General features: G+C 42.1%; 2 protein-coding genes across 2 annotated transcripts; one reads left to right on the top strand and one right to left on the bottom strand.

The window, feature by feature from the left end:
* Positions 1 to 31,095: 31,095 nt before the first annotated feature.
* Positions 31,096 to 77,390, bottom strand: FAM120B (family with sequence similarity 120 member B). The gene is made up of 9 exons (XM_082302556.1): positions 76,347 to 77,390; positions 71,799 to 71,979; positions 65,671 to 65,766; positions 60,945 to 61,117; positions 56,828 to 56,920; positions 40,325 to 40,531; positions 36,378 to 36,486; positions 35,003 to 35,116; positions 31,096 to 32,071 (listed from the first exon to the last, which is right to left on the bottom strand). Exons 1-9 carry the CDS (start codon positions 77,364 to 77,366, stop codon positions 32,019 to 32,021), a joined length of 2,046 nt encoding a protein of 681 aa, XP_082158682.1. The 5' UTR covers positions 77,367 to 77,390; the 3' UTR covers positions 31,096 to 32,018.
* An 8,116-nt stretch (positions 77,391 to 85,506) lies between these two features.
* Positions 85,507 to 93,064, top strand: DLL1 (delta like canonical Notch ligand 1; the record flags this gene model as incomplete). Its single annotated transcript, XM_082276740.1, has 11 exons — positions 85,507 to 85,566; positions 85,788 to 86,099; positions 86,334 to 86,394; positions 86,635 to 86,892; positions 89,343 to 89,403; positions 89,882 to 90,012; positions 90,158 to 90,327; positions 90,466 to 90,682; positions 91,684 to 92,476; positions 92,592 to 92,706; positions 93,059 to 93,064. The coding sequence occupies 11 exons, from the start codon at positions 85,507 to 85,509 to the stop codon at positions 93,062 to 93,064; spliced, it is 2,184 nt and encodes a 727-aa protein (XP_082132866.1).
* Between the last annotated feature and the right edge of the window lie 51,115 nt (positions 93,065 to 144,179).

The raw sequence follows: 144,179 nt of genomic DNA, 5'->3' as shown, positions 1-144,179 counted from the left end.
TAATTAGACTCAAGACGCTCTGAGTTCCATGCCTGACTAGGAAGAATCATGTGCAAACAACTGATAGTGAACCAAAGAAGCATTATACATTCTTTGCAATGATATAAAGAAGCATTATAAATTATCAGGCTCAGCCCATATCTGAAGATAGTGTCAGGCAAACTGAACTCATGGGCTGATCTGGTGCAGCAAATCCCACTTTGTTTTGATTTCAGCCCTTTTTTTTCCCAGCAGCAGTAGTTAATGTTTGAAATGCAGGGCACAGGGATAATTATCACCACATCTGTTTTCTCAGTTACAGGCTGCATTTTTAGCCATGTAATCACTTACAATTGGATGGAGGATTCTCAGAATATGTTTATCAAAGATGAGTATTGAGAGGCATCTGTTTCATTTAGTCTGGAATGGAAAAAAAAAAAAGTCAAAATTGAATACTTACCCTGGAGCAATGCTGAAATTATACTACACACTAAAGTCCAAGCTACTGCTCTATTAAATCAGCTTTTAATGCCTCCTTGTTAAATCTACTAACCTTTCTTGCTCCAGACATGCCCAGATTTCGTGAGCATCTTTGCCAATATTAGGAAGCAACTGATGGTAACCAAGAATAGAATGCAGCAAAATTTAATTCCCAGAGTCAAACCATCTTGTATTTTCCACTGTTATAATAAGCAAACTCTAATTAAGTGTACTAAGCAAAGCCCTGGCTTGCAGAAACTCTGCACAGACTGCAAAAGCTCTGAAGGGCAGGAGATGCCTTATTTGAAAGCTTCTGCTAGAGAAAATAAAAATAAATACTTACAAGGAACATTCACATAACCCCTTGCTCATTTCAGAGTCTGTGGTTTGCAGATCATTGCAGACAAACTGAAATTGCAGTGCTTGGCTAAGTGAATTCCCACATCTGTCTCAAAGTCTTGTTGTTCTTTGAAGACAGAGGAAGTTTCAAGTATTAAACCAGTCTTTAAGATCTTTATGAGGCAGTGTGACAAGGTAGTTGGTGAGTGTAGGGAGATTAAAAACCAAAGATTTGTAATTTTTTTTGCAGCTATTCTTTTGCTACTGGTAAAACACCCTGGTACATGGAGATACTCTCTTCTCACCTGTCTATTCTCCTCTCACCCCTCATCTCCCCCGCAGCCCCTGGCAGAGTTCCTGGCTGAGAACCTTGGGCTGCAGAGCAGAGACATCCATTGTTTGAGAGTTGACACTTCACAGGTCTTAGCCGTGCCTCAGCTGTGCCCCACTCTACACTGCTTAGTGGCCTGTAGAGGTGGGAGGTCCCCAGATCCAAACCCTGAAGGATCAGGTGGGATAAGTTAAAAACTTCTCTTCCTGTAGGGAAGATCAGAAGTTGCTTTGCATGAGTTTTGTGTCTGCATGAAAACTCTTAGATGTATGGCAACTTCCAACAGGACCTGGAACTATCCATCCATCCATCCATCCATCCATCCATCCATCCATCCATCCATCCATCCATCCATCCATCCATCCATCCCTACCAGTGTTAACTGGTGTTAAGAAACCACTGCATAGTATTTCAGTATTTAGAACACCCAGAAGTGAGAGGTCAGATTTAAATAGAATCACATGTTTCAAATTCAAACAAATGACCACCAAAGGTTGACTTCATGTTAGTCTCTCAGCTGGCTGCTGCCAGTGCCATGAACTAAGCAATTCCATTTTTTAATGCCATGTAAATGATAGCGCTGTGTTGTGATACACCAATTAAGTTCTTTGAATAAATTAATCAGAAAATTCTGTAAGGATGCTTCTTTGCTTTCTAAGGGGAAAAAATAATAATCCCAAACACATCCCCAGGCTTTGTGTTTATCTGGTGGTTTGTTTTCCTCTGGAGTTAATTCATGGGTTGAAATTTCCATGCATATATATTCACACATGTAAATAAGGAATGAAAGGCTTCACATTCTGTGTGAAAGGCCTCAAAACACTTCTCATAATTTAACTTAATAGATGCTAGCAACATGCCAACTAAATAAAGTGCCTTACACACATTTAGATGAAGCATCAGTTTTGCAGCTGACTGACTACTGCTCCATTATTTCTGCTAATTACATATTTATCTGCCTTAAGGAGCAGTTTTACTATTGATTCAACTAGAAACAGCTTGCACAAAGCCAAAAATAAAGCAGCATTATGAAGTCAGACTTTTAGATGCAAATACGGGACCCAGTTAGCAGGGTATAAAGCAGCAGAGTCATGTAACTTCAGAAAGGGCTGCATCACCTCGTGTGACAACCAAAATTGTTTCATCTCAGGTTTTAACATAAAAGCTCAGAAGCTGGTTGTAATCAGAGGAATTTAGGAATAACACAGTACATGTGAATGTCCTGTGGCCAATGTAAACACATCAGTGCTACGCAAAAGAAGAAGATTCATAAAGGCTGAGTATTGCTCAACATGGTATGAAGGTCTTGGGACCTTCAAAAGAGATCAGCGCTGTGTTTTGAAAAGACCCTAATTTCTCAAAAATTAATAGACTCTGTACTCACAGAATGATCTGAAGTAAAATCTTGGTTATGCTTGAGTTTTGCTGTAGTGTGACCTACATTCAAACATTGTAAGAGTCAACACCCTATGTAGCTAAGCCTGGATTGCTGCATCAAACTTACATCTTTATGTATAATTTAAATCCTGAATTCCATTTATATAAATTAAGTCATGATTTTCAGTGCTTACAGCTTCTCAGGAGTGGCTCTGGCTATCTGAGGAAATTAGGGCAATGTTTATCTGTTGCACAGAACTCTCAGATGCTGATTTTTCTCACCCATCTCCAGGTATAATACACTTTCATTAACCCATAAAAGGTGCATCCTATCCTTTGTCTTCCCCAAGCAACCACACAAACCAAAAAAGAATGGAAAAAAGCAAACATTATCATATACTGTGGATCCAAATCTCACATGGCATGGGCCAAGACACTGATGCTGAAAGTCCATGGAGTTGCACTGATTTATGCAAAGAAAGAGACTAGATGATGAACTGCTGCAGTTTCAAAATATGTCACTGCATTGTTCTCCAAGACTCAAAACCCATGAACAAACATCACAGCCAGGTCAGGCAGCAAAAGGTGAGGTCTTGCTGGTGACAAGACTTTGGGAGGCTGCCTTATAGTGAGTGTTCCTTCCTTCCTTCCTTCCTTCCTTCCTTCCTTCCTTCCTTCCTTCCTTCCTTCCTTCCTTCCTTCCTTCCTTCCTTCCTTCCTTCCTTCCTTCCTTCCTTCCTTCCTTCCTTCCTTCCTTCCTTCCTTCCTTCCTTCCTTCCTTCCTTCCTTCCTTCCTTCCTTCCTTCCTTCCTTCCTTCCTTCCTTCCTTCCTTCCTTCCTTCCTTCCTTCCTTCCTTCCTTCCTTCCTTCCCTCCTTCCCTCCTTCCCTCCTTCCCTCCTTCCCTCCTTCCCTCCTTCCCTCCTTCCCTCCTTCCCTCCTTCCCTCCTTCCCTCCTTCCCTCCTTATAATTAATGTATGTGTTTAGGGATTTTGACATCTAGCATATGAAAGGTATGTATGTGATTACTGTGTGCAAAAGGAGAAAAGGCGTATATTGTATATAATGCTGAAAGTGTATGCATGCATGTATATAATGTCCATACACACTATGTATTTTCGGGGGAACACAGGAGTGCTTCTTCTGGAATAATGAAGAGAGCACTAGATGATTTGGGGGGGTGGAAAAGCCACCCCATCCCCTTGCAAAACCAAGCATCGTCTGTACTGCAGGCTGGCAAATAATAAGCATTAATGCCCTTAAACAATGTGTGCTTGAAGAAAAGGGATGGATGTATTGAGGGAGGGGAGATTTGTAAATATTGCCTGCAAATCATTCAGTGCTGCTTTCACAGTGCAGCACTAAAGACTAAATTAGCGGTCCACTTCCCCCCCGCTCTCCTTCCCACTCAAGTCATGTCTGTTTACCCTCAGTAATGACAAAACGTAGACAACTGTCTGCTAGGACTGTGGTGACATTGGCACACACATACCAGACAAGCAGAATGTTGTGGGAAACAGAGATTGAAGCATCTTGATATATGAGAAACAATTATCATGGGAATTGTTGTTTCTCAATGCAACAGCTATAATAAATAGTTGCCATATGCTAAGCACAGATGCCTCCTTGAAAAGCAGCCCTGTGATGGCACAGCCCATGTTCTCTAGAGTCTGGGGCTTTGATGAAATGGCTGGGTTTTTGCAAGAAGAACTGCTGCCCCAGAGAAAGGTATCTCAAGCCACTGAAGAGCTTAAGGATAAAAAAAAAAAGGGCAAAGTAGCAGCTTTGCGTTTTGCACATGGGTTTTGCAGTGGAATCTGAAGCTGATTCCTTCAGTCAGGTGAGAGAACTGGGATGCCTCTGGGTAACGTGATTTTCACCTCTGCTTTCTTCTCAGAAAACCAGATAAACAGAGAGGCACAGAAAACCTTTCTGAGGAAGAAATACTGCCTGCAGTACGCATGTATCAGAACTGCAAGAGGATTTGGTGCACAGCAGGGGTCTCAGGTTTTGTTTGATTTCAGGACTTATGGGTGGAATGCTTCATGTACATCTATGCAGACACACACACACACAAGCATGTATGCACTTATGCATGTATGCATGTATCTGCGCCCGTATATCACAAGACTGTTCTCCCAATCTAGACAGGAAAAAGTTATTTTTGTAGCAGAGGAAGATAAAGAAGAAAAGGGAAGATGACGAGGTTCTTCCACCTATTTTCCTCATTCATTACAAGAGACTGGTGCTGTTCAGTACAGAAAGCAAAACAAACAAAACACCAAACAGGTCAAAATAAACCAGGCAGTCTGACTTGCACAGTATTCTGTTGAGGCTGTCAGAACTGATGCTATTTTATCACCACTCCCTATTTTGCAACTTTCTAGATGCCAGGTTCTTTAAAACCCTATCTTCCTTGCGTTCACAAACCCTGCAGGCACATTCCCAGCCTTTTCCCCAGCACAATGCAAGCGCTAGATTGTTTAGGTGCCTAGGAAGAGCCCAGCCCCCGGGTCATTCAGTGTCTGAAGGCAGCTAGCTACCAGGTTATAGTGACACTTAGAAGGTTAGATTCTTCTGAAAAAAAACCAAACCCAAAATCTTATCTTTATCATTAGGCATCAAAAACTTAAAAATAACCCCTGCCTGTATCTTTCAGGTTTTACAGCACTCAGCAGTCTCAACCCTTGCCTTGTGCTACAAACAACTACTAAAAATTTCTACTTCTTCACCTGTGCTAAAATGGAATTACGATCTCAATCTGGGCATCCAGGCATTATTGTAACAGAAACATCTGGTTAATGCTTGGGTCTTCCCTGCCAGGACACGCAAGACCTGAAACTCCAACAGGTTCCAATAAGTGAGAAAAGCGGATGGAAATCTAAACCTGCCAATGATGCAGGGGATGTGTGTGTCTTTGTGTGTGTCACTTTAAGAACATGGCAGGGCATATATTTGGAAAGCCAGCTGTAAACCCCTTAGATAGGCTTTGGAAAAAGCCAACCCATCGTGCACAGCAGATGCTGGCTTCATAAATGTCACAGAAGGCAATGATGTAACCTGCTGTACTGTTTGGCTGACATAATTTATGGTTGTTATCATACAGAATGCTAATAGTGTTTAAAATAAATTTTTGAAAGTGTCAGCCAAACTGAGAAACGTGTTACAAAAATATCAGCTAGTTTTTAATTTCTAATATGATTAACACAACAGTGTTTTACAGCTATGAGGGATTTCCAATAACTTTTCACATTTTTCATTCATGCAGTCCCTTTTATTAAGAAACTTTCTTTTATCTGAATTCAGTTTTATGCTTTGCTAAGAACTGTTACATCAACAATACCAGGAACTTCCTTATTATTATCCTATTTATGCCAAGGATTCTGATTGCTACCCCCCACTCCCATCTCAAATTTAAAGGAAAATGGAAAACTGTTAAGGAAAATTAAACCCTGCCGAGTGGTTGCTATGCATTTTGAATAGCCCTTTTGTGCATGTATTGTACATACATACATACTACACGAACCTTTTATTGGCTAAATTTGTATCTAGTGTATGTTTATTAAACAGCCCAAAAAAAGGCACTGTGAAGAGGCTGCCTGTTTTCAGTTCTTACTGGATTTGCAACAACACAAGATAGCTGAATAAAGGACAAATGCTGAAGTGTTAAAGAGCCTTTTTTTTTTAGCATATGAAGACTTTACAGCTTCACACTTGGAGCTCTCAGAAGTGCCTCTGTTTCCAGGATCTTTTTGAACATTTACTTAAACCTGTCAAACTTTTTTTTTTTAAGCTGACCTATTGGTCATTAAAAACAACAACAACAACAGCAAATAAACACCAGGATTTTTCCCATCAGCCCATTAGCCTATTGAAGATATCATACGATGATGACAACATCCATACACAGGCTATTTTAACTCTGTGAATTCCACTGCACTCTTTTACATGAGGAACATACGGACTCAGACCCCATGGCTGCGCTGGGCTGGTGACAGAGCAGCCTTTTCAGTCCCTCAGAGCTGAAGAGAAGGAATTAGGTTCAATACTGGCACTAGAGTCTGCTTGACTTTAGTCTTGGGATTGGAGGCATTTTGCAGTCGTTGCCTTAATCTTCTCCTCACAACATTTCTATGGAAAGCAAGAGAAGCTGGAGTAAGAACCCCATCGGATTCAGCCTGTAGGTAATGCTGTGCAAAACAAAGTTTTTTGCTGAAATGAGGCTGCTCTTGACAAGTGTGGCACAAGGAAGCAGCTTAGCCTACGAAGAGCTACCCAACAGTTCAGGGCAACACCTGCAAGAGAGAACTGAAACTGTGTGGATAAGATGGAGAAGTTCAGTTACTCCAAATTTAGCTGGAATTTAGCTGCCATGTGCAAGTTGGCACTTGCCAGCTGTGAAAAGTAACAGAAGAAAGAGTCAGGACCCTGGCTTTACAGTCTGTTTGAAGGAGAAGTTCAGGCACATCAAACAGTATCTGTGATAGACCAACTGTGTTCATAGAAGACAGGAAGCATTCCTCCTCTTTTAGCCTAGGCTCATTAAGGAGGGCAATTTCCTTCTGCTTCCTCTGGATGAGAAGGCTTGCTCTGGAGATATTTGCAAGTGAAAAATCTGACACTCAGATGAAGGGAAGGGTTAGAAAACCAGTAGCTGGTGGAGTTAATGACAAGAGGTATGTGCTCCTGAGTGTTGCATGATGGTGTGTGCCTGAGAGGAGTGACACAAAGCACTCTGCAGAACAGATGCTGTTGAACAGGACGACACTCACCTGCTGAGTTACACATTTTGCCAAGTCCTGCTAGCAGGAGCCCTGCCCCAGACTCCCTGTACAGACCTCCTAGCTGAACACACTGATGAATTAGCAACACATAGTACTACCAATGCACAGCCTCAGGAGCTAAGAGTTGGAGTTTTCAGAAAATATACCGCTCTAAACCATTTCCACATTTCTTCTTATGAGCTCAGGTGGAAGTATGTTTACAAGTAGTGTTATGGCACACTGTCTGCAAGGAATTCTCCAGGAATGCCCTAAGCTTGAACTCTAAATGTAGAGCAGTGTCTCCACCATTCCTTAACCTCAGCAACGACTTGGAGCACACCTGGCTCCAAGTGTTCCCTGAGCTGCAGCAGCTGTGGGGCAAGAGGGCTGTCACACCCATGTCTCACCAGCCACTGGCTGCCAAGAAAGGGGTGAGTATGAGTGGCACCAACATATCCCACTATGGTCCAAATGCTACCACAATGGAAATATTGAGGGAACAAAGCGCTGAAAAAGACAAGTGCAAGATGTTACTCTTCACTCCTGCCATAGTGCTTCTCTACAGCCAAACAATTTTGACATTTATTCCATCATCTCTAAGCACCTCAGATGATTTATTTCAGTAACATCTGTATCTTTTTGTGGCAGATCAGATCTCAAATATTGTTGCACACTCTACTGGCAGAAGTTACCTCATAGCCCTGCTCTGAACGGGGGCTATCGCAGCAATCCTGAGGGACACCTCCCACCCATGTTGCTCACTCGACTTGCAGAGCTCCCTTTCTTTCACCTCCTCTGTCCCAGTGACTAATTTCTGATGGACAGTGAGGCCACTGTCTGATGGACAGTGAGGCCTCCCTCCGGGGAGCACGGCTCAGCCTGCTGGCCACAGTGGCTTTTGTTAGCTCTGCTTTCTGACACATCTGATTCAGGGCAGCCTCTTAAGCTTTCAGCTGGAGTGTCAAGAGTTCCTGTAGTGGGATCTTCATCTAATCTCCTCTGGGATAGTCTTAAATGCCTTGTTTTCCCTTTTCCTTTTGCTTGGGCATTGTTCCTTTTGGTTTGCATGTTGACAGCAGTTACTGAGAGTATGGAGGTAACTTCAATTATTTCTTTCATGGTGAGAAATTCCTCCTATTTTCCTCAGCTCTGCTTTGCATAGACTGAGTGGTTGCTTTGGCTAATTACCTTAATTTTTCTGCTCTAAGACAGATGTAGTACCTGTGTTTGACTCTCAAGTTTTCCAAGACATAGAGAAAAAAAAAAGGCAAGAATGACCAATGGTTTCAAGCATGCAGAGCATGTCTGAAACAGAACAAAACCTCACATTTGGAGACCTATGTCTGGGTTCATTGTACCTGCCTAAATTTCCAAAGGAAATAAGCTGTTAGAAAAAGTGACCTTCACATCAGATTCCTAAATGGACACATCAGCAGATAAGAAATTGCCCAAAGCATCAAGAATTCATGACTGCAACAAAGGCACTAGGAGGATGGAATATTATTGCACAGAGATAAGAGCTTGATGTTTAACAACCATTTTAAGCCAAGTTTAATAAAGAAAGGTTTTTTCAATAATTTTTCTGCATGTTTGCGTATCTTCATATACACTCAACTCTCCTAATGGCCTTCAAGTTAACTGGCCACTCTTCACCAGGTTTGATGGAAGTTGAAATTATACTACAAGTTGTTAAATCCCTACAAATCTCATGTAAACAGACACTTGGGTTGATGAAAGTGGTCCTGTTTGTGGCTCCACTGAAGATGAGTCCCTAGCAAATGCTAAAACTTACTAGGTGCAGGGAATGTGTTTGGCAGACATTACAAATTTCTCAGTCATGGGGAAAACCCTTGACTACAGCCAACATTATTTTAAACATCAGAGTATACAAACACAAAGGAGTAGTCCTGCAGACAGCATGTTCCCCCAGTTCCTCTACTCTTGCCATGAATTTCTTGCCTTAAATTTTTAACTAATTTTCTTAGGTGGATGATTCTCAAGTTTCCCTGTCTTGCTTATTATGGGCCTTTTAAAACATCCAAATCAAAGCAAAATTACAAAGCATTATACAGGCAGTCAATCCAATCTGCCTTATTAATCAGATTATTTAGTCCTGTATGTTTGTCCACTCATTAAACCTACCATCCAAATGCAGGTGATCAAAGAAAGGCGAGTGGGAGAATTGTATTAACAGTGTTCTGCACAGGATGTTGCTTTCTGAGGGTAATATTTATTTCATTTATGGCACTACCAAATACTGCTCTCAGGGTCTAATGAGGGTGTTTGTAATGACATAAATTTTTGCCAAATATGTTGTTTTGTTAAAGATAAAATGCTTCCCAGGAACACATCCATTTCAACAATTTTCTGGTCCAGATCCATCTAGTCGCTTCTTATTACAGAGACAGTAAAGAATGAATGGAAAGGTTTCAGTTTTCAAGAATATATATATGAAAATCCAGGGGAGTTGTCTATCTGGTTCTAAAGGGGAGACAGAATAGTAATAACAATATCAGAAATTTATGTGAGTTGAATAAAGCAAAGCATTGAATGAAAGCAATTTGTCCTGACGGAAATCCATCTTTGCATTATTTTGCTGTTGCATCTCACTGAGTTGTCGAATACTGCCTTTTTGCTAAAATTTCACACCCTCTATGTGGCTAAGGGCAGTCAGGGATGGTGTAAAGAATATCTGTATTCCTCCTCCTTTCCCTGTTTGAGTGTTCTCTGAGGTGGAAATAGAGCACTGTTCTTCTTAATCAATGACTCTGGTAATTAGGTGGTATAATTCAAAGGGCCAAATTTTGAATTAGGATGGATTTATTATATTTTATTTTTATATGAATCGTCAGACTTTTCATTATCTCTTTGGTTTGGCTGTTGTTGCAGAACTTATCTACGTGTTTTGGCAGTTTGATGGCAAATTACTGCTGTCCATCTAGATAGCTTTTCCAAGATGATAACCAAAAAAATGAAAACTGAATGCCATGATGTCAGTTTTCATTATACATGTGCTCATTCTGTTTATGTTTACATGATAGTGAACTTTGCTGCTGCCTCCTGTACACATCTTTTACTGCAAATTTGTTACAACAGTGAAAGTAAGCAGAGGAGAGAGGAGGAGTCAATGTTTCTGAAATAACACAGAAAGCGCACACACTTCACACAATTTTGGAATGCCAAGCTCTAAGCTAAAGTCACACTTGACTGTTCATTTGAAAATACTCTTCTGAAAGCTGCCTAAATCTGCAACCAGATTCTGTTTCAGGATGCTCCCTGAAGCTTGAACAAAAGTGAAGCATCACATATTCAGGATTATGAAAAGTATGAATAACCATGATCAAAAATAGATCTTTTGGGGTGTCATTGGGTCAAAGAGTTAAAGCAGCAATGGCTGCAAAGGGAGACACTTCTAGAAAAACAAAAAACCAGGATCCGAGTGGTATGAATTTGTCTTTGAAAAGAAAAGAAGCGCAAAACTTAAAACCCACAGCCCCCCCAAATGTTCCCCCCACCTCAAATACTAGACAAGACAGAGGACGAGCAATTGCCTGTACAATGTGATGCACCATGTGCTGATGCACAAGTAAGGAACATTGCAAAGAACCAGGATCCTTGCCATTTTCAATAGAGAAACTCTGGCTGCAAGAGCTCACTAATTTCTGGTGGTGTTGCTATTTTACTTTCAAGCAAAGGCAACCAAAATAACAACACTGAAAAATACCAAATGGATAATCCAAATTTTGAATATTTCACAGGAAAAAACCCTTTTGCATACCAAGTGATCTTCGCACTTTTCACAAAGTGTGAATAGATATGATAGCAACTTTTATCTCAAAACAAGAGTGGTTCTATTGAAAGAGAAAAAATAGAAACCAATAAATAATAGTTCAGCTGAGAAACAAAACCTTTGGAGCCCAAAGGACCAGGTTTGAAGGAGACACTAGGTATGTATCATCCAGAGTGACAAAGGGAAAACAAATCACGTATCTAGACAACTTGTTGATGGATATGCTTGCCAAAGATAATTTAGTGCTGAACACAGAGCTGAAAGCAACCAAGTAAAAATCAATAGGCATCCAAGTGGTGCTGTGTAGAGCAGTTTTACAGAGGACAGCAGACATCAAAGTACGCAGTGAGAGTGAGCTGTGGCCTTTTCAGTCCTCAGAACTGAATTAAGTCGAACGCACATGGCTTCTTCATACAATGCTAACAGGATAGAAGGAAGACTTAAGCCCATCAGCAAGAACAGAGCAACGGATAAACCTCTTTGACTAAGACTTAGTTTATTTAGTCAGATGGGAAAAAAAAAAAGCAATCCACCAAAGCCCCCCTGAAACCATCACTATCCCATCTGTCTGTGTTATTAACAAAGACTTGTCCAAAGGCTGAGTGGTGTTAACAAGGCATCTCTGCTCATTTGAACTATACAAAGGTGCAGAAAGTCATGAAGTTAAAACATTGTTAAGCATTTACCAGACAATAACAACAAAAGGTACCGAGAAATCCAAGAGGATCCACTACCCACAAATATTTCAAGGACGCAACTGCAGGACATGAAATCCAAATTAGAGACAAATTTTTCTCTTGTCCCATCAGCAAGTCAAACCTCATGAAATTCTTTCTTTAAAGATGGGGGGTGAGTGTGTGTGTGTGTGTGTGTGTAAATCATGACAGTAAAGTACATCTCAATTCCACTGTGATCCTCTCTTTCTTCCTAATCAGAGACCACCACAAGAAAAGAGGAATTCTCAAAGAAGGAAGATGCGTGTTATACTGCACGCTCAAACAATGGGCAAAACCCAGCAGAATTATAGATCTTGGCTAATGCATGAGAAAGTCAGAAAACAGACACAAAGCATCACTCACTGACAGTGATATAATAGCGAGCTCCCCCAGGACTGACGCATGCAGGGCACTGATTGGCCTGCACGTCTTCTGGGGATGCAGTGCTGGTGTTTTTTTCAGACAAAGGAAAACTGGGAGCCCTAGAACTCATGCAAAGAAAATGCCATTATCAATATAACTTCTCAGTGTTTGGACAACCCTGGGAGCTTTCATCAGGCTTCTTTCAGAAATTACAAGAATTCACATGCCATCTGTTTGTCCCTAAAAGTGCAACAACTGATGCCATTATCAATCCTTCCCTGCCAAAAGGGATGAAATCGACTCCAGCCAGCTTCCCCCATGCAAAGATTGCTTATTCCAGCATGAACTGCATGCAAACCATTAAGCAGGAATTTGGACATGATTCCTGCAATGTGAACCCACTCTGCTGGATCCAGCAAGTTATGGCTGGACAACTGATGCCAAAGGGAATTTGGACATTCAGTGGATGCCTGAATCATCATCACCCAAAACTGTCTTGAAGCTTATGAATTACAGATGTGTAATGTCCATTCCTGCCAAATTGATGAATGCTTATGTATTAGTAAGGATTCAAATGCACAGAGATATGCAAGTTCCAAACTATACCAAGTAAAAGACTGATGGTGAAAAGGCACAGTTTGCAAGATCACTTCAGTGAAGATTTGGCAGAGAAAGATGAAAAAAGAGAATAATCATGTTATACAAGACCTGTGAAGCAAATATCTGACATGATTCCAGAGGGGGAAATTGTAATGTTGCTTATTATGGTATATTTAAAATTGTCAGTTCCCTACTTGTGTTCAGAGTATCTTTTTTACCTAAGAACTATGTACCCTGATAAAGTGAAGGTTGTCAACAAAAACATGCTTAGCAGCACTGAACTACCCCACTGAGGAAGATTTCACATCTAAACAAAGTCTAGAGGCAGCAACACCTGCAAGGAGCTTCAGAAGAATTTTGACCACAGGAACCACCAGCAAGAAGAATGCCTGACCTTGGCTCACCAGATGTCGGCTGGACAAGACACTCGTGCTTTGTAAGATCACCTCAACTCTCTTCTTTTGAAAGGTGATCCAGCTGCTAAGAATGGGAAACTGTCCTTGTTAAATGGAAATTAAATAAACTTCGGTGGAGACAACAAGATAGTGCTAACACAGGGAAAAGTGGTCCTGCTCTCTCCTAGTCCTGGCTGTCACTGTCCATCCTGATGGTACCTTGTCCTGCCTACTGAAACAAGGGCTTGTGTAGTCATGCAATGAATTAGACTGGGGAAAGTAGATTCAGGTACACCCTCGTTCTCTCCCAGCTCCAGCTGAATCTACTCTAGTTCACCATTACGCTAGTAAAAGTACTGTGAAAGTAAGAGAATAGCACAATGGTGAGAACAAGCAGTCAGAAGCAGAGGAAGTGTGGATCTGCTGCTTTCATCAATACTGACAACTTATGCTGGCTTAAATTATTTGTCTGACTACAATCCTGAGATCTTCCAAATAGCTTCTCATTTCAGCCTATATGTTACCACTCCACAGTCCTGTCATCACCGCCTGAAGCTAGTCAAAACACTGCAAGGGAAGAGTTTTTTGGAAAAGAGAGTTTCTTTTTCAAAAACTAAGATTAAGGCTTTCTTCACGTCTGAAAAGGACTGAATACCTGAAGACTACGGCACATTTGGATCACCTCAAAATCCATCTTGTCTCATTGCCCTTGACAATCACTGCTGCCAGATTACTGAGCACTGAAAGTTTAAAGCAGAGAACATCCTACTGTGAAGATGATGGAAGAGACTGAGGAAGAAAACCAAAACCCAAAAGCCAAAGCTGAATAAATTGCTCACACTCATTCAGAGACCAGCCTAACTTAGTCTCAGCATTTCTCTCCCAAGTTATGGAAGCAAAACCATCCCCCCATTTCCCTCTTCTCTTCCATGCCATACACAGTTTCTTGAGCTCTGATAGTGTGCAAACCCCATGAAAGTCTCTCATCTCTAGTGGGAAAACAAACTGATTCTTCACACAGCTCTGGCTCACTCATTTCTGTTCACTAACAGTGTCAGCAACAAGTGCCAGATGAAAGCTTTAGGTCAGGATTTTAAAGTAAATGTCTTTCTGCCCATTAGAGCCCCCATCTCCAGGATGCTTTGATTTTTACATTGCTATGCAAAAAAAAAATTCTTATAATTTTAATTTTATTAATTTTGTCACAACTTCTTAGCTTCAATTCACGTGTTATTAAATTGGTTTTTGTCATCAAATTATTTAAAATACATTTTAATAAATATTTTGTTTTAAAAACTTACCATAATCTGCCATATTTTATCATGAATTAATATGCCTTTTAATATTGCATTTTTGAGTATTTTAAAATAAGGACCATAAAGAAACTGACATGACTGAAATAAGAATTTCAGCTTTACTGTAATAAAAATATTCAATTAATCTGAAGGAATAAAAAGTGGTATATCTCTTCTTTGACCCAGATAAACACTTTTTCCTTCCACACTCATTCTGAAAATAAGCATGCATGACATTCATGTCCCATGTACCCCCACCCCTGCAGACCCTGGCTGTGTTGGCTGACTCAGTGCTACAGTGGCTGCCGCTGCATCTCCTTTGGACAAAGCAGAGAGCTTCCAGTGCTTGCCCTAAGTCGTAGCTCACTAGTGACAACTTTATGGACATTTTTTTTGGGTGAAATTGATTGTTAGGCTAAGCTTTTGCTTTCAGCACCTGCAGTCCTCTGATATCTGCATACTCATTAGCTTCACCTGAATCCAAAGCTGCTTTGAGATCAGGGTTTTTTATACGGGAAACTCAGCCAGAGTCAGATGATAATGTTAACATCTCAGTGTTCAGGAGATGAAAGAGGTCTCATTTCAATCTAATGATCCAAATCCACATTTGCTGTAGAAGCCTACTCTCCCAGGTAGCCTGTAAGACTGTCTGGAAAACTCCTGGAGCTCTGAGAATCATTCTTTTTCCCTCATATCCCTCTCCAGGCACTTGCATCAGTGCTGAAAATAATACCAGAAACCACCAGAAATTCCTCCTGGAGGGAGGGACGGTGCGTTCAGGAGGGTGGCAGGTAACGCAGTTCCCTCCTTCTCCCCAGCAGATCCTCCCCTTGATGGGAGCATACATGGGAGCTTTTATGAAGTGACATATGTCTAATTGGCTGAAAGGTAATATTCAAAGGCCCGCTGCTCCTCTCAGAGCTCAGGGACTGCAGCTGGCAGAGTGTTAAATCAGTTAACAGTTGGGCCCTTTACTGCGCTGCACCACTGCTGCTGCTGCTGCTGTTCCCGGGGCTGCTGCCCAGTTTGGCTCATTGAGCTCCCCAGTCAATGGAGAAGGCATCTCTATTGTGCACCTCAAAGCATGCTCACAGCCCCTGAAAGAGAAACAGGCCCCAAACTACTGGGGCAGATCGTATGACAGGATTACTTGCTTGTTGTTCCTCTTTCTTTCTTTTTTTCTTCTTTAAAGGACTTCTATTGGACTACAGGAAGGAATTACGTGAGGGGGAGACTGTATTACATAGTGACAGCTGGAAAACTGGGGATTGCAGACTAGTAAGGGAGCTGGGTTCCTTCTGTGCCGGCTGGACACCTACCTAAGGCATCTTTTAATTAATTTGTGCAAAGAGTGATCTCCACAGCCCAGGCAGCACAGAGCAAATCCTCGCGCAACCGATATCGACGGCAGCCTGCCCCCAGCACTGTGGTGAGGACGGGATATTTCACAAAACACACACAACAGCCCCTCACTGCCAACCTTAGAGCACAGAAGTGCAAGCATTTATTGTTCTTACAGGATCCAGACAAGAAGACTCAGGAAATGTGTTAAAGCTGTGATTAAGCAGAGCTCTGAATGCCTGACAATCCAGCCACAGCAGAGATCAGGTTCTTGGCTGGCAAAAATCAGTGTTTCTCTAATGGTGTCAATAAACATTGCCCAGCTGATGAACTTCCCTAGCAGCCCAACAGTGGTTCTGTAACTGGCTCTGATACACCTGCCTAAGCAATATCAGACAGGCAATTTATAACCACTCCCTGCCTTCTGCAGGCTGAGGCTGTGTGTGCACCTCAGATCCCTGTACCTGTGCTTGCAATAAGATGTCTACAATTTGCCTTCCAGTGCTGTAAACAGGCACAGTACCAGGGACCCCCAGCATTGCTTAAGAGGAGGACAGTAATCATTCCATAGGTGCCCATGATGGCAGCAAGGGAATTGCTATCTGGAGTTTCAACATGACCCTTGGCTGCTACACTTCCCTAGAAATGCACAGTCATTGCACATTTCTGGTAAGGTACACGTATATGCCTCATCTCACCTTGTTAGTAGCACCTCAAGGCTTCAAAGCTCTTTAATTGACCACCATCACTGTTCAAATAGCACTCAGTTAAGCCACAGCATAATCTATCTTCTCAGCACGTGTAGAAAGCAGTGCCACCATTTAATCTAGGCCTAAAAACTGCACAAAGTGTGCAGTCCTGCTCTGGGTAAAAGCAGCACTTTCGGTTGGGAACTACAAATCCTGCTGGGGGCTGGACTTACAATGCCCTATCATATCAGTTTTCCTTCACATTTTTGGACTCAGGGAAAATCAAGCTGTCAAATCTTGAAGCAAAGTGTTAAATTCTGTGTTGTTTTGATTCAAAATGCAGAGTTGTCTAGGTCTGTAAAGATACCAAAACTCCCATGGTCTATGACATTCTTGGAGAGGAGAAAAGATCGACCCAATTTTCATTTACATGCTGGCACATTTGCACCATTCTGGCAACAAACAAGGACACCAAAGTGGATTTAAAAGCAGACCGGCATGAAACAAGTTGCCACAAGAGAGGGTTTGAATTCAGAGTGCTCAGGCTACATCGTGGTAATTGCGATAAGCTGCAGATAAATGCTTTTATCATACCCACAATAAAGGCAAGGTAAGAGACCCAGCTTGCAGCTCGACACAAGCACAGGGCACTACCTCACACGTGCCACAGAATAAGACCCAACACTCAGGCACTCACCACAAAGCAGATGAGGCAATGTAAATCCCCACCCTTGCTGGCCTTGTGGTAATTTGTTCATGTGCTTGTCCCCGGGGTGAGTAAAACCAGCCTGTTCTGCCAGAACAGCAAACACTGAAATAGCAACATTTGCTGAAATTGTACATTATTATTAACACCTAGGATTACGTCAGAATGGATCATATCTTATCCAGCTCTACCACACGTCATGTAGTCTCTGAGCACACAACATTATTGTACTATTCAGTCATTTAATTAAAACAATAATTGAGGCATAGGATGAAAAATAAAGAGCCTTTTTTTTGAAAAAACTTACAACTTAGCCTTATGAAAAGATGGTATAGATACCTGACAGGATGCATTCAAAAATGGGAAGAGGATTTTTGTGCTAGGAACAGAAGAAAAGAGGATTTTAGAAGCATGAGAAGTAAGGGGAGCTGGTAGAAAGACCAGCCAGAGTACAGCTGACTGTCCAGGCTACAGGAACGACTGAATTGAGGCAGGAAACAGAAGGGATAGTCTGGGTGAAAGGCTGAAAAGTTTGCTTTTGCAAGCTAGGGACTGAAAAGGGACAATATATCTGAGAAAAAATTTTCAGAAAACTTGAAAGAGACAAGGCTGGGGGGAAGGGAAGTGAGAAAAATGGAAGGATGATGGGATAGTCTTCAGTTCCAAAACTGGGGCAGAGATCAGGTAAGTGACTGCTGTCATCCAGGAACCAAAACCCCAGGCTCAGTGAGGAAAACACTGAGGAATACCAACACAGAAAGTGAAAGACCAAGATGTTTCACAACTTCAGAGCATTTAACATTCCCAAGCACCTGAACTTTCTGTATCCTAGCGGCTGTCACATTTCACCCTATCTATTGTGGTCAGCTTCACCAGCAGCGTTAATTTATCAGATGCTGCTCTACTCCCTTCACACATAAGATGGAAGGAACTACAGGACAGAGTCTTCTCAGCCCTTGTGTCTGGAATGCAGCTCCTGTTGGCACTGTGGCAGAGCTGGGGCTCTTGGTGTGTAATGAAGGGCAATCTGGTCTAGTGATCTCAGCAGGCGAGGCTGGGAGGTGGGCATGCCGCGCGTCTCGTGCCAGCTCTCACACTTGCTTCTCCCTCTGTAAAGTGGGAATACCACCTGCCAGCCCCACAGGCTTGTCACGAGGATTGATTAATGTCTGTAGACATTTTTAAGAGAGGGGGAAAGCTGACCAGACAGAGCTGCTAAAAGGCTGTGTGCAGGTTTTATCACCGCTATGGCTCAAACTGAGGCCCACACCATAAAAAAAATTGTTACATTTGGATTCAGTTATGTCCAAAAGATTTGTGGCTGTCAGGCACAACTACAGCATGCAGAAGTCTCAGAACAAATGACTCTTAACCAAGGAGAAAGTAGCCCATCCCTTGCCTTTTGCTTGGCTCCAAAAATCCCTCAGTAGCCTTGCATGTCTTCAGAGCCATGGGTGTTTCTGCATGATGCCAGTCACAGCCTCATCACAAAAACTTTCTAACCGCTACCAGACATGCTCCCTCAACCCTGGGCTTCCACTGGAAAGCATGCCTGCCCCTGTGTCCAAGCTGTAATGCCAACAGTTGATTCACGAGCACATTAGCTCTGCTGCAGCCTTTTAGCAGTTTTCCCCCAAACTTGTACCTTGAATTTTGACTGCGCTCCCCGCCCAGATCGAGGGAAAATGCAGGGATGGGGTAACCCCTACCATGGCGGAGCTGCCATTCCAGAGCACAGATAAAAGTGAAACCTGAGCGGAAAATGTTTGTGGTGCCACTGGCAATCAAGGGCTGGGTTGTCCCAGCAACGGGAACACTTCATCAGCTCAGCTAACAGATGGTCAGTGAGCAACAGGCAGCATATGTTCCAATAAGCACTGACATCAGCACAGATGGAGGGTGGGCAGGAGGCTGGCCCTGAAACATAACCTGACATTTCCTTCTCATTTGGTGCTGCATTGTTATAACTCACACAGGAAGATTAGCAGGGAAAAGTGAATAGCATTAGGGAATCTGCTCAGGAACCGATTACTAACACTTCACTGCAGTTTTAGATTTTTACTTAACCAGAGTGCAACATTGTTAACAACATTCAGGGGCAGAAAAGGAAAATGCACCGCGTTTTAACGATGGGGCATTATTTTCATTACAGACAGGTTTTCCCAAGAACACTAATTAACAGATTGCCACCTTCTAGGAGTCTAGATCTCCAGTTCCACTATTTCTACAGCTTTTTCTTTTACTCCTTCTATCCCTCCCCCAACAAAATGCACCCAAATACCCCACAGGATTAAATAAAGCTCCACAACACATTGTCACAAAGGGCATAACTTTCCTCAGCCCAAAATAAACTTCAATGCTTGCTACAAAAGACAGAAAAACAGCCACAAAAGGAAAAAAAAAAAAAAAAACCCCATATATTCCTGCTGACGAACATTCAATAAAAAATAGGAATCAAAGGAAACTGTAGTCCTTGGAATCAAAACCAGATTGATCCGGGACCCAGAGAATCCGTATGCAAACAGGTTACACACAAGTTGTATATTTATAGACTTGCACTGAGGATAATGGGCAAGCATGCTGCATGGCTCCAAAGTGCCTCTTTGTGACAGACAGCAAGGTGTCAAGTAGATACATCCAAATGATGTAAGTGTACAGCTGTATCACAGGCAGATATTAAAGAAAGGCAACATGTGCAGCCACAGCCTTCTGTTACCTCGTGAGATACCTTTAGAAGCCTTTTCCTCTGCTAGCGCGTGGGAAAGTTTAGCAGGCACCTCCCTTCAATGCTAATGGGACTTGTATGTACATCCATCTCTTGTGTCAGCAGAAGAACAGACCCTCCAGTGAAGCCTGTCTGCAGTCCTGGGGGACTGCCAAGCTGTTTTGGAAATGGCAAATGCTTCCATCTCTGATCCTTGTGCCTTTCTTTGGAAAGCATGAATTTGGTCAGAGATTTGCAGTCTGGATAACCCCCTGTACATCCTCCTGTTTATTCACAGTTTCTTCACTGGAGCTTTACCCAGATGCTCTGGGGTTGTATAGCCCAATTCACATGAGGATCTCCTGCCCTTCTTCAAACTACAGTCTCTCTGAGAGGCAAATACAGCTCTTTAGCAAAGAGCTGTACAGGGAGTCAACTGCTGATATTTTCAAGTGATTCCTAGTTTTCCACAGCTCAGTATCTGGCAACAGCATTACAGATTTATTGGGGTAATATTCTACACATTTAGTGGCCACGCACTGCAGCAATCACTTCCCATCTCTAAGCTTCCTAGAAACTTCTAAGGATGGCAGGCTGTGCTCCAGCTGATGACAACGAGTGTCACAACATTCTGGTATATCTTGAGCAACGTAACAGAGTTAGGAAATGACAGATCTAGGAAGGTGCAGGGGAATCAATCAGGTTTCCTAATTCTGACCCCCATCCTAACGATTAGACTGAATCCTCTTACAGCAGAACAAATTAGATACTCATCAACTCTGAAAACATGTACTCAGTGAGAACTCCCTAATGAACAACATGTGTCAGTGAGTGGACAGACACACACAAACTGCAGATTGCTGCATAAGGAGTCAGGCGTCCCAAGAGTGTGCTCTCGCTGCTATCTTCCAGAGGCAAGCACTGCAACTCTAGCAAAGGCACTTAAGAGCACTTTTAACCTAAGACTGAGTAGCTGAGCTATTTTTTATTAATGTCAAGCACAAGGATGCCAAACCACTGAGATGTGACCATTTTATGCTCTGGGCTGTGTTATGCTTTATGCCATCAATGACTTTCAGTATCAAGAAGGCAATATGCAAGTCTGGGACTGTGCTCTTGGAAGTCCATCTCTTTTAGTGCTGTTTGGGGAATGGTCTTCCAGTCATAGGGGATGCTTTGTTCCTTTCCTCCACTACCTGTACAACCAAAGCTTGTACATAATATTTTGGCGCAGCTTCACTGTCCCAGTTACACCAAAGACTGTATTTTAATCATCACCATTTAGTCCTCTGGCAAATCCTCACCAAGGTTAAAGCAGTGCAGATCCTTTATGATGAATGGTCTTCTTACGGGGAAGTTAAAGACAGTCAATGATAGCCAAAGTCAAAATGAAAAATCCAAAGCATGTGTTTTAATTGCAGCAATAATGCTGACTGTTTGCAAAACAGCTGCAGGGTGAGCACATACAGCCAGTATCTGCCAGTTAACAACATTTGGAATGACATTTAACAAATGAAGTCTTTAAGGATCCAGAAGGATTGGCTTGGTTTTGTATAATGTGCTTTTTATGAGTAAAAAAAAAAATTTCTGTATCTCTATTTGCACTACATATGTTCCAAAATATGAGGCAAGTGGGGCAGTTGGATTATTTATCCAACAAAACAGGCCCTGAATGTGCTATTTGTGGACAGAGGAAGTTTTTCTAGGAAAGCCAGCAGCCAAAGGCTGTTAACATTACTTAGATCTCCAGAAGTTCCTGCCTCCATGTCCATCTATTAAGGAATCAACCTGGCCCAGGTACCTGAGTGAGTCCCTCAGTTCTCTGAAACGGTATGGATAAGGAACAGATGGGTAATCTGAGCAAGGCACAGAAAGAGGGGAGATTGCTTCCACCTCTCCTTCACTCTCCAACTTCCTGATCTTCAGAATGAGCAGGACATTCATGTTTACTGAAATAAAAGTTCTCTCTCTCTCCTATGCCCTGCCTTCATTCTGACTCCCTGCAGCCATCATTCCTAATGTAAGGCACCAACTTGTCAAAAGTTAATCTGTATCACTGACGACACTAAACTGGGTGGTGAGATGGACATGTCAGACAGGAGACACATCTTACAGAAAGACCTGGACAGAACGGAAAACTGGGATAGCAAAAAGAGTACAAAGTTTAACAAACACAAGAGCCAAGTCCTGCACCTGGGGCAACACAACCAAAGTGTCCTGTACAGGCCAGGATCTGTGTGGCTGGGGAGCAGCCTTGCTGGAAGGGACCTGGGGCTCCTGGTGACAGCAAGCTGAACAGCAGTCAGTAGAATGCTGCAGCAGCAACAAAGGCAAATTGGATCCTGGGCTGCATCTGCAGGAGCATTGCTAGCAGAGATAGAGACGCAGTTACCCCACCCTATGCAGTACTTGTCAGGCCACACCTAGAGTACTGTGTCCAGTTCTTATCCTCATAGCTCAAGAAAGAGGAAAAAAGAATCTTTCACTGAAAGACTGGAGAGGATCCAAAGGAATTCATGAGGTTCATCAAAAGGCTGGAAACCTGCACTCTCAGAAAAGGCTGAAGGAGTGAAGTCTTTCCTCTCTGGAGAAGAGAAGGCTCAGAGAGAACCTCAACACAGTATTCCAGTACTTAAAGGGCAGCTACAAAGAGGACAGAGGCTCTCTATTCCCAAGGAACGACGTGGAGAAGACAAGGGGCAACGGGTACAAGTTGCATCAGGAAAGGTTTCATTTCAATATAGTAAATAAACTCTTTATTATGAGAGCAATCATTCACAAGAACAACCTCTGAGGGGATGTGGTAGGGTCCTCGTCACTTCTGGTGGTTTTCAAGATGTGATCAGACAGGGTGCTAAATAATCTCCTCTGGGCTCCTTCTCCCATGGAAGGTTGGATCAGGTGATTTTAAAAGGCCACTTCAGACCTGGGCTGTTCCCTGATTCTTTATCTCCCATTGCTTAAAAAAAACCCCCACAAACAAGTTTTACAAAATGCTTTTGGGAAGCGAGATTGGTTTCACCTTCATGTGGAGCAGTCCTTCCCCTAAAGGGAAGGGAAGGTTCTGTGCCCCCTCACCTGCTTCCAGCTACCAGCGTCCATCCCTTCTTTGTGCTGGCCACATCAGACAGATTAACTGATCAAAAACCTGTGCTTGTTGTTAGTCTCTTGGGGAGGTTAGCTCCCAGTCAAGCCGACTCCCTGACTTTGTAAACAAGGCATGAGCAAAGAGAGCCTGTGGACAGTAGTTTTCAATTTGCTGTAAAACAGCCCACTGGAAATTTTCAGGACAGACAAAAGTAATATGGTTTGACTTCATCTTCTGTGGACACAGCCACAAACTCTCCAAGCATTAAGTGACAGATGCTGGTGGGTCTTCTCTTCAATTCTAACCACTGAAGCTGCAAAGCGCGACCACAGGCAGGACCTATAGTGGATGTGCTACACCCACAAGTAAAATCTCATTCAGGCAGAGAAATGAAACCAGGGCATTGTCAATTCACTGGAGGCTCCCTGAACATTTGCCTTGGGGGTTCTGAGAGCAGGGGCCATAAAGTACAGAAGAGTCTTTACTGAGACCATATCCTAGAGCACATCCTGAAAAAGCAAGGCAAATGGTGTGGCTCCTTCTCCTGACGTCCCCACCGATATGAGGGCTCCAGTGACAGGTGAGAGCTGCAAACAGAGAGATCCCAGCAAAACTTGCTCTGAAGAAGCATAAACAGAGCAGTTCTAACAAGGCTCATGCAATGTTAGGAGCATGTTTGTGCAGGGACTGGCAGTGTCTTACAAGCAATTGCAGGTGCCTGATCTTAATGCTAGCAACTGCTTCTTTTTGTCTGTACTGTAGCCAGGACTTGTGAGTGTGAGAGAGATTGAATGCTTTGTAATGAAGGTATATTGTAACATTTCTCTCCAGGTGGCACTTTGTTAACAACAATTAGATCCTGATTGATCTTTGAAGGGCTAATTCTTATGTGGTTTGCAAGGGTCCTACAAGGAGCAAGTGTTGAGTGGGGGCACTTTAAAAGTATTAGTGAGGGGGAAAAAAAAAAGAATAGTGCCATAAGAAATTTGCAATACAATGCCCAAGCCTCCTTTGCACCCCACAGTAATTTGTTCTTATTCCTGTTATTATCCCCTCGGGCACTAATGGTCACTTTATTAATTAGTTGAAAATTGCATTCTAGGTCAAATGGCAGCTTTTTTTCCTCCCATTGTTGCAAATTGCTAGTGGTATGGCCCAGTAAATGGCAGTGTTACTGCAAAATGGGAAAGATCCTTTGCTTTTCAAGATAAAGCCTATGGACCAGCTGCACTTTCCATGACATTTCTAAGCAGAGCATTTCCCCAGGCCTGCTTTTAAGCAGTTAGGAATTAAACAGAACTCACTGTCATTGTTAAGATTTCTAATCATAGGCTGTTACTGTATTTGCTCTCACTCTCCTTGCCCTCCCCCCATTTTACTTCTAGCCAAGCCTGTTTTCTAAGGTGCATCTCTGCAGTGCTTAGCCCCATTTTCCAGCAAAGTAGGCAGTGGGTTTAGGTGCCTTGGTTTCTGGTGCTCTGATGGAAATACTTTAGAGACATCTGATTTTGCAGGAGAGGACAGATGCTTAGCTTATTTCTGAGAAATAAGGCCACGTCTGTGGCCTCTGAAGTTAGAGACTCGAAAATTACAAATCACTCTTGAAAATATTTGCTGGCTACTGAATGTAGAAATAGAGCAAACCACAGTCTCAGAAGACAAAATGGAAATTACAGATTTTGTGAAAGTTTTTTCATAAAGAAAACTCCTACTGAGGACAATGGATGTTTAGCCTTTAAACCAGAGGATCAGCCCACCAGAAGTGAACATCAAAGCAGCCTATTTTCCATTAACTACTTTCTGCAGCCTACTGTGCTGGATGCAATCTGTCATGCCAGTTCGTAGTCCAGCAGTCAGGGAAACTACCAGAAGTCAGAAGGCCTGGGCTAATTTCCCAGCACTGTCAGCCTAACACATCTAAAAGGATGCAGTTAATATGAAGTAAGTTCCACAAGCCGTCTAAAACAGAGCATAGCCTTTAATTTCTCTTTTTTCAAGCAACCCTGGCCTCATATCTGCTTAATTTTCTTCTGTAAAGTTACTTTGATAGGCCCAACTTAAAACCAACAGAATTCAGGAAAATAAAAGACCCTTCCTCTGGCTCTCCAGGGATTTAACTGAAGTCATATAGAGAGCAAGAAAACTTTTTGTATGGGAGAAAAATGCTACAGGGTCTCTTACAGAAAGTTTACACGCTACCCTAACATACCTAAAAGTACAAGTGTTTTGTGATTGAAACTATTTCCCCTCAAAGGATAGATCATATCCAGCACACAGAGAGGCATCTTATCCTCCAGCAGGCTGGACACTCATCCTCTCAAAATCTAAATGCTCAAGCTGGCACCAGCTGCAGCCCCTAGTGAGCATTACACAGAGCAGTTAACCCCCTGAATCACTTAGTCCTGGATCATAAGGACAGAAGAAAAGCTTTATTTCCCTTTTTTCTTTTTGCCCTCTCCTCTCCTCACTCCCTTCCTAATTTCTAATATCAGAAACCACCAGCCTTGCTAAGCTGGACTCTTTCTACAGGCAGATGGGGGTGTTTATGAGGGAGAGGGATGGTGGAGTGATTAAGCAGTAACACATTAGTGTAAACAAATGCACAGTGACAAATTTGGGATTTCGCTCCTACTCCCAACAAGGAAGTGTTAAGACATCCAAACTGGCTCCTGTTAGCACTTAATATTTTTTCTTTGATGCTATTTTTTAACTTGCTTGGAGCAAAAGTTTCTTACAGCTCTATTTGTCACAAAGTATCAATATAGTAACCAGCAATGCAAAGAAGTAAAAGAATTCCCCCATCAAAATAAAAGAAGCCTGAATTTATTTGCAGGTTATTATTTCTTTTCAAAAACTTCAGGAAATCATTCAAAATCTAATCTTTTTTTAAAGAATAAACCACAATCAAGGCCTAGATGTGCACTGGTATCACACAGTTATAAAACGAGCCTAGATATGCAGGTAGTCAATAAAAAACACAAACAAATCTGCATTAAGTGTATTCCAAACCAGTATATGCTCAAGGTTTCTGATTTGTTTTTAAGGCCTAGAAGTTTTGGTCTAGATGCACTGGCCACCTTCTAAATGCTCTGTGCTACTGTACATAGCTGAGTAGCTGCTCTCCCTCTTTTGTTTGGATTTGTTGGAAACTCTCCTATTTGCTCCTTTGTAAAATCCCCCTCTGCATAGGGAAGGTGGAGTAGAAATTAAACCACACCTACAAAATGAAGGCTTTGTTGAAGAGCAAGTATTACAATTTGCTCAAAGATGATGAAGATTTGGGGGCAGCATTATCACCTTATTTAAATGTGGTGATCTTTCATAGATGTACTGTGTAACAAGAGGTCTGGCTTTGTCACCAGCACCCTGCCTCAGACCTCTATAAACTTCACTGGAATTGAAAACCCTCAAGCAGAATACAGATCAGAAGGACTGAAGGACCTGATGGGTAATTAAACTAGGGGACAAAGACGATTATCAAAAGGCAGCACATTATACACTTACATCCCTTTTAGATGAGCTGCATCATGATCACAAGTAAAAATTAAAGTATTATCAGGAAGTAAATACAGAACCTGCTGGTCTTCTGCTATTAACAATCAACCTCTTTCTTAAAAATAAAGCTGAATGTGATGAAGGTAACTCCTTGATGAATGGTTACCTTGACCTAAATTTTCCAAATGCCATAATTCCATGCAAGTTTCTCATCACTTTTCTAAAAACTATGATTGCTATTGAATTTTTAAGCCACCTAAAGCGTATTTAGGAAACACATCTGATATCAGAACAGCTCTTACAGTACAGTTTTGCTCTTTAATATGAGTCTAAAAGCCAGCTGCAGACTTGGCTACCTAATTTTTGAGACAGGTAGCACTATTTTCTATTAAAAAGCCTGCAGTTATCAAGCATTTTCAGAGAGCTTATATTCAGGATTTGTTTCTGTGCCTAGTATTTCTTGTGTCTTCTGGCACAAAAAAGAGAAGCGTAATACATTTGAAATATCAATGTATTCAGATAAAAAAAATCATGCCTAGATTAACTATATTAACAATTAATATATCCCTGTTTATCTATGTGACCACTGCTAATTAAAGGTCATTCGATAAGTGATCTAATGAGTAAACTGGAAAATCAGAACCAACACAAAGACAAAAGCCTTGAAATATTAAATGTTGTATGCACCCATCCCTTGCATTGTCTTGTCCTTGCCTGTGTAACTTTCAGGTTTGTGATTGTATCTGATCACCAAATCAAGTCCTTAATCTCTAAAGGAATGGTAAACAGTAGTCACAAATATCATCACTGATGAGAGTCTTTTGGTGATGCTTATTTCCAAGATACAATTTTGGTATCAAATCTGAACACCCAGTGCAGAATACAACACTGTGTGACTGAAATTCTGCACTCAGAACAGTTCTTTGCCCCAAACAGTTCTTTGCCTATCTCTCTATTTCACAGAATCACACAGAATCACAGAATATGCCCAGCTGGATCATTGAGTCCAACTCCTGGCCCTGCCTAGCCCCATCCCCAAGAGTCACACCATTTGCCTGAGAGCATTGTCCAAACTCTTCTTGAGCGCTGTCAGGCTTGGTGCTGTATGTTTGTATTTGTAGTTTTTAGAGATATGGGAGTCAGTAGTTGCAATTGCTGCAGCTGATGTCCTGCCTGTGCTCCAGTTTCAGGCGTTAGTGAGTTTTAAGCTGTGCACTGCCATAGCTGCTACCCAGGCAATGAGCAGCACCCAGTACAGGATCTGGGTCAATAACTGGTTTTGATTCCTTACCTGAACAAATATTCCAGACTGTAAGGTCGAGGGGTTTTAATACACTAAAGATGTATTTTCCCAGTTGGCACAAGCAAAACCAAACATTAGACCTTATTTTTGTAGTAAGATTAAATAAATTTAGGCTGGCAAGCACTCAGACAGAATACCCTGCCAGCTACCCCTGTCTTTTAGAGACACCTCTTCAACTCATCATGTGTTGTCTCAATGCCATACTTTTAGGTAAAAACTGTAGGCTAAACTTAATGCCTGCTCACCAACCTAGGGCTCCAAAAGCAGTACAAGCCAGAAAGCTCTACGAGTATCAGTGTCAAGAACGTGAGCTCCCGTGCTCAACAAATGAGCTCCCGTGCTCTGAACCAGCTCCACACTTGTGGTGAGCACTGTTGAAGCACATCGTACCCATTAGCCTGGCTATGGGTGAGAAAGGTCTGGGTGTCAGCTGCAAGGTCTAGGAAAGCAAGAAACACAAGGTCCTAATTCTGTAGGGATACACAAAGACACTTGGCTGGTTTGTTGCCATTTTCAGTTTTTCCAGCAGTTTTCAGCCCACAGGCTGTATCTATTGTTTTGACACCATCCAATTACTGTAGTAGTTTCAGCCAAACTTCCTGACCCCCTGTGCTGTCAGGGTCTTAAAGCTGTCATGGAGCAGCAAGGGGGGCCTGCTCCACAGGGGAAGGCAAGCCAGCAGTGAAGGGGCAATGTAGGGCAGTGACCTGAGTGACAGGGGTGCAGTCCCACTGTACCTGAAGAACAGCAGAGCACATCTGACGGCAGTAACCACGTTCACACAACAGTCCTGTCATCACTGGACAAATCCATGGGGATGGGGGATGTCCATGTCAAATGAGCAAGTCAAATCATTAAGGCAAAGGCAGAATTGGACAGGCTGGGCACAGGATTCCTGCAAAGCAGATCAGGCAAGCACCAGGGGCAAGGATCTGGGCTTAAATGCAGCTCTTGAGTCATGGCACTCCCAGGAGACTTCCCACAGCTCTCTCACACAGGTCTTCCTCATGACCAGCTGGATCCAAGGTCACCTAGCTGCAGGTAGTCAAACCCCTTTGAGGACCAGGAGGAGAGCCTGGCAATGCCTTCAGGATGCAGGCATGGAGCTGTTGGTCACCTCTGCACCAGGGATACCAGGAAACACCAGTGCTTGTATACTCCCCATCACTGAGCCCAGTCCTGAGCAACCTCAGCTGTTCTGAATGACCTACACTGAGGAGCTTAACAGGTTATCAGTGTGTGCCCAAAAAAACCCTCATGGCATTCCTACACTCTCAAGCATGATATGCCTGTATGGCATAAACATACCAAGGTTTCTGCTTATTTACTGGGCTGACCATGCTTCTATAGAAGCAAAAGATACTCTAAGAAAGAGGCTCTGCTCCACAGAGGAATATCCCATCAAACTTCCTAGTGAAGGAGCATATACTAGCCTGTCTCCCAGTTTAGCTGCCAAAGGGGAGTCACTGTTTAAATGTGAACATGTAAACCTTTGATCTTCCTCCCCAGCATTTAAATAAAGACCACCTTTGCAAAATTATACCATATGTTGGAGTATCCTTATAATTTTGCTCAGACAGCATGGCACAAAAAGATCTGTAGAGCTTTAGCACTGCTGTTCCCCTCCATCTCAGCACAGCACTTGCTAAGATAGCAGAGCAATTAAAATTGTAGTCTCCTGTTTAATGAAAGAGGCGTAAACTATATGTTTTGATACTTGCAGTGCCACAGCATCCTAAGATTAACTCATTGTTTCAGTGTTTTCTTCAGTCCACATTCAGATTCCCAGTGTGACGGTGTCAGAAATGAGCGAAGTAATTGAAGAGGAAGGATACATAAAGAGGAAAGTTGATAGATGTGTTCCTGTCAGTCACTCTCTCTCCCAATGACCACGTAACAATTTCTGCTGAGTCACTGTTGACTAAGTTACTGATGTTACAGAATGTTCTCTGCATCCCTTTCCAGAAGGGGAACACATAAAGCTAATAAATCAATCCACAATTTCAGTGAACGTTTGATGAAAGGCAGCTACCCAGTGCACAGGCTAGAGAGCACTGAGCAGTACAGCTGAACAATAATGCTTTTCTTCACAAACATATGTTGCTTCACTTCAAATCCACGTCTGCTTTTACTCTGTTCTGGAACAATTCCAAACAACCCTGTAGTCCACATACTAAGGAAACCCTATTAAACTGGAACCTTTATGGTCATGTTCTCCTATATTATTTCCTTCTAGAGTCCATAAACTTTGTGGTACTTTGTGAACAATTCAAAGTTCAGTGAGACAGGAAAGTAGCACCTCTATGTTTCAACTTCATGCTTCTGCTTTCCCTCTACTCTTCCTGGTGGGAAAAAAAAATCTTTTGGCTTGGAAATAATAATAAGAAGCAGCTTCTGCTTATGGTCTAACATTAGGAAGAAAAAGAACCTCACAAAGATGCTATCAATTCTTCAGTAGTCAGGGTAATTATTACCAATAATTCATACCACAGCTAGCACAGCAAAACTCCCACTCTAACTGTATTTAACTTTGTTTATTGAGGACAACAGATATCTTTCCTCATATCAAAGCCTGAAGAGGGAATTACCAACAAATTCTGGCACACAATCACATTCTTTTAAAATACACTATTAGACATCATGAGATCTCTGAAACCAGAGAACTTTCCATAAAATTCAGATCACATTATTTCAAAAGGTTTGGAGGGCAGGGTTGAAAATTATAGTAAAAAAAATGATAGTGCAATTACAGTCAGTGGCAAATTGATTGAAAAAGGAAGCAGGAATACCCCTATCATGACAGTACATTTCCTGAAATGCAAATCAAGACACCATGTTGTGTAAAAATGGTCTCTGTTCAAACTTTTAATAGAACTAGAAATTCTTACTGCTTATTTATTAAGTTGGATTGTTGCTATATACAGAGTATGAAAAAATATATTTATTGGGTTACAAACAGAAGAATACATGGGAGGAAATTGAGTATGGAGTTATGCATGTCTGACAATGCTATTCACTTTGACATAACATGGATTCCAAACAGGAATGAAGTTCCACTGCCAGTTGCCTAAAAGGAGTTACCTGCACAAGGCCTAAGAAACAATAAAAGAATAATCACAAAATCACAGAATGGGTCAGATTGGAAGGGATGACCCCACAGGGGGTCATCTGGTCCAACCTCCCTGTTCAGTCATGGTCATCCCAGAGCACCTGGCACAGGATTGTATCCAGATGGTTCTTGAACATCTCCAGCGAGGGAGACTCCACAACCTCTCCGGACAATCTGTTCCAGTGCTCAGTCACCTGCACACTGAAGCAGTTCTTCCTCATATCCAGATGGAACTTCCCATGTATCAGTTTCTGCCCATTGCTTCTTGTCCTATTGCTTGGCAGCACTGAGAAGAGCCTGGCTCCTCTCTTGACACCCCCTTGATTTTATAACTAAACAAATACATATATTACTGAAACCAAATCACAGAGTGAAACATATCAATTTTTAAGAAATAATTTTGAAGGTAAGTGTTTACATTAGATTTCTGGACAGAAAATAAATATTGAGTTCTCATATGTATTCTTCATTATAGAAGCAGAGCATGATAGATTCTTTCTCTCCTCAGTTGAAAAAGGTATAAAAAGTTGCTTAACTAAAAGTATCAAATGTAAAAGCAATTTCTGTCCTTTGTAAGAAAGTGTTACATTTTACAAGAAGCTCATATTGTTTCACTGGCAGATGATGCTTACATCAGTGATGTCATGCTCCAAACTTTACAGGGTTCCAGGTATAACAATGGTATAACCCTTAAGATATAGATATAATCCACAATCAAGACACAAACCACAATACAGCATAGACATGACACATTATTCATGGTGAGGAAAGTCTTGGAATATAAACAACTGTTACAAAAATATGCAAAAAGTATAGTTTAAGTCTTAAATTTACACTCAGGAATATCTCACAATGTTATAAAAAACAGTTCAGAGTTTCCTTTGTCAAGTGGACAAAACAATGTAGCCATACTGGGATGCTACTGTGCCTCAGGTACCAGTAACTTAAGTTTTAGTGATTCTGGTCTCCTAACAAGCTTAGACCTAACATGATAAGTGATTAACAAGCTGAACATCCTCAGCTTTGTGTGATTTCCTCCACAGTCATACAGTTCAGTTACTCTGCAAAGTTCATAAAAACAGGCTTTCATAAACAAAAACTATCTCAGTGGCAACTATTCCGCCATCTCAGTTTGCCACTTGTAGACATGAATTCTTTACCGAGGAGGAAGGTGATATCTCCTCCAGTATGGATGTCCTGATCCTCTACCTGGAGAGAGTGAGAGAGGAATTAAATACATTCAATGAGCATAGAAGCAGCAAAACAAGGGCTTATTAAGATAGCCTGCAAGAAAAGTTACATTTATATATATCCTAAAAAAAGTGCATGTCCCTGTCCAGTTGGTGTGTAATTATGGCTAGCATTCTGAGATGTTGGAGGATAAAGTCTGTGGTAGCTCTTCTTAAAACTCTTGGGTGACTGTAGCTTTTAAACCTAGTCCAATTAATGGGTTGGGATAGTGATTCTCATCAGTGGCTGGTAGGTCTGACTGTATGAATTCAGGAAAGGAAAATATGCTGTTTAGAACCAGACATAAGCTATATTTACAAATATTGTCATACTGGTTTAAATGTGCCCGTGCACAATACTGCTTTAGTTAGAGAGTCCTATTAGCAAAGCAGTGCTCACTGTGTAAATTAAATCTTTTTCAGCACTGAAGTTCTACCAGGTCCCATCTGCATTACAGTTCTACCAAAATCCTATTAATCAGAAACATGCTTTAACACAACACCAGTGTGGAAGACTTGACTAAGTATCCTGCAAATGAGAGGCTGCTTGTATTATCAGTAGTTATGTGTTTTACAGTGTGCTAAGACTGAATGTACCCTTTTGATGCAAATTCATTCTGTGAAGAAATGGATACTTAACAGTGATCTCCATACTTCTTAATGCTCTGTTTATTTTTAGGTTCTTATAGAATGAGTTAACATTGTGATGGAAAACAATGGTGGTCTTAACTTCTAATTAATGAAGTTTGTCTACCAATAGGGCATATGGGCTGTGGTGTGGTGGTGCAGCCACAAACCCAAAATCCATAAATTATCAAACAAGAAATATTAAGAGAAAATCTACCTTCCTGTGAGGCTTAGATGTCCTGCTTTGAGTAACATGGATGTGCTCTTATCCATTTGTAACACACAGCCAAGAAATTTATGGAGAGAAGTTAAATGAATAAAATCAAACAAAAAAAATCCCCAACCCTCCCAAAACGCAAAAACCCCCACAGCTGAATTCCCTACACTCAAAATAAAGCTAGAAGATGAGCTACTTATTACAGCAGCTGGGTGGTTACTATTGACCATATAATGAAGGATGCCTAAGTCCAGTTCTTGTTCTGCCTGAGGGGATCCAAGCCATCCTCTCAGAGAAATACCAGCGCTTCTCAGCTTGATGCTTTCTTGGTGGAGACACTCTTTCCTCCACTGCTGAAGTTGAGACATTGTCACAGAATTCTTAAACATTAACTGATAAGAGAGAGCAAAGGCTGCCTAATCATTATGTACACTCCTGACACAGAAGATATGGGTCCCATGGTTACTGTTCCATTACTTTTCACTGCATTTAATCCAATGATTTATATACAATATGCAACAGCAGGAGCCATAACAGTGTACCATGGAAAGGTACCTAGAGGATGGGATAGACAGATATCAGTAATATTACTAGGAAGGTTTATCACATAAGATACCATGAACAGAAAATGGCTACTTTTTTGTTCTTTTTTCTCTCTCTTTGGTGAGACACACATATAGCAGAGACGACAGCTACACAGAGAAGCAACCCAAATACCTGTGCTAATATTAGCAAACTTAGGAAAAAAGTTTTGTCAAAATGAGTCACGTTGGCAGATCAGTTTAAAAGGAGCTCTAAAACATTGCAGGGCTCTTTTATAAGGACAGATGTATTTTCACAATAAACCTGTTTTACTTATTTTTTTACACAGGCAATTTAACTGCAGTTATGGGATCATGTTTTAAGAGTGTCCTGAGGGTAAGAAATAGGGCTAGTGTAGAAGAAGCCAAGATATTTAAATAATGCTACTGAAAGACATTTATAACACAGGAGCACAGTTACTGTGGAATGTACTTTGTGGAATACACCTAACCATAAGATCTCTGGAGCTGGTCAGAGATGATCTGGCCCCTGAATACCAGGTTTCTTCAGATGGTCAAGAATTGCTAACAATGACCAGATTTGGTTTTGCTTATGGTCAGCATAAATAGTCTACATTTTAGCTTTATATTTTAGATACAGGATCGAAGAATATTATTTGTGAATCAAATAATATTATCTTACTCTCAAGCTTTCAACAGTGGCAGCTGAAACACATTAAAGACTTCACTACACCTATTTATTATTTATTTTTCCTAAACACATTCATCAATCATCTTTGAAAATCTCACCTGGAAACACGAAAGAAATTCAGGCTCTGCAGTCTTAATAAAATAATTGGTGTTTCTTAGACACTTCTCTTCCTTTTGCTTATTTTCTTTAATCTATGTGTATGTGCTTCAACTCACAGTAACAAGGAAGTAAAACTGATTTAAGTCAGCTCAACAGTGTTATCCACAGTGGCATTTCACTGAAATGTCTGTTCTTTTCAAGAAGTGAGACTGGTGAATGACTTAAGATTAATGCCAAGGCAAGACAGAACTTGCATTTGTATCAGTTAGGCAATGACCTGGAAGCAGAGACCCTGCTCTAGAAAACCACTTAAGAATGTGTTTAACTTTATTCACATGCTTGAGTGTTTTGTTGAAGTATGAACGAAGATCTGCAGCTAAAGACTTCAGACACATTTCTGTGCAGCTGTGCCAATTTGTTTTAGAACTATTACAATTTCAAACACAGTTCAGCTGAGACCAAGCATGAAAATTATAAATACCACATGAAAGTTGTTTTCCCAGAACACTGTGAGTAGAAGATGACTGCAGATTACAACGCTACTCTCCACCTCACCCTGCAGAGTTAGTTTTTGCAAATGGCAGTGCACAACTGTATAACTGATGCAAGTTTTGTTGCTGACTGCTGTAGGCACAGGGTAACTGCACACATAAACATGAACTGCAGATAGATACAGAGCTGTTATATTGTTGATAGGGACAATTCCAAACCCACAAACATGTACCCATTTTTTACCTTGTGACTGTGGATGTCTCTGTGTGAACCCCCTCATCTGGTTATGATATGGAGAAACAAAATGACTTCGGTGTGGTTGTTGGAACCTGGGATTAAAATCTCTTTGTTCTCTTCCTGAAAAACAGTATTCACTAAGCAACTCTGACAGTATGTAAGATTAAATGAAGAAAAAGAGAGACAGTGTATTCTTTTTCAGGAAACAGTATTTCTTAGTTTTGTGCCAAAATACTCATGCACAATTATGATCTTTCCAAACTAAAGTCAGCCTAACAAGCATGGTTCTTGTCCTCATTTCCATCTATGCACATTATGATTACAAGCTGTTAACAAGTGTATTTAGAAACCAGATCAAAATTTTATGACACAGATTTGGAGACTGCAGTCATTAAAACAAACAGAAATCTCTGTCCAAATTGGAATCACAAATCATAATAAAAATGGTTAAATATAGCTCTCAAGGAAAAGCAGATGCTACCAAGGTCTGGTATTATAAATCACCCACAGATATCCTTAATTTTGAGTGTCCAGCATGAGCATGTTGTAGAGCCACGTCAGAAGTATTGCTGCCACATAATGCAAAGTACTGAACTAGCAGAAAATCATTCTGTCTGTTGTAATTTGCTCAAGGAATCCTGAAGGGGTAATTTTTATCCTTGCAGCCATTATAACTGATCAGGTTTTAAGCAAGTAATAAATACAATATGAGCATAAACACTGAGATTCAGTGTAAATTATTTCAAAATCTCAAAAGCCTCAGTATTCAGGCTGGTCTGTGATTGATGTTAAAAACCTTTCAGATGTTTTTTTCCCTGAAAGTCAGGCAGATCAGGTAGGGAAAACAAATGCCTTTAGAGAACTGAGCCATAAAATTGGGGGGAAAAAGCAAGATCTTAAAACAAAAAAGCACAATTCTACAAATTGCCCAAAAGCTCTCTTCTATTTTGAAATATGTCAGTGAGTCCAATAAGAAGTATTTCATCTTCAGTACCTTACTCATACCTTCAACTGTCAGTGTTAAAATAGCTCCCCTGAGGGAATGAAAGAAAAAAGCTCTGAGTCATTTAATTTCTCCTATAAAAGTAACTTTAGTCACTGAATAAATAGTGATGTTTCTGTCAATGAATGATACTTATTGCAGATATCTCACTAATCACGCAGCTAGATGCAAATATTATTCTATGTAAACTCGGGTAATCAAATTCACATAAATTGCTAAAAAGGGAAATATTTCTTAGATCTCTTCATTTGCTTCTTGGAGAAAGAACTTAAAATTTACTTAGCTTGATGGGCTGCCTGTGTAATTGCTGCTGCTGTTGAAGGGTAATTTAGCTCTTTGATACATTAACTTTATTGAGAAAATTCACAGAATGCCAACCTGTGTTAAATCCATTCCCTCTTGGTCTGCTCTGTATCGTTCTGTTCCTTGCCATGCAAACCTTGCAAATGAGAGACTTCAGATTTTGGAAGGGTGTATACAAAGACTCCTGCAAAAAACACAGTTAAAAATCAATGACTCTTCTGCTCTTCTTTCTTCAGGTGTAGCACAAATTAAACACACACACAACAACTACAAGACTTGTGCATGCATCAAGGTGGTTCACACTTGTACAGGAAATGAAGTTTAAACATTTAATATTAAGTGTGGATACTTGGAGGGATGAGTAGGGGTGCAGAAGAAATGTCTTCCCCTTTCTCAGTGAAGTTTTTTTCTTCTCTGCTCACATCTGTAAATCCCTTGCTGTCCTGTTCTATCACCTTGCACCGTAGATATATTTAACTAGACTTCCATCAGCAATACCTCAGGCAGAGATGGTTAAAGCCTCCAGATAAGGACTGATGAACTCATAGAAAACACACCAGTTAAAATCAGTCTCTTAACTTAACCCAACAGTAATACATCTGCTTCAACTCCTGACTGATAAAACATAACTAAATCTAAAAAGAAACAGGGGAATTAAATTCAAGTGTATACCTTGTGGTGTGATTAAAAATTCTACTGTCAAAAGGACAAGCTGAAGCTATTTAAGGATACAATATTGAGAGATATCACACATCCTTAACTTTCTCTGATTTCTGTAAGCTTTGAAAAAGTGAATCTTAGAGTGTATTTCTTTTTTTCCTGATTGGTACCAGGCATGTGGGATTTAGTACACAATGAAGAGAATGAGGAAAAGAGAGATTTTAGAACAATAGCATAATTTGTGATTTTCATAAAATTGAACTGATTTTTACAGGATGACAATTCCTTTTTTAGGAGCAGGAAGGAGAGAAGAAGATGACAGGATAAGCTAAAAAATCTAATAGGTAGCAAGACTGCAGTAACTAGAGAGGTTTCTTAAATTAGAGGTAGAGTCTGACTCCCTGAACCCTGCTGAGAACTTTCCTATTGGATTTTTAAACAAATGTCTTTATAGACATTTAAATAAAATCCACAGATTTTTTTAAAAATTTTGTTTCACCACACCAACTGGGTCCAGCCTGTAAAGAACCCCCTCTAATGGGAAAAACCTTTCATTTTATTCTTGGGGGAATAAATTCAGAATGTATGAAGGTCAGATGAAAAGCAAGATCAGAAAAGAACAAAACATCATTTATGCCGACCCCATGATGTAATTTGGTTTTAATTTTAAAAAATTGATCATGAACACACTCATTAGTGAGAAGCACAGTAAAGAGGCTAATAAAGTGATAATATCATTGCCTCACTTCTTTATGAGACTATTATAGCCAATTTTCTGTGTGGATAAGCAAACTAATATGATTACAGTTTTGAAAAACAGAGAACTAGCATAATATGAGCTTAGCATATTTTTTTTAAAAAAACAAGACGGCTCTATTTTTATTCTTATCAGAAGCTGTCCATTTTTCATCTTTAGCAGCTGTTAGGCTACAAAGAGCTGAGCTACTCAAAAATTTGCCCACAAAAATATCAACTGTATTTAATGTACACATTTTCTTCTTTTGGTATAAAAACCTGTAGGAAGCAAACCCTAAAACTTCTGCTATACATGTAAATATTTAACCAGGACTGTATTTCCACTGCAGTTTTCAGAAACCTATTAACTGTATTTAAGCCTATCATATTCAAAACAACACTGATTCTGAGATTGCCTTGAGTCCCTGAAGTAATGCAACTGTCCAGAAAATAGAGAAGGGACCCTAGGAGTTAGGAGACAAGCACTGAACAACCAAAGGAGTAACTCTTTCTTGTTATTTTTCTTTTCCATAACACAACATCCCATGTAGAATAACTTTTTTCTGAATACAATGCTGTCACTATCACCAGATTAGATTTATGGTGCTCAAGGTTAGATTGTTAACAAACAAGTGCTGAAAGATCTTGGCTTCCAGCAGTACATTAAGCTCTGCCAGGAACTAAGCACCATTTTTATTTATTAAAGTTGAACTTATGATAATAGGAAAAACCAATCACGTATACTTGTTGCATTGCCAGTGTTCCCAGCTAAACTGGCATCTCTTGGCAATTTTCCCCAAAACAGATTCTTGCCTCAAACTGATAAGCTGGAAAGCTATTTTATTAGTCTGGGTACATATCTCTGCCATATATGTACCATAATATTGTACCTAAAAAAGAAAAAGGTATTTAAACTACCCTAAAAGTTCACATAGCTAGAGTATTTTTCCTCATAATAGAACAGTTTATCTGGGGTTTGTTTAAAACAGAGCATCAGGCTTTTAAAAACCTAGATATTTCAGTTGACCAAGCATATTTCTAAGTCTGTTCTAGGAAAGTATGATCTTTTTTCATCTTTGTTATAAAACAGAGTAAAATAGAACTCTAAGATTAACACACAAAGATTTTAAAATGTTAGCTAAAACATAACACATTAAGAAATATCTATATCAATTAATATAACTGTTGTACAGATTTAAATACGTATTGTAAAAGTTATCCACTAACCTGAATTCTACTCAAATGGAAAACAAGTATCAATTTCACACAGATCCGGATACTTTTACATTTTCCCATTTATTTTTTAAGCCCTCTATTGTTTTGCAAAAGTCCTGCATGAAATTCCTGGATGAACCATTAGCCCAATCTAAATCTACTGAAATCAAGAGACCAATTAATAGGAACCACAGGATTTGGAGAGAGGTTATGGTCCTAATCATACAATTGAATACATATGGAAAGGATTATTCTCCTCCTTCATGCTAAAAACATGTTCATTCCACCCACCCACAAGAGTTGCACTCCTCACTCCAGACCAGCATGGTATGTAACTGGACACAAAATCACAAAAGAAAACCAGTTATACAAAAACAACTGGCATTGAATGCATGAGATTAAAACAAATCAAAACTGAAACCTTTTTTCTCTGTAATTACTTTACTTTAACCTCAAGTGATACATTCAGTATCAGGTAAAAACATTTCAAAGGTAAGATTTTCAAAAGTAATTAAATGATACAGGCTTTTCCGTTCCACATTGAAAAGAGACTAATTAATTGAAGGTCTTTAGAGCTACCTTCACAGACGGGTGCAGATCTACCCAAGCACCTCTCCACATATTCTGTGCTGGTGGGGCACGAGGCAAGTCTGGTTTGAGGCTTCACCAGTGCATCAATACAGCCTTGCAGCCAGTCTAGCAGACCCTGCCTCTGAGCCTGGCCATGATGCCACTCCAATGCACTGTGCTCAGCGGGACCCTGGTACCTCCCTGTCCAGACGTGTTTGAAATCATACTGGTCTTTTGGTAACATAGCACAAAAATCTTATAAATCCCCAGATTTGTAAGGTAAAGTGGGACTGAGAACTAAATAAGTACTTGGAACCACGGGAAGGTACTTGGTGAGATTCTAAAATAAATACCAGGATATATACCTTCTGATTTCCAGTTCCTCTTTGAATCTGACAAAACTTCATCTCAAAATTTAGGTTCCTTAATGCTTTTAAAAATATCACTCTTAAACATTTTAAAAATTGGGGTTACCCAGTATGTTTTTTTAAAGGTGCTCTTAATATGTTTCTTAAAATCTTATGGGAAAAGGTCTCATCAGTATCTCAGTACTAGAAAACTATTATGGGCATTTTCATCTTTGAAATTGACAACTATTTTCCTTATATTAGCTTCTGAGTGTGGGAACAAAAATAAAGGTAAAATTACAGCTTCCTTCATAGGATCAGTATTTCTACTTTTTTTTTTTATTATTTTTTGTGGAGAGATTGAAAAAGAAATAAGAAAGAGAAGAAAAATACAAAGAAAGAGGAACAGTGTAAACATGAATATTAAAACAACAAACAAAACGGACAGGTACATTTTTACAAAGAATACAGAACTAGAAGGAAGTGATTACTCACATTGCCTTCCAAAAGCTCTTCCAGAGAGCAACCTTGGTGTGACTGCTGGTATTTTTCTTGAAAAAGTTTTCCATCAAACACTGCCCAAGGCATCAGATCATCCATTTTGAATGGAAAGCCGCAGGCACTGTTGGCCATGAGCAAAGTTGTAAGGCCACGGATCAGGACAGCGCCCAGATGTACAGCCCTGGAGTCTACTTGTGCAAGCTGTAAACACACACACACACAAAGGCAGGTCTTCACAAACCAGGAGTATGAGGAATCTTGCCATCACATATAAACATGCAAACAGCAGAGAAAATGATAAACTCTCCCGATGTTGTGACAATGATGGCCCCCTACACCACAGCAGAATTTGTCTGAGGATTTTGTATCTAGTTTTATTCAATAAAGTGAAAGAAGTGAAGTTTAACAAATACAGCATCTCACTCAAGTTTTTAAGACAAATACATTCAAAATGTAAATGGAAAGACAAAATAAATGGCTATTCTCCATAGTATTTTTCAAGCATTAGCAGTTTGGCAGGAAAAAAATTCTGTTAGTGGAATGCAAAACATGAAGTGGGAGTACAAATTGATGTGTACAGTGATCCACTGACCCTCCAAAGTTTGCTTACCCCAGAAATGTTACAGAGTTTAGAGATCATTTAAATTGCAGTATTTGACAGAACGAAGTTTATTGTATCCAAGCTTTTATTTTAAACACTCTATAATTTCCTTTGACTGTAATCTGAAAGTCAAATTATTTCACTTCAACCTGGATGCCTCCAGAAGAAATACTGGAATCGTGTGACAACATTTAGAAAATGCAAAATGAGAAACTCAACAAGACAATTAAAACTCACAGCCAAAATAAACTACATGGGTGAATTTAACATCCTGTTGTGGCAGAGCAGAGCAAAATACAAAAACCTTGAATCCAGTATAGGGAAAACTGTGATTTTAAGTATTGTTTAAACTGTACAAAGCTCCTCAGTGGGCAATGCCTTTTCCAGTCTGTACCGAAGCAGTCTGTTAGATCAGGAGAGATTCGTAACAGTGTGGCCATCAATACTGTAATCTGTGGTAGCTGTTATACCCTTACAGTATAAATTATACCAGAAATGGAATAGTATCCAAACCAGTCCAGAACAGAAAGGGCAAAAAGTGACTCAAATTGTCTTAGCTCTAGAACCTGGAGAGCTGCGAACTGTTTGTCTGAAATGCAATGGAAAGGGTTGACCATTATTACTACATCTTACATCTTGAAAGATCTCCAAAAGACTTAAAGGTACAGACATACACAATCTGTGCCCTATTTTTTAAAAAATGACAAGTAGTAGCAAAATCCATGAAATGTAGCACTATGAATCAGAATTTTTCCTTCCTAAGGTCCACATAACAAAATCAGGAAACCTTTGCTAGCAATAAAGAGCTACAAAGCTTCTTCCAATAACGAAAATCACAAATCATTTGGAGAATAGAGCCAAACCCTGGTGAAGGAGTTAGGTTTTTTGCACTATTACGCAATGAGCTGAATTCTGCTGCATAATTTGACTAGGTGAAGCTGGCTTCTATGATGGGGTTGCCCCTAACCACAGACAAGGGGCAGCAGGGCTCTGTTAAACTGACTTGAAGATACAAGGTGCATCTCCATGGGCTGTTTTCTGTACAGTGCAAAAGCAAAAGAGGACCTAGCTATGAAGATGCAGGCAGGGAGGTGCCAGGCAGGGAGGTTCAGAGCCCTCTGGGAAGAACTTTTGCTGTCTCTAGCGATTCCTGGAAAGGCATCAAGCTGGCCACCAGGGCACTGACCCAACATGACAGTCAGTAGTTGAAATTCAGCCAGTGCAGACAACTGGAGACAACCACTGACATCCAGACAAATACAGAAAACACAATGTAATTTCACAGAATTGTAGAATGGTTTGGGTTGAAAGGGACCTTAAAGTTCATCCAGTTTCAAGCCTCCTGCCATGGGCAGGGACACCTCCCACTAGAATTTGAGCAGTCATTTAGAAAATGAAAGGTCCATATTTTTCTGATCATGACACTTCATACTTGAGTAAGGAGACTCTCTTCTACCCTCCCTTTAAAAGAAATGTATTCTCAGTAGGGGATCAGGCCACTGAGTTTCAGGAAGTTATTGCCTCCAAATGTCAGCTACCATTTTGCCAGCTGAGACTAGTAACTACAGGCACTCTCATAACTCTCTTGCTCTGGCAAGTAAAGCAGGAGTTTGCAAACTGTTTAACAATGCTGAAGGGTACTTGAAAGAGGAATGCAGTTCAAGAGAACCAGTAGTATTTGTACTAAAGTAAACTGCAAGACTGCACATAGTCACCATGTTACAGCTGAGAGATTCTTACATTGCATTTACTAGATTGTTTCTGCTCACCAGATCAAATCTTAAGACCTGCTAAGGAAGTGTGTCCACATCATTTACAACCTTAGCTGTGCTCTTTTGAATTACGCTTGAGACATATTGATCAAAAAGATAAAATAATGTTGCTGGTGACAGGTTTCACAGGTAAAAGACTTCATTGTCTAGGGATATCAGTACAGAACTTTCCTAAAGCACTGTAGTATTGGGGGGATGGAGGGGGTGTGTGTGTTTGTGTGTGAGGGATATCAGGTAAGGCTTGGTGTTTTAATGGAAATTAGCATGAGCAAGACCAAGGCAAGAGCTAACAACAGTGATTTCTTTATTTTAATAGGACAGGAAATACATTAACTAAAGGGTAGTTTCTATTTTCCATGTCTGGCAATGAAAACCAAAGAAAATGAAAGCACAGTGAGTCTGTAACAATGACACTGTGCACATGGCAAACCACAGAGCTGCCTTGCCATGGGAATGCTCACAACTGCTTGGTGTCTGCAATGTTAAGACGTCATGATGAGAAGTGGAAAATTCCAAAAGAAAAGGAGTCTTGTCTTGCAGGGCATCACACCCTAGAGATTACTTCCTTTCGGAAATTGTCTGTTCTTTTTACTATTTCTATAAACTCAGGACCCCAGTGAACTGTGTGAGATACACCCCTGTGATCTCGCTGCTGCTACTCCTACCACCAGCTGATGACATTTGTGTGAGAGACACAGGGAATGTGTGAGAACTGCTCCTCCTGCACCAGCTGCCTGTGCTGTGCCCCTGCTGCTGCGCCTACCAATGGCAGCTCCCCACCCTCCCAGCACCTCGGGAAAAAGATTACTTTTCCTATTTGCCAGCATCAGCTGAAGACTGAGAACGCAAAAGTTCACAGTCCTCTAGCATCATTGCAGCAGAGGTTACTGATAGCAGAGGCTTGATCTGAACTGGGTAAGCCACTTGAAAAGAGCAAGAGAAGTGCTACAGCATCCACAACACTATGTATTAAGTTTTTTTCTAACAATTTGAGAAATCTTTTTGCTAGAAGAGCTGTCATCATAGAGCTTTATCACTGAGTTCAGGCCCATCTCTGTGGCCATGTGCACGTGCATTGGCAACAGCAAGAGGCTTTGCAGGGTGGAAGGTGTTTGCTCACAGGATCACTTTGCAAATCTAGACCGAGAGAATGCTTATCCTGCTGAACAGTTTTAACTTACAGGAAGAGAAAATACATGGATCTTGTATAATGCAAATTTCCAGTTCAAATTTCATCTAATGAAATAACACTTAGAAAATAATCAGGACGTAAAAATACCTTTATATTTTAAGGAAATGCTATTAGTCCTCTGACTTGTCTTTGTGGATTCACAAGGGATTTTTGATAGAGGTGTAAACCTTACACTATGCATTTTGAAAGCTGCACAAACTATTTCCAGGACCATACTAAAAAAACCCTTTGCCCCTCAATTGATTGGAGTTTAAAGGGATCAAATTCTGTCAAAATGATAAATAAGTTCTATGACAGTTGAAATGTGAGGTCGAGTATCTGAACATGCCAGATGTCAGCAGACACAAAGGAAGGCCAGAACCACACACCAGCAAAGTCATCACACTACCTGAATTTCTAGAAACCAAGAAGAAAAGATATGATGACAATTTTACAGTTCTTTACTTGTGCTACTTTACATGTCCTCTGTATCTCAATGTAGTAAATACGACATTTCACTTAAAAACTGGTTCCTTTAGTAGGATTTTCAACAACATTCTGGGAATACTCTTTTTCAATGTAAAAAGTCTGTATTAATAATTGCTACTTAGGTTAAAGTTTACTTTTTTCCTATTCTGTTGCCTTCTTCCTGTGGTGAAGTTGAATACAGAAGATATGACTGTGACTAACATTTTGAGATATACATTTAAAAGAAGTAACTTTAAAATTACATAAGGCATTTCTCCCACTCCTCCCTTCCCCATCTTCCCCACCCACCTACAAAAGAACACACCTGTTTTTGTGATAAAACGGAAAACATAAAACAAAAGGACAGGTTAGTATTTGATGATTTCTAGTTAAAATTAATCAATTCAATAACAATAGTTACAAATCAATGCAATTTGTCCCATGCAATAAACTGCTGGAATTCAAGTGGTAGTGATCAAAATCTGTGTACTTGTCTAGTTTAACCAGTTCCTTTTAGATCCATTTGAACTCAGCCGGTATATCATCAGTATGCTGCTTCTTACACTAACTCCCCCAGCAGCCACCTGTATCTTAAATGATCAAATATTTAACCACGGGCAATTTATGCTTGAGCAATAAAGGCAGCAGGTAGATCCTATCTCAGGAACTTGTCATTAAAACAGTAAGGCTTAGCTTTGCCTGAGAGCACTAAGGCACACTGTGTCCTAAATATAGAGAGATGAACGCTCGGCTGATGACAATGTAAGTTAAAGCCTCTGCAGTGGAAAGCATCACTAAACAATCTCAACCCAAAGACAGAGACCAGATCATCCTGCCTTCAGCCATTAGTATAAATTCCCAGTGGGAGCTGGCAAAGGATGCTAAAGCCCCTGCACACCAGAGCTCTAGTCTCTGTTCTTGAGAGAAAGATAACTTAAACTGGTGCAATGTTGGTAAATTTAAGGAATGTCACCCTACAGAGGTGGGCTGGTGAAACAGTGCATTTACTAGGCATCAGTCAGCTTTAAGCACTAAGCTGCTGGGACCTGTCAAATTGAGGGGGGAGAGGAGCACCAGTATTTTGAAAACAGACTAAGGTTTATTCTGATAAAAGATTACGGCTTAAATTAAGCTCTTCCTGCTTAAACAAGGTGTGTGCAAAGGAAAATGGGGATTGAAAAGAGATCCTATAAGAGAATTGGCTGCAACAGAAACTAGAAAAACCAGTTTTTAAACACTTCTAAGACTTTGAAGTAAATATTTAGCTGTAAACAACCCAATTGTTTAGTATTTATATGTTCAGGAAAGTTTATTTACTGGGTTTTATCAGGACTTTGATGTAAAATGATACCTCTTTGTGGAACAACACTCTTATTTACATTAAGACAAAACCACCACTGAAGTAAACTTAAAAAAAAAATTAAAAATTGCTTTTAGCATTAAGCACTCTACAAATAATAACACAAAAGTACTACTGCTAACCACTTTGCAACCAGAAAAAAAAAATCTCCTTCAGTTCCAAAAAGATTACATCTCATTTCTTGTTTAATTTTCAGAAACAGTTGCCTTTATCAGAACTCTTAATCATACCCACAACAAACCCCAGCATAAGTGACACTTCTGTGATAATGAATTTCACAGGTAAAAAGTTTAGTCCTCTCAGCTTATTTATTCAGTTCTGCAATGGACAGCACATTAACACCTGCAGAAAGACTGAAATAACATTACTTCTCTTATTTTAGCCACAAGAGTTCAACTCTGATCTAAAGTGCTTATGACAGTCCACAATACCTGTGACATCTCCAGAATGTTCACATCAATTTTGAATTATAGTCATCAGGCTAACCATCTGACTGTAGCCCAGCCAGCAGCCATGTCCCTTCTATAACAGTGAATGGATTCATCTGGATTTTAATTTTTAGTGTCTTATATATTTGCTCATGTTTTTGGTGACATACTTATCCTTGAACTTCCTCACCTTTCCATCACATAGATAATATTTAATTTAGTTGGTAGGAAAATATGTTTTATTAGTTTGGGACTCTGAAAATTGTTGTAGCCTGATTTTTTTTTCCTTTTTTAAAAATCACACAATGGTTAAATGTTGTGGAATTATGAGAAGGCAAAGTATTAGTAACTCCACCTGCCCTGCAACTAATAAAGTTTGTCCCCCTGATGGGTGACAAACTGCCAGCAGACTCCTGGTACATCTGCACCACGAACTGATGAGCTCCTGAATGTGCTGCGTCACTGGCATCTGAAGTGGTTCAGTAATTTTTAGAATTTTCTTCCCTGTGCCTCTTGGGATGTCTCCCTCTCACATGGATGCCCTAATAAAGTGATGCCATGCTAAAGTTTCCTCCTGTTGGGCAACTTAGAGTGCCTTCTCCATCTTCCCTGCTGCCTATTTAAAACAACCAGCAGTAAGTATTGCGCTCCCAGACTCCTACATCTCTGTCAAATGCAGCTGAAATTGGCCAACACATTCAAACGTTATTAGAGGACACAGAGAAGAAATTTAAAAAGCATGCAAAAGGTCACCTCTCTCCCAGTAACTTTTCATTGTAAGCCTTCAAATATCAAACTTTTTCCACTTCTTTACTTCCTGACACTCACTATATATTTCTGTACTCTACGCTGTCTAGCTCCATTACCAAAATCTTCAAAATGAGGGTCTTCATTTGCTGCTACCTGATCCTGAGCATACTCCTGATCTAAAGCCTTATCCACACCTTAATCCAGTACGATCCCTTCATTTAATGATAGGACTGGTCCATGGAAAAAAGTTCTAGGAGTAAAAATTCTGCCACCAACAGAACTACTCAGCAGAGTGTGCTATGCTGCCTTTGCTAATGCAGGATGTTCTTCCACAGTCAGACTCTATAGGGAAATGACAGCTGGTTAGGCCTGCAACTGCTCAGTTCACTGCTACAATTGTCCCAAGCTTCATTAGCCAAGTTTGAAAATTAGTCTTCTTTTTCTCCCTCCCTAGGTTCAGAGTAGAAGTTCAAGATTTATTCAATTGTCCTAACGTAGGACCACTGTCTTGGGGTGACTTGATGTTGTATTCCCTATCGCTGCACTATGCCCAGAAATTTGTATATATACCTTTCTATGCTTTTAAACTGAGCCTGAGCAGAGAGAAGAAAAAAAACCCTCAAGGATGCAGACAGAGATAACACACTCTCGTTCCCTGCTTTTTTTTTTTTTTTTTTTTTTTTTTTTTTGCTTCTGTGTTTCTTTTTTTTCCTGAACCTGGTGGGGGAGGGGTGGTTTATAACCTGCCTTCTCTCAGAGGATATATTTCTAAATTTGGCCAAACCGGCACAACCATCCCCACTCTTAAGCTGTTTGAGTTTATATTTCTCAAGGGCCTGATTTATTTCCCACTGAAACCAACAGAAAGGTCACTGAATTTCAGCAGAATTAGATTAGACAAAATTTAGCATGTCTGAAGCACTGCAGCTTCCAGAAACATTATCACGACTGTTATTCATGTCATAAACTCTTCAAATAAAACTGTCATTGAACCAAGATACTTAGTGTAGAGAATTCCAGTAGAGCAAATATTGTTTGCCAGTGCAATATAGGTTTTGTTGGTTTTTGTTTCTCCCTGGGTTTCTTTGTATTGCAAAGCAGCTGCACAATAACATTGTTGATACTGCGGTTCACCCTTTGAAGTGATACAGTCCATGGTAAACAGCTCTGGCTAAGGAATTTTCTAGGTGTTAAGTCCACAGGTGGAAGAAGGAAAGAAGAACTTGTCTGCTTCTATTTCATGACAATCCCAAGGTCCAAGACAAATCAAATGAGTCAGGCAGCAGCATTTCAGATGACCTGCGAAGGGAACTGACAAACTGTAACCTGTGATCAGGTATGTTCAAGGCATCAGGAATTCATTTGTAACTAACCTGCAATAGAGTAACCACTTCCAGAACACCTATTCCTTTTGAAATGGAAATGCCATACACAGCCTGAAAGTTGCTGCATTTTGGCACAAGAATGCCAATGCTGTGCTATGGTTTAGATGAATACATACAGAGAAATTAGAGAACCTTTGTTTGGTGCACACAGCTGTTGCATAAAGATGGTCTTCTGAGCTATTCAAGAACTGACTACAAATAAAGGTTTTAAGGAAAAAAAAAAGATTACTTACATGTAGTATTCTACATTTTCTTGTATTGGCACTATGTCAGAGCAAATTAAACAGGGAAAGAGTTTATGTGAGAGTAACTTGGCCATTTTTAAAGACATTGAACAGAGAGAAGAATGCTGTTTTAAAGAAAATGCATGCTCTGTAATAAGCCAAACTTTGGGATCGCAGCCCTTCAGCCAGCACTGGACTCTGCAGGCACTTTGCTGATAACATTTCACCCTCACAAACTGATCCACAGCCATTTTAGAACAAAGGGTACCTTTTTATTTTTTTTTTATGCAGAAGGTACTGTGCCAAAATAAACTTCCTGCAGAATGCCACTACACTTTCAGCCTCCTGTAATTGAAAAATACTACTTACCATTGCTCCTAGCCTGAACTATTCCTCTATTATATTGAAGCCTCAGGGTACAAATACAACATACAACTGTATGATTTTGCTAGAAAGTTAAAAGCACTGAGAAGTTGAGGGATGGATTTTTAAAAGTGTACTGGCATAGCTCTGCTTTTATTACATTCAAAAGTAAAGCTCTCATTGGGGAACTTACAGAACATAAGTCCTAACATTGAAACATTTTCTGCCAAGTCGTGCTTGTGTATTCTACACACAGAGTATATAGAAAACTACTGCTAAATAGGAAAAGATACTTAAGTATGCATTATCTGTCCTTGCTAAAACCAATACCTATAGAGCTTTGTATTTGGCAAGGAATTGAACTTCTTTTAAATCTATCAGGGTAATATACAGCAGCCTAGGATGAATGTAATACACCTTTTTAGTTAATGTGCATAGTGCTGGTGTGACACTAGACATGCTGGTGAGATTACTAAGCAAGAAATGAAATCTCTCCATAAATCACAAAATTTCCTTTGGAGGTAATACACAACTACCTTTACACATTTAGTGTTTATTGTCCCTGTGTGTTCTTTCCTCACATGTAACACTAGGATTAAAATGTATAAACAAGTGATGATGTCTTGAGATGCTAAAAAATAATGCCGGTAAGGGATATCATAATGTACTTTTATTGCTTTTCTCTTAACACAGCTCCATTTCTTTATAAAAAGTTCCTTCAACCACATCTCAGCTGTTTTTCAGTGAACATCAAATGAAATAACCCCAAAACAAAGACGAAGGGGAGGAGAATATATGTATGACATCAATATTAATGTTAACATATTAAAAGTTCACATTTACACAGCACTTTTGGCTAAAAAACTTTTATTATTGAGACTACTGGTGCACAACTGTTAGAAGCAAGAACTAAAATACAAGAAAGAACTGAACAATTTGACCAAAGTCATAGAAGAAGCAACAGATAGGAACTGGACACTGTCTTGACTTTTAACCCCTGGACAATGACCACGTCAATCAAGAATACATTTGAAAAGAAAAGGAACAAATCAGCTCTTGGTTGGCCTTGCTGTTTCTCATATCTTCCAGATGAACATTTCTACATAGTAATTTGAAAACCTCCAGCATGTCCACCAAAGCACTGCAACCATACGCCTAAAAATGCATCCACCTCCAAGTGGCTCATTTCAGAAAACATTTTGCTTCTCTGAAGTTACACACAGCCATCTGCTTCTGCAGGGAAAGCCTGGACAGATGTGCAGCCCGCATTCCTGCTCAGGCGTGACAGAGGCGCGCAGGCAGGTGCAGGCAGCCCCGAGCAGATGACGGGCAGGTGCGCGCGTGCCACCGCTTCCCGACGGCACGCTGCCTTCCCTCCCTGCTCCAGCCCCGGCACGTCACCTGCCCTGGGGCACACAGGTCAGCCCTTAAAGGCAGTGGGGAGCAACCCCACCTACGCCATGCCAACACCACCTCCCACCCTCATGGGCTGCTCGCTCCTTCTAGCACACCATATGCAAGGGAGTGAAAACTACTGAACTCAGGAGTAAACATACACTTTGACCAACACAAACTTGGGAGGAAAATGTAATTTGATACTGGAAATATTTATTTTTCCCTCTCTGCAATAAGTTATCTCTGACTTTCTCAAAGCTGTCAGTTTGCTTGATATTTTGGGAGAGCTTTATTACCCTCACTGCTAATAACTGTGTTTCACTTCCTGCAATATCATTTGGCATGGATTAAAAATTAACAGTAATTTTGTTATCTGAAATTCCAGAGTGTCTTTTAACTTAAGCATCCTGAAATATTCTTTAAGCTATATACAGTCTAAAAGCAATTTATAACTGAAACATTGCTGCTATTTCCATGTTGCTGAAACCTTGCTAATAATGAGCTACAAGATAGTAGAGGGGAAAACTCACAGAAATGCACAGCAAACTTACACAATTATGGAGAAAAATGCGAGACCATCTTCCCCAAAGGAATAAAAATCCTCTTTTTAAGACCCTTGCTCAAAACCTTGCTCAACATTTTCTCCCTGGGCAAACTGAATCCATTTAAACAAATGAATTTTTTTCACAAGGTAGAAGAGATGACCTACAACTCAGCTCTCTACAACTACCTGAAAGGAGGCTGTAGTGAGGTGGGGGTTTGGTCTCTTCTGCCGTTTCTCAAGTGAAAGGACAAGAGAAAAATGGCCTTAAGAGGCACCAGGAGAGATACAGATTAGATAATAGAAAATTTTTTTTCACTGTATGACTGGTTAGGCACTGGAGTAAGTTGCCCAGGGAGGTGGTGAAGTCACCATCTCTGGAAGTGTTCAAAAAGCAACTGAAGGTAGCACTTGGGGATGTTGTTTAGGGGTGAACATGGTGGTGCTGGGTTGATGGTTGGACTAGATGACCTTGGAGGTCTCTTCCAAACTTGACAATTCTGTGATCTAGTTATGCTGTGGTTTGCATTTGTGCCAATGATATATAATAGAATTCACATGGCTATGTGAATTCTGATACTGGAGCTAATGTCAACTGCAAAAAATGTTCAAGGAAATAGACTCTAGTAATACAAATAGATATAGCAAATTTTGTCAAGAAGAAAATCGGGAGAGTAGGGCAGAACACCAATCTTGTCTGCAAATTGAATAGGTTAATTAAGCCTAAGATTTCTTTTTAATATGCTTCTGAACGAACAGCAGCAAAAAAGGTAGAGCCAGTTGTTGGTGGATTCAGACAACTTTCTTCAGAACTTCAAAAGATGCTTATGAAAATAGACACAAATTTAGAAATGGGTCTTTGAAAAGTGCTGTAAACAGTAAGTAACTTCAGCTCCTGACACATAATTGTATTTGCACTAATGCTTGACCCATGTAAGTGGACTGGAACTGTTCTATTTGAACTGGTTCATTTAAGACTATCTTAAGTCAGACTATCAGAAGAATATTTCTAATTTTGAACAGGGACTGAACCAATCCCAGCTTGAAATCACATCCCATACTGCTGCACTTTAGTTCCAGATTAGCCCAGAACACAGAGAAAACCTAAAGACTGCAGATGAGAACATGGGCTGGGAAGCAATGCCAAGATCAGCAAATCACCTCAATCCCCCCCGTTCTCCACCACCTGTCAGTTGCACTCTCGTCTATAATTTTTAAAACACTTTTGACAGATGCAAATTTTGAGGGAATATAAACCCTGATCCAGTAAAGCATCTGGGAATGCACTCAAATTCCATTTTAGTTAATACTAATGTACATGACAGAAGCACGTCCTTTGTATATAAGAAGGGTTCATCCGTAGGATCTTTACAATACTCTTACTTGCATTTTATGTTTTACTCAATCCAACTAGACTTCAAGCAAATATTAATTAGGAAACAGTCACAAAGACACAATAAACATACACTTCCTGGGGGGGGGGAAAGATTTTTTTCAACAATCATATTTTGAAAAATACAGACACCTCTCAAAGGTTGTTTGGGATCTGTTTGAAAAATATCACATGTAATGGCATTGACAAACATAGCTTGGCTTGCCAAATACATCAGGAGATTTAAATTATTGAATGTCCCGAATCTGAGTATTATTTATGCTTTTCTGCCTGCACAGCATAGGAAAAAAAATACAGAATAGATGTAGCAATGTCCTTCTTTAAATCTGAGGGATCCTAACCAAGACACCTACACTCTTACCTACGACTCTAAAACATATCGCTATTTTAAATGGATGTGGCCAAGTATCCCTCAGGAAAATATTCAGAGAAAAATACCTTGTGTAATATTGGTGTAACACCAAGGTAAACCAAGGTATAAAACCAAGGTAATCTTGCTTCCATGACACTGTACAATGAAAAATACCCAAAAGTTCTGTGCAACTAAAATTCTTGCTAAAGCTATTTCCAGCTTGCAAACTAGTTAACTACTTTGCTGAGTATTTATTATTATTATTCCAAAAGCTAATTAAATAATACCTAATACAGATTGTGTGAGAGTTCATTTGCAGTCAAGTTGCAGACTCTCTGAGTCTTATAATTTCAGATCTAAAATGATTGTGCTCGTTTCATATCATTAATAATTTTAAATAAGAAAAAGCTCTTTAAAAATTGAAGGAATATACTTCAGTGCTTGACTGTCTTATACCTCAGATGCAGCCAAACTGCTCCTTTTACAAGTGGTACAAAAGATGTTATCACTCTTAACCAGATATTCTGGCATAATGGGACATTTTAGGGCAAAGCTATAAAGGGTTTGCAAGTGCTCTAAATCCCAGCAGTGATGTGTATACCCACCCATGTACCTGCTATTAACTTGGATTTCCTATTTTCTGACATAGATTTCACTTCTAAAATCATTTATCAGGACCCAAAATTCATCTACCAATTTCCAGTTTGTACTTCCTTTTTAACCAAATTTTTCCATCTCATCTTTGGTCACAACTTTCAGAAAAGACGTGACTCACAGCTTTACACCTCCAACACAATTTTTTCATATAGTCAAATATTTAGAGCAATCTTAGAAAAAATGCAATTGTGTTTACAAGTCATTACGGGTTTTCTTGTTTAGGCAGTATTTTACATGCATTAGTGGTGAAAGCTGACCTGTAATTGCACTTGTAAACAACCAGGGCCAGCACAATATAAGAAACAAAACTGGACGCATGACTGCTGGTGCCTCTTTTTCTCTGCAATGGCCTCAAAGTTCGACTGATGGCTCTCTGGGCTTTTTGTCAACACCACACACCAAATTAAAACAGAAAGAAGGGAAATAGACAACCTGGGGTCCAAAATTTAATTCTGACCTTATGTATAAGCTCTATGGGAGACTTGGGCAAAGTAGAATACTAATCTACCATATAAGGGGGGCAGCACAAGAAAACTAGAAAAAAATCTAACCAGAAAAATGTCTTTTCTATGGTGTGCACATTTTGGTATTTTGAAACCATCGATCTTGAAAAATAATCAAATCTTCATGTATAAACATTATGTTATTCTCAGAAAGTAATATTTAATGTACAGTGTAGTTACATGTCCACAGCCCACTTTCTTTCAGCATGAGATAAACTATATTTTTTATGGCTTTAACCCACTATATTCAAACCATAGACATTTCTGTTTCATAGACTTGTGGGTTTATGGATCTCATTAACTATGAAATATGGACAGCATATTAGAAAGTAGATTTGAAAGTGAAGGCTGAAAGGCTCTCTTCATTCCATGAGAACAGGCTCTATTTATATTTTCTCTCATATTTCATGGTGGAAGTTAAGTATTCTTCTGCGAGAACGTACTTGCTAATGGACTTCTTTACAGAAAGAGGGGATTTTTTTAATCAAATTAATGTTCTTTACAGAATTGGTTACAAGAAATAAACATTTTTTTCTACTTCAAATAACACTATAATGTTAAGTCCAAAATGGCAGATGAGAAAATATCTTCATAAAATTTTGCAGATGCTGATTAATTTTACCATAACTTTCTTGAAAACTCTGTGATTAAGTTGTTTCTAGGGATCACTTTTAACATTTCAATGGAAAATAAAAAGTATGGTAAACAGATGAAACTCTGTTCCTGACTTCCTACTATAAACTCCATTTATTAATTAACTATGTACTAGTATAAGTCATTGCTCTTGGATCCTTTGATTTTAAACACAAATATTTAGAAAATTAAGCTGTTAAATACCTATTGATACCCCACTCACCAACTATTAAAATAACTCAGTAACTCTGTTGAGCATAACTCAATTTTGTAAAATGACTAAATAAACACAGCAATGAGTAAAAACAGTTTAGGCTATTCTGAGATGGGATCTTGAAAATTAGATGCTTGAATGATAATTCTCAGAGAGACTGCTTTATTGATCATTATTCTTAGAATATTTGTATAAGATATTCTATTTATTTAGTCTCCTGCCCTTTCAAGAGAAAATTCCCAGGACATTATTAAGTTCTCTGTTCTTGATACAGCTTGACAAGACACAGATACACATACAACTGAGAAACAGCAACTTTTTTCCACAGGGAAATTCAGGTCATCAAAACACAGGAAAGGAAGTTAATTTGAAGGCAATGAGGGAAAGTTTTGAAACTCTTATTTATGTATTCACAACCTCAGAAGAGAAAGAGACCAAAATCTTTCCTCACTATTCCCTTCAGAACAATTTATTCTGGCTCAAACTATTACCAAAGGCACTATCGTGAATTTCGATAGAATAAGACAAGGAGCTGATCTACAAAGTAGCCTGATACAAACCATTTCAGCCACGTTACATGATCTTTTGTTGGTTTCTAGCACAGCAGAAGGCATTGTGGCACAGTGCATGAAGTGCTTATACACGCAGTAGGGGGACATTGGAAAGGACTTGCCAGTGGCACGCAGAAGTCAATTCCAACAACAGTCTGTCCATTCCATAGAGTGATACATGACACGGTGTAAGACCAGCTTCACACTTCATGTACTTTTGTGTGCACAGCTGACCAGCCAGAAGCCTTGTGGGTAAGTAATAATTTTGTGAACAACTTTGAACCAGTACAATGCTGATAAGTAGCACACATTGATTAATATTACGTGTTTGGATGCAGATTTATATTTTCAAAGAGCCACGACACAAATGAATCACACAAAGACCTCTAACTCAAGCGGAATAAACTTTGAAGCACTTTAGAAATTTATTTAACAAACCCTGTAAGTGCATCTACAAACAAGTTGTTTCAACACCCCCTGCTTAGGCTTGATTTCCTTTATTCTTTTGCTGAATGACTGCCATGCAGGCTTGATGAAGTACTGATCCTCACAATGTTGAGTGCAACACTGTGTGCAGTAATGTACCTGACAGAAATAAATCCTACATTTAATAAATCCTGCTGTTTTCCATATTGCCTTAATTTCATTGCTTCTCTTCTGTTACACGGATCTAACACTCGATCTACAGCTACAAAACAAATTTGTGATGAGTTTCAAAAAACTTACAGGAGCCTGGACTTCACTTGTTACAAGGAATCAAATAATGGAACTGGAATCACACTAGTTTTGCTATTTTGGTACTTGTGTGCTAGAAACAAATGGACAGTAACAGGAGTGTTACCTTGAGATCAACAAAAAGTACTTTCAAAATTGTCTCATGGACTGCTCAAAGAAACAGGGAATTTATTGGAAATATAAGCAAGATTTACAGAATAAAGATATGTTAAGGTTCTAACCACTTCTAAGTCTTTCCCACTTAGTTTGCAGAAACCCACCACTCAAACTGCCATTGGCATGTGGGGTCTGTGCTGTACACTGCTAATACTTTGATTACAATTTCAGGCTATGAATTTGAAAATACTCTTGCATAATTTCATATGCAGGAAGAACTATTTAAATGGTTCTTCTGCAATAACCATCTTCAATCCACGTGTGGAAAGGCAGAAGCTAAGAAAGGAAAAAACAGATTTGCATGGAGTATATGTAAAATATTTAAAAGAACTTCTGCAGAGTTACAGAACAGTGTAATCCAAATGGTTTTCACTGCAGTGAGTCACATTAGGTAACTTTTTTCTGTTTAGGTTTACACTGTTTATATTCTCCCTCAAGCAGCAATACCAAAATTTAATTTAATCTAGTGGTTTTCATACAACCTATGGCCAAAACTAAAATCCTCCTCAGTAAAAAAAACTGAAGCAATGTTGTAAGACAGGGTTCACTGTTACCAATTTTAAATCAGACGGAAGTTTGGAAGCTAAGGAAGGAAGAAATCTGAGACTAATTTGCTCACTCTAGGACTGCAACCACTAGAAAATGTCCGTTCCATTTTAATTTCTTGTGTGATTAACAAATATAAGCATTCACATGAAATGTCGCACATTAAAAGCCTATATATTTTCCATGACCCCTAGCTCCTATATCTGTAAAAAAAATTAATGTAGAATGATTTACCCCTAGAATATTTATCATAATGTTACCATGAGTATTTTATGCTACACAATTATTCCAGTCCATACCTGCAGGCCTGTCAGTTGAGCTGCTGACTTCCCTTTGAGGCAGAGAATGAGTGCCAGAAATGCATTTAAGTCCTCCAGAGAGAGGCTACTGACCTAAAACAGACAAAAAATTAACATATTATCTGAAGGCTCTGAAGAGGAGCTTTATGAAAATTGAATCCTCTTGTTCAAGCACATCCAACTTAGAACAGTGACCTCACGTAATGATGACCACCATGAATGCATCATCTAGGAAAACACACAGGGAACAAAATACTTTCTTTCACAGCTTGAATGAAGTGCATACCCCAACACTTGTGTATAGTGCATACACATGGATTTCCACACACCAAACAAAATGCCCACCCTTCTTATTCCCTTCTCCACTTCCCTTGGAGTTTCTTAATAACAGGAAATTTCTCCCTCTCTGTAACATCAAGCATAGTAAAAAAAAAAAAGAATTAAAAAAAATTACTCTAATCAAGACACAGGATAAAAACCACCTCAATGAGCCACAGACACAACGACCATTAGGATTTTCTAAAAATGCTTACACATTTATCTGTGAGAAATTTCAAAAATATTCTAAAATATTTCAATTACCTATTTTAACCTAAACTTCGGGATTTATCAAAACATATTTGATTTCTTTCAGATTTTAAGGCTGCATATGGAAGCAGGGAAAACTCAAAACAAAAACCTGAAATGTTCAAGTGGGGAAACAGAAATGACAATTCCAAATTTACGTAACAGTTTATTTCTATCAGCAAAGGAGGAATGGGCACTTTTTCTGCTGTGAAAAAGGGTTTTGAGATTTTGCAGAGTCATGTGATCAGCTCAGAAGAAAGACAGCACCTTGAGACCAGCTGGGATGATTCCATGACAGTGCCAGTCGAGTTCTAATCCTTTCCCTCCCCTTATGAAACACTATAGATTATACATGTGCACCAAGACCTCATATCTGTTACAACTGTCGAGGACATACAGAGAGCTCCAAAGTGAGATCCATAAAGCATTACAAATCCTTATCAATTGGAACTTGAGGAAAGGTTTCTCTTGCAAAATGTGGAAATGTGCATTGTGGGCCTACAGAACACTTAAGAGGTTGCCTAAAACTCTGCATTGCCTTTCTTTTAACAGGTTGAATATGGGGAAATATTGGTATATTGCATTTCAATCCAGTAAGAGTTTCTATTTAGTGACAGATAAAATGGAGAGAAAAATTTAAAAGAAAGTATTGATGTAAATCAACAGGGAAAAGAAGCACTAAGAGGCCATCTATAACTATGTCATTCATTTTTTGGGTTAGAAGGAGTGACCCATTCTTTCCTCCTCAGGATAAAAATCATTCAACCACTATTCAGAAATACTTTTTTTTTTTAAAATCAGGCCCTACTGCTTGTCCCACTGTAAAATACTTTCCCCTCTATGATGCTGTTAAATCTTGCATAAAGCACAAGAATGTGATATCAGAAACATTTTAAGCTTTGAAAATGCTCCTTGGTATTCATTAACTCCACCTGTCTGCTAAGATCTGATAATGGCCCTACTTTACCCTGTAATTCAAGCCAGGTGTCACCTTCGTGTAGCTGGCAACAAGAGAGGTTTACTAAACCTGCACATTTTATACACTGAAATAACAAAAAGTGACTTTTATCTACAAAACAGTTCTTAATACTTGCACAATTTTGTCCTAAGAAAAGGAAATCAAAGATTGATTGCAAGTACAACAGCAAGAAAATGCCCCTAACAGAGCAGATCAGCCAAAAATGCTTATGAATGTAAAAACACTTCTTTAGAGAAGTATTTTATTCAGTAATCAAACTTGGTGACTTATCACAATTCCACTGTCACATTTATTCCAAAACTGTTAGAGATTGAAAGAGAAAACTTCCCCTTTGTCTGGAGGCTTCAGTTTGATTTGAACTCATTCCCACCTTTCCCAACTTTAAAGACAGACCTAATGTTTCGTAATTTTTTTCACTATTTTTGTTCCTAATTTGGAGAATATTTAAAAGGTACCATGGAAAAAGATATTTTTCATATAAACACTTTTTTTACATAGTTAATGTTTGTTTATTGGAATTTTTTCTCTTTCAAAAAATTCATCTAAAGTTTTCATTAAATACTTGCACATACATTCCGAGGAAACCAGATGGGTTGGTCAGTGTGCTGGTTCCTGTAAAACTCTTATTTTTAGCTTAGATTAAATGATTAGTAATGAAATTTTTAAGAACTTTATTCTCCCTCACACGAGCTGAAGGAAGACTTGAGGCCTGCCTCAAGGCAACCTACACTTTTCTCAACTTAAATAATTTCTGAGGAAACAATTCACCTTCCTTCTCTAATAAAAATTTAAGACTAAAGTGTAAAGACAAGAGTCAGGTCACAGTTAGACAAGCTTTGTTTTCTCAGCTATAAAACAAATGGAAGCAATATGGCCAGCTCAAAGCATGGCTACTGACACTCCTGCCCTCATGTTTTCCTCTCAAACATCCCAAGAGAACAAACAGACAATATAGAGAAATAATCAAAGTTTAAAATAACTCAGCAATGAAAAACATTTTACTCCAAATTGATTCCCTAGTCTAGTTCACGGGGTAGATTGTATCAGTGCAACTCAGTGGGCAGAAGAGAATCAGGAAAATGGGGCAGTTCTTGAGAAGCTGGCACTGCCATGAAAAGCCTTCCATCAAACGGAGCCCTTTGCATGATCTCTCCGCTGCTATTCCTGTTGAAAGCAAGAGCTGTAAATCTGGACTCTTCTCTGTTTATAACAGTAGCCATTGGATTATAAATTCTGAAAACCATTTTCCTGACAAGCTTTTTTTTTCTTTCTATTTTATTAATATGCTGTGATCAAAGTTCAGTAAATCCACATTTCTGTAGGTGTTCCATCCTGTTACTCCTCTTCTTAATCCCACTAAAGAAACCCTTCTCAAATGATTTAGTTATCATGCTATGAAAGGGTGCACAGAATAACTAAATAAATAAGTGAAATAGTGATAAATGAAACTGCATTTTCATATCCAAATAGGAAAAACACTTCAAGTATGTTAAAAGGTAGGTACATGATATATATCTTGCTGACTTCAAACCGCAAGGCATGAAATGATGTTTAGTAAGTATTATCTTCAAAAAATTTTCAATTTGTATTCTGTTATACAAAAATTAAAGAAAAAAAAGACCTATATGGATCATTTGTGTAGTTCCCATATGTACTTCCTCAATATGTCATCTAAGTTTGAGTAAACACATGAAGGGAAATGAAAGGAAAAGTCAGGGAGAACTTGTTTTCATGTATCACACACCAGTACAAGTCTGTTATTGAGGAAAGTGAAATCTAAAAAAGCAAAACAAAAGACAAAATGCAGTTCAGTTTAAGTACAAGTGAAGCTGAGCTTATCAGATTAGATAAAAGCATAATTTGCTCTTCCTCAGAGAGGAAAATCTGCTTGTGAGATCACCATTTGAAATGTGGCAAGTCCAGACAATATATTAAATACCTAAGAGAAAAGTAAATAATGAAGCAATATTGTATTTAATCTTGTGTTCCTTTTTATTACAATTAAGGTAGCCTGCAGGCTGCCAAGTATTTGGAATTATAACAGAAATGCTATCTAATGATCCCCTATTACTCAGAATTTAATGAGAAGAGCCATATCCTCAATTCTGGCTTTAAAATTAGTAGACTGACAAGATGCTGTGAAAAAGTAGTGAAAGCTGACTACATATTTATACTGTTTGTTTGCACAGCCTACACAGTCACCTGAGGGAATGTCTCCTTTTGATGACATGAAGGAAACACAAAAGGAGCAACTTTAATTTACAAACAGGTCCCAAGGAGCAGGGGAAATCCTCAGTTTATACTCTCTCTGCTAGACTGCCCAAGGGGTTTTGTCATGGGCATGTGAGAGTTATGATTAGCTACTAAAAACCCCAAGTATTTCTTGAACAGGATGGTGCACGTTAAGCAGAGTAATTAAAATTACTGTAATGCAGTACTATTATATTTGATCAGCTATGCCTACAGTAAGGATTAAGAGAAATGCCCAGCACAGGCTAGCAAAAACCAGTTTATTTGTCCTTCGTATCTATCAGGGCTGACAGCTGAGGAAAAAGCAACTGTCCCTCTTACCTGCATCATCAGATAGGCCAGCAAGCAGCAGAATCCTGCAACAGGTGCTTCCAGAGCTTGGAGTTCTTCCATCTCATCTTGAAGGTAAAAGCATGCCAGAAATGTACTATACCGTTGCTTTTCCACGTCAGGCCCTTTGGCAAGCCACAGTGTTTTCAAATTAGGTGTTCCACCTACAATAGAAATCCATTATTTTATTTTGGCAGCAACAAGATAAAACATGTCGACCTCATTACAATCTGAAAGGAAATGAGTGATCTGCTCTTGGCACTTGCAAGGACCACAGAGTCAAAAATAAAATGTATTTGACAAAACTTGCATATGAAAAAAAAAATTAACAAAAAAAAGGCCTGTAATTTAAATAAAATTTATTGAATACAGTCGTGTTTAAGCAGAGTGGACTGAACTTAATTCTTACAATAGCACAGACAACCTTGAGACAGCAGGCATTTAACCTATGCAAGGGCAAAGTTTGCCTACAAGTGCGTTCATTCCCTTGGTGATCCACAGGATTAAAAGAGGCTCACTTCATCATAAAACAGAGAACGACCAGATCTGTTTCTTCTCTCTCTCCCAGACTTAACATACCAGGGGTCCCCGAAGGATCCCCACACGGTCTCCCTCATGGTCACCTGTTCTAATGAACACACTGGTCACCTGTGCTGCTTGGTGGGGCTCATGCATCCTCCACCAGGCACTGTGTGGGCATGCCTGCTCTGCAGCACGTTCCCTCCCACTTGGGAACAAAAACCCAGGCGATCTGGTATTTTTCACGTCCTAGGCTACTGTATGAAACGCTGTTGCAAACACACACAAAAGAACTGTCATCAGTTATGAATAATGTATCTTTCCAGACTTTCTCTAGTCTCATTCACGCTTGTCTCTAAATCCTTAATATTTACCCCATGCTGCCATCTCCCAGCTTGTGACACGTGTGGGCTAATGCAAAATTTGCTCCTCATTTAAATTACATTTAATCTGCTATCAAAATAAACACTAATGCACGTGAAATAACAGAACAGCTAACTGGTTATGCCTGAGAATCTCAACAAAAGACAGAATCGTACCATAAAGTATGGCTGCTTCTGTAGTTAAATAAAACGAGGTGTGAATTTTAAATGTAGACTAATTAAGCTACATTTGGTAACACCTTTTCCTTTTTTATGTGACATGCAGCAGCTGCAGACCAGTTAGGAACACTTGGTGATAATAAATGGTTAAAGTGACAAGGTGATGAAATCTACATAGATGATGTTTATTTAGCCAGGAAAGCCCATTAACCAAATGGCACTAATTCTTTGGAGAGGGGAAAACTAGAAGAAAAGTTAGTATTTTCTTTCTTTATCTCCCTGATGGATGTTTCCTTTACTATTTTTAAGACTAACTCTCTCGTCAAAAGTTTTAACCATAAAAAGAACTACTACCATATCATCCATAAGTTTCTAACCTTATTTCTATGGGAAATGTATTATTAAGAAAAAATACCAGTTGCTGGACTGGAGGTAGAAATGCAGGTAAGAGATAACACAAATAGTGGCAGTGCGTGGAGTAGTACAGACAGCACAGTAAGACCCACATTACTGGTTTTGATATTGGTTAATTGCTGCCTTAGGAAAAAAAAGAACAGCAGAGACTGACTTCCAGGAAAAAAATCAAATATAACATGTATGAAACCAAAACAGAGCCAACTTTTCCTACCAAGGCTAAGCAACACTGATGTGTGAGACAATCTGTACATGGGTAAACTCAAATAGTTTTGATGGTTTCTGTACACAAGGAGATATACCAAGAATCAGTTAAACGGAAAGTTTTCTTTTGTATCCAGGGGCATACCTATTAATAGAAATCCTTCTTTCTCCAGAGTAAAACCAGTAACTGCATCAATATTCAAGATCGTAGATCTATATTGAGAGAGCTCAACAAAAAATTCGAGACATCTCTTCCACAAACAGTTTCTTACACTTTCAGAAACATCTACTTGTGCCTGGGGAAAAAGAGGTACTGATAGATTATGAGTTATTTACTCTGGGAAAGGAAACTTGATGCTGTCTCGTTTTGGAACACACCAATGAAAGGCGCTCTGTCAATGTGTGTAAATCATGATCATATTCATTCAATTGAAAAGAACCATTCCAGAAGGAAGAAAGAGACACAGACAATGCAAGCAAGCAGAGATGCTAATTCATGCTAATTGTCTCTCAAAAAAACCAAAAACCAAAAACCAAAAACCAAAAACCAAAAAACAAAAAAACCTAATACATACTATATTTTAAACGTATTTTAAGTTATCCTCTTACTTACTACCCTGACTTTAGGATTCAATATTTCATTTCTAAAACAAAGCTATCATTCAATCCATCACCTGCAACCTTTCCAGATGCAAAGCACTTCTGCTGTTTTATACACACACAAAAAGTTAGCAGGAATTCTACTTATTTTTTAAAAATCAATGCAAAATCTAAAATATTTATCATTATGGACACTACACTTCAAAGTTCATGATTTCTTTAGGGTTTTTAATTTAAATCAAATTGGAAAGAGTCAGGATTTTCCATATATTCTCAGTACAGCTATAAACTAGTTTTGATGATAAGGTTATCAGTTTTCTCAAAAAAGATAAAACAGCGAGCTTTCCCTAATTAATTGTACTTTTGATGTTTCAAATACATTTTTAGTAAAATTTTTTTGTTTTTGAGTAACCTGATCTTGACTGACAACTTGAACTCTTAACTTCCTAAAACAACTTTAAATTTAGCTCTAAATATGATCCCTGTCTGAAAAATGTGATGTGTGGTTCGGAACCTTATTTGGTGAATTAGAAAGTCATGCTGTGGCAAATCAAAGATGCATGAGCGAATGTAAGGCATACAAATATGGACTGCAAAAATTTTAGAAAAATATTTGTCTGCTGAAGGAATGACAACAGAGCACTAAAAATAAACACTAAAAGTCCTCCTCCCATTTTTTGTCTGCTTGAACAGCCTTTTATTACTGAGTTAGTAAAGATTGTATCTGAGAAGATTGTGTTTTTATAAACCACTTACGTGGTTGCTACAAACAAACACACTTAAAATCCTGTTTATTGTCAACATGAAGGTGGGTTCTATGTGTTGCATGTTTGCAGAGCTACAGAACCAGAGTACATGAGATTAAGTGGATTCCTCCCCAGAAATAGAGGAAGGAAGTATACTATCTGGGATGGAAAATTTCACAACAATAAATACAGTACATTTTCCAGACAATTTGAAATGTAACTACATAGGTACAGTTTATACTTTGTTGAGTTTTGCTTCCTTGTTTTGCAACATGTTCCCAGACCATTTTATGCTGAAACAAAACTGTTGCACAGGACAGACTGATCAATATTTACTCTGCATATTCATACTCCAATTGGAAAATTTCACAGCAATTTCATGTTATCATAAAGCCAATTAGATAATCACTCCCCTAATATTGTGTCAGGGGTACTGGATACTGAAACTACTGTATATCAAATGAAAACTCATTGGTACTTTGTCTGTGTAACCCATTTCTTTCCAAACAAGCCTTAAAAAAAGGATTTTGAACAGGCTGATATCTAAAAAGCAACTGGTTTTCCTTCCTCTTTGAATTCAAAGACTCAAATATATGAGTTTCAAATTTGAAGACAAATGTGCAATCTTTGGATACCTAAAAAGAAATTTTACTATAAATTTATAAAAAAGTGCCTGCATTTCAGCTTCTGAATTTGGATTTAGACCAGATCAGAACAAGGACTACTACAAAAGGTTCTGGATGCTGAGGGAAGATCCACTGGCAATTACTCTCCAAAAGTTGAGTAGACAATAACTTTTCTTAACAAGATATCAATGGTATTGTATATCAGTGGAACGAATATATTTCATGTGAAAGACTAGAAAAACCTCTGAGCTGCTGATCCATTTGATAGCACATGACTTGACAGAGAGAGACGTGTGAGAACAAGGATGACTACAACAGCATGGGCAAATCAACACCTAGAACAATCTTCCCCTTGACATAACATAATTGTTTACTTCCCATCCTAAACTTATATTGCATGATACAATTGTATATATATATATATATATATATATATACACACGCAATTATATATATACAGTACTCAGTCTTTTCACTGAAATGTATGACATTTGTAATGTAATATATTTCTCATAACTCTAATTTCACTAAAAGTGTTCATTAATGTGTTTTTTACCAAAGGGAAGAAGACAAAACCACACAAAATACTGAAGTCTTAAGAGAACAGAAACACCTTCACAGAAACAGCCAGCCTAATTATTTTTCTTTATTGAAAGTTGGAATCTCTTTCTGGGTTGTCAGAAATGATCTAAAAATGACTCTTTTTTACATTCTCCACTACTCTCATTAACACAGTCTGTCAAACAGCTTAATGGACAAGTTTTAATATGGCCCTACATACTACTTATCCTGGCAGTATTTAGAACCTCTAAGAAATTGTTTGCATTTTAGAACTGATGTTTGAATTAGCACTGGGTTTAACAAGACACAGCAATAACATGTGTCTCAAAGCTGAATCCTATTATAATTACAAAGGGTAATTAAAAGCAATTACAAGCATGCAGTTCTTTAGCTCCTTGTTCTCCCCAGTCATCCTGGATTCTGTATCAAACATATGATGGATTGCTTAACCTCATTTTAGTGAAGTCATTCTTTCAGTTTAGATTTAAACACATTTTTACTCTACCTGTAACAGAAGGCCGTACAGGTTGTATCAGCTCTGGCTGCTTGAGAGGATTTCCAAAATAGACAAACCACTCTTTTACCAAAGGATAGGCTTCACCTAAAAAGACAGAATTGGATCAGTAAGTCAAATGCAAGTATTGACACTAGTGTAACAGCTGGAATCAGCTGTGATCAGGATTCTAAAGTAATAGAAGGCATTTCATGATGATTTGTTTGCTCAGCTTTAGAAACAAACCAAGAAAAAATAGTTTTAGTATCTTTATGACCAATCATCAGAACAAATAAAGAGAGTTTCAATTATGTACTATAAACACGAGTTTGGAGTGGGGAACTGCAACCAAAAATGTAAGTACAAGAGTCTGTGGAAAACATCCTCAAACAGGCTTAGACCTTCCCACTCCAATGCAGCTCAGGAAGCTCTGGAAGCATGTGGCATAGCTTAGGGACCTGCATGACCTACCTCAGTCTCTCAGCACTGTCACACTGCCACATATCCAGGCAGTGCTTAATATGATTCACCTCCCAACTTGCCCTGACATTTCCTGTCTCAGGATTTGAGCCAAAATCTTTATAGGGAGGCCTTGATGGCTATTTGAAAGCTGACAGCAATGGAGTCATCCCACCATCATGCAGAGCTTTTACAGCCCATTGTGCCAGACCTTTTACCTAGCATAAAGGAATTGTTTATACATAATAGTTCAAGTGGCTTTCCTAGTCCCTAACCTCAACCCTGCTCAGCCCCCCTAAAGAAGCCCCTTAAATTAAAAATTTCACTACAGGAACTGTGCATTTAACTACTTGATGCTTAAAAAAACCCAAACAAACCAACCTTCAGAAAAAAAATCAAGCATTTAAGAATTTTTGAAATGCAGACTATCCAATTTACAACAGTCAGCTCAAAATCTTTCCAATGCAAGTCTTCACTAAAAAATCCCAAACAAACATAGAATCAGTGTTACTATCAATGGTGTTTTGCATTCTGTCCAGATTTTTGCTTATGGTAGCCATGTCATAGTGCCCTAAATTTCCACTCTCTGTAGTCTGGTAAACAGTACGAATTAAAGAGGTTTAGCTAGTCCTGGGCACTTGGAGTAGAGTTTTCAAATATTTTCTTTTTTCTTTCCCTTGTCCCTTTCCAGATTCACAGAATGGCACCTCTAATTTCTTCAAGCTCTCAGCCAGTACTGAAGTAATTATTCTAAAAAATTCCTGCCTTTTATCACCAATTCCAATCTCCCTGAAATTTACTGCACAAGTATTTCTGATACACGTTGTGAACCCTAATCAACAACTTCCCCTAGATTAAAACAAACCAAAGAAATCTTTCCAACACTGTCCTTTCCTTCTCCACCCAGAAAGGTTTTGTCACACTAATTTCCTGATCTCACTCATACCTCAGTGCTGGAGATAACTGTTGGCATGAATGAACAAGTAGTGTGGTACTGTGCAAGGGCAGAAATTCCTCAGATGTATTTGTAGTGTCAGGGGTGAGAGAAGAGAAAAAGAACACGACAAAATCTGTTTTACAACCTTGCTTCTTCCTTCCTTCCCTCCCCATGGACCTACAGCACAAACTCCCAATAAAGGTGAGGGACTGAAGAACCAACATATGGACTATGAGGGACAGTATTACACCTGGCTTGCCATGCTTCACTGTTCAAAAACTGATGACATTAAAAATAAAACTAAAAATGCCTACCCTAGCAGGAAAAAAAAGCCTTAAGCTGTACATTCCAGTAGCTGAATAGTCTCACATCTTGATTATAAATCACTGTCTATGATAATGCTATCTCATGAACAAAACCCTCCAATTAAATAACCCAAAGTCACTTTCAGAAACATTCTGATGTTTTAGCATTCTGTTTTAAGATTTAGTGTGTAGATTACTCTGCTTTATTCAATTTATTCAGCTCACTCAGACTCCTAAATTTTAGCCTGGTTTCTTACGGAGGCAAACCTAATACAATTAGGACATCTGTCTTATAATTAATTCAGGGATACACTGCTCTGTTTCAACTAAATCTGACAAAGGAGAAGTGATTTCAAATGGATTAAAGTCCTAAACATTTTGTGAAACTGGAGACTCAGCTGACAGAGGGATCCTATTAGGGTACCAACTGAACAAAAGGCAGGAAAGCCAACTTACCTGCTGTATCCAAACAGACTGAATGGCAAATCAGTACACAAATAGCTGTAGAAGAGCTAGAGCTGAGAAAAAAGGTAGATGGGATTTGTGAAGGGCAGGAGGAAATAGAGAACATGCTTAGGAACACGGTATGTTGCAGGAGGGAGTTGTCAAGGACATGAGGAGAAGTTAAGACGGTAGAAAGAAGCATGGAAATAGAAAAGTTTTGCTGGGGGGAAGCTGGTGGGGAGCATTGCTCTTTGTGAGTTCCACAACTCACGGAAAAACTTACCTAAATGTGTCTTGATTCTAAATACCAGTGAGAGATTATTTTTTACATCAACCATTGAACTCATGCACAGTAAAGAGAGAAGTCAATAGGAAGTCTACAGTTTCATTCTTTTAATGTTTGTGAATGTAGGTACAGGACATAGCACCACATCAACTAAGTGCTTTTCACTACTCTAGTCCATTAGTAACAAAAGTATATTACTGTTCACATAACCAGCCAAATAAATACAGCTGACAGCAAGGCCCTGCAAACTGACAGCACACTGACATACCAAGAACGAAATGGAGATATGATTACTAAATGTCAACCCTCCCTGCACGGAAATGTCTTGGGGGAAAAAAATCCACTAATTTTTCAAACTTTTTCCCCCACAATGCATATAAAGAATATCACCAATGAAATAAAAAAAAAAATAGCAGTTCCTTTGTTTAAACAGATTCTGAATGACTCGTGAAAGCACTGCTTAGGCAGCCTAAGGAAAGCTTCAACTATGTGCAAATCACAAGACAGTTGAAAAATGTTATGTGTGTTCCTCTACACCTGTAACAATGCCAGCTCTCCTGAGCAGTCACTGGTGATAAATGGCAAAAATTCTGCTAATGGACTGTTTTTGACAGTGTCAAAGCGAGGATCAGTCTGGCCTGCTAATGTTAGAACTGGGAGTGATGCCAGGACTTCGAGGAGCTGGCCACGGGCTCAGGCTACATTACATAACCTCCTAATTGGCAGTGGCCATGCAGGTGCAGGTATTTCCATGGACTGCACCAGTGCCAAAACCTGCTGGCTTTGTTCTGAACTCTTTGCACACATAAGGAAGAGCTTGGCTGGCTGATCAGGGTGTATTATTTACTGTTATTTTCCCCTCCTGCTTGAATTTTTCCCAAAATACTTTTTCTCGGAAAGATGCTAAAGCATTGGCAATTTATATCACTGTATGCAACATTTCACATACTGATAAGAAATAGCTCAATTAATTATAAATGTACTTTTGAAATACACAGGCAACCAACGCCATGTTATCAGAATCACCACCAGCCCCCTATTTATTTATGTAGGGTCAAAAATAAGGCTGTGATTCTCCAACATTTCCATGAGTAAAGGTCCACACATATTTACCATACATCCAACTATACCAAAGGCAATGTTATACAAGCAATCTTTCAGCAGCATCGCTGTCTTTTACAGGCAGGCACTGATTTGTACATTCCCACTCTTTCCCATTCCCTCGGGGTGTTTCACCACAGCTGTTTGTGGCTACACAGAGCCAGATAAGGAAACAGAACCAGGTTACCTGGCTACAAGAAAGGCAGGGAAGAGAGACAAGCTATTTTCAGTTTCTCAAACTAGGCCACCACACAGCTGCACAAACAGCTGCACCAGCACAACTGAGACGATGCACAGGGACTGAAATGAGTGGCTGTGCAAGAGAATTATTTTAAGTGGCACAGATAGCAAAAGAAACACTTATCCCACTATGACTTCAGGCAAAGTGACATGGTATGGGCCAATGGTTTCAAAGGATATGACATCCTGCTCCTATGGATTTGTGGGTCTCTTGGGCACTCTTGGAAATCTCAACCTAGACATTCAAAACTAAGTTTCTTGTTTCAGAGTCGGGGAAACAGTTTACATTAGTTTTAACCTGTTCTTATTAAAACTGTAACCACTGCTTTTAGTAAATGTTGGCTGCTTTGTCAATTAACAATAAATAAGCAGACCTGCAAACTGCAAAGAAGTCAGTTTCCACCATATTTTAATTGACAATATTAAGGAGCAAAACAGAGGATCACTAGCACATACATCACCACAGCAAACTGGAACATTGTGTAGAGTTAGTCGAGTTAGCTTCAAATGTGCTACATCAGCAGCTGTATAATGGCAGCAGACTCCACATGGACTAATTTAATTGGTTGTCTTGTTCCAGTAAGCTCTTTTTTAATGCTAATCCAAAGTGATTCTACATTATACTACAACTTACATACAGAGTAGACTACTTCTTCCCATCCTATCCCTTATCAAATTACAAAACCCAGGCAACTTAACCTCATCTGAGGGAAACTGGCAAAGGTTTCTACTTACTTTGTAAAGAAAAAAACTTCCTTGTAGGTCTAGCAGTGAATCCATAAAAAAATAAGGCTTACATGTACTTATGCCTTCCAATACAGACTGTGACTAATGATCTACATTCTTGATTTAGAAGCAACTATACACTGGAATAAACAAAAACCCCATTAACTACTAGGAAGTGACATGGTTAAAGCAGTTAAGAGGTAGATGCATGCACTGAAAATGCAAATTTAATAGAGGCACCCATGCAGACACAATCTACCTACCTTTCTGGAAGGGTTAAGGATTGAGGGTGTACTATGATTTACTTTAGAAAATTATCTCTGGAATTGGAAGCCTGAACTGAGAATAAATAGCACATGCTATCTGTGGTTTTATTCTAAAACCGCTTTCTTAAAAGAAGATGACATTTTCAATATGACTCTAAATAAATGTTTCTGTATTTCAATTCTAATTTTATTTGAGTACTAAAAACACTGTAACAAATGCAAAGGTGCCTATTACCCTGCCATCTTGCAGCAACAATTGTTAATTAGGAATTTTGGTCTGAGTGTTTCTGAAAACATCAGTGAATATCCTGCTGTTTAGATGAATAAGTAAAACTCAACCAAGTTATAATTATATACAAAATTTAGAGGCAGTACACCAAAAAATGAAAAATGACAGATGTGCATGATTACTGCTGAGATTTTTGTTATTCTCTCCAAATTGCTATGTAAACTCTGATTCAGTTTTTCCTATTATGGCACAACTTCAACCTCTGACTGCTGAAGGAAGTCATGCACTTAATTACCTTTTTGTGCCTTTCTAAGCAAATAGTTTGAATACTAGGTTTGATGGCGGTGCACTTTCATCAATAAAATGTAAAGTGATTACTACGTAGAAATCAACACATTGAAAAGAAGAAAAGTTCAGTACACTTTTAATTTTCAACTCACTGGCTGAAAGACACTGTAAAGATAACACTTAACTAATGGAAGTCTTAAGAACATGAAATTGGTCCAAGGATGTGAATAAAGAACTCTCTGTCTTCAAGGAGATGAATGCAAGCACAGATATGAGTACCTGCTACCCAATCTGTTTATTCCGCTGGATAAGGAAATTGTATTTTCTTGCACTTGGATGAAAAAACTAATAATTGCTGGCATGACTACTTGCATTTGTATTATTACAGTAACTATATTTGACTGTTCTGAAAATTGCAGACTTAGAATCAACAGAAGGTAAAACTTTAACAGTGCATTACTGTTCTGTAAAAGTGTATTACAACTCACTAATTCATCCAGAGCCACACTTATCCAAGAACCATTAAGTTTCATATACCCTCAAACTTTCAAAAATCTCCTAAAGATCATTGTTTTGCTCAGTCTTTTTATCATTAACACCTATCACAACTTCCCATTTAGCAAGGAAAAAACCTCCACTTTTTAAAAATCATGTTAAAAGCACTGAAATGGAACAGCATGTAGAAAAAGCCCCACAGTTTCACTTCCGCATTTTCTCTTACTTCCATAAGATGTACATTTCAGCTGCTCAGAGTTTTTATCCTAAATGCTGATGCAGCCACTGAAGCAATGAATTCAAGATTTCGTATTTCAAAATTGAAAGTGCACTTGAATAATGGTGTAAGTAGTTTAATCCTTACCTTTTCCAGATTCCAACAAGATAGAATAAATATGCTGGCGAGCAGGGCGGTAGATAAGTGCCTGTCCAGGAATCTCTGTATCATAGTCATCTTCTAAGGAGTTGCTGCACTCAATCTCTCCATTACTCAGGATATTGAAGATTGAATAATTTTCAGATTGGATATGCTGTTCTTTGGCTAACTGTTTGTTCAAAGAAGGAAAGAAGGCATTATCTCCAAAATTAAGAAAAATCAAAAACTAACAAAATGTATTCACTGTTTGAGGAAATAGATCTTTCTCTATCAGTAGAAATGGAGGGAACAGCCAAGGAGGCAACAAGCGCTTTTTCAAATAACACCAGTATAGTATATTTTCAGACATCCCTCTTCTTGTGGACAGGAATCCCCAGGAAAACCATGATTGCCTTTCTTAACTCCTCATTTAATTCTTAAAACTTGGGAGCTTGAACAACAGTTTTCTAGAGAGTAATTATTCTTACAAGGAATTCTGAATTCCAACATAGCTGCCCCTCCTTTGGTGACCTGAAAATGTACCTTCTCACTTTAAACAGTGAGTGAAGGCATGACAAAATGCAAACTTATGATATTGCAAGATGAACTATATAAGACAGCTGTATTTCTTTCCTGACCTGACTTGGTGTAGTTTACATTCTGGTAAAATTAGAATACTTAACTTCATCATACTTTCACTTTGCAATAGCTCTTCACTGTGAAAAGAAATGAAACCTACTCTAGTGAGGAAAACCAGGTCTGCAGGCATGCTGCTGAAAAGCAGAATTAACAGCATCACCCAGGCTGCACATTAACCACGCACTGGATGCAGATGCATCTGGCTGGAGCAGCTGGCTACAAGCAGCCTCAGTACCAACAGGGTCTGCTGGTCTGGAACACCCTAGATGAGAAAGCAACAAAGATGCTCCCAGGCAGTGCAGAATTCCAACCAGTAACACTGGCAATCTGGACTGGCCAAGGGCAGAGCCAGATAGACTTTCTACTTCATAACCCCAGACCAAAACTCTGGGGGTGTTCAAACAGCTGAGCGGAGCAAATTATTTCCATGGGGTGCCACTAATAAATTCTCCAGGACCCGTGCCATATGGTGAGCAGGCACTGACGTTTCTGCTCTGCATTCCCTGCATGTGTTGTGCTATCTGTACTATTCGGGTTCTGCCATCCACACAGCTATCACAGACTCTTTCACTGTGAGTTACTGGACCACTGGCCAGAACCAAATTCACCATTTCTGCAGAACTCCAGTATCTGCAAACCTGGGAACTCAGCCGGTGAAAGCTGCGGTCAGTCACTGGGTCATTATCGATCAAAACTAATTCTACTGAAATGTCATACTTTCTGTGTACAGTGCCAATCAACAGAGCACTTATACAATAAATCAATGGTTTCCCTGCAAGAAATACTTTAGTATTCCTAATATATGTAAACACTGTAATCCCCCAAGTATACTTTTGTATAAAATAAAAACAGAGCATCAAGTATTTCTAAGCATGATTTAAATGAAGCACTGAACTATTGCACAGAATCCAGAGATATGAGATCAACAACACTAGTTTATTGCAACTTGCCAATAATCTACACATCCTTATGTACTGAAAAAACTACAAGCTGATTTCAAAAGTATTGCTGTATTCAATGTCTGTATCTTGAAAAATATTTCTGATTCATACCTACAATCAGCTAGAAAGTTACGCTCTTCTGAGAGAAACAGCACCATGAGGCTATGTCCTCTTGGTTGGAATTGAGATTTGTGTGTCATTTACGTGCAGTCCAGACAATGTGCAAGGTAAGCAGAACTACACATGGGTTTCAAAATATGAAGCAAAGCACACACATTACATATACAAATATTTGAACACTTGTAACAAAAACAAAAGAGAAGTTAACATGTCTAACGTTTTGACTGTAATTTCCTTGGCCCAGGGACTGGCTTCATGTAGGATTCATGCAACAACCGTGAGGCACTCCTCAATGGAGTTTCTAAACATTATTATTTTATTAGAGCAGTAGCTCAGCATGATGCTTCAGAACTCCAACCCTTCAAATTAAAGACCAAGACACGAAATAATGACCACTTGTCATAAAGACCGCATGATACATTCTCTTAAGGAGTAAGGATATTGCCACTATTGTCCTGGCCATAATCCAACCTAGATAATTGCATTCTGGCTATTTTTTCCTTGCACTTCAAGCATAAAGAGTCTTTTTCAGCACCTTATTATGATGTATGGCTGCTGATTTTTTAAAATATCTTCAATTTAACTACACCAGTCAGAAGTTATATGTATTGTATCTATGTGTGGTTAATATAACAGATCAAATATATCTACAGTTTAGCTGAAACGAGCATTGCATAGGTTGCAATGTAGTTCTAAAATGTTTTGGTCTTTTTAGAAAGGAAAATGTAAATTATATAATTACTTTAGAGTAATATGAGGAAACAGAAAAATAGTTTTAAAGAAAATGCTCAAGATAAGTAAGAGGAAGAAAAAAGTTTCTGTGTTTGAAGTCTATACAGACCTAATAAAATAGGGAGTAACAGATGGCTAATATAGGGTCTAAAATACACTTCCTTATGTAGATTTTTTTAAAAATCCCAATGTTATCTTAATTGCCATGAATTTACAGAATTGTACTCTAGACTTACCACCGTTCCATAAACTCTGATGCCAGGTAGCCCATTTCCCATCAGCCAGGCAGGCCACCCTAAGCTAATACATCCAATTTCCCAGAGTGACTCAATCTGACATGCAGTATCTCATCGCAACACCAGTGCATCCCTGTCCGTGTGGGAAGCCATAAGTAAAACTTGCTACTGCAGACCTGCCCTTTGGGAATTAATAAACCCAGTGAAGTGCTTTTGGGTCATTCAGGGACAATGAAAACAAGGGTAATTTAACCTGAACCAAAAATCACAAAATACAGACTTACAGCATTTGACACTGTCCTGTACAACATCTTTGTCCCTGAACTGGAGAGGCACAGATTTGACAGCTGGACCTCTTGGTGGATGAGGGACTGGTTGGATGGTCACTCTGAAAGAGTTGTGGTCAATGGCTCAATGTGCAAGTGGAGACCAGTGACAAGTGGTGTCCTCAAGGGTTGGTAGTGGGACCAGCACTGTTTAACATCTTTGCCAGCAACAAGTGGGATAGAGTGCTCCTTTGGCAAGTCTACTGGTGACACCAGGCTGTGTGGTGTCATCGGCATGCAGGAGGGAAGGGATCCATCCAGAGGAATCTGGACAGGCTTGAGAGGTGGGCCTGTGCAAACCTCATCAATTTCAGCAGGGCCAAGTACAAGATCACACTCTTGGGTTGGAGCAATCCCGAGCACAAATACAGGCTGGATAGAGAATGGATTGAGAGCAGCTCTAAGAAGGGCTTTAGGGTGTTGCTGAATAAGGAGCTTGACCTGAGCCAGCAATGTGTGCTCACAGCCCAGAAAGCCAACTGCACCCTGGGCTGCATCCAAAGCAGTGTGACCAGCAGGGTGAGGGAGGGGATTCTCCTTGCCTACTCTGCTGTGGTGAGACCCCACCTGGAGTGCTGTGTCCAGCTCTGAGGTCCCCAGCATAGGAAGGACTTTGACCTGTTGGAGTGAGTCCAGAGGAGGGCTGCAAAGATGATCAGAGGGCTGGAGCACCTCTGCTGTGAAGACAGGCTGAGAGAGCTGGGGTTGTATAACTGGAGAGGAGAAGGCTCTGGAGACACTGTAGAGCAGCTTTCAAATAGCTAAAGGGGGCTACAAAAGAGCTGGAGAGGGACTTTTCACAAGGGTGTGTATTAACAGTATGAGGGGAAATGGCTTTAATCTGTCAGAGAGTAGCTTTAGATTAGATATTAGGAAGAAGCCCTTTGTTGTGAAGGTGGTGAGGCACTGGCCCAGGTTACCCAGAGAGGAGTTGGATCACCCCTGGAAGTATTCAAGGCCAGGTTGGATGGGGCTCTGAGCAACCTGGTCTAGTGGAAGTCTCCCTGCTCAGGGCAGGGGTTTGGAACTAGGTGATCTTTAAGGTCCTTTCCAACCCCAGCCATTCTACGATTCCATGACATGATTCTGTAGGAGTTTCCACATCTCCACCATAAGAGCAATTTCAAGTTCTGCATTCTTAGCACAGCTACATTTGATACCTCAACTGCATGTGCCAGGCACAGCCAAGCAAACCACTGACCAGCTTATGGCTGACCTGTGGGTTCTGAAAGTAAAAAACAAGCCAATACACAAATCATATAAACATGGGAAATCATATAATACATGGGAAGTACATTTCTGTGCCCAGCTGCTGGCCTATACAGGAGCTGCTCCCCATTATTTGACCTACCTGACACTTCAAAAAGAGAGAAACCACGTTTTACTAAATGTGCTGCATCTATGCTCATATTAATGCACGCAATACTCCTAACTGGGGCTCTACTTAACAGACAAAAGATTTTTGCACAAGCAAATTTAAATCAACAGGATTGATGTACTCATTACTAAGTTCCACTAAGTAGTCATGGCCATAAAGTGATCAAGTTTTAAAAAACTAGTTACCTGAAAGATTTCTTTATCTTGACAGAGAGCTGACTGTTGTTGAAGTGATGACATCTGACAATTTATTACATTGGGAGGAATCCATGGAGACTGCTGCCCAGGCAAAAGATAGGAGTTCACTCCTCTGTAAAGCAATGACTTGTCTGATCCCAGAGGTAGCATCTCTTCCAAGTGTTTCAGGCTGCTGTATGAGCATGGAATTTTTGAGATGTAATTTGCTACAGATAGCAGTATGTTTGTTCTTCTGTTGTAGCTGTTATTCCTGTGGGGACTGGTGGTTAAACATTTGTGCCAAAAGCCTTCCAACAGGCTTTCTGGAACAACATCATTGCCAAGCAAGCATGCAAAGAGAGGAAGGTGTGTCGAACTAATACCCAGTACATGGCAAAGAACTTCTCGAGAGTACATAACAGTGACCAGTCTGTCCAAATGGAGGTTCTCAATGGAAAAGTAGGGACATGTATTATAGATGAGGTAGTCACTATCTTGCCCCAGAATTCCTATACAGTTGTGCTGCAAACCATATGCAGCCACCTCAAAGTCTGCCTCTTGCAATGTGCAGACTGTTTTTTGACCAAGTGATTTCAGGGCAAAACGTGTAAAAGTAGGCAGAGCTGAAGGAAGAACAAACATTTCTCTCCCTGGCTGTTTCCTGTGAGTCTTGATAAAACGAAACAATGTGGCTATTTCCTCAGTATTCTTCATCCTCCGTTTGATCCACTCCTCTCTCTTTTTCTCTTCTACCACTCCATCAAAGTAAAACACCAACTTGATGCCAGCTGCTATAAAAGCATTGATAAAATCCTCTAAAATGGCAAGGTACTCCCGCCACTGGCCACCACACACCCAGGATTCTGGTGTGTACCAGCGTCTAACGCAACTCATGGCATCTACTACGATAACAGGTGGGGAATCAGGATGATCGATGCGATGCTTTTCTGCCATTTCTCTCAGATCTACTGTTTTGCACGCATCAGGGCAAACTCTTGCCACAAATCCCTGCAAGCCTCTAACACCCATGGCTGATCTTGGAAACTCACAGCAGTCTGAAAGAAGAAAAATAAAAACAATGTTCTAAAATGCAATACTGAGAAACAATGAAATTCTACAATAATAATAAAAGAAGCTGCTTGGAAACAGAACTGGGGTTTCTTTCTTCTTTTGCTGATAGCTCATTGTCTTATCCTGGCTTTTAACAATTTGAAATGGTTTACTTCAAATCAGCAAACTAAACGTTAAGTACTCATTCATTTTCCTTTCCACTTCTGTTTATCAGTAAAAAATACAAATATCAAAAGATTCTCATAAATATGACCAAATAAAATTCATAGATTCATTGAAAGAGTAAGGTTGGAAGGAACCACAGGGTCCAACCTCCCTGCTCCAGCAGGGTCATTCTAGAGCACATGGCACAGGATTGCATTCGGACAGTTCTTGAGTATCTTCAGTGAGGGGGATTTCAGGTTAATAGCATACAGAAAAGTACAGAGTACTAGAAAAACAAAGATAGATTTTATTAAAAAATATACATGCTTATGGTATTCAAAAGGGAAAGAAAGGAAGGCGAGTTAACAAAGTATTGTGAATACACAGCTTTTAAAAGCATTCCCGAATCCCATCAGTTACAGACAGAGTTCTGAATACCACCCTCTTTAATCACAGTTGGGTTTGGGAGGGGCCTTTAAGGACCTCGCAAGGTGCGGGGGCCGCTGCGCGCAGCCCGGCAGGGCCAAGCCCCCCACCCCGGGGTTCGTGCGGCGCCCGGGCCACGCTGCCCACGCACACCGGGACTGCGGCTGTGACCGCCCCGCCCCGGGGAGCCCCCGAGCCCCGGCCCCGCCACCCGGCCCCGCCACCCGGCCCGGCACTGACCCGAGCGCCGCTTCCGCTTCCCGCGGGGCGCGCCCGCGCCTGCGCCCGCCGGCGGGGCGGGGCCGTGCCCGTGAGGGGCGGGCCGGTGTCGGCCGCCGCTGTCCCCGCCCGCGGGCTGTGGTCCCTCGGCTTCGTATGGCCACAATGGGGCCGGAGGGGCCATTGTGCCCCCGAACAAACCCGGCCGGCACGGGGGGACGGGGCGGGGGACATGAAAGCGTCGCGCACCGAAACCGCTTCAGCCCCCCCCCGAGATGCGCTTGGGAGATTTGGGAGATTTATGTCCCCCCTTGGCAGCGCGACCTTTGGCCGGGGAGGCGGATGGTGGGTTCGCTTTGTCGTGGCCGGCGATTGCCATCGGAGGGGAACCCCCTTTTTCCCCGGGCCGCATATCCCGGCATAACGCCCTGGGTGCGGGCCGGGAGTGAGACCCGCTCGCAGCCCGCCGGCAACAGGTGGGGACCTGAATAACTTCACATCTTTCCGGGAGGGGGGAGAGGGACACGGGGGAGCCCATGGGAAGATTAGATCAGATGTTATTGCCGGTGAAAAATTAAAAGAGAGCGGTGCTCTGGGGAGTGCAGATTAATATATTTGGTGACTCCGAGTGCACAAAGCCTCACCATTGTAGCGGTGTCTGAATGCCTGTGAATAGGATGGAACATATGTGGCCTGTCACCGCAGGTGCCCACATCTGTTCGTCTCCGGGCAGATGCTCTCAGAAAAGGGGAGAGCATTTCCAAAAGCTCAGGCCCGCCCCATCCATACCCATCCTCTTTCTCATAATCACCTTCTGCAGAGGAGTTTTTGCCCCCACCTTCTCCCACCCCCTGCCTACCCTGAACGTGGAGAGATGCAGAAAGAAATAAAAACTGCCCAAACTGGAAGAGGCTTGGAAAGCCCTGGAAGCATATAATCAAACTGCTGTCCCCTCTCCTCCCCCAAAGTTTATTAGCAGCAGGTTTTGCGCTGCAGCCAGCATGCAATGCACAAGATGTGCACACTGTGCAAAGTGGGGAACAGAAAAACCCTTCATGCATGAAATGCAGCGCAGTACAGCAGCACGCTGTGCTGTCACAGGGCTCTAGAGAGCGGCTTGTGCAGCTACTGTCTGGAGTGGTAGTTTGCAGCTACTGTTTAGAGTTCTGGCTTACGATGACGATTAATAATGCTGGGCAAAAGAGGGAGTTTTCCTACGAGAACTGGTGAAGGCAGCAAATATTGCTACTGAAGTTTGTAGCAGAAGAGAATCTTTCCATCCAGGGAAATCTCTCAGCCACAATGCAGAACTTTTTTTTGAGGAGTGCCATCACATTTTTTATCAGTACAGGATCTGAATCCTATTGCTCACCCTCACTCTCTGTGACACCCCCACCACGACAAGCCAGGCCTCAGCGCTGCATGGGGTTACACTGGGCTTGCTTGACCGGGCGATTGGGGTGCTGGGACGCAGGGTAAACAACAGGATCAAGGGATATTTCATGTGGTAAGGGACTTCAGAAGGTTTTCTAGTTCAAATGTGGTCTCTGGTTTCTGGTGTGGTGAAGATCTTGAGTATTCTTGAAATTCAAGGTGGGCAAAGATGCCAGTACTCCAAATGCAAGGCCGAGGTGCTCCCAAGAGGGGCACGGGCAGGAAGAGCATTTGAAACTGTGTGTCCCAGAGCAGCGGTCGGGAGAAGGAATGGAACCTGCCCGGCTCAGGGCACCCACGGGAGGTTTCAGGAAAAGTGATGTCCCAGACCGGGGGGAACCCAAGGGCTGAGGGAGGGCAAGGCGGGAGGAATCCTTCTTTCCCCGAACCCCTGATGTCCCGTCGTTCCCTGGGGGCCCCGCGGTTCTGCCCCCCGGGCGGAGGTAAGCAGCCCTTCAGCCTTCCGCCTTTGGGAGTAACGACAGCTCACGCACACGAGTGGCCAATTTTATCCCTCTTAGTTTCCCACAAGCAAAATCCCGTCGGAAGCGAGCCAGGGAGCAAACCCAAACAAACAAGTAGCGCAGGGAAACGGGGCCGGGGCGGGGGGAGGGGGTATCTCGCTTTCTCCTCGTGTGCAATCAGTAAAACACATATAGGGGCCACTTCGGGATTTGCCCAGGGAAGGGTTGGAGAGCAGCTGGCTGCGGTAATCTCCTCGGGAGACAAAGGAATGCCCCGTCCCAGGATCACAGGTAAACACACAACCATTGTAATGAAAATGAGGGGCTAGGATAGGGCCGGAGCAGATGATTTGCGATTTGAAAAAGGGGGCTGGGGGGAAGGGAAGACCCAGAGCTGCTTATCTATCATCTGGCCTCGCTGTGTGCCAGCTGAGCCACGCGACTGCCCTTTCTTATTCTAATCAGCACATGCCTTTGCAACTTTGGGCTAACCTACACGCTAAACTTCTTAATCCTCCTCCCCGCACACGGCAAGGGCGGCGGAGCGCCCCTCCGGCACCGCGGCTCCTCCGCGCCCGTCACGCACCCGCCTCGGGCCCGGGGCAGCGCCAGCACCCCGGTCACGCCGCCGAGCCTGGAGCCAGCGGGGGAGCCAGCGGCACCCCGCCTGCCCTCCCCCCGCTTCCCATCCCTTCCCTCCCGGCCCGGCCCGGCCCGGCCCGGAGGAACAGGTGAAGGGGGCGTGCGGCGGAGGGGCAGCCGCGCACACATACCTCCGTAGGGACTATACACCTAATTAAAATATTATGCACACTCGGCTACACATAGCTCCACACGTACACATCCCTCCGCCGACGCACCGTTCGCCATATGCCCGGAGCTCTCCGTCCCGGGAAAAATCAGGGTTGCACGCCAGCGATGGCAGCGCGTCGCCTTAATTAACACACGCACATATCCCACCCACCCCCCTTTTCAAGTGACTTTTCCCATAATCTGGCTCGCTTAGAAATAAAAGCTGCGGCTGATGGGGAGCTCTCGGCCGCGCTGGTGCGCGGCGCGACCGTAAATACTCTCCGGAGCAGGAGAGGGGGGCCGGCGTTGCGGGAAGGGTATCAATTATGGGCAGGGAGGGAGAACACAATGCCCCACCAGCCCCAGCGAGCCGCTGGCAGGCGGGGCCGGGCCCGCCGCGTCCCGGCCGTGCGGGGTCACCGCGCCCTGGCGGGGTCCCGGGCCCCGCGCCCGCCCCCGGGGGGTCCCGCCGCCGGCTCACCCCGGCGGGGCGGGTGCGGCCGCGCAGGGCGTCGGGCGGGACGGGACGGGACGGGACGGGACGGGACCGGCCGCCCGTCCGTGGCCGGCAGCGGGGGCCGGTGGCGGTGCGCGGGCACGGCTAACAGCGCGGGGGCGGCGGGGGGCGGCGGGGGGCGGCGGGCGAGCGCGGTGCGGAGACACGCGGTTGGGAGCGAAAAAGCGCCATTTGGTTGGGAGCAGATGGCTGGCTGGGGGGCTGATCGCGTCTAAAGGCGTGTCATCCCCCTTCAGCGAGAATCCCTAAGGGCTCCCCTTGTCTTCGAAATCAATGAAAATTAAAGTGCAGAGAATGGATGAATAGCTAGACCTCGAGTCCCTCCTTTGTTCGCCTCAGCTACTGGTGGGCAGGAGTTAAACTACAACAGCCTCCTATAGAAACACTTAAGTTAAACAGTCTCCCCGTTAGTCCAGCATCTGAAAGAGAGAGGGAGAGGGGGGAAAAAAGCAGAAAAAGGAGCTTTCTGCTTGATTTCCCCAATACAGAATCGCGTGGCATAAATTAAGCCAGAGAAGAATGAGCGCCGTGGGCAGGATCCTGCCGGCTCTCACGGCGCCTTTCAGTCACGCTCAGCAGCGGTAATCGAGAAATCTGTGCCACGTCAATTTAACAAATACCCGGTACCGAAGGGGGGTTGTTAAGGATTTGGGGGCAAGTTTTTTCGGTTTGGTGTTTTGTTTTTTTTTTTTTTTTCCTCCTATCGCTAGGTTAAAGCCCTCGCGCGTGTAACTTTTTATTTCCAGTTTTTTAAGCAAGGGGATGCTAATGGACCAACTTTCTATCTCTTGTAGATTAAAAGATCCGCGTTGATATATCACTTCTCGCCTCCACCGACGGGCCACCACCCAAATTTCAAGACAAATATTGCCGCTCACCCCCGCCCCCCCCCCGCCCCACTCGCTTAGTAAACCCCATATGAAGTGATGTTTTCCCCCTCTCTCTCTTTTTCCCGGGGATAACGCCGCAGCAAAGTTTGCGAAGCAGCGACAAACCACTTGAAAAGATGTTGACGCTAGGTGGCAAAAGTAATGTGCAGTGAAAACCGGCGCTGCTGCGGGATGCGCCCCCCCGCTCCCCGCTGCCGAGGCTGGGCACGGCGGGGGCGGGCGGCCGGGCCTCCGCGGATCCGCCGTCCGCTCCGCTCCCCTCCGTCCTGCGCCGCCTTCCCTACGTCTCCGCACTGTGCCTGCGGGATCGCTGGTCTGCTCTCTGCCCGGAGCAACTCCGGGGTAAAAAAAAAAAAAAAAATCAAACCCAAACATTCCTGTACATTTAAACTTTTGCTTATGCGTCGAGGGGCGGAGAGAGGAGAGAAGAAGAGCACCTGAATGTAGATGGATGGCTCGTTCGACTACAGCTAGATGTAAAGGACACGCATTGAGTGGCAAAAGGTTGCAAAGATCTGGATGCTTGTTCCGAGGTTTGGATTAGGTGGCCTGGGTTTGGGGTAGGTGCCACAAACCCCTAGTAAATGAATGTGGCCAGCTACAGTCCTGGAACAGTCGAGAAGAGCTGGGCTGAATGAACTCATTAGTGATTTTCTTTTAATTGGTATTACTCAATGCTTTTACTTTAAGAAGTCTTTAAGATTTTTTTTTTCCTAGCGCATTGTAAGATAATTTGTGATCAAGACATCTGCTTCAATGGAAGTCACATTTTGCCATGCAAATGCACGTTTCAACCCAATAAAGTCGCCATAATAAGGCTTTTAGCACGGCATACCTACAGTGAGGTTATTGTAGCCAAATCCTCTCCTTTCGCACACAAGCTTAATCTGTGCTGAAATGATCTGTTACAATTAAAATGACATTTACAGAGACAGTTACACCTTGCATCCTAATGAATCCGCCTGCGCCTACCAAAGGTGTTTAAACAGAGGGCCTAAACAAAGTGGAAAACCCTGCTTCGAGTGACATGCCAGAGTCGCCCTCCAACTTTTATCCCCTGCTTCCATCCATCATTAAGAAACTGCTCAAATGGTAATAGCCTCTATCCCTTTTTCACCGCACCGGTAAACTCCTTTCCATGTTTTAAAGATCAAAACAAAAGTTGTACTGTCTGATGGATATGTAAAAAAATTATAAAGGTGATGATTGGTGTAAATTTGGGTTAGTTTATTTTGTGCGTATGTGTGTGTGTGTGTTACGGAGGGGGGAAGTGCTGGAAGGGATTTCTTTAAAAAATGTGCGGACATTGTTGTAGAGGCAGTAGCGTGCGCCGAGGGGAGCTCTTTCTCTCCCTCGCATTGTGCAGGGAGCAGGTGCTGTCTACATTACCATACAGCTGAGAGCACAAAGAGCTAACTGATTCAGCCCTCACACAATAACAAACGGCCTTAATGACAGCCACGCGAACGACACACACCAAACTCACTTTTTACTAAGCTGAAGGAGGAAAAAAGAGAGAGGGAGAGAGAGAGAGGGAGAGAGAGGGAGAGGTTGCTGGTGATGATGGTAATAATCATAGAGGGGTGCGGGACCCGGGCGCAGCGAGTGGCTCTCTCCGGCAGCGGTGGTGGCGGGGACGGGACCCGCAGAGCCCCGCAAACGGGTCCCCTCCACGAGTCCCTGCCACGAACCCGCCCGCGCGCTCCCTCGCCGCCGGACCCCGGGGATCCCCCGTGCCTCCGCCGGCGGGACGCACGCCGTCAGAGGAGCCAAGGGAAGAGCGAGCCCCGAGTCACTTCGTTCACATTCGTTTCCCCCCTCCCCAATTACCCCGGTTATGGCAGGGTAAATGCAGTGTGAGTTTCATGGGATGGGACTCCCATCGTTGTGGCTCGCTGGCTCCCACCTCCCTCGTCCCTTTAACGCCGGAGATGCCCCTTGGAGTGGTCACGATCACCGAGTCACTTTTTGGGGTCACGGCGGCTGCTCTGCACGTTCCAAGAGGCAATTACAGCCCGCCGTCCCCGGGGCTGCTCTCTGGCCGGAGCGTGTTGCACTGCCTCTTCCCGGTGCACAGGGGGTGTTACCCTCTCCCCGGAGCAGAAGGGGGATTCTTGCGGTTACCAAATTTGCAGGAATGTAAATGAACACGTTTTGTGAGCGCGAAGGGGAGGGGGAGGAGGGTTGCACATTTTACAGCTCACTGACCATTTGGCGATCCATTGAGAGGAGGGTTTGGAAAAGTGGCTCCTTTGTGACAGCTCTAGCCAGATTGGGGGGCTGCTCATTTGCATCTCATTAAGCATGCAGTCGGCCGGCGGGATATAAGGGCGGCAGGCGCCCTAGGAGAGGCAGATCCTTAGCGCTTCACCCTCGGAGAGAGCCGCCGAGCCGAGCCGAGCCGCGGCGCGGAGCAGAGCAGAGCAGGCACCCCCTCCCCCGTAGGAGCACACCCGGACACGCTCTGTTCGCTGCTGTTGAGACACGAGCTTATTTTTGTTGGCTGGAATTCCTCTAAAAACAAAAGTAAACCCACAACAAGGAAAGAGAGCTTCGCTTCCTTTGAAAAAAAAAAAAAAAAAAAAAGGAAAAGAGAAAAAAAAAGAAAAACGGGGATCAAGGCTCCGACGTGACCTGCCCGCCACCGCTGCTGTTTGACACCCACCAGCCCCGACGTGCGCAGGGCGAGCGCAGCAGCGCAGAGCCGCTCCCGAATCGCACCGCACCGGGAATTATCGCCGCTGCCTCCGCCGCTGCCTCTGCAGGGATTTCCAGATCGCCAATTTTTAATCTTCCTTGGGAAGCCTTTTCTCTGCCTCTGTTGGGAATTAAGTTGCTTTTATTTTATTATTTTTATTTTTTCTTCCTGGAGAAAAGGAGGAGCATCGTGGATTGCGAAAGAAAAAGAGTTTAACAGATAAATATTTACATTTTTTTTTCTCCCGTCCTTTTCCCCTCTCTTTTTCTTTTGCCATCCGAAAGAGCTGCCAGTTGCTGACAGGCTACATCTAGAGGTATCGACAAAAGGAGAAAAAAAAGTCAGAGACACTCCTGAAAGAGGGAGACCGTGACACTAACTCTTCCAGCTCTGCTGGGACGAGCGGCTTTGGCCGCTGTGTTTTTTCCCTTACCCCGAGAGACACTTTCCCCTTTTCCCTCTGACGAGAAGATAAGGGAGAGGAAAGCGAGGGCACCAGAGCTGCACCTCCAAAATGGGAGGTCGGTTCCTGCTGACGCTCGCCGTCCTCTCGGTGCTGCTGAGCCGCTGCCAGGTAAGTGCCCGCGGGGTGGGGGACAGGAATGCCTGCACCGAGGGGTCCCTGCACCCGGGGGTCCCTGCACCGGGGAGTTCCGCGGGGGATGCCAGGGACTGTCGCTGCCTGTTGCAGCTGAGGAGCGGGGAGGGGGTGCCAGTGCCGCCGGGGTCAGGGTCGGAGTCGGGCTGGGGAGCGGGCTACTCGGCGGGCTGACGGCCTCTGTCCCCGCCCCGCAGGTCGGCTCCTCCGGGGTCTTCGAGCTGAAGCTGCAGGAGTTTGTCAATAAGAAGGGGCTGCTCAGCAACCGCAACTGCTGCCGCGGGGGCGGCCCCGGCGCCGGCGGGCTCCAGCAGTGCGACTGCAAGACCTTCTTCCGCGTCTGCCTCAAGCACTACCAGGCCAGCGTGTCCCCCGAGCCGCCCTGCACCTACGGCAGCGCCATCACCCCCGTCCTCGGCGCCAACTCCTTCAGCGTCCCCGACGGCGCGGGCGGCGCTGACCCCGCCTTCAGCAATCCCATTCGCTTCCCCTTCGGCTTCACCTGGCCCGTAAGTGGGGGGCGATGCTGGAGGGGGCGGCACATATCCATCCCGTCCCGTCCCGTCCCGTCCCGTCCCGTCCCGTCCCGTCCCGTCCCGTCCTTTTCCAAGAGGCATCCAATCTCCTTGAAGTGTCAAGATGGGAGGGGGATAACGATTCCTGGGGACTGGTGGCTCTGCCCCTTGGGCCTTACCTGCTCTCATGCTCTCCTGGTGGGTTGTCTCTGCTCCTTCTTTCCACAGGGCACCTTCTCGCTCATCATTGAGGCGCTGCATACGGACTCACCTGACGACCTCACCACAGGTAAGTGTTCCGAAACACACTTTTCCCCATAATAATCGCAGCCTTGCAGCCCTACTTGGCCCCTTTCTCCGCAGTGTGCAGCACATTCTCCTCTATGGTAGACCCGTGGCAAGAGAGGCCAACCTGTTGGCATGCAGCCATGTCATCCTGCCTCTGCAGTTCCCCTCCCACCAGAGACCCCCCTATGCCCTGCCTGCTTTGGGCTCTCTAATCACTCTTCTCCTCTCCACTTTCACACAGAAAACCCTGAGCGCCTCATCAGCCGCCTGGCCACCCAGAGACACTTGGCAGTGGGTGAAGAGTGGTCCCAGGACCTGCACAGCAGCGGCCGCACTGACCTCAAGTACTCCTATCGCTTCGTGTGCGACGAGCACTACTATGGAGAAGGCTGCTCTGTCTTTTGCCGTCCCCGGGATGATGCCTTTGGCCACTTCACCTGTGGGGAGCGTGGAGAGAAAGTCTGCAACCCGGGCTGGAAAGGCCAGTACTGCACTGAGCGTGAGTATCCACCTCCTTGTCTCCTTGGGTGCCTGTTGCAGCAGTGTTTCCTGAGCTCTTGGGGTTGGTGGAGGGGTGTTTCTCTGGCATCAGGCCTCATGGAGAGAGAGAACCAAGCAATCGTGTGTGGATGTCTGGTTCTGTGCCCAAGCCTTACCAGCGTGAGGGATGGGAGATCCTCAGCATTGCCACAGAAAGTTAATGCAGACAGCCCCTTCTCAAACCAACAAAATGTCAGTGCCAACACTACACTCTTGCTCGTTTACTTTAGACCATCAAGTCTGGTAGCAAAATGTTCAGCAGTTGTTTGAGGATTTATTAAAATATATCAGGACTACTTTTTACACCTATCCACCCCTCCAACCACACAACTTTGATATCATCATTTACAGGGTACACAGCTTCAGGGGAGGGAGCTGGGCTTTGGCAACATCCATGTGACAGGCTTATTGGTAGGCTTGCTATGGTCTCATCTTCTGTGACCTTGTATTGAGAAAAATATCAGGAAGTCCAGGACATTCTCTGTGGCTTCTAGACTGTACATTTATCTTTTGGGGTACTCATATGCTGCCACTAACAGAAATTGCTGCACATGGGGCCACAAGAACGTTCAACTTCTTCCCCAGCTCCCTTCTGTGCCATTGCCGTGATCATTGGTACTAATAAAGTAGTGAGGGACATGAAACATACCCCTGAGCTTGAAGTTTTTGAGGAATGCAGTGTGTTGATACAGCAGGAAAAGCTGGGACAGTAAGCAGATCACAGGCAGGATAGTCCAGGATGTCAGATACTTTCCGGTTGTACAAGATTCCGCCCTTTGTAGATACATAGTGGTGTACACCCAAATGTGCACACAGAGCCCCTGCTGCAGCGTGTGATGGCATTCTCTGTTTGTGTGAATACACAGATCTGAAATATGCTGGCAGATGACGTACCGGGTGAGTGCTCCTCTGCAGTTATCAGAGGGCCAGGCAGGCAGGAAGAAAACAGTTCCAGGCTGTAAAGCAGCCTCTCAGCTTTCTTCTTGTTGTGTTTTTGTTTCTCTTTAAAGCCACCAACACTGTGGTCTCAGCTGAGCTGCTATCAAACGATCCCTGATTGATTATTCACACTGTTAGTGGCTGCTAGGATGCTTTTAGCAGTTCATGGTACGATGTTGCACAATAAAGAGCAGGCAGAGGGGCTCGCATTTTCTTTGATAGTGTCTTAAATAAGAGCTACAACCTTTCCCATGATCAGAAGTGCCTAGTCCAGTTGTGTCAAGGGGTGGGGAAAAAGGAAGCATTTTGATAATGAGCTCTTTCAGGGCTGTCAGCACTTTCGAATGCCTGTACATCTCTGCTATTCCCACAGCGAAGCAGAAGGCTGTCCATCTTTCTTGACTCATTACGCACACTCTTTGCTGTGTTTTCCCTCTCAGAAAAAAACAGCTTATAACACTGACACAAACCTACTAGGCAGGGGAGATGTGTTTATGTGTGCATGCAAAAAGAATGTTTTGCCGTTAGTGAGTGGAGCTGCCAGTTGCAGATTGCTTCCCATTGCCTTGCCCCCAGCTCCATTCTTTCCAACTTGGAGGCGATCTGATTATCAGCACCGATTCTTTCTTTCTTTTTCTTCCCCCCTCCTTCCCCTCGCATGCCATTGTCTCCGGCTGGCTTTGTTGAATTAAAACTTTGCAGTGCCTGCTTAATGAGTTCCATAACCAGGCGAAGTAATGAGCAGAAGTCCCTTTTTTCCCTTCTCTCATCCTCCCTCCTGCTGGCCCGCTTACCTCTTTTACCAGGGCTGCACCCACCCACCCGCCCCTTTTCAGGGCAGGGCGGAGGGGGGAAGGAGGGAGGAAGAACTTTAGACTTATTTATTTGAATAAGAAAAAAAAAAGTTTTTTTGCAGCGAAATCACGCGCGTGCCATAGATTAGCTGTGGGCAGGGATAGGCTGCCCGGTCGCCGGCCGCCGGCCCCATTGGCTCCGGGGCTGGGGTATTGTTGCAGTGGGGCAGCTGCTGGGAGAGAATAGACAATAGAGCAGCTGTCTTGCACTGGCACCCTGCACACCAGCTGTCCACTCTTATCTGCACACACACTTTCGGGGGATATTAAGAGGTGGAGCTGTGTGCATAGAATTGGAAAAAAGGACTTCTGACCCTCACTGGGAAGGGAAGGGGGGTGAGGGGCTGTAGGGAAGGGAGCAATTGTGAGCCCTCTTTTGTCTGTGTGCAACTGTATTAAGAAGAATGCTCATCCCCGGTGATAAGTAAAGTGCCCAGTTACGGGGCAAGATCAATACTCCTGCAGACTCCAGAGATTAATTCAGCTGCGCTTAACTGCCCCGACCTAGTAAAAGGGACTCCCTCCCCACCCACAAGGTGCTGTCAGAATCAGACTTGTAAAAGAGAGTTGTTTTGGCACCAGTGCTGATGTCCTTCCCTCCTTGGTTTGTTTACAGCAATTTGTTTGCCTGGATGTGATGAGCAACACGGCTTTTGCGACAAGCCTGGGGAATGCAAGTAAGTTTTCCACTCCCTTCCTGCTTCCTTCTTTGTCTTTCAGTGTCGATGCTCTGGTGTTAAGTAAGCCATTGGACATTTGAAGGGTTGGTTTAAAGGCCTTTCTTCATAGTAGATGGAAATTTGAGAAATCCAGGTGATGCCAGATCAAAGTATTATTCTATAAGTCAAACATCAGTGCCATTAATATTAACTTAATGGGTTTACAGTGCTGTGTGTAAGGTTTGGCTCTTTGTTATTAGAGTAAACAAATCAACTATCTGGAACCATGGGTCTATCTAAGGAAGTGGAAGAAAAAGCTAGGACCGATGAAAGCTGATGCTACAGTTGGACCTGGTGACTTTCTCACATGAAGGATCACTGAGGGCTTTTAGGAAACTTGATCCCTGGCATCAGTGTGTTTGCAGAGTTTATGATAAGGTTTCCAACTGTGAGAAATCTAAATCTGATGAGACTTTGTTGTCATCCTTTTTTTCAGATGCAGAGTGGGCTGGCAGGGGCGATACTGTGATGAATGCATTCGATACCCAGGCTGCCTTCATGGTACCTGTCAGCAGCCATGGCAGTGCAACTGCCAGGAAGGCTGGGGTGGTCTTTTCTGCAACCAGGGTGAGTTCTCAGTCCTTGCCTGAGCATCTGTTTTAAAACGCAGAAAGCAGGCAACTCATTTCAGCTCACCCACCCTGTCCCAGCCTTGCAAAGTAGCAAGCACCTTGGCTGCTCTCTTTATAAACAGAAAATATATCTTTTACAGACCTGAACTACTGCACCCACCACAAGCCCTGCAAGAATGGTGCCACCTGCACCAATACTGGTCAGGGGAGCTACACTTGTTCATGCCGACCTGGGTACACAGGCTCCAACTGTGAGATTGAAATCAATGAATGTGATGCCAACCCATGCAAGAATGGTGGAAGCTGCACTGTAAGTTCAAGTTGTTTGTATCATCTGGAACTCCAAGGGAGGAGTTAATGTCAGTTTTACTAATTTTCAAAATCCCTTTTTGGATTTCAGAGCAAGTTTAGACAAATATTTTGATAATTTCTCATTTCTTCTCCTCAGGATCTTGAGAACAGCTATTCCTGTACCTGCCCCCCAGGCTTCTATGGGAAAAACTGTGAGCTGAGCGCAATGACTTGTGCTGATGGACCATGCTTCAATGGTGGGCGATGCACTGACAACCCTGATGGGGGTTACAGCTGCCGCTGCCCACTGGGTTACTCTGGGTTCAACTGTGAGAAGAAAATCGATTACTGCAGTTCCAGCCCTTGTGCTAATGGTAAGGCCAAACATGCTACAGTGGTCTTCTGAAAGGAGACCATACACTTACTTTGGCTTCCGGTCTGGAGTTCATAGCAAGGCACACTGATCAAGGCACACTGGTCAATTATAGAATCATAGAATGGTCTGGGTTGGAAGGGACCTTAAAGGTCATCTAGTTCCAAACCCCTGCCACGGGCAAGGACACCTTTCACTAGACCAGGTTGTTCAAAGCCCCATCCAACCTGGCCTTGAACACTGCCAGGGGTGGGACATCCCCTACTTCTCTGGGCAACTTGTTCCCTCACAGTAAAGAAGTTTTTCATAATATCTAATCTAAACCCGCTCTCTTTCAGTTTAAAGCCATTCCCCCTCGCCCCATCACTACATCCTCTTGTAAAAAGGTCCTTGCCATGTCATTAGTTGACTTGGTGGAGGATCTGTCCTATGAAAAAGAAAGCAACGGCGTGGCTTGGGCCACTGCTGCAGATTGCATTTTCTGATGGGGTGGCTGTGTCCAAGTAACTTGGTCTGAAGCTTCATGCATGAAGGCATAGAAGATTATACTTACAAATCCTTTGCAAAGAGTCTTAGATGTCTGTGGATGCAAATGCCACATGAGTGCTAAACATTATTACTTGTAATATGGTAGCAGTAATCTTCCTGTTTTGATTAAACTAGTGAAGACTTTCTTTACTGTAGTCCTCCTTATTCATTGCCACTCAAACTCTGTAACATGAGATGTGGTGATAACCTGACCTGGACTAGTATTCTGGTCTGAGCTGAGTGAAATGTTAGAAAAGGAATAGGATTGAGAATGAGAAGTAAATCTGCTTAACAAAAACCTTTCTTAAAAACATGTACGTTTAATGTTGGATCAGACCTGGCAAAGGTTGAACTAACCTCTCAAAAAAAACTTTCCTCAGCTGCTGGTTGTGCCAGCTGCCCCGAGAGCAGTGAGTGGGAGGCTGTTGTGTCTGGCTGCCCACCACTCAGCTCGTCCCCCTTCATGTCTTGCAGGAGCCCAGTGCGTCGATCTGGGGAACTCCTACATATGCCAGTGCCAGGCTGGCTTCACTGGGAGACACTGTGATGATAATGTGGACGACTGTGCCTCCTTCCCCTGTGTCAATGGAGGGACCTGCCAGGATGGCATCAATGACTATTCCTGCACCTGCCCCCCGGGATACAACGGGAAGAACTGCAGCACCCCAGTGAGCAGATGCGAACACAACCCTTGCCACAACGGGGCCACCTGCCACGAAAGAAACAACCGCTATGTCTGTGAGTGTGCCCGGGGGTACGGTGGGCTCAACTGCCAGTTTCTGCTCCCTGAGCCGCCGCAGGGACCCGTCATCGTTGACTTCACTGAGAAGTACACGGAAGGCCAGAACTCCCAGTTCCCCTGGATCGCTGTCTGCGCTGGGATTATTCTGGTCCTCATGCTGCTGCTGGGGTGTGCTGCTGTGGTCGTCTGCGTCAGGCTCAGAGTGCAGAAGAGGCACCATCAGCCTGATGCCTGCAGGAGTGAGACTGAGACTATGAATAACCTGGCAAACTGCCAGCGCGAGAAGGACATTTCCATAAGTGTCATTGGTGCCACTCAGATTAAAAACACAAATAAGAAAGTAGACTTTCACAGCGATAACTCTGATAAAAATGGTTACAAAGTCAGATACCCATCAGTGGATTACAATTTGGTGCATGAACTCAAAAATGAGGACTCAGTTAAGGAAGAGCACAGCAAATGTGAAGCCAAGTGTGAAACGTATGATTCAGAGGCAGAGGAGAAAAGTGCAGTACAACTAAAGAGGTATCTCACATCTGAGTGCAGGGGGCAGCTTCACTTTGAAGGGGGAGTGTATATCTCATAGGTAGCATTAAGCAACAGCCATCTGACCTGTTCTTTCTCTTTTTGCCTTCAATAGTGATACTTCTGAAAGAAAGCGACCAGATTCAGTATATTCCACTTCAAAGGACACAAAGTACCAGTCGGTGTATGTCATATCAGAAGAGAAAGACGAGTGCATCATAGCAACTGAGGTTAGTAGGGTTGGAACAGCAGAGAAAAGTCGGTCCGTAGCTCTCATCCAATACATGCCAGGGCAGATAAATTCCTTTCCATAATGCCATGGTGGTTTGTACCTGCTGAAATCTAGCCACCTTGGGTTTGTGATACTGTGGATGTTGTAAAGACAAGCTCAGTGACTTGATGCTGAGGATGTTGTGGGTTTGACAAGTCTTGTAAACTAGGGTACAATGGTAGTGTTGTTGAGGTGTGCTGACTCACCCCTTGGTGGGCTTCATGCAGAGTCCTGACCCTCTCCAGCCTTACAGCCCTCTTCATGTGTTTCATTAACCTCTCCTGATCTCTGCTTGTGTTTTCTCTTACCAGGTGTAAACCAGAGGTGATATGGCAAGGTGGTTGTTCAGAACAATTTCAGAGGAGACGTGCCCCGATGAATGCTGCTGAAAGAGGAATGGGAGATAGATTCCTTCACTGACTGCTGCTGAGAAACTAAATTCAGGCTTGAGCTGGTTCTCTACTGAAGTTAGCAAAGTGACTGCAAAATAAAGAAACAAGATGGACACCAGGCAAGGGTCTGTGTTCAAGGATTACTGTTGCACTGCCTTTTATGAATTTTATCATTGCACTATGGTCAGTTGCTTTTCTATATATATTTAAATGAATGGACTTAATTACTACATAAGAAGCATGCACTGCCTGAAGTGTATATTTTGGATTATTATGAGCCAGTCTTTTCTTGAATTAGAGACACAAACACTGCCTTTATTGTCTTTTTTGATACTAAAATGTGTTTTTACTAGGTGAGAAAAAGTGTGTTATTTTTTTGAATCTGTAAAAATATTTTCATGATAATTGTAAAGCTTGAGTATTTTGTGATGTTCATTTTTTTATAATTTAAATTTTTTGGTAAATATGTACAAAGGCACTTCGGGTCTATGTGACTATATTTTTTTGTATATAAATGTATTTATGGAATATTGTGCAAATGTTATTTGATTTTTTTTACCGTTTTGTTAATGAAGAAATTCATTTTTAAAATATTTTTCCAAAATAAATATTATTAATGATAACCAGAGTGCTATGTTTATTCCACATCTGATGATGAACTGACTGAACTTTGCAACCAGGCATCCGACAGGCTTCTGTGGACTCATGGGTGCATTGAGTAGGACTGACACTTATTACAAAGACTGGGGAACAACTTGTTGTGTGTAGACTCTCCATCTTTCCCCTCCTAACCTTCTGACCTGTTGACCCCATGCTTGTGCTCAGTCTTACCCCAAAGGCAAATGGCAAAACCTTGAGTAATATTTGCCTGGTCATGTTGGGCTGTGTGTTTATATAAACACACATGGAGTCACTTCCTGAGGAAGAGCAAGAATTGAGTGCACTCCATTGCAATCCAGACATGGGGTTTGTCATGACTCAACTCCTCATTTCTTGCAAGCTCAAACACTTGCCTGGAGTCCAGGGGAGTTTAGGACACACCAGCAAGGGAGGCCCCCTAGCTCAGGTCCTTGATGTGCGCCCGTGGGCTGTGAGCTCCCCCAGACTTCCCTCTCCAGGAAATGGTAACAATGAACTGACCAGTGGTCACAACTCTCCTGGCTATGACACCTGCCTGAAGTACCAGTTTCGTCTTTGGTTTCTGCTCTGCCCCTGGTGCCTGCTGCTTTCATAGTGGGACAGAGTGTGATCCCATCCCTTGGCTTGGCTCTGAATGCTCAGGCAATTTCCCCAATTTAGTTTGCTCTAATGAACTCACCTTCATGTTGTGCTGCATGTTAATCAGCAGAGACCCTTCAGAAACAGGCAAAGGGTTCTTCCACTTCAGGAAAATAAGGAGAATCTAAGGAATAATCTCATTTTTACTCCATTAAAGCTGAACCCCAATCATTGTGGGCCACCTTTTGCAGCTTTGCAAAGAAGGTGAAAATCTTCTGTCCCCATTCACTTCAGGGAAGGGGGATGCTATCCTAAATACAAGGAGTGGGATAACAGATATAATCAAGCAATTATTGCAGCTGGTGATCTCTATGCGTTCCCCTTATTTTAGTGTGCATAAGTACAGGAACCACTGAAGCTCTACTTTGGTGTGAGGTGAGTGGAAAACTCACACTGACTGCAGAGGCTTGTCTGTTTATAGGCTTAGCTTTTTGCTAAGTGAAACCTTAGACAAGCCATACAGACTTCTCAAGAAATGACCTCACACGTTATCTTCTTCATCTATCCCAAAGTGTCCTTTTAAGGAAAGTTTTCATAAGGAGAGTGATGTGGGGTATTGAAAACCAGCCTGTCAGTGATGGTCTGAACAGCAGTTTCAATCTGAGCAGTAACATAACAACCTGTCAATAACCAGTCAATGCATCATATATTAAATGAAGCATGATGGTGTGTATGGCAGCAGGTGCTCAGAGCAACATAGTCTCACAGATTGGACAGAAAAGCGAGCCTTGGAAGGTGTTATTGCTATCTTTGTTGCTTATTTGTTTTTCAACCTTGTCCAAATCAATTTATTTCTATTTCCTCTTCTTCCCAAGCTTTATGGAGCAGGCTCGTCTCTTACAATGTATGGCACTTTGCATAGTCAGTGCAATGGTCTTGGCTAGACCTTCTTAATGCTGCTTCTGTAGAAATAGCAGTAACAAAAGGAAGGCCATCAGTGGCTGAGTACCTCTGTAACATTAGGTCTTCGGTGCTACAGCAGGATCTACTTTAAGTTACTGTCAGGTAAAGGTCTGGAAAAGCACACAGCTCCTTGCTCTTGTGAAGATGCACAGCATCAGCATCTACCTATCTTTGCTTAAAAATAAAACACCTGTGAAAAGCTAAGTTTGTCCAAGTGTGCTAGTTATCAGCAGTGCTGAGCTTGGTGAGCGACAGAAAACTGTAGGCAAAGGGAAGGGCGTGGTCCTGTCCTTCTGAAGCACCTCCTGCAATGATGGCTACACAGATCAGCCCAATAGCTTCTTCTGTTTCTGTCTTGAGCAGGGTTGGGGCTAGAGACACACAGAGGATTTATTTCTTTTACAGGATTACCAATTGCTCCAGTTCCGAGTATATGTGTATACAGTAGCTCTCAGTGACCAGAGCGGGTTGAGGTATGCAGTGTGGAGCACTGGTTCCACGCTCCTCACCTGTAGTACTTGGGCCTTACTGGGATAAAAAAATGGATGATCTGGGCAGGGGGTGGAAGTGGTGCATGTCTTTGCTTGAGAGAGAGGATGGCAGAAGCAGGTGTGGAGCCGTATGTGCAGGTGGTGCACACTGTGGCCAAGGAGCAGTGACAATGCTCGCTCCAGAATGGAGCATCCTGTGCTTGCTCCAGAATGGAGCATCCTGTGCTCGCTCCAGGAGCTCTGCTGCCAAAGAATGGCAGGAACCTCCTGGTCAGCAGGGTCTCTGAAAGGCCTCCTCACTCTAAAACGAGAGGAGAGCCTGCCTGGGGAGTCCATTTAGCTGGGACAGCTGAGAATTCAGGGCCCGATCCAAAGCCCATTAAATTAATGGAAAGGTTCCAGCAAACTGCAGGGACACGTGGCATCATGCCCCTCCTGACACAGCACATCTCTGTCCCTCCCCAGGGAAGCTGCACGTACTGATGCAGTGCGTGGCCCTCCGGGTGGTGGATATCAAAGACTGTGGCTGGCCTAGCCAGGTCTGTCCCCTGGGCACTCACCCTGGTGCCAGCCCACGCACTGTGCCAGGACTTTGGAGGCCTGGGGTCCCTCCTCAGGCTGTCACTGTGGCACTGTTAATTCATGTTCATACCTCAACCTGCAATGTCTCCTCCTCTCCATCCTGGAGCAGCCAGGAAGGACTTGGCCTCCTTGTTCAGGGCCAGTTCTCAACAGGGTGGCCAGAGAGGGCACCCCTCCATCCACACCTCTGCTGGCAAACCTGTGTCTCTGTGGCAAGTGGCATTTGCATTGTTGGCACAGACAGGACATCTCAGGAAATTAGAAGCACTGAAGAAGCAGAAGAGGTTAGTTGCTGGGAGGTATTAGCTGCTCTGGTTGTGGACAGGGATTTCTTAAGTATCACATCTTTCAATACATAGAAAACTCAAAGCTCAGACAGCAGTCTGAGCAGTTTAATTACAAGACATGGCTTTATAAATTGATTTAAATTTATATTTGTGCTTACTTTGTACACAGTGCAGGACAGTTTGTGTGTCAGGAAACTTGGGTGCTATTCCTGGCTTCACCACAGACCTGATATGTAACCTTGGGAGAGGAAGGATGGTCTTGTGGTCAAGGCACTGCAGAGGGACTCAGGAGGGCCCCCTTCTATTTCCAGCACTCCCTCCAGACTTCCTGTGCAACCTTGGACCTGTGTCACTTAATCTTTCCAGGACCTTAGGAAAATGGGGGCCTCCTGGTTGTTCTAATAGGGAGAAGGTCATTTGTGCTTGTGAGAGGATACCGTGGTGGTGGGGAATGTTAAAACACCCTTCGAGGCAAGTAAGGCTATTTCCTATTTCTGCACATCAGACTGCTTGTCTGTGAGGTGGTGAGCTATTTTTGCAAAGTGCTTTCAGATGCTTGCATGGAATAGAGACCCCTATCACAATTGAAACATCCATCATCTCAGAGAGGATATGCAAATCCTGCACTGGCAGCAAGGAGACAAACTGGGAGGGGGAGGGAGGCAGCTGTGGTGGTGTAAGTGTGTGCACAGTGTGTGCAGGGGGAATGTGATACAGCTGTGTGTCCATGGCCCAGAAAGGATGTCACACACCACAGTGTTGACATGGATGGCCACAGTGCCATCAGCCTCCTCTTGCAGATCAGCATCTGCAAGCATGGTTTGTTGTCATCTCTCTGCTGTGGTAGGCTCTCTTACAGCAAAACAATTTTGCAGGTAGAGATACAGATTAAACTCAGCTCAGAACTATGACAGTCAAGGAAGAAAGCTGCAGAAATGATACAGATGGGAATTTTTTACTGACAGACCCTGGGAAACTTCCCTATTGTTACAGCCTAACATCCAAAGTCAGGTACTTCAAATAAAATTACCTGAGAACTATTCCTAGGCCAAATCCCAACCTCAGAAGCAGTCTCTTCTGACACCTGACATCTACTTGTGTCAGAAGAATGAGGAGCCTCTCTGTTCCTTTCCCTCCTTGGGAGGTACATTTTTCACCTGGCTGTTAAGACCTGGCTTTCTGCCAGTGTCTGTGTTACCTGCTATGCAAATCAGAGAAATCAAGAGCCTGACCGGAAAAGACCCAACATGTACTCCGAGGCAGATTTGCAGATGAAACCTGGAGCCTACTGTTGTGACAACATGACAGCTGATGCTGCTGCTCTCAGTGAAGCAGAGGTGGATGACAGACCCATTGCCATGTGGGGGCTTGCTGCCTAGTCAGTGGGGCAGGGTGGTATGGGAGGTGGGGCTGGAGGTCACAGCATCCTTGTGACAGGTTGGCCTTTTTCTTAGGAAGAAACATCCTTAGTCTTTTCTCCTGCTGCTGCAGCCTCATCTCCTGCACCAATAAATTCAACACTACTGGGGCTGCTCTCTGGCCCTGTAGCCGGTCAGTATGAATCAGTCTGCACCCATAGTGTTAAACTGCCTTACTCCACCAAATCAACTGCTTACATCCACACTGCCTGTGATGGATGGCTTCTGTTTTGTGCCAAAGAACAGTCTGGGACTCTGATAACTGTGAGGGCAAAAGCTTGCCCCCAAGGGACCTCCACAGCAATGCAACCCTACAAATGATTGCATTTTAGAGACCAGGAGCTGCTTAGTTTTCCAGGACAGGTGTATCCAGAGTATCTTAGTGACACATTCAGGAATGCCTTACTCGGCACAGATGAGGAATGGTGTGTGTCAGCTGAGGGTCAATGCAGATCCATTTCACCTGCTAGGGCAACTATATAAACTGGCATTGCTTATTTTAAAGCCTGCCCTATGCATGTGCTACGTATGAACAGGGCAATTTTTTAAATGGTATAAAACTATACCGTCTGAACGGCCAGTATGGATGAAGCTATACTGAAAAAATGTCATGTACACCAGTGCAGATTCCTACCCCTCCCTTGTTTATCTATCTAAAGTGTGCTAGTAAAAGCAAGTTTGTACCATTGTGTTCTCCAGAGCATGGCTGTGCAGCTATAAAGAAGAAAGTATTATGAATACATGGTTGTTCGGACAAGGTTTGAGAGCTTACAGCAAGTTAGTGTGTGTATCTTCACATGGTAATTTCCCAGGGTGCTGAAGGCTGAGAAGGAGAAAGGATAAGAACTGGGCTGACCTGTGTTCTTTTTCGTAACATGAAACTGGAACTTTGTGAGGACAGCATTTTCTGTGGGAAAGAACACAGAAGATAGACAAATCTGACCAGCACTTCTTGCAGGGAGGACGTGACACAGAGCCATTTCTGCTCCCACTAGTGCCAAGATATTCATGCTGGAGGCAGCTGATGGTAATTTCTAATCAGAATTTTTACCTACCAGAAAACTATGTTTTCCATAACACTTACAAGTCAATGTTTTTACAAAGGAGATTTTCAGTGGGGAAACTGTTTTTCAGCTATGGTAAACAGAAATACCCTCTTGAAAACCTCTTACGAGTTTCATTTTCGTTGTGAAACAAGATAGCAAAATGACAAGTGTTTCCCAACAAACAACAAGTTATCTGGAAACTTCTTTTTATTTTATTTTTTTTTTTTTAACCAAAAATAGAACTGATCTGGGAATTTTATCTCATTAAAAAGTTGTATATTTTACTTTGGATTTTGCTTTAGAATGTGAGCATCTTTAAAGATAAGTTCTCCCTCTTATCCCATTTTCTGGCCCTAAGTAGCACTTTAGTGTACTGAGGAGGGTTGTACTTAGTATAAGCAAACTGCATTTTTGGCCATATATCAGAAAATACTTTTAATGGTAGCCTGGATAAGGAAAAACTGGTATTCTAAAGAACAACTAATTACATGAGGCAAAAAGTGTTATGAGATATGAACTTTAGCATAATACTTTACCATTAGTCTAAATAATTCAGAAAGTTTACAACAGGCACAGAGTGAAAATACCTCATCTACATTTAAAATAAAAACTGTATGGAGGAGAATCAGGCCTTCCACTTGATCCAAATTCTACAACCAAGATAATTTGGCTATTAGTTGTGTGCTTTCCTTTTTAAGATACTAAGAGATTTTCCTTTACAAGGTTTTCCATACATGTAAACGGGGGTGTTTACCAAGGCCACCTGTCTGAAAAATGTAAGCCTCTCCCTTCGGTCTGGTTTTACCTTAGCATGAATCAAAGGGCCCATGGAATTCTCCACTGCCCTGCAGTGGTGATGGTTTGACACAGCTGCTGCTTCTGTGACTGTGGGTGACTGTGGAAAAGTTAGATGCCCGTTACTCTCACTCAAAGCGAGCAGGATTGTTCAGAGCAAAAACTAACCTGGAATGACTACATATCATTTCTTTCTCTCTGTATCAGTTTAAAGAAAGGAACTGTGAAAAATGTATGATGTTGTGTAAGTTCTTCTAATTGACTTCAGGAAGTGTTATCTGGAATGGCAGTTGTGAGCACACAAACTCAGCAGACTTATCTGTGTTGTCTAATTACCAGACTATAAAGTTCTGCTGACATTTCCTTTTGATAAATACAATACACTGCTTTCTTTATCTATCTGTATTAAAGAAACAATGTTCTCCTAAATCCAACCCCATGCATACTTTTTACTAAAACAACATTATAAACCCCAAGACTAACAGAAATGTTGTCACAACTTCAACAGTCTTAAATGAAAACAGTGGCTTTCAGATGAAAAGCATTTTCTAAAGGTGGTAGGAAACCACAACAAATCTCAATGTTTTAACTGTGAATAAACATGAAACAGATTTGACAGATATTTATTAAGCAAAAAGAGAGACCCAGAAAAAGAAAAAGGTGACAAAGAGCAGCAGTATTACATGTATGCTTATATGTCTTCACTGGTGCTGTGTTTAACTATGCACAGAAATAGAGAATCATAGAGTCATTTAGGTTGGAAAAGACCCTTAATATCATCAAATCCAACTGTTAACCCAGCACTGCCAAAACCACCATGAAACCATGTCCCCAAAAGCCACATCTACACATCTTTTATATGTTATTTTATACTGTAAATTACTGCTTACCATAAGGTTTTTAAACCAGGCTTGCCTTTCAGGCCTTACTTCTTCACATGCATGTGAGGGTTTTGGATTATTGTGGGAAGTAGGGCTTTCCACAACTAGCTTTGGTTCTGGAAGTCTACAAGCAACAGTCATAAAGGACAGTGCCTCTAAATGATGCTTGTTGCTGTTTGATTTCCTGTTTTCTCCTGATTCACCAGGTTTTGATGCCTCCTGCATTGGGAAGGGAAAGGGCAGGAGGCAGCCAAGGGTTGTTGTAGGAAGAGGTGAGGCAGGACATGGCTTTGCCTGGGGAACCCTGCTCCTCTAGACAGTGTCAGGGTGGGGGAAGGCAGGTGAGGAACCTCCCCTGCAGCTCTGTGGGGTACCCTGGCTATGCTTGATCTGAGCAGGGAGATGGAGACTCTGACAGAAGACAAAACTGACACAGAAACGTTGCAAGACCTGTAGCACTGAAACCCCAGTTTGTGTGCTCTCTGCATTTCTACTTACCTCAGTGAGAATTAGGCACTGGGGGAGCCGTGTCGGTTGGGAATGCTTTGGCACTCGTACACACCTCACAGTCACTGTGTGCCCCTGCCCCTGTGACCAGCTAACCAGGGCATACCAAAAATTAGAGGCTGCACAAATATTCAACAAAAGATATGGTATGTTCAGTGCTTTTAAAATCTACATTTTACAAAAAGAAAGAGCCCACAAGTGAAAAAGAAAAGCTGCAATAAGCTGTAAACACACGTTGTAGATCAAATGTAGCCACCAAGTTCTGGGGATGTTCCAAAGATCACTTTTCTATCAGTTAGAAAAGATACCCATTTCTGTCAGAAATGCTAAAGGAAGTGTTAATGACGGGAATAAATAACAGGTGCTGGGAGCAGCTGTTACTGATTAATGACTTGTCTTTTTTAAAATAGGTTTTCTGTTGGGGGAATCAGAAGTTTTCAGTAATACTCCATTGTAAGACATTGGAGGAATGTTTTTTCCTTTTTCTAATAATGTGCTCCCCAATTATTTCTAAGGCTAAACAGATTCAAGATCTAATCTAAATTAATATTTGAATTTCAGGCCATCAATAATTGAGGAAGATTCAAACCATAATGCTTCTCAATTACATAAATTACTTGTTTTCTTTAATTTCTTTCTTTTCTGCCAATTTCCATCTTGTTTTGTCTGCTTTTGTTCCCCTGACTCTCCTCCCCTTTCTCTCCTCCCCTTTATCTCTTTCTTTGTACCTGACGTATCTGGAGATGGTGGTTCCAATGCTGTGTATATTTAGCCCTGAAGTTGGTTTTTTTATAAGCATATGAAGGATGATGAGATTAAATGTCACAAGAAAGACTGGCACTGTTGCCATTTTTCAGTGATGAAGTAATTTAAAAGTCACTGAGGACAGCTCAGTGAAAACATCTGCTCTGTGCCTTGGGGCCATCAGGGAAACAAACAAAATAGTGTGATGGAAAAGAATATGGAAAATACAGTAATAATTAGAATTAATTCTTATTTAGTAATTTTATTTTATGTGCATGTAAAACCATTTCAGAAATAATGAAAAGTACCATAATATCTCTTTTTTAGCAAAAATGGCACAGGGACTGCTATCCTGGCCCCTTTGAAGTCAATGGCAAGGCTGGTACTGACTCAGATGGAGACAGAATTTCTTACAGAAATGTATGTCACCTAAGACTGCCTTTTCAGTAGTCTAGAGCTCCATCTCTCTGCATCCTACAATGGACAGAACCCACAGTCAATTTCCATCTCTGCATTTCAAAGCACGTGGCCTCATAACTGAGCAGATTTCAGGGACTGGTGGAGGTGGTGAGGCATATGGAAAGGCTTCCATGTCATAATAAAATGTTAAGAGTTTTCTCACTAAAGGGTAGGTAAATATGAACAATAAGAACATTTTCAAGAGCTTAGCATGGTTTAGAAAAGCATTCTTGTTCATATCAACAGTGAGGCAACAGTAGAGACGGGAAGTAACAGAATACAAGCCTTAATATGGTGAAGCATAACTTTACCATACCTGGGGCATGTCATCTGTTACATGCTCTTCCTAGGTGAGTTTCTGTGCTTACTGTTCATTACAATTCTTTGTCTCTTTCTTTTAAGGTGGTTATTTAAAAACATCACCAAAGACAAGATGCAGTGCAAAATAAATGCAATGATTTGTTCCAGTTTAGAGACAGAGCCAAAGTTTTGATTTGCATCCCCTGTCTATGAGTATGCAGAAACTCTGAGTTATCATCATCCGATCTTGCTTTTTCACTTGTCTGAAGATAATGTTAAAAATGCTGTCAAGCCATGACTTCCACATACTGAGCCACTTAATTATCTTTGCTCATGTAAGGAGACACACTTATTTTGCAACAGAGCCGTAACTGGGGGAGCACACTCCACTGTTCTATGCAACACCAGTTAGTTGTGACAGTTTTGAAGAGAAAAGCAGATATAACCGTAAATATGAGGGGAGGAGGAGAAGGTTATGGCTAGGCAGAAGGTAATGATATGGATGACACAGGCCAGTAGCTTATGATCTATGCAGATAAATCAGCCCCTGTTGTGTGCTGTGCACCATGGTACCCACTGAGTGTGGTTCCGGGTGTAATGCCACTTGCTGTGTCCCCACTGCCATCTCCTGAGTGCTGTGACACCAGGGCTGTGTGTGGGCCCACCACAAACCTTGTGCTGTCTTGTGCCCTCAGCCCATCTGCAAGATGTGGAGATTGCAGGTCAGTGGAGCAAAGACCCATGGATATGGTCCCAAGCAGTTCTAGAACATCCTGAACAGCAGTCTCTATCTGCTATCCATCCATTGTATTTCTCATCTGTAACCACATCTGATTTTTTTTTTTAGCTGACATGACCAAAACAAAAAGCATCTCTACATTTAGAATTACTGATTGCTATGAACACTTCACAGTGATTCCAAGAAAACATCCTGGGCTTAAAAACAGTTTCTGAAAACATGAAGTGCCAACCCTAAGGGATGTCTTTGGATGTCCATGCTAGGCATGACCATCCCCAACTGGTTTAAAGTTCTTCAAGAAGTATTCCCTCTCCCCAAAGAAATCCATTCCACAGTTTTCAGCATCCCTCTCTGACAACCAGGATTTCAAATCCCTTTATCTGGAGACAAACAGAAAGAGTGTGCTTGTGGTGAATAATTTGAGCTGATATTCTTGCCAGCTGTTAAGGGACACATGCAAAAAAAAAAAAAAAAAAAAAAAAAAAAAAAATCAGTGACATCTGGTCAGCACTGATATGTCCTAACAGAAGTATTTGTTTGGGAGTGGGGAAGGGGTGGTGTGGGTAAAGAGAAATACCATCTCCATGCACCCCCTTGCCCCCTTTGAAAAGTGAAAGCGATAACATTGACCACAGCAACTGGAACAAAAATTGCAACTTACATCATGGGGAAACAGTGACATTACATTAGCCCATATTACACAATGGTTCAGCAGTTGCTTTCACACACTAAGCTTTCAACTTCAAATTTTTTTTTCCCCTTAAGCTACACAATGGATTTTTTTGCTGAGTTGGAAAATATCAGGAGACAGGCAGAAAGCCTTCCTTTTGTTCCTTCATCCTGCCAAGCACCTCATCATAAAGATTTTTTCCCTTCTGTTCTGTTTTCCTTTCCCAACTTCCTTTCCCCTTTTCGCCCTCCCCCACTTTTTTTGTCAAATAAATGTGACTAATTAACAGCATGGCTTCTCTCCACTAAATCGTAAAACCACCTCCTTTAACTTCTTGAAGGTGATAGCACTGCATCCTGGTTTCTTCTTGGGAAGTAGACTTGTAAACTACATTCTAAAGTGCTTTGATTCAAGTGATGGTTTTCTTGGGCCTCAAACTGGAGGACAAGTTGTCTTTAGTTCAATAGGAACTTCAGCTCTCTCCTTCTCTTTTGGGCCTGTTCACTGAGGTACACCCAGCACAAGTCAGTAGATAATAGAAATCCCAGAATGGAAACACATTAAAAAAAGTTGCTTCCTGGGGTCAACAAAGGACAGGAAAAGAGCCAACAATTACTTAAATAAACAGTATTCAGAGAAACAAAACAAAACAAAAAAAAGAAACAAAAAAACCCCCAACAAACCAAACCCACAAAAAACCACCAAACCAAAAAAAACCCAAAAAACAACCCACCCCAAACCCCCCCTTGCCTGCACAAACTGGCTTACATATGAGGGAATAAATGGTTTAAAGCAACCCACTGCTCATTCTGCTTACATTTAATAGTGTTAGGAAAAGGAAATCAAAACCAAATAAAATTTGGAGGGCACTTTCAGAAAAAAAAAAAACCTTTTTCCCCTGCTTCCCACCTCATAATTATACTCTGTTTTTATATAACACTTTTTATCATCAGACCAGTAATGTCTGCAGGGTGGACGTTTCCTGGGGATTATTAACTAGCTGCAGGTTAACAATTTTCTGCTGCACCTCAAACCAACAGTTCCTCCCTACTTCTCAGTAACTCTTTAAAAATATTGCATATCATGATTAGGAATAGAAGAGTGGAAGACTAATTGTGAGTTTGTGGATATCTTAGAAGAAGCATGACAAGAAAGAGAGAGAAGAAAAATGTCTTTAGCTGCAAGAAAAATATACAACATGGGGAATTCAGTATTTCCTTGCTAATGACTACCATTTACTGTCAACATGGCAAAAATCACCCATGCTAGCAATCACTCTAGTCACTTTTGGCTTCTCAGAGAAACCATAGGGCAATTGCAGGGGACAACAGGCAAGTAAATTTAACCTGTTGCAAGAAAACACTCTGCTTTCATATCCAGAATGCTGGAGGAAAAATCCAGGTTTCACAACAGGCAGATGATCAGTGAATTTAAAGTGTGGAAAGCCATTTGCTCCCCTGCACTGGCTCAGCTGTCGGAAGACATCCTTTGAGAGTCTCCTGGTTGGAAAAATTTAATAGTCTTTTGCAGAAAACAGTGTTAGGGCAGGAGACGAGAGTCAGGACTCAGAAATCTGTGGGAATGGTGGGTCTGGCTGTTCTTGAGAACCTATGTAAAGAAGGGCACGTGAGGACACACCATTTATTTTCTTCATTATTTTGAGCTCTGCTTCCTACACTTCCCTCTTTGCTGTTAGAAACTGGCTCTCTGACCACAAGGTGGGTAAGGTGTTCTGAGAGAGTCCATTTGGTATGACAGACCTAGAGTCTCCTTTAAAGGAAGGAGCCCTAACTCTCTTGAATAGCTACTTCCAAAACCACAAAACCTATCAGACCACATGTGAAGATCAGCTGGCCCACTCAATTCTATCTAATCTGCTTCTTCCTAATTGTAATCTCTTCTCGGAAACGTTAGTTCATGTGGGTGAGACATTTCAGGCCAAGTGAGAAGAGGTATACTTGTGTCTCCGGTTTGCTATGGTGCCACTTTTTACCTTGTGAAGTCTTGTGCATGAAACTCATGTCTTGCAGAAGATCAGTAAAAAGCCATAGGTCCCTAGCATTTAAGTCCTCAAAACAAGAATTCACAGGCACACTAGTTCCTTCTGTCTGTATGTGCAGAGGCTGTCTTTGCTCTGTAAGAAAAATCCAGTATAATCCATACCAACATGAAAAGTTCAAGAAAAGTCATTCTTGACTCTAGTGCTTAGAATTACTTTTTTCTTTAAAATTTATTTATCAAAACACCTAGAAATAAAGAAACGAAGCAATAAAACTGGTGAGAATACTTTTGTTAGGGAGAGACTAGATTTTTTTTTTCTACATATATGTATCTTTACCTGTATCCATATCTCTGTGACACACATGCACACATACACTACAGACATCACCATATTCTGTTTCCTTCTATGAACTCCTCAGAGATTTAAAAATTTATTTAATGAAATTGGATTGTTCCCTCAAATATTTTTGAGACTGTCTTATCTTCAATGAATTTCTGACGGAACTAGTGGCAGCTATTATCTTCCTCAGAGCTCCTGTGACTAGAGTTTATTTTTGGACAAAGGTGTTCTCACAGTCAGGAGAGGGGTCTAGTACTTCTGGATGATAGTTTTCACACTAAAATGAGGACAAGATTTTGGGCTAACTGCTGTGCTACAATTTTCCATCTCCAAAAAAGGAATTGTTGCACCTGTACTTCTTGCAATGTTGTAGAAGCATCCCTGAACATCAGCACTTCAGTTATTCCCTCCAAAACAAAGCAGAAATAGCAATAGGATCACTTCTATCAGGAAGTAAATAGCAGCCTCACAGAGATGGCAAACAGCCCTTCAGAGAGCATACAAAACTCCAAGTACAGTATAATCAGCACTTCGGGTGCAACGGCTTGGGAAGAAGAGTATTGCATAGTTAGGTGAACATAAGTGGTGAGGTTCAGTGGTGAGTGGCAGTGAAAGTCTTTTGGATTATAAGTTCTTTTAGAGCAGTCAGAACTATTTATTTAAATTGTTGATCTTGTGTGGTTGATTTTCAATATTATTGTCACTGAAGCAGCATTGAATTATAGAGTGTCATAGGTCAAATATGAGAGCAGAGCTATCAGATGGTCTGATGGATAAGAAACATTTCTGCAGTAGAGTAACAGAAAAAAATAAAAGCTAGTCACATCAGGAAGGTTGCTCAGAACTGAGCTTAACTTTATGAGGATCAGTCTGAAAGTTGCGATAACAAATAACCAAATATTAATCTTATTTAAATAACTCATTCAACTGTAGCACCTTGAGTCACCAGTGAAGGATAAGGTACTAACACATGATAAAGGCATAGGGTGAGATTGAAATTACCCTTTCCAGGACCTTATACAAGAGCTAAACAAGACTGAGGCACAAAGGGATTGATTCAGAGTCCCAGTTCCCCATTGCTGGGGAGATGCTTGGTACGATTCAGCTTCTGAGCTTTGGATCACAAAGTTCCCTAAAATTCCCTCATTGCTACAGGAGCTTTATGATTCTGGGGGCAGGCGCTTGCCTCCAGGCCAAGCTCATTGAACTTTGTAGACATCTATGCTCTGCTTGAGGACCCTAAAGGGGCTGATCTCGCAGTGTGTCTGGATCCTAATGCACCCCAAGACATGGAAGCCTGTACAAAGAATGCTAGGTCAGGTGGAGTGGGTGATTGCTTAACTCACTGAATACACAAAGACAAAATGTGAGCATAGAAGGATAAAATGTATGGTTTGCAGACATCTTAGTTTGCTGATAAACTGGCAGCAGCAGAAGTGATGCAAATGATCCTCTCAGCTGGAGAATTAGGAAATTTCGTGGGGAGGAAGGCAAATGTAGGCGTAAATTGTGCCCTCCAGAGGAGAGTCCAGTTGAAGATGATGGCATTCATGCAAGCAGTTCATCCCTCATGATCTGTGATGCTCAAGCTGATAGCCAAATAAAACAGTAGAAAAAGATTCTTTCTTAAGGAGTGAGAGGAGAAATCCTGCTTTGAACTAAAGACTGGCCTATCCAAACTAGAAATAGAAACAAATGCAGATAACTTCTGTGAATTTCTGATGGAAAAATCTGAGGAACTAGAATGTACTGAAAAAAAGCCTGCTGGGGACAGTTTGCCAGTAATCTGTGACTATACCGTTCCTATGAACCTTGCAGAACCTTAGGAGCAACTCAGAATTAGCACTAACAGAGGCTATTTTGGGTCATGGAGGGTTTTCAACTGTGAGGTATTTCCGATTTTTCTATTCCTCATTTTCTCTTGATGCTTTCTGATCCTCAACTGCAATGCAGAAAGCCTGACATGGCAGTGAGGTCAGCTTCAGCAGGTAAGATCAAAGCCCAAAGGCAGGCACAGCCTCACACTGTGCTCTCCAGCCAACCCATTTTCATTAATGGAGGCACAATCCAAAGATTGCTGCAATTCTTGGCACATATGTAGTTGTGGGACTAAATCCCTCCATACTGGTTTTTGCAGAAACACAATAGGGATCTCTGCTCCTTGCTCTGGCCTGTCATCTTTTCAGTGATTGCAAGTAACAAAAAACAAAAGTGTGTGTGTGTGGGGAGAGAATGCCACATTCTGCAGTAGGTGGATGGGGTCACGGCGCGTGTGCATGGCCCGAGTGGCAGTGTGCAGTGTATGCCTGAAGCAATGTGCACTTACAATTAGTTGAATTTCACTGTGTTGGAGATGGAAGCTGACAGGCCACCACACAAAACCTCCCCGCAGCCAGACTCATGCTGAGATCCAGAGCGGAAAAGGATTTTAACTGAAAGGCTTTGAAGGCTTTAAATATGGAGGCAGTGAATTCATGCACTGTTTACCTTTGTAGGCCTGGCTTTGACTGTGTCTTTCATTTTGTTTTAATGAAGTAGGTGGTCTCATGTAATTCCCAATTACCACAAAACTCCAATGCCCTAAACCCCATAGCTTACAAGTTATGAATATTCACTGAGGCTCACCCAAATTCTGAAAAGCTGACAATACTGCAATATTTAGACATAAACAGCTCAAAACAGGTGTATCTTCACAGAACTGTCTATTACAGGCATGTAACAGCTTCTGAAGAAGCATGTGCTGGTGACTCCACTGGGATACTGAATTCAATAGACCAGAGGTCTGAGCCACCATGGAAATTTCTCTGTTTCCAACTGAAACAGCATTCTGCCATTTGCAGCCTATTTATTTGCAGCCTATTTATTCTAACTTATGAATAGATCAAATTATTCAGAGGAAGGTCAGAAACCTCACAGGTGCAATTCACCTCTGGATGATGCTTCTATCTACCTCTGAACATTTTTTTGGGTTTATAGTCTAAGAGATGAAGAACAGCATATAACATACAATACATATTTTAGTTTTCTCATTGATGATATCTGAATGAAATTCCTCTTAATATAAATCCTCACCCTTTTGTGAATCACAGACCTTATATCCCACAGCCTACTATGGAGACGGGCTCATCCTACAAACTCTACATCCTGGCTCTGCCATTTCACTTCCTTGCCCATGGCAGGACATTCATTCCAACTCTTTATCCATGGCAGCAAAATTAACCTTGCACCTACCCTACTGGTAAACCTCTGAGCAAAGTAAGCTTAACTTCATCTAAACAGAGAAAGGATCCTAGAAAGTAAAAGACTTCAGCCAAAGCCCAGATAGCTCAGTTGTCATCACACGTACTTCTGACTCACAGTCCTCTAAGTGCTTGCTTTTCATCCTCCTGCCTAAGGACGGACTCAGGCTCAGGTGGGACCAGTGCCTACTAAACCATTACCTCTTCCCACAGCCTTCCCAATAATTTCAGCTAGCAGGCAAGCAACAGCTTTCTTTAAGATTTTGGAAATACCCTGAGAATTCCCGCTCTTCAGACTGTGAGCTACAAGGGAATTCAGTGCGCACAGATAGCTTTGCTTGCGGTCCATGTTCATTAGAGTCCAGACTGAAGTTGCTGAAAGTTTCCAGGAATTTTCTTTTCTTGACAGAAATATGGGGGATCACCAATGAAAACTGAAAAGAAATATCTTCCATGCAGATGTATCACTTATTTCTCTCCAACACTGGAGAAATGGAGTAGAGATTATATATGCCAGTGAGGACCACTTCAAGCCTTCCACACAGATTGCCTCTAGCCACAGCCCATCTGATGATAGAAGGGCAATTGTGGGAGCTCACATGAGGGACAACCATGGTATTTTTTGAATCTACTTTGAGAATTGAGGTGCTGCTTTCCTTAGTACCTAGTCTGCCAATTAACAGTGACGCTTCATGTGGGTGCTGATAAGGACATTTGTGTATGTGAGAGGAGCATGTATGGCAAAGACTTACTTGCACAAGGAACGATGTGCAACATACAGATTCCTCCTAATTTATTAAGGCTTCTTTCATTCCTTGTCCATATCCCATGCATCTATGTCTTATAGCTGCACTAGCACACAATCTTCTTGTGAAGTGCAATGTTGGGCGTAGCTCATTCAGATGTTAGGTAATCCACATGCAGCATGTATCCTTCCACTTGGAAATTGCCTGATGGGAACTCACCCTCTTAATACTTCTGTATGTATCCCCGAAAGGGAAAACAGATATTTACAAGGTGGATTTCCCCACTTTTTGAGGTTTCGTTTCACAGCTTTGCTGGCAGTTCTGACACCCTTCACTGCTTTCCTTCTTGTCTGCAGTGGGGCAGGCACAGATTTACCTTGTGGAAAACATCACTGGCCAGCACCATGATGGCAGGCTTTGGAGCGCCTGTTGGTACCCCAGTTAGCCAGACCATCCTGGCAGCTCTGATGTCCCATGGCAAAATCACCATTTCCAGGAGGCATCTGAGGGACACAAGGTAGGTGGCTGTGGCTTACAGTGTAACTGAAAGTCTTCCTCATAATATCCTCTTCTTAATACTTTATCTCCTCACAACAGGGGAGGTATCAGTTGCTTAGAGAAGCACTGATCAAATTAAAGATTAAAGCTGTCCTCTCCAGGGCATTATTTTTACTAAGCTTGCAAAGTTCATCTTTTATTTCTTCCTGTATTATTTTAACATCTTAGATTCAGCTCATTTCGTCAGGTCCCCCCTCACATAAGCTTATTAAAATTCTTTGGACATATCCGCATGTGAGCCCCGATGTCCCTCCACTGACATCAGTCAAAGCTGGACTTAAACCTCAGTGCTGTTTTGCAGGCAGAATTTTAACTATAGACCATTAGGCCCCGAGGACTGGGCTTGATAGCCTGACTGGGCCTTTCAGTGCCCCATGCTTACACCAACACTCTCCTGGGGCCACGACCAAACAATGGTATCCACCTGCAGGGTACTGCAGGCCTGGGGCCTGACTACCCCTCAGCGTCCCCAAGATCTGTGTTGACAAGAGGTCTTTACCACTTCAGAGAACTCCCCTTTGCCCTGAAGCCTTTTGTTGGCTCAAAGAGCAGATGTGGTGCAGGCAACAGCAATGCCAGCTTCCCCCAGCACTCACCTGGAGGGAGCAGCTGAACAAGAGGAGGAGGTGGTTCAGCCCTACTGATTTTTCCGTTCTTCAGCCTTTTAGATGATCTGGCCTCAAAAAACACCAATTACTGCCACCTGTAGCAATGGCCTTGATGATGGGGAGAGCTGTCAGCTGGGAAGTGGACTGACACAACCAGTTCATTTCACATAGGTCAGCAAACAGCCATCAGATTAAAATGATTTTTGTTCGCTATCGACCTGGGCTCGATTGGAACCAGTGACCCGGAGATGAAAGGCTCAGAAAGAAGGGTTTCTATCTGGTGTATGGTCACACATCACTTCTGTCTCCATCTCACTCATTTTCTTGTCCAAAATGCTTTCTTTTCTTTTTCTCTTCTCCACCCAAAAAATTAGAAATCCATCCTCTACTCTTTTAATTGCAATGCACCATATGGGGATCTGTTGAGGTTTTGTTAAGGCTTCAGTAATCTATTAGTCATTCTCCCCTTTGTGTTACAAAAGATCTATCCTTCAAGAGGCATGTATTGATTTCAGCATTTCTGCAGCTTGTTTGAATTTGGAGGGTACTTGGTGAAGTAAAGCAGAAGTCAACAGTTCGAAATCAACAACGGCAGCAAAATAGCACGAACGAGAATCAGTCTTAGAGACTTCAACATGCAAACTATACGAGGAAAAGTTAAATGAAGGGGACAGGACATATACTAGTAGCCCAGACCTGCTTCTTTTGGGGTTCTCTTGGATCTGAAATGTCTCTATCCATTTTGAAAATATGGACAACTCTTTAATTTTATCTTATCACACCATTCTCTCTCATTTTTTGTTCCTTAGCCTCCCCCTACAATATATAAATGAAGCTTCTAACTTTTTTTTGTTAGAAAAAAGAACATATGCTAGGAAATGAATATGCTTAACAAATTTTTTTGTGATAATATACTATTCCAGACCTTTTCCATTTATTCTTTGTTAGAGAGAGCTTTCCTCTCATCTATGCTTAAGTCCCACTGCAATAATAGGAGCCTCAACATTCTCCTGAGTTGTTGCTTGAGAAATTCACAAGATGCTCACAAATCTTAGTTTTATGTTAGCACATGGATAGTTTTTTTTCTTTCTATGTCAGGGACAAAACAAATAATGGGACTCAAGTAAAATTTTAGAGCAGATAAAAGTGATGCCAATAAAGATGTGGAGCTCTGCAATGGTTCTCCTTGCCATGATCATTACATTAATACTCATTTTTAAGGATGGCAAAGAACATCTACATGAAAATGCTACATTCTCTCTTCTCCTAAATGAATAGTGCAAATATGGTAGCCCACTACTTAAGTCAATGTAATTTTCAGGCATTCAGAACAAGGCATTTTTCTAGGACCATATTCCCCTGTAAAATTCATTATCTGTGATAAACTATTCATTTTGATTAAACCTGTAATCCGTCCCCTAAAACACTGGTTATTATCATCCTCGCTACAGTTCAGCAGTACCATCATCATCCTCACCACTATCATTACCATATGAATCACGGGTAATAACTGATTTTGTTGGGATAATTGCTTCTTTGTCATGTCTGCAGTTGCATTTCCAGCACATGGGTGATGGTTGAGAACCAGGAATGGGCAGCAGTTAATTCCTCCAGACACTTTCATTTAACCCACAGAAATCTGCTGGCGCTAGCCCTTATTCTGAAGCTTTTAGCACTTACAAGCTGCAGCTTGCTAACATACTGGTCTTTGGGTCTTTAGAGGGAGAATTCTTTCTCTTTTATGCACAGTGAGCCCTTTACACTCAGGCAGTAATACTGAAAACACAGAAAAATAGTCCTGGAAGGCACCCCGGGAGGTCTACAAGTCCATAACACTGCACCAAGGCAGAATCATTCCCATCCCAAGAGATATTTTCTATCTGCTTCTTTCAGACTTTTAGTGACACAGATCCTGCAACCACTCTTAGTGATCCAGTTGGGTGCTTCACTGTCACGACTGTCAGAAAATTTTCCTAACGTCTGAATAAGCTCCTGACTTGTGGTTAATGAGAGCAGGTTATTCTCTTCTTTACTGGAGATCTTTTGTGTATTTGAATACTCTTATCCTAGTGCCAGTCAGACTTTTCTGAATGTGACCAGCTGAAATTGTTCAGCCTTCTCTCATCTTCTTTGGGTTTCCTTCAATTTCTGTGCATCTTGCTTCAACAGCTATACTCAAATTTGCACAGAGCACCAATGGTGAGCTAAGTACAGGACTGTCACACACTGACAATACCTGCTGTAAAGTCTATATATATAAATAACATAGAAGTTAGATTATAAAATTACACATATTTATGAAAACAGAGAATCTTCTTATACAAGCCAAATTATTACAGCAGTGGCATCATTCATTCAGAGCATACAACAACTGCAGTCTGGCATAGTCCTGGCATGGGGCCGGTACCTGTGGCTTTACCAGTTGTTTTTCTTAGGAAGAACACTATTCTGCCCTTGAAAAACTGCTAGACTAGATATTTTTGCCTCTTTCCTGGAGAAGTCACTTCCAGATCAGAAGATTTTGACCTGTTTTTGTCTAACAAGAACAAATTCTAGAAACAAGGTTTTTTCTTATGAATTGTACAGCAATATTTTTTGCTGAGAGGTCTTATGCAATGGACTTTTGAGTGTTTTTTGCCCACCTCTTGTGCACACAAGAGTATACAGAATGTATGGTGCTGTGTGATAATCTGCTTGTTCAGTGAGGTAACTGGACCCATGGCAGCTCTAAAGTGAAATCTGTGGCTACAGGGACGCTGAGCCTTTGCTATGAAGTCCTGTTGAGAGATGCAGGAGAAACCACCTTGGATCCATGCAGCACTAATACAGCTGCATCGCCGCTAGAACAAAGTTTTCTTGGTTTTGACTAGGGTGGAAAGAGTTTGTGCTTGCCTGGAGTGTGGGCAGAGCGAGCTTGTGTCAGCCTACAAAGGTTTTTGCAGCCAAACCCTAAGACAGTGATGCAGAGTCTAGGCATTTCTTTAATATGTTCTGATTCATTTCAAAAACTCTGTCCCCTGGAGCTTTTATGAAATACTGCCTAACCAGTTGTTTTCCAGCCTGAGTGCAGTAGACCATCAGCTGTCCAAAGACCTAGTTTATGGAACAATATTCCCACTGGAGTGCATTGAGCTAAGAGGTGAATGTTTAAGGTTACCATATGACAGACAGAAATGTGAATGCCTGTCACAAGTCTCTGATCCAGAAATCCTGGTAACTTCCACACTGAGAAAATCTCCCAACTCTGCATTACTTCTCCAACCAGTAGCTGGTTTGCAAGACCACAAAATCTGGTATTGTTCAACAGAGTGCTGATGCCTAAATATAATGGCTCCACAAATAGGACTCCGTAATGCTACAGAAACATAAACCACACAGAAGGCAGTGCACAACACAACTAGCTATGGAGTAGTTCAAGCTTGTAAAAGTGTTTATTGGTAGATGTTGTGCAATTCTTTGAAAAATGTACACATATCACCAAAGTCTCTTTATTGTTGTGTTTAGTTCCCTTGCTGGCTTATTTTTAGGCACAGATTCTGTCTACAAGCTATTTTTGGGTAAACCAGGGATTGCATGGTATGTTGACCAAAGCAAATTGTGTGAATGCTAGTAAATGGAAATTGTAGTTTTGTTCAGCTTTCCCAACTATCTTCTGTGACAGGAAGTTCACTGTCTCTGGCTGAAGCATTAGGAATAAAAAAGATGTGTAATAATAACACTAATAATAGCAAATATTATTATATAACTAATATATACAACTATAGCCACTTTTGCTCTTTCCTCATTGATTTTCAAGAATAGTTGTCTTCATCTCTTTTAATAATACTATGCTGGGTTGCAGGTTTTTGCTACAAGAGGCATTAGTGCCGAACCAATGTGGTGACTCTGCTTGAAACCTAATAGCTTCCTCTAAAGGATATAATCAGGGACGAAATTTAGAAAATTGATAAGGGAAAGCCAAAGTTCAGTAAATTGGTATCTGGAATTGCTAAAGACAATGAAGAGGAATTTTTCAACTACAGTAGGAACAAAAGAAATTCTATTGATGTGATATAAATATTAGGAGATGAAGATTACAGAAATGGATTACTTGGATGTGGATAAATAGGTATTTCACAGCTTTTTTTTTTTTTTTTCTTGATGTTCATAAAAGTTCCTTTCAGACACTGAGTTACTAGAAGAGAAACAAGGCAACATCTTTCAGTAATAATCATTTATGAAACATCAGGGATCAGTAACTTACACATGGAAATTCAGAAACCACTGACTGACAAAATCTTCAGTTTGCTGACATTCAGTTTAAATTCACCTCAGAGCTGGATACTTCAGCTGTAAAGAGTGCAAAATATTCAAAGAGAGCAAGTAGGAGGATTCAAGAAACAGTGACCCAATTAGCTTACCATTTATCTGAGGGGAAATAATGTTTAGACTGGTAAAGATTTTAATCAATAAAGAATTAGATGATGGAAATATTTTTTGGATTAATGACACCAAAGAAAGTGGAACTTGCCAGATAACTACCAACCCCTTTAAAGAGATTTGAAGTTCAAATTTTAAAGACAACTACAGAAATATAATATACTTCATATGGCATTGATGCTATGGGACACTAAATAAGACTGAAATCCTTTAAAATATCACAACAGATCATGTTATAAACAGATTAATAGCTAGATATTGGCCTGTATGGAAAAGAAGGTGTCCCTGGGTAATTATCTTTCAACGAGATTGTTCCTAGTGTGCTTGAAAACAGCCAGATGCAAGCCTCATCCTGCTCATCTTGGAGTAAAAAATTGCCCTTCTAAATATAAATTTACATAAAAAGATTAGTAGAATGCTTGAGGACACAGCATTCCATATGAAGCAATGTGATCATGTGTCAGACAGATAAAACATTAAAACTGCAAAATCGTTCATACTTAGGAGCAAAGTAGGTGGCCCCCTCCTAGAAAAAGTGGGTTTGCCTCCTGGAATATGAAAATTTTGGAAAGGGGTGGCACTTAGAGTGGACAAGCTGCTTGAGCTATGGCAAAGGGGTCAAAGCAGTCCTTGGGTGCCTGCACAGGATTTGCAAGTGACAGTAGTAAATCCTCACTTAATAGCCAAGAAAGATCAAGGAAGTGGCTTTCAGTGAACACCTTATGGAGTTCAACCAGTTCATATTGTCAAAAAAATTACATCTAGACACAGGTTTGCGAAGAAATCTACATTCTTTTACAAGGTGAAAATGTCAGGTTCAGGAAGGCCAAACCAGGCAAAAATGGACATGGAAGCAAGGCCCACTCAAAAGAGAAATTAGGTACATGTTTTTGAAACTTAAAGTCATTAAAATACTGGCACAAACTACCACAGGAGGTAGTAGTTTCCTTTTATTTTTTTTTTTAATTTCTACTCATTAAAGCAGGATGGGTGATCTGTTTTACTCAAGTACAGGTAATTAGGCTCAATATGGGAAAAACTGGGAAAAATATTATGGCATATGGTATGCAGAAAGTCAGAGCAGATGATCTAAAAATCCCTGTGGTCTTTGACTCTGTGCAATTGTGAAATCTGTCTGATCAAATTTAGTGCTAGCAAAGTGCAGACTTCCAAATCCAGGGTTGGACCAGGACTGTCTTTAATGTCTTTGGACCCAGGCAGATCAGCCTGGTGTTACTGCAGGCATCACAAGTGGAGGAACTCATTGAAGTAATGGAATGTTGAAACTGAACAAGTTTACAGTATCTACCAGCTGTGACTGGGTCTGGGGAGGTTGAAGTAGGAGGTAGGCAGCAGCAGATGTTTACCTTTTGGCAGTGACTGTATACAGATACACTGTATACTGGTAGGCCAAATCTAGAAATTAGCAACATTGCTGGGAGGATTCTCACTGATTTAAGTTGATTTAGGATTATGCCAAACCAGGGTTATGATATTTCCACTTACTTAAATAGGAACAATTCAAATCCAGAAGAGGTGATAAAGGGTTTAATATAAATACTAGACACACGTTGCTAATGGAAGTCGATGGTGCATTTATTCTAGTTCAGCAGCTATTATCTGCTGAATGCTCCTCTCTGACATGTCAGACATATTAGGCTTTTAAATATCGTAGACTCATAGATTGCAGTGTCATCTTTGCTGTTACCTGTAACACAGATTCCAGTCTTTGATTACGAGAAAGCTGGGGGGGGGGGGAAATATCGTAAAACTAAAGAGTGCGTAGGGCCAGACCCAAGCTAACAGGAGGCACAAACCACCAAGCCCAGACTGACACGCAGGCCCTTCCCTGCTCCCCTTGATGCCATAGAGCAAAGAGCCTTACAACTTAGGCTGGCAACAGGACTGTCTCCTTCCATCCGAATGACACTCCAGCACATGGTGTGGTGTCAAGTCAAGCTGCCCTCTCCAGGACTTGCCAGCAACACTCCCTTCTCCTTCATTTTTCATCCAAGGAATGTATTAAAACTAATCAAAGCCCTCTCCTTTAGCAGGCACTGTGCAAGTTAAAAAATAAATGAATGAGTTAAAGACAGGACATCAGATTCGATGTTGAATTTCCTGTCCTTTGTAGTCAGTACCTTACAACACTCAGACATTATTTCCAGGCTGTAGTGGAGAATGATATAGATTTGTATTTATTAATGATTTTAATGAATGTGGGGGCTAGTTACTCTTATGTGCAGTTTTGCTTTTTAGGATTTTTTTTCATGTTCTGTTGTTCTTGCTGCTGCAAACACTTGTGCCTGGAGAAAAAAAGAATTAAAATGGGGGAGGAAAATAGATCAGCCTCTATCAATTGGCCTGTTCAGCAAAGAAGGAATAGATTTTACTCTAATCTGTACCATTAGCATAACAAGAGAAATGCTGGAGCAGTTGTTAATAACAGCAAAGAGGTTGTTTAAGTCAAGCATGTGTTTCAGCTCCACGGGCTGATTAATCTTGTCACCATTTTTTTTGGTTTTTTTTTTTCCTTTTTTTTTTTTTTTTTTTTGTTCAGAAAACTTTTCACTGGAGGCAGTGGGGAAGGGAGGGGGACTTAAAAAAAAAAAAGAGGCAACAGAATAGCCACGTCCCCGCCTTCAAACCTGTCTCTGTGTCTACCCTTACTTCTGCCTGGATTAGTCGACATAAAGCTGTTTTCTACAGGCAGGGCCCTCAATGGCAAGTTAAATTCAGACAGATTGTGAGGAGTGGAGAACATGGGCCTGAGAAAAGGGACCCGGCTCCCGCCCTGACCCCGCTTTGTTCCCCCGCCGTGGTCACCTGCCACCCCGCACAAAGGCCCGCGCCGCCGCCACCGCCGCGGCCGCCACCGTGCCGCCCTGACCCGCCATGGCCCCATTGGCTGCCGCCCCGCTGTTGCCGGGGAAGGAAGGCCGGGGAGAGGGCAGGGAAGGCCGGAAAGGCCAGAGGAGGCTGGAGGATAGGAGCCCAGCCGGCCCCGCTGCTGGGCGCTGGTGCAGTGGCCGGGTGGAGGCCGCTGGCTGACGCCTCGTGGGCGATGGGCAGGAGGTCGCTCACGGCCCTGACACCTGGGGCGAGCACCTGGGCGGCCGCTGCTGAGGTGGGGTGGGCGATCACCCGTGATCTTCTCCTCCTGTGACCCCTTCCCTCCCGCCGCTACTGTGCTGTATTTCAAGCTGTGTTTCGCAGGGCGGGAGCTGGAGCTGCTTGGCTAAACCCACACCGAACAGAGTGGGTGAGCAGGGGCAGCCAGCAGCTCTCGCTGGCCCTCCGAACCTGCCCGCACACAGCAGGGGCCCTTTCCTAGTTTGCAAACGGATCTGCTGGCAGTAATGCTGCAGGGAGGAGGAGAGACAACAGCTCCTCACCTAAATACCCTGCACACCCATCCTAAAAGGAATTGTGTCCATAGTTGTTCCTGCTGCTGGAACAACAGGGGAAAAAAAAAAATCACTGCTGCCTCCCTGCAATATTTCCTGACACAAGAAAACATACACGGGCTTGTCTGTAAATGTGCCAGTGCTGCTCTTCACTCAGGGGAGCTGCTGGCAGGCTGACTGATGCTAGTTCAGGTGGGGCTTGTGTGCCTGGCTGTCACCTCTCATGGGAGCCATGCGCTGGCTTCAGCCAGGCCACGAGCAGAGAGTGGCGAAAATGAAGAGCATCAGGGTCTGTATGGTTAGCCTGAAACTGGAAAAAATATCCAGTGAGGCTTGTTGAAGCCATGTTATGCCATTAGGGTGCAAATCTCTGTTGAAATCAGTGCTTATGTGCCTCCTGACATCACATCTGGGGTTTACTGTGTTTTACTGAAGATCTTGGGAAGGTCATAGTGCCCTTCATGATGGTCTTGCCTTGATTTACCTTGTTACAGGAAGTAATAAACACACAGGTCGTCCTGCAAAAAAAGCTGTTAGTGAAGGATCCCGTGTCTTAATGGCAATAGAAAAGGATACAGTGGTGCCTCAGGGAAGTACAGTCTCAGGAATGGTGGGTGGTAGGTTTGCAGCAACTGAGCTCTCACAGCCAGCCTGGGAAGAATCTGTAGCTTCAAATCTGTTGTTCAGAGCATTTGTATGTTATAATCCTGCTCAATGTCACAAGTCATGTTTTCAGGCTGCTAAGATAATTTTATTGCTTTCTGCCCATGGATATAAAATTTTATAAAAGTGGATCATACACAGTTTGTACCTGTGGATTCCTTCACATGCACGCTTTCTCATCCTCCATATAAAAAAAGGAAATAATGGATTTCTCCATGCAAATGAACTTGTTCAGATTTTGTAGCCATTGTGGAGACTAGATACTAAGTCCAGACGTCCAGCTCTAGACAGTCTGCACTTCCCCAGGCTCATCTCATTTTAGTGGTAGAAAAGCTGCAAGTGAGTTACCAACACATGGTTTTCCTTCTGTTTCTGCTTGTGGAGAAAGGATTTCAGACTGCAGAGAGGACCTTGATCATGGATTCAGCAATGTATTTTAAATGGTCTTGACCAGCAGCGACTCAGCAGATCTGTTGTCTAACATTACACCTGGCTTAGCCTGTAAAGTGCCCATATTCTCCCTAACCTTGTACATGCACAGAGAGAACACAAACCAGTTTTAAATCAGAAGTCCTCATTTAAATTTATGATAAAACTGAAAATGGACCTTAAATAACTCACAAATGTGTGAAGGCAAGGTGAACTGGTGCTAAAGAGAGTAGTTTGTCTGTACAGTACTTGTTTAAGTTCCATGCTGGTACTGCACCTGGCCTTATTGGAGGTGTCAGTGTAAAAAGACTAGCATGAGTCCCCATTTAAAATAGGAATCACAGAGATAATAAATGGCACAATTTTTCCTTTCCTCAGTATTTCCCCCCCAAAAAATGTAATATGAATGAGACTAATAGAAACAGTAGCCAAATGTAGTCTTGTAAATGTTTTTCTCATACTTGCTTTGTCACCATGTGCTGTATTGCGCTGCCTGACAGTTCCTTGAGACTAGGCAGAAGGAGAGATGATGATTTTGGGAGGGGGGGCTTAGTTTTTAAAGCCTTCACAAGTTCCATAGTTGTTTTTTCCCCTTCCCTCTCTCCAGTATTTTGGTCATCACTAAAATGCATTAAAAAAATTCAGCTAATTATCATTACTACTTCCAGAGTCAGCCACCTTGCTTACTTTAACAACTATGAAATTTTAAAAGTACCTCTGAGGGGATTTAGGTGTGATTTTATGTGTAGTAAGTAGCTCCAAATTAATGAAGAGTTAAAAAGAAGAAGAAAAAAAGAGGATAAAAGATGCATGTAGGCATTTGGGGAGATAAAACCACTTGTGATTTATGTATTATAGGGAGAGATATTTACAATGCTTATGTGGATCTAGAAATTACCATAAATACAGATGTAAGTGGTAACTGTATTATTTGAAAGTCCACAGTGTGACAGATTATTCGGTGGGAATGGGAGTGACACATACATGAGAGGTGTGATGTCTACTTTAATAGCACCGGTTCTCTACATGAAGATTTTTGTGAACAGAATTGACTTAAAAAATCCAGCTGCTAGGAACTTGGTCTTTTAAGTGGGTTTTGGTCAGAAGGTGCATAAGGGCAATAACTTTACAGAATTGTAAACATGGTTTTACTGGTAACATCTGTTACGTTTTCTTTCTCCTTGCCCCATAGTGGGCTATTCTGAGCTGACACCAAGGATATTGTCGTGAGTTAAAAGTGGCTCTCTGGAGACGGGACCGTTCTGCGCTTCTAGTCTCATACTCTAAAAGTTCCCAGGAGAAGCGCTTGACACACTAACTGTTTGACAGAAGGACAAGGCAAGATGACAGCTTGGGACGCCTATGTCCATCAGAAGTCTCAGTCTGTATCCCACTAGCAGAGGGTATTTAAAGATCAGACACATAAATAATAGCATTCACACACATTTGGTTACAATGCTTAATAGCCGTATCAGGAATCAGGAGAAAAAACAATGCATCCTTTATAGTATTTTTAAAGGAATTAAAACTGCTAGTTGGGCCATTTTTTGCTTTTTGTATCTTTGCTTGTTTTCAAACCTTGACTTAATGCCAAACTGTCATTATTTTAAAAGCAAAAAAAAAAACCAAAAAACCCAACCAAAACAACCTAACAAAGCAAAACAAAAAATCTGCTTAATTTTCCCATCCATTGCAAGCTCTGAAGCTTTTCGTACCAAAAATGGTCCAGCCTGTTTCTTTTTATTTTAATGGTTTGATGCATAGGAAAAGGGTTAACTGCATAACTCAATCACACAATATCTTAGATTACAGATAGTGTGCAAGAAAAGGTTTTGCAGCGTGGTAATAACTACCACTGCATCGTGGGAACAGGCTGTGGCAGACAATGATGGAATTGACAATGGTGCATACAAAGGCCACCTTTGGGAGAAACCATATCTCACAGCATGCTGGGAAAAGTGAGAAATAGTAGCAGATGCTGTCAGGACTATAAGCAACAGATGCCTCCTGGCCAGCGTTCAGCCAGTACAACCAGATCACACCATTCATAAGCAGGGAACATTTTTTTTTTCTCCCTCTCTTTGTAGGAGGGAGGTAGCAAATACAAATATTGCAGAGGAATTAAAAACAGCAGATGGTGGCAGCAGGATTTGATGAGATCAGGGTCAGGTATGGGTATACATTTGGTAGTGGCATTAATCATCCTTTCCCTTTGGGAACTGAAAGTTCAGGCCACTAACACAGCATTAAATTGACCACCTTCAGGTTATGTTTTACTTACCCAGTCACCCTCAATACCCCCTTGTCATCCTCCCCCCTCTTGAACAGCATGGCCACATAGCTCTCTCGTGCAAGGCTCTGGTAGATTTAAGAGAGTTTAAAAGAACATATGTTCAATATTTGGTTAATTCAATTTGTGCTTAAATCATTAATAAGCCAGCCAATCCCGAACAGGAAACGTTAAAAGCCTCCTATTAAACCCACTGCATTATCTCTCTCTCTCTCTCTCTCCCTCTCCCTTTCTCTCTCTCTCTCTCTCTCTCTCTCTCTCTCCCTCTGTCTCTTGCCAAGCTGGTTGTTTTCACCTACAAATGCTCTCTGTTTATTATCTGCTTGAATATATTTGGTCACCTTTCATCTTCCATGTATTGCTTGAAACATTTAGCTTATAGCTCCCGTCGTAAATGCTCCAAAGGAAATGAGGAGGTAAATAATACAGCTCCCTTGGAAAAACAAAGTTGGAAGTGTAAATGAGCTTTCTTGCATGGGTTGCTCAGTGCATTGGGTTCAATACCGTCAGATCATTAAAGGAATATAAATGAACAGTTCAATTCAGAAAGTGACACAGATTCCTTTTCAGAAGCTTGTTTCAGATTTTAGTTTTAAGAGTGGTCTGAACTCATTACAGGTCTCTACGTGAGGACTTGTCAAACCTCTGAGATAATTTTTCAAAACCAAAGTGTATTTTCTCCCAGTCATTGCTCTATTACTGGATTGTTGAGTAAACAGGATGGTGATGATGGCATAATCATTCCAGTTCTAGAGCTGTGGGTTTATTTGGCAATTAGAAGAACACAGTCCAATAATTAGAGGATCTGAATTCTGTGATGTTTGTCTGTGATGCTGGTTTCCTCACCTTAGGTAGGTGATATTTTTTCCATTCCTCAGTCTTCTCTGTCATGAAATTGACATTTTCATTATACCCGCATCAAAGGAGCAGTGTGGATGGTTAAACAAATTGTTCTTCATTTGCCCAGTGAGTTTCTGGAGTCTGAAAAACATGCCCAGTAGGCATGTTGTGTCAGATGCCAAAGTCTGACAGTAAGGCGCTTGTAATCTGAAACTTTGACACATAAAATGTAGGTTCTGAAATTCAAGGTGCAAGAGAGGTGAGACTTGGCTTCCCTTTACTGAATTTCTTTTTTCAAACTCTGGCCCCAGGCTTGTGCAGAATGTTCTGGGAAGACACCCAGCACTGCTCCAGCACCCTGACTTTCCAGGCCAGTGGACCGTCCTGGCCACCCAAAGCATTGATTCCCTAGAGACATAACAGGGTATCTGGCAATGAGTTGTGGGTCAAATCAGGTCCTCCAATAAAACCATCAGATTTAACTTGACATGATTTGGTCAATATTTGCTACGTGGATGATAAACTTCTGCATCCTCATTAGAAGTTTTTCTTTTAATTCCAATTCTAAAATTCATCCTATCCATGCTGGGGATAGACTGGAGATTAGGGAGGCACTATTTAATTTATTAATCTGTCTGTTGCATAAATATGCTGGGATAAGCAAGAATGAAGAAGATATTTTGTGCCCAGCAGGGGAAGAAAATATTTGCAGTCTCCTTCTCATATGTTTTCCTTATCCCAGACTGCTGTCTTTGGCATCATCAAATTAATTTGCCTCAGGGTCTACTCCTACTAAGGCCAGGTGACTCATCACTACTGAAATGGTAAAAAAACCTACGTTTTCATTATCCAACATACTCTTCTGTTGTAATTATTTAACAAAAAATGGGGGAAATCTGTGTTTTCAACAGGAGATTGCACTGGAGATAGATGTTATTTCCTACTTACTTTAGCACACAGAGTACATGAAAAATGAATCATCTCTGTTAAAACGCAGAGGGTGTAAAATGAGCAGAAGGGAATGATTTTTTATGCTAAATTGTTTCACGGAGCTGTGGGCCAGATGGGACAACTAGAAAATTTAGTTTGACCTCCTGTTTATCAAAAAGGTTACATTTTTTCCTATTACCTTTCTCTCAAGCCTGGTTCAATGCATTCTTGCCTAAAGCACAGCTTGTACTCTCCTGACACACAAGTGATTATCTAATGATGTTCACATCTTTGGGATATTAATAAGTAAAATAAATTAAAAAGCAGTAGAGACCTGTATGGATAAAAAGATTACCTACATGAATGCTATCCAGTCTTTGTTGATGAATGATGAGGCTCTTCTGGGACATTAACATTCAAGGTATCTACAGCTACAATATTGAGGGGTTTATGACACATTTTGTTATTCTTTTGAAGGCTCTGGCTTTGGTCACTATACTTATGATATAAATAAATAGAAGTTAGGAGAGAGGAGTATTTATTCTGTTATTGCTGTGATATCCTGCTATATGGCAGGCTTCTACTGGATCTTATTGGAGGAAATATTTGTATCAAAATCTGGACAAGCACTCACTCAGTTTACAACTACCAGCAGCTAAGTGTCTACAGAGTAGCATAATCAAAGAGACTGCTTTTACTAGATAGATATGGTTCCTCTGACTGAAAGAAACCAAGCAACCATGTTGGGTCTGACACCTCAGAAGTTTTGAAATGCACATGATTTTGTTGTACAAAGTGCCAGACTGAAAGTGAATTTTCGTGGAATCTAAACCAGACCTTTCTTTTCCAGAGGTATGGATAACATACTGAACTAATCCCTGAACCAGAACTACAGAGCCCTATAAATACAAATTTGAATGGTGGTGTTTTGGAATCCACATTGGGTTGTTGAGCCAGCTGTTCAGAAATGGGAAAAAAATTGTCCTGAATCCTGGACTTTGAGGTACTGAAATCTTGCAAACAGGGTCATAGATTTGTTCTCCTGAAATAACTTTGCTTGTAATAAAATGACATACTTAAATGTGTTGACTGAATGATCCTATTCCATATTACCCTTTGATATGATAAGAAAGATGTTCAGTATTAACATCTGGCCCATAAAAAGACATATTGGGGACTGACAGCAAAGACGTTTCCCAGCAGAGAAGGCAGAAAGGCAGAGCCATGTCCAGGGTGGTGCTGGTGGGCTTTGCAGCATAGAGACAGAGGTGAATGTAGTCTAGGATGTGGGCAAGACAAGACATGTTTGTGCTCCAGTGGGACTATGGGGATGCAGCTTTGGAGACTTTGGAGTGACTGCAATGCTCTGTGACTCTGGCAGAGTGCAGTCCATGTTGAGATACAGGTATCTGGAGTTACGTCCTCAAGGATCTGGCCTGTCTTTAAGAATACTGAGCTCCATTTTAACTTACACAGAGGTTGCCAAAAGCATTTTAATGCCCCTGTAGATCATGTCTTTGATTGAAGTTCTAACAGCTGGATGAAGCTCTGACCTCCCACACCTGTCTCAGATGATCAGCAAGATCCATTCTTTTAATTTCCAAATTGAAAGAAAATGGCTTGAGAACTTTTTTTTTAATAGCCAATTGTGTGTGGTCAGCACAATTCTTTTCCCTTGCTCTTTGTGAAAAGTTTGAAACTCCTGTGATTGCTGGTGAAAGCAAAAATTAAAACCCAAATCTTTTGAAGCCTGACCAGGCCTGTGTATTTGTTTTCCTGCTAGGTTTGGGATAAATCTTTCCACCCAATAGGAAGTTCTTTTGTTTTAACTTTCTGTCTCGAGGAACCAATCGTCAAACTTCCCCCAGTACCCACAAGTTCAGCTGTCATTAGTCCTTTCTTCTGAAATGACTAATTTCCATCACTCCATGTCATCCATGAATGGGAAAGTAATCAGCACCATTTAGAGAGAAAAACCACTTGAGCTGCAGGGTCCTTTTCTCTCTGTCGGCTGATTGTGATTTCATATCTTTTATGTAAAGCAGACTTTCAGAGCTGTTACCTATTTAAGGAATTTTTCAATTAACATTTTTTTTCTTCAAGTGTGACCAGGGCCTTTCGATTCCATCACAAAGGATTGGCTTACTTTTCATATAACACTCTGCTCAGCTCAGTTCCTTCATCCTGAAAGTCTTTTATTTGGCAGTGATAATTTAGTTTAAACCCTCACCAATCAATAGCTGATCAATGCACAGCAGGAGAGGATTTCTATTGAAAAACCATTACACTTCAAGGGACTAAAAATTTCTCATTTGAACAAAAAGTCCTCCAACCTTATTCAAAACCTGTCTAATTGGCTCTTGGTTAAAAACAAAAATAAGCCTAAAAAGGGAAGAAAGTTCCATATGAACATTAAGGAGACACTGAGGTTAAGGGCTGGTCCTGAAAGGTAATGAGAACCTTTAGTTTTGGAAGAACTTTGTCTATCAGGACATGTCAAGGTTAGGTTCCAATGTTAAAGTGAATATTGTGGAAAAGGTCGTATTTATTTTTAAATGTTTGAATTAGGATTTGATTTTTCTGGACTGTGAATGATTTTATTTCTGAATAATAAGTCCTTCATAGTTTTTCTGCCTTCACAGGACAGGGCAAAATCAAATCCCAAAGAACATGTGTAATCCATTATTGCTAGCTAGTTGTTCTCCTAACCAGGGAGTATCATAATCACAGGGTATAAATAATGTGAGGCTGGGCTCAGCACTACTTGTGATGTAGAGGTTTGTGCTTACCTGCAGAATGATCTTGAGCTTTCTCCTGTGCTGTGAACCTCATGTAACTGACACTGTGGGAAACTTGGTCGTCGATTTCTGTGTCATCGCTTCTCTGTCCAGCCAAGATCCCAGAACCACACTGATAACAGTTTTATGATAATTTCTAAGGTTGCTCTGGGAAATGCCCATTGCAAACTCCTGTTTTGGCAGGCGCTGGCGGTATCCTGCTCTGATTTCTCACAGTTTTGTCTCCATCTCACTTCTATTCATTCCTGTGCTGCTTCTTTCCACTGTCTCAAGCTGACGAGGTGAGATATCTCCACAGCTGCAAGAGCATGTGCTCCTGGCAAAACCAGTAGCTGTATCCATGCCCCAGCTGTGTGACTGCTGCCACAGAGCAGTGGTGGCTGCCTCCTGGCCTCAGAATGAGCAGAAGTACCGTGAGTGCACCTGTGCAGGTGGTGCCCCAAGGAAGCCTTCTGCTGAGTGTTACCTCTCTGAACAATATGGGGGTCCCCTATTCTCCTACTCCAGGACAGGCTGTGCCCCAAGTCATCTCCCTGGGGAATCAGTAATGGTTGCAGGCTTCTCAGAGGTGGGGGAAAATTGTACTTCTCCACGTGATCTACAGAGAGAAGGAAACACCTTGATTTCTTATATTTAACCCCACTGGGCAGCAGATGCTTGGGCTCTGGGTTTGCTTTGTCCAACCAGATTAACCCAGAGGCCCCAGAGAGCACTGGTATCCTCTTTGACCACTCCTGCAGTGGGTCTCCTGATGTGGGAGACCCCATGTCAATGAAGAGCATTCTCCTCCCAGCTCCCCTCTCTTGTAATCCACCTTCTGGAATTACTGATAACTCCAAACGGTGCGACCCACACCAGACTCACCACTGAGACCTGAATGTCCTTTGTGTCACAGTGCAGTTCAGATTGCTCCTCCTAGTTTGGCATGATACAGAGATGGACTTAGGCTCCTCTGTGTGGAGTTACCACCCCAGCTTTCATGCCAGAAGCATCTTTTTAAAGAAGATCCTTTAAATGCCACCAGACAGACGTTAGGTAAAATGAGGAAGTATGGGAAATCTCAGAAGGGATCCTGTTTTCAGACTTCAGTCCTGCCTGTGGATTCTCTTGGACCAAAATAATAGTAGTGTGGTAATAATAGCAACAGAAGTAACAGTTGCACATGATGCATGCTTTTCAGTACTTTACTCAGGAAATCACTGTAACTGGTTCTTGAGCAGTTTTTGCAGGAAGTGAAGTTTCACAGGCTGTCATTTTAGTGCTCTTGATCTTCCATGACACTTTCTTGCCCATTAGCCAAGATTTATTTTGTAGGGTGATGTTTTGCTTTATTTTACAGAAGAATTGGCTGCCCATCTTTCTTTCTCTTTCATTCTTTCTCTTCTTTCTCTTCTTTCTTTCTTTCTTTCTTTCTTTCTTTCTTTCTTTCTTTCTTTCTTTCTTTCTTTCTTTCTTTCTTTCTTTCTTTCTTTCTTTCTTTCTTTCTTTCCTTTCTTTCTTTCTTTCTTTCTTTCTTTCTTTCTTTCTTTCTTTCTTTCTTTCTTTCTTTCTTTCTTTCTTTCTTTCTTTCTTTCTTTCTTCCTTCCTTCCTTCCGAATTCCGAATTCCTTCCTTCCGAATTCCTTCCGAATTCCTTCCAAATTCCTTCCTTTTTTAGCAGCAATCAAGTAAAGACGCTGACATTTCCAGGAATGCAATCTTCCATACAGATATGAAATACTGGCTATCAACTTTGCACTTGTCTTTCTATACACTGAAAAAATTCCCAATCTAAGCAGCTCCAATGATGATTAAAAAGTAGATAAACATAAGGAAGAGCATTTATTTTGACAGGACAGAGTTTTGGCACCTCTACCCACACTCCCTAATTCGTTAACCCAAGCACTGGCTTCAGCAGGCTCCTGGGACAAGGTACTATTCAAGAGGGCAGACTGAAAGCCCTTACTTTAGTTCTGAGTAGTTAAAATCCAAAAAGGTGCATTGTGCTGGTAGTCCTTTCATAGCCCCTGCACCTTTAATGATAGCCATTTCTCCTCATTGAACCCTTTCTACTCCTTTTCTTCTCTGTTCCTCTCTCCTCCTTTAAAGGCTCCTTTGAGTAAGTGCTGTGCCTCTTATTTTTCTTTTCCTTTTCCTGCTTCCTCCCTCTTATTTGTTTAAACCATTCCCTTGTTCATCTGCTCTCATTTTCTTTCTGCCTTTAACCCCCCCATTCAGTGTTATTCTCTGTTGATTTTTTTTTTTCCTGTGTGGGTGTGAGCACATTCTCCTGCCTTATCAGCTCTCTGGCCCTTTCTCTACAACATCTGAGTGGATGCTGGAATGATCTTTAGCCAGAATCTCCCTAGGGGTCTCAGTCCCAGGCTCCAGAGCTTCTGAAATGAGATGGAAAAAGAGAGACACCCTGGCAGCAGCTCGTCCCTAATGGCCAGATGGCCAGCACTCACATTAATACAATATCAGGCATTGCTGTAGTTCTGCCTTGGAAACTGCTTGCCTGTGCTGGCATCTTCTCACACTCCTCTGACAGCCATGCCAGTCCCAGCACCCTCTTGGGAAAAGAAATGGAAATGACCACATAAATGCTTTGAATTCAAGTCACTGCGCAACAAGAATCATCTAATATTTTCATGCTTGAATATTTACGTTATCCCCTCCCCCTGCACACCCTCCCTTCTGTCCCCCTCCACTTCCATTATACATTGTCCTTTCCTGTGTGTTTTGCTGATATTGAATTCAGCTCCCTTGCAGCCTGGGACTGATGTTTTTGAATTTACCCTAGCTTTCATGTGTACATCCTTTCACACTGTGCTTTGTCGGGTGGGACACCAGAAAACGATTGCACATGTCAGGGCTGGAAGCAGTCAACTATCTACAAAGGAACAGTCAGTTGTTAATGTTTGGCTGCTGTGAGATGGAGGAACAAGCAGGCAGTACCTTTTTCTTTTTTTTTTTTGGTTGCCTTTTTTCAAGACCTTGTAATACCATGGGGCTTTGCTTTGTGTCATGCCATTCCCAGAAAAATACAGATGTGAAACAGAAAGTTTTGTGGCTGATGGCAGATCAGAGGAGGCAGAGGTGATAAAAAAGCTGTCGAGTACATCTGCGCTCAGAACCACTCTTCGTTGTCCTACGAGGAGTGCATGATTCAGCCTACCTCTGGGGCCAGAGCTGTCCCTCTGGGTCGGTCTAGCTTACCAAAAACTGTGCTGAACATGGTGCAGCCTGAGCAGGGCTGCCTGTAGGGCTCTTTTTCCTGGCCTTTGACAGGGTATGTTTTGGTTCAGCTTTGGTTCTTGTGAGACCAGACTTGGCCTGCTGTAAAGAAACACGTGTTTGGTGTCACTTGAATGTCCAGGCTGCAGTTTCTCCCCAGTGTGTTTGCCTTGTCTGTGTGCAGCAACCTCCATCCTGTGTGCCAAAGGGGGAGAGTTACCTGTCTGTGTGGGAACGTTGTCTCCTCCCGTGGATCCTAGAACTCCCCACACTCACACGTTGGGATGGGTGGGCAGCCCGAGTGTGTAGGAACACCTAACACCTCAGTGTAGCATCAAAGCAGAAACCACTGAGCAGAGAGGTGAAATGTGAGGCACGTTTTAATTTCTCCAGAGGAGCTGTGCATGGAGTCCCTCACTCCCGTTGGCAAGGGACTGCTCAGGTGGACATTCCCCTGCTGGTGTGAATAGGGGCACCACCCAGTGCTATGCATGTGGCCTTGTTTGCTTTTTAACCTGTGCTTGTCTCTTGCTTGTCTGTCTCCCTGACAGCTTTCTAATCTTTCCTGGTTTTCTTTTACTTGGAGTGGAAAGGGGAGGAAGACTTAATCCTATACTGCTTCCTTTTTTTTTTTTTTTTTGGTAAGATAACTCTTGTTTGTTTAGGATCTGACCCTGTTCCCACTAAAGTAAGTCCCAAAACTCCCATCTAGTTCGATGAAAACAAGAGTAGACTCTTAAACCATTGCTGTTATTAATTATATTACAATGATGCTAAATGCAACTGCTATGACTATGATGTCTTCTACAATTATTAGCATTGCTAGTGTCATTATTGCAACTAATAATATGACGTTGCCTATTTCTTTTCTCTTTGGAGCTCTTTGTCAAGTCTGGGAACAACCTATGCACCTTAAAGGATTTCTGGTTGAGAAGACAGAAATTATTTGGTGGGAATCTAGTCAGGAAATGACGTCTTATGCTAAAAGAGGCAACAGTATTTAGTTGAGTTTGCATCTAGGGCGTGTACAATAGCTGGAGTTAAAAAAGAAACAAATAGAGCTTGGCAGATCTGACTCAGCTTTGTTGAAGGCATTTATGAGCCTCTGAAGGGGCTTGAATGTTGTAGGTCTAACCAGGCAGTGTTACCTTTAGACTTAGAGAGACATAATGAGAGGGGAGAACAGGTGGCCTGTCACTTTATGCACAGAGGGTTAGTAAATATTTGTCTGCAAACAGGGCTGGCACTAGCACACAAGTCTGAGAGGGGCTTCATTAAACACAGTTTCTGCTTCAGATCATTCATTCATTTTAATTATGTGTCCGCTGGTCAGTGTGGGTTGGGGCAGACGTGGGAGAGATGTGGGAGACACATGGGAGTCTGCAGGGATGCCCCGTGCGCGACAGCCAGAAGGGCGCCCTCCATGCACCCAGCCCACATGCACCTTTCTCCTCCCTCTTCCTCTCACCCAAGAGCTAACAAATTTTGCACAGGACATTTCCTCTGGGATTAAATAATGCCTGGCTGGGGTTAATGGCACTTGGCTGTGCTTCATGTCAGCAGCTCCACCTAGCTGGTCATTAATCCATGGCCTCAGGGGAAGTCCTGTATTTCAATTATTGTTAGATTAATGAGATTAGATCTAGTCTGTACCACTCAACACTAATTTCCTCATTTGAATGTTTAAAATTGTGTGAGTGATGGGAAAAAATTTATGCTCTTCATATATGAAAACTTCTCTATGTAAACCATGTCTTGGGCCTTCATTTGATTGAGGCAGCACCTGAGGAGACAGCGAGTACTGAGGGAATCAGAAAGTGCAGGAAGGTTAAGTCTGTGTTAGAAACAGAAATTGCACTAACCATAGCTGTCACATTAGAGCTGGTGCAATGGACTGACAGCGAGTTCCACTTAAACACCAATCAATATTAATGGCAGTGGAGGGAGCAGCTTCTGGCCTGAGCAGTGTGTGAAGTAGTTCTTGTGCATATTTATTAGGACATAAGTGTGTAGTATGGGATCCTCTTCTGCTGATCTAATCTGATTATATTATCCAAGACAGCTAAATATATATAGATAATAAAAGCATATACTGACATATCATTAACTTGAACAACTAATATGCTGTTTGATTTTCCTTTATGGTGGGAGATAATCTTGATTCATCTATTATCATTTCTATCTCTGGATTGCTGACCTTGTATTTCTTTTGTTCATGTATTTTCTCCAGGTATAAGACAAGGTATTAATCTCCAAGTATTAATCTCAAATGCTAACATATACGCACCTTTGTATATGTGTATCCTGAAACCATTTGGGTTGGTCTTGTCTCCATGCTGGCCTCTGCCTTTACATTTCATGCCTAACAGTTAAAAGCACCGCTGCTGCCCACTTTTCCTTCCTCCATGTTACTGCACACTGATGAGGTGCTGCTGTGTCCCTTCCTGGACCCCAGACTTGACCTCCTGTCCTCTGTTCTTGGCTGCCAGTGGGCACAGAAAGGAGATGCACCATGTGGGCTCTGGGGTGCTATGCAACACTGCTCACTGACCCTTGGCTTTCCCAAGAAAGAAGAGGGAAGCTCACTGATTTCTTTAAACTTCTGATGTGTTTTCAGGCAAAACTAAAGCAGCTGTGAGGGTTCTGTGAGAAGAAATACAATATAGGCCTAATGTTCTTTTCAAAAGCCTAACTAAAGACAGAGATATCCCCATTACAAATCAAAACGAGCAACTTCTGTCCAAGGACAGGATCATGTTAAGTATAAAGCCACAGAGGGGTAAGGCTGAGAAATTGAGACTCATGTATGTCTTTAAATGTGAAGACTGCAGCACAGGGCTCTGTTTGACACTGCTTTTCCTTCTAGCCTTTGAAGACTTCATGCAGCAGCCTCTTGTGGGAGGAAGGATGGACACATTGCCTGTCTGCTCAGCCTCTTCCTCAAGGCTTTCCCTCCCCAGACTGGTGAGAGCAGGGGATCAAGTCCTGTGGGACCAGGGAAGGGACCAAGCTGCGTTTTCTACTTTCTAGAGGGGTGTTCCTAGCCCAAGTACACCACATCAGAAGGCCAGGGGAGCTGCTGTCATTTGTTCTCCAGCTGTGTTTAAAGGGTAAGAAGGTCCTGTTTGGTCCTGGGACATAAAGCATTGAGGCATTAGCCTTTAGAAGGGGAGTCAGGGTGGTAGGTGAGCGTGTGGTTTGTACAATCCTCAGTAGGGTGGTCAGAGATTTAAAATACAGTTTTTCCCTAGCTGCTCTATGAGTCCATCATGGCATAAATGGCTTTGGACACCTGTGTGCAAAAAGTGTGCAAAATGCCTGGAGTGTGGAAAGGCCCTGCACTTCCTCCTTCTTAATGCAGGTGTTGCCAAGAGTCCGAGGGCTGCAGAAACCTTGCTGGGGCTGAGGCCAAAGAAGGGGAAATGAATGGACAAGATGATTGGCCACCATTCCTTTTATCAATATGAAAAATTTCAGTTAAAAAATAGAAGTAGGTAAAACCTGCAGGTATCACAGGATCTCATCAGTGATCTTATCTAGCCCATTGTCCTGTCTTGATTATGCTGTTAGGAACTTGTGTTCATTAGAGGAAGGTCTATTAGCCTCCTCAAAATAGTTACAAAATAACTAATTCTGACAATGTCAGTCATTGTCTGGATTACACTGAAAGCCCACAATTCTGTATATCACATATATGTATGTACGTAAAATGATTCTGTCTGCTGTAACCAGATGTCCCCATTATCCATGTAAAGGATAGAGGGCATCGTGAATTTTTCATGCAGAGTGATTTCCATTTAAGTGCTGATCTGGATAACATTGATCTGTAGTCCCCTGGTCATGCTATTATTCTTTCATAGACATGAACAGTTTTGATTCTTCCAAGGGAAATATAATTTTTTTTTTTTGCCTCTACATTGGTGTAATGAATAGGACACAGAAAGAAAAAGAAAGGTTGAATGGAGCAGGAAGCCTGCATGTGACATAACAAAGAGAAGAGTTTTATAGAGAACTTTCTAAAAAATGCAAAATGTTGACCAGAAGTATCCTTTAGGAAAGTGATACATTTGATTATTATAGCCGTAACAATGAGCTTTAGTTACAGGAGTAGTAAATTGAGTATCTCACTGGGGACAAGGCTGCAGATTAGACTTCAACTTGGAAATGATATACATTCAAGTAAGCTGAATTTGATCCTAGCCTGACTGTGTAATGTGGTTGGGGGCGGGGGCAGGGAAGCAAGAAGAAAAAGAGAGAGAGATTATAGGGTGTGTGGACCATATAATGCTTGTGTTTGAACTTAATCCACCTGAGGAACCAGCAGGATGATATGGTGGGGGCCCACCTTGTCCCTTTGGTCTTAAAATTCAGAGAAAGGAACTGTTTGCATCAAAATTTGTCCTCTATTAGAGGCTTTTTTTGTCATAATCCTAGTCTATGCTAGACAAGGATGAGCAAACATCCACCTCCATGTAAATCATCTTCATTCTCAAACACACAGCAAACATCAGGAGAGCTGCTAACATGTTCAGAAAGGCGGCAGAACATGGTGAGGGAGAAGATCTTTACCATCTTGCTTGAAAGTCAAACTGAGGAAAACAATAAAGCCATCAGTCAGTTTGCCCAGGCCATTTTTTCTGGGTAGAGATGACAAATATCCATCTCACCTTATGACTGTGGCCCATATCCTGTGTGATGAGATGCTGCTGAGCAATGGAAAGCTGCATCTGTGAGAACTGTCCCACATGTTCAGACTCTCTCAAATGTTAGTCACTCTTCCTGGCACTGGTTCCTCGGTGTCCGAGATGAGCACTTTCCCAAGCATGTGGTGCAAAGCTTTGCCTGCTCTCCTGCCACAGCAGAGCCAAAGCTGAGAGGTGGAGGGTTCTGTGGCAAGACTTAAGCCTGTAGCATCTGCCCCCAGAGAAAAAGGAGCAGCGTGTTTAGTCTCTCACTCTTTTGTACAAACATTCCCTGAAATCAGCGGATTTGCTCACTTCCACGAATTTTTCACTTTTGCTTCCTGTGCTGAGGATGTTGTTTGAACAGACCCCTTGGTACCAGGTAGCAAGAGGCCCGAGGCAGTAAGATGTTCCTCCCTCTTCCCCCACCCCCCTTTCTTTTTTGGAAGCCACCAAATTTTACACAATCTGTTCAGCTCATCTCCAGAGGTAAAAGACAGAAACAGTTGCCAGTTATGTGGGGCTCAGTGATCAGCGGTATCAATGCAGTCCCTTCATTTGCCTCCTGGCTCTGGCATCCTGATCGGTATGGCCGTTAGCAGAGACAATGCCAGCAGAGCAGATGCAGAACTACAAACCACTGAAGGATGAAAGGGAAAGAGAAAAGTCTGTTTATTGCAGCCAGCTCTAAAGGGGGGGGGGAAAATGACCCAAACTCCATCCAATTAAATTTTCTAATTAAACTGGGGACACACACATTCTCTCCCTCTCGCATTCCCTTTCTGCACACATGCACACACTCATGCACACGTGCATCCCGGTGCTTTCGAAGCGGGGGTCCTGCCGTGGAGCTCATCCTCCCAGTTCCTAGTGGGGCACAGTGTAACAAACAGAGGAGCCTGGTCAGGCTGTAGAAATGATAGTGAAATTTTTTTTAATAGAAAAACTTCATTTCTTCAGCAACAGCATTTATGGGAAAGACAACTGATAAGAAAAATATAGAACAAGCAGTAAGGAAAAGAAGAAACAATGTGGAACAGGTCAACTGCCCGTGTTTTATTAGCAGAATCATAAAATTAAACAAACTCTCTGGAAGACTTAAACATTCTCTATGCTGACGCAGCATTTTGTTACTTTTCCAGGTCTCTGTATGGCTAGAGAAATCCTGATGTGACTAGCTGAAAGTCTTTGGCCGTGCAGCTGGCCCTCACAGTTCCCTGCTTTGGCCCTATCATTGGGAGAGGATGGCTGGGGTGACACGCTGCTGGAGCCAGCCTCTGCCAGTACCACAAGAGTCTTCAGGGTAACTTTTTTTGAATAGGGCTTGGAGATGGATCAGTCTCACTAGAGTACTGAGGAACTCCTGTTCCCCCGAGCATCTCTTTCCAAAATCGTCGCAAGGAAATTGCACAAGGTCAGTCAGTTGAGAAAAAGGAGAGCTGTAATAATACACTTGATAGTAAATACATGCAAGCTAAGCATGAGTCCCTCTGGTAGTTCAGCTGTGCTTTGAAACTGGCAAAAAAATTGTCTTGAATTGAGACTTTAAAAAATCATAGCTAAAACACAGTATATGATCTCAGACATCATTTGTCAGCCTGAGCAACAAGCATCTGTTGATGAGTGTCTTGGGACTGATCACCAAAAACATGCAGCATGCTGCTCAAAACAGGAACTTGAATTTTGTGGGGTTATACTGAAACACCAAATATAAATGAGAATCTGAATTAAAGTGTGTCCAACATGCTGAGAATAAGAGAGGCCAGGGCAAGGGCACTGCAAGCAGATCATGGCAACACCCAAAGCTACAATCAAGCCAATCAAGCACTGGTCACCTCCATCTCTTTCCTTTGGGAGATCCCAGAAGCTTCAAGTGTCCAATCCCTGAGGGTGAGCCAGCAAACACCAAGAGTGGTGTCTGCAGCATGGGGCTGAAACCTAGTGGGATGTTTTCACCACAGCTGGTGTTGCTGGTGTGGTGGAAAAGATGATCTAATATTTACAGAAGGTTTGGGCTGGGATGAAGGTTAACTGGCAGGAGTTCACACAAGATGACACAGAGGGAATGATTGGCTACAGACAACAAGCAGAGGGGCTGGATACAATTTTATCACCCCCACCAATTATGTATAGGAAGCTGTGATTTATGAATCAGGCTGAAAAGATGTCAGTAGATACTAGGCTGCCTCTTGAGTTCCCAAGTAGCCTCTGTGTTGAGGACCCCACCTGGGCTTGGTGAGGGTGCTTGTGTGTTCACCCAGGACTGTGGCACCTACAGGTGAGACAAGCTGGGTTGGGGGTACCATGATCTCTCCAATGGAAAGGCATCGAGATACTGATTCTGTGATTTGCTTTCCTGCCTCAGTTGTCCCTTTTCACAGGCTCCACTGAGCAGGCTGGGGTTTAGGATTGGCACAGCCTAGTAAAACACTGAGCCCTGCCTGATCATGGTTTTTCTGTGTAGTTGATCCAAATGAGTTAACATGGATTTGCAGACTTCTGGTTTTGTTCTAATAAACAGAAAGCTTGAGGTCAACAGCTCTGTCTGGCAATTTCTAAATCTAAATACGTAGCAACCCAAGCTTTCTGGTTGTGGGCAGCTCTGTGTACAGGATTGACACAACAAAATAATAAAACTGTGAAGTGAGCAGCAAGCCCTCATTAATATGTCAGCACATAGGTGACTGGAAGTGAAACTGATATAAACTCAATATGCACTCAGCCTATAGAATATGTTTTTCACAATCAATCCCCTTTTCAGTTTTTCCAGCTGCCCTTCATATAGCCTTTTTTTACCTGAGCATCTGCTCAGGGGAAACTGCAAATTATGTCTGTTGACCCTGTTCACAACATCAACCTATGAAGGTTTTTCAAGGACGTATAAAAGCTCTTTCACACTGGCCGCATCTGTTTGCTGGGAGAATTGTCCTATGTCTCGGAACATAGGTAATTCTGCAAAGGCTGCTGAGATCCTACCTTTTCAATAGGGTGAACCACATAGTTTTGCAGCCCCATAGACAGTAATTCTCCAACATAGGTGCTGATGTTCTACCGTATTAATCTGTAAGACTGACTTGGTTAGAAAAGTAGTTTTTGCTGACTGTCACCAGTGAAAGGAGGCAGATCAGAGGAGAAAACAACAGTTGACCCAGTTTTCAAACCAGGACCAGGTGCCAAATTACTGTGTCTGAACATTCAAATGAGTGCGCTGGTCCCTAAATACCTGTTTTACTAATCGAAAAGACACTTGAGAAACGGGATGCAAGGTCAGGGTGCTGAACTTCATTGTCTGAATTTGAAAATGGGGCATTTCATCCCAGGAGTGCAGAAACAGAAAGGAGCTCTGGTTGCCACCCACTCCAGTGTCAGAGCTTCGCTGGCAGCAGTCAGGCAGTGTGCCTCAGGCAAAGGCTGAAGCAGAGAGACAGAACTCTAATTCGGGGGGAAGGAAAGGCCTGGGATCTGGGGACAGGGCTGGGTATAAGGGCTGCAGCAGGGATCAGGCCAGGTTTCCCCATCTGCCCATTGGGAAAGCAGAGGTAGCATTAGTTGAGCTTAATGGAAGAAACATTTAACAGCTCTCCTGGCATTTGGATAGGCTGTGGCTTAATACCCAGGCAGCTGATCAAGCCACTTCCAAGATGCCTTTGGTCCTGAAAATCTGCTGTTCATACTCCCGACTCATCTGACCAGACACAAGCAAGTAGGATTTGTACCACTGACATCTATGTGGACACACTGCACCACAGTTAGATAAGGGAGCTATTTTCTGAACAGGTGATACTTTTGCTTATGTTTCTAAATATAAATGACATATTTCTACTTAAGGTGATCAAATGCCTGTTGTTAGCTGTATTGATCCATGCTGGTCCTGTAGAAACCCTCTGGCTTTTCCTTTTTCTGCATTCTTTTGGACAAATAGGAAAATACTTTTTTTTTTTTTTTTTAATGTCTCTTCTGATTCCCACTGACAGTGGGACCCCTGGATGCTTCTGTTCATTGCTCCACCTGACCTCCTTGATGAGAAAGTGGTATTCCTCACCAAGAGCATGAGTTACTCTCACCTTTCTGAGGAGTTTGAAGTTCTTTACATTTGAGGTGTTAAGGTATCTCTGTGGGGAGAACAGAAGTAGATGGACAGACAGAAAGATATACAGAAGAATAATCTGTGGTCAGATTAGAAAGAAGTACCAGGAACTCTCTCTTTTCAGAAAAATAAGGTTTTTTATGTAAAGGAGCAATGGTTTCATATTGCAAGATAAGTACCTTCCTTAGGAGTAGATGTTAATTGGCATGTAATAGGGTTTGATTCTGTGCAAGGTTTTCTTCACTCATTCTTAACTTCTTTGCTGCCATGAGGTTAGGGCAGTATTTGTTACACTTGAACAGAGCAAAAGCAATATCATGTTTACGATCTTTCTGTGAAAAAACTAGTATCATCAGTTTCCAGAGGAAGACGAATACCTCCTGATGTTTTTCAGTATATTTCAGGTCGACACAAAAAGTAATTTCTCTTTCAGAGAACTTTTACACCGGATTTCTCTGTGCCTCTAGCAGAGACCTGTTCCCATTCCCTCCCCCCCACCCCCCCAATCTCTTAGGTCCCCTTCTTCTGCCTGATGTCCTGAGATGGTAGGGGATCCTCTGCTTCTTGTGATGCAGCCGGCTGGTGCATTTGCCACAGGAATGGTGTAGAGTGGCTCCACCAGCCAATCTCCTCCTCAGGGTCCCTTATGCTTCTTAACCTTTCCACCTCCTCTCTTAGCTCTGCCACCATGATGAGCAGATCATCTGCCTGGTTGCATTTCACACAGCTGTTGTCTCTGCTGTCATCCAGCTCCAGTGCCAGACTCTGGCACTCCCTGCAGCCTGGGACCTGGACAGCTGTGTTTTTGTGGGAGCTCAGACTGCATCACCACATCCTTTCCAGTGACTGCAGAGGACGCTGCTCTGCGCCAAGTGGGTACCATAGCTGAGCTCCTTCCGAGAGACCAATGACCACTAACTCAGCCCTTCTTTTGAGCTGGTGGGTGACTGCACCCTCCCTGCCTGTCCTTCCTGTGTGAACTGCTGTGCATGCTGCTGCAGGGAGTTGGGATTGAAGATGGGATTGTCAAAGGTTCTAGAAAATTAGGTGCTGACTTTCTACCTTCAGCTCCTTTGAAAACTACCACCTAGATTCATTTGAATGTTGTAATAATGTGTAAAACACTTAATTTGAAAGAAGTCTTTTAGCCATGAGTTCAAGAGTGGAACAGTGAAAAAACAGCTAGACAGAAAGTAAAGCTATTGGAGCATTCGAGAGGGTCAATGTCTTCAGGAAATAAATCAAACATTTCCAGGTAATTCTGAGCCATGCAATACCTTTCTTGTGTCTTTGAGAGTTCCCAGCAAGCCTTCTGCCTTGCTGCCTAGAGTGATTCTAAAGCTAACCTAATCAAAAGATAAAGAAGATAATGACACTTAACTTTTTGGATTGCCTTTTTTTTTCCCCCCACCTGAAATGCCTGTTCTTGCCTTCTATTGTCCTTCTGAGAAGTCTGCTCCTGGTAGGAAGTTGGAGGGAGCTGTAGATACCTGCATGCTCACTTTTGGAGTGAAGTGCTGTTCAGTAAGATGCAGACCAGACAGATCTGGAGAAGGAATCTGGCCTCTGCTTTGATTCTTTGATGTCTAGTAATGTCTGAGAGACCCCAGAGAGCAGGGTCCTTCTGTATCAGAACTTAAGAGGAATTCTTTCCTCACAAAGCCTTTCACAAACCTTGTGAGAAGGTGAAGTACAAAATATCCCTATCCCTCTGCCAAAATCCATTGAAATTCTCCTATGAATGCAAACGTTTTTAAACAAAAAATTGACATAAAATCAGAACTAGCTGAATTAAAAGGTAACTTGAGATAAACTTGCAGTGCAGGATTACGTTTACTTTTTCTGTAGCTGTTAATACTGTACATTTGCTTCTTAATACTATTCCTGTGACTGGTACCTTTTCTGCATGACACATTAGCTGACAAGATGACATCCAGGAAGATATTTGAAGAAGAAGAAGAACACAGAGACAAGTAAGGTGAAAAATCTTCTTGAAGAAGGAGTTGCTCTCATATGCATGTCTGTGTCTCCCACCAAGGTGGAGATTACAAGTAAATAAGAGCTATTAATTCTCTAACCAAAGTTTGATCTGTCTCTGCATCCCAATCAGCAGCTCAGCCCCACCAAGTCCCTGAAACACTGTTTGCATTGTTTACTGTATGTGGTACCAGGAAAAAGCTGGTGTTACTGTTATTTAGCACCAGCATTCTCCAGGCTGCCAAAATCCTTGTGCCAAAAAAGAAAGGTCATTTGAACCTCAGTGTCTGACAAAACAAGCTCAAACTGTCTACTGTGGGAACATGCTTTTTCTTGGGCTGATCCCATTCTGCAGCCAGAACGGGTAATGGCAAGCTCTTCCCCTCCCGCTGTGTCTGGAGGTGAGTTCTAAAATCCCAATGAATCGTTTTGTTTGTTTTGTGATGCCTTTTATTTTTTAATAGACACTGCCTTTTGTTAATGACAAAAAAATGGCTCCATCTCTCTCTGTGAATAGCAGTTGCTGCTGCGGGCGGCGTGTGCGTCTCGTGGCTGCTGGGGTGCGCACCGGGGCCACGCTGGGCCAGCCGGGCGAGCGGAAGATGCTTTTTCCAAACAGCTCTCTTTCTCTCCAGATGCCTGCATCAGTTCTATACAGCTGTGTTGCTGATGAGACCTTTACGTGGCTACAGTCCACAGAAGTCTGATCCCTGGTTGCTACATCCCCCTTCAGCTAAGTCTCTGAACACCATAGAGGGGTTAAAATGATTAATCATGGGGAATAAAGGCTCCTAAATGCATATGTTTCAGATGCTGAGTGCCTACAGCTCCTGTTATTCGGAGCAGACACTGGATCTATTCAGTGGGTCTGGGAAAATGAAGCCACAGAATCACTTAGAAAGATGAGGAACTTGCTTTTTGGTCTCGTGTGGTCTTGTGAATCTGCCTGTGGTCTCATGGAACAAGCCGTATTCTGGAGAAGGAAGGGAGCGCTCTCTTGTAGGCATATCTCTCTAAAGCAGTCTGTTGCTGCATCACAGTAGGGTTGGTACTGTTTTCAAGCCTGGCTGGAGGCACATGCAGACTGCAGCACTTGCTGTTTCTGTCAGGACCAGGATGGCAGCTTGGCCTGGCTGAGGGAGGCACTGACTGGGGATTTGGCAAGGCCAAAGGTCTATAGGCTCTTTCCAACCCCAGGGCATCCATATTGGACCCATGCCCATCCCAAGCAGATTTGGTGGCTAGAGGAAGGCCAGGTGAGTTTCATTCATAGGACACTTCATCTCCAAAGAGGCAAGAAATTCAAATAAATTAGTACTCGAAGTCACTCCCGGGGGTAACTGAGCTTTAGGGGAGTAGTTTGTGGCAATGCACCTCATGGCTAAGGATGATTTCTCAGTACCAAAAATCTGGTTGGGGGTAAGGGTTTCCAAATGCCAAGGCTCAGGAAGATTTTCACTCTGCCAAATGCAAATTCGCTCCTCCTCCAAGCATAAGTGACTGGGAAGAACCTCACATCACCTGGCAAGTTTTAAAGCACCACATTGCTCCTTGGGTATGACCAAGGAGCCCACAATTACGGCCTCGGTGATGATGCTCACTGATGCTTACTAATGTGCATTTTAATGGTTTCTGAACCACTGTGGCTGTGGAGTGTCCTTCACTGGAGATACTCATGAACTGCCTGGACACAGTGCTGTGCAATGTGCTCTAGGATGACCCTGCTTGAGCAGGGAGGTTGGACCAGGTGCTCTCCTGTGGTCTCTTCCAACCTGACCCATTCTGTGATTCTGTGAACTAGTGTCAATTTATCTCTTTCATGCAATGCCTAAGCAGTGAAAGATCCCGAAAAAGCACCCCACTAAGGGAGTAAGGGCATTGGGTTTGTGGTCTAAACACAAGTTTATTTTATCTCTGTGCTTTGGAAGTGTAGATACAAATCTAGGCAAAATTGATACTGCCTTAAGCTGCTCTGAAACTGATAAACCCAGCAGTTTGTTATGCAGAAGTGGCTGAGCCATGCAGTTCATGGTGTTTCTTATAAAAGTAGGGGTTTACTCAGAAGGACTCAGAATAAATTTCCTTTTCTCTGAATCAGGCTTGTCGGCTGCATGCACTTCAGCTCCTTAGCTTTCTTGATATGCAGTGTGCAACATTGTACATGAATTTTCAAGCCTCACAGGATGTCTGTGCTGTATAAATATAAATATAATTAATTCAAAATAGCCTTGCAGTTTTTTCAAAGGCATGGATCTTTGAAAAAACTGCTCTCTCCATGTCTCTATTGGTCTTTATTCATATATCCAAAAAATAGCCCCTCTGTCCCATCTTTTGTAATGCTGTCAGGCTCCCTTCCGGCACTGTGTATACATCTCGTTTACTTTTCTGGAAAAGCCTTTCCATAACAAAAATACCCCATCAGAAGTAGTTGTGTGACCTTGAAGAGGGTATCCCCTAGTGCCAGTGGAGAAGTTCATTTGCAGAGCTCTGCCCTCAGCTAGTGCCACACACCGTGCTGTCCTGCAGGAGTGTTGCCACCCCTCAGCACTGTGTCTGTTTTCCTTGAACATAACACCTTATTAATATCCAGTAGTATCCCCTGGAAATGGGCTTTCAGTGTGTCACATCTGCTGGCAAACTGTCGCTGTCCCTGTGGAAGCTGGTCTCTGATGTTGCTGTGGGACTCCCTGGTTGTACTGACAGGGATGGA

Source organism: Coloeus monedula, assembly GCF_965178545.1.
Source record: "Coloeus monedula genome assembly, chromosome: 2".
In the NCBI taxonomy this organism is placed as follows: Eukaryota; Metazoa; Chordata; class Aves; order Passeriformes; family Corvidae; genus Coloeus; species Coloeus monedula.
This window is presented reverse-complemented; position numbering and strand designations above follow the sequence as displayed.

Excerpts from the sequence above, each read along its gene's own strand:
- FAM120B (XM_082302556.1), bottom strand. The coding sequence starts at position 77,366 with ATGGGTGTTAGAGGCTTGCAGGGATTTGTGGCAAGAGTTTGCCCTGAT. Across the intron at positions 65,767-71,798 it reads CTTGTTGGAATCTGGAAAAG|GTGAAGCCTATCCTTTGGTA; the intron begins GTAAGGATTAAA and ends CTGTCTTTTTAG. Across the intron at positions 61,118-65,670 it reads TGTACGGCCTTCTGTTACAG|GTGGAACACCTAATTTGAAA; the intron begins GTAGAGTAAAAA and ends TTTCTATTGTAG.